The following is a 144,179-nucleotide window of genomic DNA, read 5'->3' as shown; positions in this document are numbered from 1 at the left end:
CCTCTTTTTAATATATAAGTATTTAAAAAGTGGTCTATAAACTTCAACTTCGACTGTCTACTGCCGAACAACTGTCCAACGATTATGACTGGCAGGCGCTGTCAGGAAATAGTGTTTTAGTCAAAAATGTTACGCGCAAAGTTAAAAAGATAAAAGACCCAAAGTATAGAGTTAAAGACAGTAAATTATAGTATAAGAGAGAGTGCGAGTCCAGGCCACTGACAAATGTCTGCAAACTGGGGCTGGACTGAATGTGTTGGTAAACTGTTCCGTAGCCTGATAGTCCTGCCTGGGGAAAAAGGGTTCGCATGGTACAATGTTTTGGACTGGGGGATTAAGTAGTTTAAATTTCGTGTCTGTGTGAGATGATGATGGTCCACTGCCACTAATTCAATTCTTATCTTATAGAACATAATCAGTGAGGAATTATTTCTTCTCTGTTCTAGGGTTTTCCAATTTAGTTCTGTTAACATATCTGAGACGCTATTGGTATATTTGTAATCATTAAAAACATAGCGGGCTGCAGCCTATTCCCGTAGATCTGAATATATAATTTCTAGTTTCACATTTGCATTTGATAAATATCGGGATATTTCACTACCTGAAACAAAAGGCAAGATTTAAAACAGCACGTTGCTTCGGAGTTCATCTATTTTCAATCAATTTTATCTTGGTTGCACAACCAACTAAGATAGGCAATGGGAGTTAACAATGATTTTATAAAGTTGCATTTCTAATGCATTTGGCAAAATATATACTTTTCAGTGCAAATCTTTTACAAATTTAATACAGTAGTAGATTATATTCATACCATTCCCTTGGCAAAATATATTTATTAAATTTATACTTATGCTAAAATAATGCTATCTTGGTTGGGCAACCAGGAAAGGAAAATCCAATTTAAAAAATGATTAGTTGTTAAAGTTTTAAACAAATCCATTTGTTGGCCAAAATCTGATTAACCACCTCTAAACGTTAAAAATATATCTGCTGAATATTTCAAAGTGACTGCACGCCAAAGTTAACACAGCTGAGTAAGTAAAAGCACTACCAAGTATGAGTTGCTTCCCTCATTGAAAATTAGTCCGGCATGTAAAAATACGACTGGTACCCTCAGGTATTTTTCTAAGAGCATGTAATAAATTGATGTATGCCTTATCGTATCTTGGTTATTTCCTATTTATTTAATACTGCCATGGTTCGTAAGAACAAATGACATAAAATACAAAATGATATAAAATGTGAACATGTAACAACCGGAACACACAAAATTATAAAAAGTAACAGGAAAATGAGTTTAACAATTACATTGTAATCATAATATTTTCTCCCATATCAAGTATTCCGGGCCAAGGCAATTAGCAAATGTCAAAAATCCCTGGAAGAATGATTAGCCTCTAATTAGCCACAACTTGACCCATGGAAAAACAACAACATATTTATGCATCCTTAACAAATTTCTAAAGTAGAAATCTACTGATAGAACATTATTAAAACTATTTGCAGATTGCAATTATTTCTTTACAGACAATGCAAGATTTTTTTAAAGTATTTTATTTCTACTGTTCATAAGTTCTTCAAATTTAAATGTATTAGGATGCCTATAATAATATGGTTTAATAAATTTACTGGTGTAAACTGTTGAAAAGAAAAGACGAAAAGATTTGTAATATTTTATAAAAGCTCTATATCTATGTCTATGTTATACTGCTTATCAATCGTTATCGATTATGACTAGCAGGCGCGTTGTGAAAGATAGCTGTTAAAAATAATAAGAATACAGAGATTATGTGCATCTGAAAGATAAAGCAAAAGAACTATTTCACAGGTCAGGTTAAAAAGTAAAAGCAGGAAGTTGAATTAGAACTGATAGAAGGGTGGTAGCTGCCCAGGAAATACTTTTAAGCTGGGACTAGCTTGCAAAGACACAGGGAGACTGTTAAACAGACGTATACTTCTGGGGAAAAGGAGTTTGCATGATAGACTTTGAATACGGTATCAAGTAGTTCCAGTTTCTAGTAGGTCTAAGGTGACTGTGGTCAACAAACAAGGTGTTGTTGGATCTTGTACAACATAGTAACTGCGCTGATCTTACGGCGTTTTTCTAGGGTTTGCCAGTTTAGTTCATGTAACATTTTGGAGACACTACTGGTGTAATTGTAATCATTATAGACATATCTTGCTGCAGATCTTTGAACTTGCTCTATTTTATGGGTTAGGTACTTTTGCCATGGATGCCATATGGTGGAACGGTACACTAACTGAGGTCTAACATAGGTTTTATATGCAACCTCTTTGACTCTTTTATTTGGGGTTTTGACATTTCGTTTGAGGAATCTTAGGGAATTTTCTGCTTTGGATGTTACGTTGTTGATATGATTGGTCCATGATAGGACTTTACGAATGGTTACGCCTAAATATTTGGCAGAATCAACCGATTTTAACTCGATGTCACGCAGCTTATAAGGGAAGATTCAAGGTTTCTTTTGCGACTGATTCTTAGGACTTCGCACTTATCTGGATTTAATTCCATGGACCAGTCAGACTCCCAGGTTTCGAGACTTTAAAGGTCTTGCTGTAGAGCTTGGGCATCACTGTTTGATTTGACCGTAACATAGACTATTGTATCATTTGCGAACAGCCTCAACTTGCCCTTAACACTTTCAGGCAGACTATGATATCTGTTTGTTGACCTTGTTCTAAGCTGTCATTGACTTCTTGGGAAAAACTTATTAGCTGGGTTCCACAGGTGTGTTTTGACCTGAAACCATGTTGGTAAGGGCTGAGAATGTTAAACTGATCATAGAAGGACAAGATGTTGGAGACAAGGATGTGTTCCATTAACTTTGAGACTATACATGTGAGTGATATGGGGCGATAATTAGAAGGTTTACACTTAGGGCCTTTTTTATATGCAGGGGCAATGACTGCATGCTTCCAGTCATTGGGGACAATACCAGTATTGACGGAGATTTTGAATATGTAGGTAAGGACAGGGGCTATATCTAAGTACAGTTCCTTCAATAACCTAGGTGGCAGTTCATCTGGGCCAGAGGCTTTGCTTGGATCAAAGTTTCTTTTCAAGGAGCTTTTCTACACCGTCCTGGGATATGTTGACCTTGGGCATGACTGGTTTATTTACAGGGGTTAGCAGCTGTTTGCATGACTGGCGAGGCTAAGGGGCTGAGGCCATGAGAAGACTGACTCAAATTGCCGATTGAGTATATTTGCTTTTGCTGTCGGATCGACAAATGTTTGACCTTCACTTTTAAGAGGAGCAACACCACTATTTTCTGTCCTATTTGATTTGACAAATAAGTATTTTTGTTTTGACCTGGTTTGGAGTCGGCAGTGAAGATTATGATGTCTAAATACTACCAGTAGCTATTTCTAATATCTTTTTGTATTTTTCCCTTTAAGCATTTATATTCTTTGACCAGGTTTTCAGAGTAGGAGTAGGAATTTGACCTTTTTATTTTGGAAAATAGACGGTCCCGTTTCCTAATTTGCCTAATGATGGCAGGAGGAACCCATGGGAGATCACGACGGACTTTAGTGCATCTAGTTGGGATGTGGATAGAGCTAAGGCCGTTTAGCTCATTCTTAAATGATGACTAGGCAGTATTTGGATCAGTGTGATTTGCTGCTAGAAACTGCTTTGAAAACATTTCAAAGTCTGTTTTGAGGCCATTCCAGTTTGCTTTCTTGTAGCATTTCATTTCTCTGACCTGTTGTATAGGGCGGCCTCTATTAACCTTTATCTCGTGAAAGACAAAGTCGTGATCTGAAGAACCTAGGGGTAGTGGGGGGGGGGTATAAAGTAGTCCTGTTATGGACTTGAGAGGGCATGTTTGTGAGGAAAATGTCCAAGACATTATTTCCTCTAGTAGGGATGGTGACCATTTGCTGGAAATTTAGATTAACTATATTTTCAAGAAAGGAGGTATACAAGTTACGGTACCTACAGTTTTCAGAAATGGATTCTGATGTCCAGTCAACACCATGCATGTTAAAATCATCAAGGACCCAGATAGAACTGTTTTTGAGGATATTCTGGATGGCTCGCCAAAGTTCACTTAAGGATGTTTCATCATCTTCCTCAGGTTTGTAATAGGAAGAGATTTATATATCTCTAATACATTTGAGGGACAGTTTGGCCCAGACAGAATTGCATTTTGACCTGAGTTGAGGCTGTACTGAGCTGACAAGGAAACGAGAGATGGCTAAGAGGGTACCACCACCTTGGCCCTCTGTCCTGTCATCTCTAAATATTTGGAAATTAAAGTGGTCTGGTAGAATTTCTGAATTACGAATTTCTGGTTTGAGCCAGGTTTCGGTCATACATATAATGTCCGGCTTAACCTGAGAAATAACCTGATATAGATCAGGGGCCGTATTCATAAAGCATCTTAAGTATACGTTTTGACTTAAGTTGAAAATTTTACTTAAGTTTATAGTGATTTCAGCTTAAGTCTAAGTAAAAACTTAAGTCCTATTCAAAAACAGCTTAAACTTAAGAAAAGTAAGAAATGACTTAAGTCAGAAAACAAAATGGCGCCGTGAGTACGATTAAAGTGTTGTTTTTCAGATAAAAGCACTTTTAACATAATTATGCATGTTGTATCTATCTGAAATTAATGTTGTTTTTTAAGTGTTTTCGTCCACAATAAAAGCCAAGAATTACTTATTAAGTTGTTTTATGAATAATAAATCTACTTGAGTCACACAAGATGCCCTTCTGTGCCCATGTGACCTCTTTATTGCATGTTCCACAAGGGTATTTGGGAGCATGTTTTGCTGGGGGTCCAGGGTTAGTTTCAATAACCGAGACCTGGGTCAGGAGTAGACAGTGCAGAAAAATTAATGATGAAGACCTTCTAGGATTACCACTTACTTGCACTGGAAATTTTCTGTAATAGCTTAAACTGTTCACACGGTAAAATTGCTCTGGTCAGGTACAGAAATGTGAAAATCAGTAATTCTGGGGCTGGTCTGGTCCTTACACACATCTCTCTTAAAGGTAAGAAGTTGGCATCTAAGGATGAATACATACAGGGCCAGTAGTGTTGCGCTGAAGTTCATTTTCGGGCTGGAAAACTACTTTTTGACTAACGGAAGTAGTTTATGTCAACAAAGGGAGGTTACCTGAAAGTTCACCTGATACCTGAAAATGCTCCAAATCATATGATTTCGGCAGTTCTGAGATACTTTATGTTAGTGATTAGTTAGATTACCACCTACCACCAATTTAATTTGAAAAGAGTGACAGAAAAACCTATTCTTGTGAAAGATTTTTAAAAATGTGACAGAGCGATGGAAAATCCGTGTGCACTATCCCGACGCAAGCGCAGCTCGACTATATACGTTAAATATAAAACTTGATTACAATGACTATCTTTTGTTAAGGATACTTTAGATGAACTTGGTTTTATCACATTATTAGTCTGTACCCAGTCCGCTTAATTTCAAGAAACTTATTATGGTAGTTCTGCACGTTTGATAAACCGGAAGTGATGGCGTAACGTCATTTCTAAAAAAGCGTAGAATAAAGCCTGGATTCGGCGTACGAAAATGAAAATTATTTTATGAATAAATGGCAACCTGTGAGTAAATTTATTACATTGGCACTGCTACTATCTTTCTAAAGATAAAATATGACATTAAAACATCTGACAGGCTGAATAATTCAAAATAATATCTTGAAATTAGCGTGAAATGTGCGGTTCACTTTAATTATTGTCAGATATCTCAAAAATAAGCACACGGACCTATATATTTTATTTCACCAATTTATAGGCCATATATTTATTTACAACTGTGAGAAGTTTCATTAAAATCTACATAGTAGAAAAAATTTCTATTCGCGAAAATGTTATGAAAGTTATGATTTTCCCGTAGACTCCCAGTATGACAAAATGCATGAGAACCAAAAATTTCAAATCATTCTAGCAAAGAATCAAGCACACGACCCTATCTTTTTTATTTGCTGAATTTTCTAAGTATATTCTGAAGTTTTGAAAAATCAGAGTTTAATCAAATTCTACATTGTAGAAAAAATTTCGATCCGAACATGCAGAACTACCTTAAAGGCCTAGATCTTGGCAGTGGGCCAAGGGATTTCTGTCTTCATAAGCACAGTTGGGGGCTAATGACTATCACAGTATGGTTCCAGTAAATAAGTGTCATTGTTTATTGGAAAGTCGGTCTACCTTACAAATGTAATGGGAAGGGGAAACAGTGTATTTTATCTAATAAATATGTGATAACTTTAAAAGTTATACATTATTTTGACAGTTTTTATGAAAAGGAAAATATTTGTTGATCAAACTTTATAAATAAAATAACAAGAACTTACTTAGGAATATGTTACAAATCTTATGGTGTTTTTAGGGGGAAAAAAGCAAGATTTTTTTCAAGTTCTGTCTGGAGATGTGCACATATTCAAATTTTATATTTTAGAAAAATGTGACATTCACTCATTCTAAAAGTTTTGTTTTAATGCTTGCAGATTATTGTAAATAACATTTGTCTAAGATTGAAAACCGAATGCGCATTTCAGTGTTATAAAGTAAAGCATGAATAAAGTACACTTTCGGCAACTTATTATTGAAATCGAAAATAGATAGAACACAATAATTTGATTTCATCAAGTAATATTATTTTTATAAGTTTTTATCTTGTTTGTCAACACAAAGAATACATTGATTTTTCACTTATAATACATGTACCTGAGATTTATTATCATTATTATTTTTAATATTATTATTATGTCTTTTATCATTTTAATTTGTAATATTATAGAATAATGATAATCCCGTGTTCACAAAACATTTTCAGTCTCAGCTGAGTTTGATAATGAAACTTTATTGATCATTTATATCTAAATAGCATGTTTAAAACTAAATTTGAAATTAATAACTGTTTTCAAGCGACTATTTAGTACTGATGGTCAGTCTCATTTGGAATTTAAACATGAACTTTTAGTAAAACTGATATTAAAATTTCAAACTCAAACTTAGCTGAGACAGAATAATTGTCTGTATATAATCATAATAAAATAATAATAATAATAATAATAATAATAATTATTATTATTATTATTATTATTATTTCACATTCACCAAAGTAATATTAATTTCTTTCAACTCCACTGCACATTTCGTTTTCATCTTCATGGTCTTGTTGGGACCCCTGCTTAGCTAATTGCCCTTTAATCAGCTGCTGTTACATAATCGCTGATAAGCAGCAGATAAGATGGGAGTTGTTTATTGGATTTGGGGGGGATGATATAGTAGCACTAGACTTCGAGATCAGTTCATTCAAAGTTGGAATGGTGATGTTCAAACTTTAAACAAATATTTAAACTATCGTATATTTAAGTCAGAATTTGTATTAACATCTTTGTGGTGTTTAAATCATCTTGCCGCTACATAATAATTATTTTGACAGCCCAGTCTATTGAAACTTCCTTTACTTCCGGAACGTGGTCGTGACCAGGTTGGAATTTTTCGCTGATGATAAATTTGGAAAATATTCTATTCTGAATCGATGTTTTGCATAATTATCTGACTTATCTTTATTATACCATTTTCTTTTGTAGACTGAAACTGTCCTCAACGCGCTACAATGGCACCAGCAAAGAAAACCGTAAGTATTTCACAAATGCACGTGCTCGCGAATTTTCACCATGTTCACGCGCAAGCTTCGACACATTTTTTATGAATAATAAAGCTACATATGATAATATCACTTCATAAAAATTCAAAACAAAAATTTGTAAATATCTTGAAGTAGCCCGGCGACAGAGATGTACCCAGATTTTTCAGTGAAGATGCACAGACACTTGGGGGTCAGCACCCTCCCAATCCGCCCCTGCCAACCTTAGCCAAACTGAGCAGTGTCTCTTCTGTTACAATTTCAACATGTTTAAAAAAAACTCCCATATATTATTGGTGCTCAGAAAAACTAATTGGACAACTGAGCATTTCAACACAAATTGCTTGTCCGAGAATAGATCTGAGCTTTGTTGCGCACTGAAATTTACCAACAGTTACAGTCTACATAGCTGGGACACAGACAATATCATAGTGCTTATAATAAAAAATGTTATAAGTTGCCGCGTTGGCAAACGGCAAAGACGCTGGTTCAGAGTACTCTTGTTTTTGTCAGGGCCTGGGTTCGCTTCCTGCTGTAGACAATCTTTTTTTTGTTTTTGAATTTTTTTTCCTGAGATTGGAATGTGAAAATAATTACAAATTATGTGCTGACTCCCAAGTATCTGCATGAAGATGTGCCCTTGTGATACTCTGGCTGTAATTAAAAAAGTTATTTGTGGTAAGGTGACCCAAATTTTTTTGTGTAGGTAGCGAAGGTAGGGAATTCTTTTTTTGCGAATAAAAAAAGGTAAATACTTTTTATCTGACGGGCCAGAAAAAAAAGTTTGGTCACAGCCATTCTCGTGGCTGGGCTTTTCATCCTTATATAACAGAGACCTATAAAAGGCCTCTTCCCAATCCAAAAATATACTATTTTTTCCCCAACTGTGGCAGAGATATTTCCCAAAATGCAAGGTAGAATTTCCCCAAATCATGCAACAGATGGTTAAGATTTTGTTTACATTTTAGTATTTCCAGAGGAAGCGTTTTTCTGGTATCGATTTTTTGTCGCACAATAGCCTAACAGCCCACAGAACCAGTTGTGGCACATTTCCAGTAGGGGTGTAACGATACATCGAACTATCGATGCATTGCGATACTAAGTGTCCCGATAGCATGCATCGATAGAAAAGTCACGATCCAATAACAATCGCCGATAGTTCCTTCAACAATCGATAGTTTCGATAGTTTTGAAATTTTAGTAAATACAGAAGTAATTTATAATTTATAAACCAAGAAACAGAGCCAGCTTTCATTTGCGCCTCGGAAAATGTTTACGTCTCCATTACAATAATTACCCTCACGGAATTTAACTACCGTAAAGGACTGAGAAGTCTGGGAGATAATTAATAAATTTAGTTTCTTAGAAACTGTGATTAAATATATATAAATAACCTGTTAATCTTAGATGAGAAAATGTACTATGGACATTGAGAAAGAAAGCTACTTGTATTGTACAGCAAACTGTTCGGTAGGGCCCTTCATTTAGTGCTGGTACACCTTAATCCGATCCGTTAATTTTCGTCTTTTTCGATGCTTTGGGTTATTAAACATGTTGACATTCGCAACAAAATGGCCGATTCGTTTGAGTATACCTTGCATAGGTTTATTGTTTTACCTATTGTTCCAAAGCCAAGTAAGGCAAGAAATTTTTAATGTTAGAATTATTTCTGTCCATTTCATTTATACAAACATCTCAATGTGTGTTAACAGCAATTATAAACAGTGCCGTCTCTTACACTGTGTAACAATGCCAGTTGGTAGCTTTACTGTATAAAATATGATGGCCGATAACTATTGCAATAGTATCGCAATAGTAACCTGCAATAGAATAGTATCGCAATAGTTTTTAAGCAATATCAATAGTATTGCAATAGTCAAAATTGGCCTCAATAGTCACCCCTAATTTCCAGTCTAATACATTATGTTTCATGGCCTGGATTTTAGTCCAAGTTTCAGGGGAGATAAATTTGCTTCCTCTTTCGATGTTTACTTCCAGTTGATAATTTTTCCCAAAATGAACAATTATCCAGTGACTGGGAAACCCATGAGACATGAGCCATAGTCACATAAAATTGAAAAATGTCTCAAAGTTTTAAGTGCTAATGAGCCCTGTGTCATATGTCTAAATTGTATTGAATGCAAAAGGATGAAACAAACTATTTAATAGTGTAAATCTTACACAAAGGAATGTATTCAGTGTGCAGATTCAAAGTGCTTCCAGTGTTTAAAAACATGTTTTAACATTGTATTTTATTCTAGACTTTCATTTTTTGTCAGTTTTCAGTAATTTTCTTTATTGACAAGCTGTGAAGCTGCTACAGTTTTAGTTACTATATTTGTTTTTTACTGAGAGCTTCTTTAATCTGAAATGTGTACATACTACAGTGCCAGTTCCTAGTTTACAAGTCGTAATTGTCCCATAGAAATTTCTGAATGTCACATAAAATTTTTAAATGTCACATAATTTATTGTGTATGACGAGCCATTGTCCCATGGACAAAATTTCTTTCCCAGTCACTGAATTATCGCGCATAAATTTCCCAATTTAACAGGCCAAGGCCTCTTCCCAATTTCCTGATGAAAAGCCCTGCATGGTAGGTTGCATTACTGCAACCAAATGTCTTTTAATGATAGCATCGGATATAGGATTTCGTGGTTTTTACAAGACATTCTGTAAATATATGGACAATCCATAAATTTTAAGATTTGTCAGATCCATAACTTACAGACTGTTTATATGAAATCTGTTAAAATTGCAATCCAGGGATTTTTCAGAGTTTTTTGGGGAAAAGGCCCCTTGTCAAATTGGGAATTTTTAACGCGGTAAATTGGGAAAATGTATTGAAAAAAATCAAATGATTTTTAATATATTATTATTAAGTTTTACTGGAAGACATTCAAATGAATTACAAATATAGTGTCCCCTTGAGAAATTTTGAAAATTTATTTTTTTAGGATTGTTTTCCAATATTGCCAAAAAAAAATACAGTAACTCTTCATTTGTCATCTTTAAAACTCTTGTTTACAGTTTGTTTTCACCACAATCATAACTGAATTTTCCAAAAAGTAGAGTGGCAAATTGGGTGTATGTTCCAGTTTCAGACTGGGTCGCGAAAATAAGTGACAATTTATTTTAATGGTATAAAAACAATCTGTCCGAAGTCAGCGTCCTTAATCACTCGGTCACGGAGGCCCCCTAATCGTGTGCGCAAAGAAGTATTAAAACATTTCATGACAAAAGGTCTACTTCTTAAGACAAAGCATCCATATTTTCATAGAAATGCCAGTAAATCGTATCATCAAAGTTTATCCAGTCTTTCCGCGTAAAATCCACAACTTAAACCACGCTGGAATTTCCTGTTCTGATAAAACTGTGGCCAGTGTGATTAAGACCATAACAAAGATTATACAGTAGGTATACTTAAACATTTTTTTCAATAAAACAGATCAAAGAGAACAAAAAGATTGTGGCCTGAATGTTAATTAGGTTATCGTAAGTGTCTATTATATCCATAACGTTGGGCGTTAGGACAATAAAATATTTTGACAAAGTTCCATATTCGTGACTAAAGACAAAGGACTATTGTGAATTGCTTTTTACGTAAATTATCAACAATGTCAGAAGAGACGCCTAGAGTGCGGATTTGTCATAGTACTGGATTACATGCATAAAAATAGATTTATATTTCAATTGATTATTGAAATATATATAAAAGCACGTCATAAGTAAGGCTGTTACGTGCCTTGGCATTCGTATTACTTGGCTAACAAGACGTAGAATTAATTCTATAAGATCAATGCTATTTTAGTGGACTTAAAAATGTTGAGAAAAAAAGGAAAATTTAAACGAAAAGGTATTAAAGGTTTTTCAGGCGGAAAAATGTGTGGTCATAGAACACATAATTGAAAGTGCCTCTCACATTAGCTAAAAGTTCAAGCGACATCTCACACACATCCGCGCGTGCGGGCAAACACACAAAGGCACACACAAAATAAAATACATTTCTCACACTTACTTATACACGGTGTGTGATCGTTACCAAATTAGCCGGAACTCTACGAAATTTAACGGACATACAACTCACTCTTTTTATCAAAACATGAACCGAAAGAAAGTTGAGGGTGTACAGTTGCTGGAGAAAATCCCAATAAAACGTAAGGTCAATGTTTCATGTAAAACAAAAAATAACACCAGGTGTTCTGGCGGTCATCAAGAAAACCCATATTTGAGTGTCGTTAATAGCATTTTCAGATTCACACTCTATGATATTTTCGGGAAATATTTTTCCCGGTAACAGTCACAAGTGTAATTCCACAGTTAATTCCACAGTCATTTGCAACCCCTTTTTATTAATACTTCTTCCATTGAACCATACCTCGAGATATACAATATATACAAATATATATTCTCAAATATTTTATTTAATATTTCACATAGTACTGGTGGAATAAAATTATTGTCTTCGGGAAAAAAACATTATCAATATCACCGTTCTATGTGACATAGGGAACAGTTTATCATAACCGGGAGATCTAATCGTTTAACATTGTATATTCTAACATGGCTCAAATTGATTTCCAGTTAAACAAAGAAGAAAATCAAACGCAATATATCCTGCGATAAACAAAGGTTGACGCACGGACCGGTAAGAGAGCATTATGACGTCAATTTTGACGTCATGTAGCCGCCTGACGTCCGATACATTACTCCTCGCGTAAATGAATTCCAGCATAATATCTATTGAAATATATCAACGTGCATGTCAGAATGAAAATAATCAAGGCCTTCTTGTGATTTATCGTCTAATTTACCACGGTTCATCGTTCAGATGCTTCTGTATTTAACCACTCGGGCTAACGCCCTCGTGGTTCAATTCCTACGCATCTGAACTCTGAACCGTGGTAAATTAGACGATAAACAACGCGAAGGCCTTGATTATTTGTTAAATAATTCATGTCCGTCATCACACGTAATATACGGAAGAGCATCCGTGCCAGGTGTATGTAATTTATTAACTCGAAATTTCGAGTAACGTACCTCGAAATTTCGAGTTACTAAGTATTAAGTTTACATTAGTTTACGTTGAAGTATCGGTCCTGGCCAAAATTAGGTACCTGGTGTATCCATCGGGTAGCCCTACAGGATCATATTATTAAGATGACCTGGCAGCGTTTTCTCATAAAAACATCACTATTTCAACCATGTTTAAGTCTGGAAAGTTTTCGACCTAGTTTGAGCCCATATGGCAAGGAAATATAAACATACCATACATGAACGTGTAGTAAAGAGCCTGACCAAGACCGGGTACCTGAATAGATCTAGATTTTAAGGAGAGGTCATAGAAGGTGACCGGGAAGTATTCAAACTTAGAATATTTCACTATTTTGACCGTATCTGGAAGGTTTTCGACCTAGTTCGAGCCCCTACCACCTGAACATACTATACATGTAAATGAAGGTATATGTCCTAGATACAGTTTGAAATCTGGAGTAGCTCCAGAGGCTATGGGGAAGGTCACACATTGATGTATGATAGTATGTGTTCAAATTGCTACATGTTGAGTACAATATATGGATGTGTAGATAGATGATTCCACTTCGAAGAGTCAAAAGTCGTCTATTACATTTTTGGCCTTTGACAGATGGCCAGATTCAAATTTTGCCGATAAAAGGGCAAGATACGAAGTCGTAATTTTCGTGTTATTAAGTAATTTGCAAAACCATTTCAACTAAAGTTGTAATTCTAAATTAGAAAAAAATAAGTCGCTCGTTTTAGTACCATTTAGACAGTTTCCTTTTATCTCATGATTCTTTTTTTTTTTTTTTTTTAAGTTTTGCTCAGTTTTAGACCGTAACCAAGTATTCAAACTAAAACCCTCAAGTTTGTTCTAAATTTATCAAATGATCGAAGTTTTTAAAAGTGCCAAAACGCAAAATTATGCAAAAGTGTCAATATATTCTTGTTTCAAAATTCGTTCATTATTGTTTTGCAGTAGCAACAGAATAATTATCACTACTATAATTTAAAATGCTTTCTAGCATATATAAACTCAAATAAAATTGTTACATTTTTTGTGAAGTTTGCTACATTTTTCTATATTTATATTTTACAAAAATCATCTCTTAGATATTTAAGAATTATCTTTCAAAAAATGATGATCTGTTAACCAGTATAATTTTGCTGTCAAAATGATTTTTTCTAAAACTGTAGGTTTCGTTCTCTCAAGATCTTTTAAGAGCGTACAGGAAATATAAGGTTTTGTAGTTTTTGTTTAGTTTCAGGTTTTGCAGAATAAGGAAATGGAATAATACAATATTCAACTTTGATACTCGGATGATATTAATGAAATTAACATTACAAAAACTAAATTGTCACCACTGTTACGATCAGGCAATCATGAAATGCTGATTAATAAAAACGAAAGTGTCACCAGGCAATCATATGCTGATTAAACCTCATGTGTATTTCAACAAATTAAGATGACATTCTACATTTCACTTTGAAGAAAAAAGCTCTGTTAGTATCGAATTTACTAGATTAACTAATTTGTTTTGCTATTAGTTTTGTATGTATTTTTTTACATTTAATCAAGCTCAGAAAAGGTTTGTGCGCTTTACGCATGCTGAATGATTTTTGAACTCTGAACTTTAACGTTAAATAATTAAAAACCTAGGGTTTCGTTGGATAACACTTGTGTAACGCTAGAAAGGGGTGGTAACATTAATGTCGGAGTTTAACTGATTAGAAAAAGAGTATTATAAAAGGACAGTACTGCAACGGAACTGACCATTCCGCCCAAGTTTCCAGACAAGGGAATAAAAGCGACAGAAAGCTGAAATACATAGTAAAAAGAAGAAGTTCTGCCTATCTTGAAGTTTCAACTGCAAGTAAGTGCTTTAGTGCAAAGCTTTTATTTATCCTTGTAGTTTGAATAGTTTGAACAAGTTTTCAAACAGAATCATCATCTTCAAAATAAAGACAAAGTTTATTGCAAATGGTATCATCTTGTGTTGAACAATGTTTTTCAGTTTTTATTTGGCAAATCGGCATACATCATGCCTTTGGCCAGTTTAACAATTTTCAATGATTAATATGGCCAAGACATACAACAACATGTAAAAAATACATTTAAACAGAATTGAATAACGTGTTGAAGAGTATTTTACAAATATACACAAACATATGCATATAGCTTTTAAGAAGCAGCTTCTGTTTCAAGGGTTGTCTTTCTAAACTGAAAAGCCTCATAAATATATTTTGCAGTTTTATATAACCTAAATTTACTTTTAGATTACATAATATTTACAAATGTTTGCACACTATGCCATGCACAGTGACCAAGGTACTTGTTTCTTAAATTAGCATATGCAGGACAGCTTAACAAAAAATGATACTCGGATTCAACCATATTGGAGTTACACATTTTACATATACGTTCATGTCTTTGAGTTCCATGAAATCTTCCAAATTCAATTTCCAGATTATGAGAACACATTCTAAAACATGCAAAACATTTTCTTAGTTTAACATTTGTTATTGTATCTAAATATTTTTCATATCCAAAAAAGAGTTTAAATTTTCTATAATAATCTAATTTTGACACATTAATAATTGATTCATGCCATGATTGCAAATATTGATCTCGTAAACGCTGTTTTAAAACAGGAAAATAATTAACATCTGGTCTAAAGTTAATAAAAATATCACTAAAACCTAAATTATCTACAAGTTGTTTTATTTTAAAAGCCCAACTTTTTTCATTGTTTCCATTGCATTGTTCTATAAATAATCTATACATTGGTGAATTTTGATTTTTCATAACTTTCAACCAGTAATTAATAGCTCTTTCTTTACAGATTAAAGACAGTGGATATCTACCCAATTCTCCTAATACTGCAATATTAGGAGTTTATTGTTTTACTCCTAACATATTTTTACAGAATTTCACGTGCAATTTATCAACATCTTTAAAGTCATAAATGCCCCATACCTCAGAGCTATATAAAATAATTGGTACAACCATTGAATCAAACAGTGCCATCTTGGTTTTAATATCTAAGTTAACTCTATCAAATAAAGATAATAAGGCATTATAGGCTTTAAGAGCTTGATCTGAAAGTGTTTTAACAGAATTTTTCATATTTCCTGTGTAAGTCAGATCAACACCATATGTAAAGTTATCAACTACCTCTATTCTCTCGCCATTTATTGTCCATATAAAATCATTTACTTGTTTTTTCTTCTCAAAAATACATATTTTTGTTTTGTTTACATTTATTTTTAGACCCCATTTAGTAGAATAAGTATGAACAATGTTTAGCTGCGCTTGCAAACTCTCAGGATTTGTTGTGAATAAAGCTATATCCTCAGCATAAAGAAGCATATACATACTCAACTGATTTAGGTCATTTTCACTTAACTGATTAAAATCGATATTTTCATTTATGTCGTTTATGAAAAGGATGAAAAGTAGAGGCGAGAGTGGCTCCCCTTGTTTTAATCCGATGGACACATCAAAAAACTCTGACAAATTCATATCCGAAGACATCTGAACACAAGATTTAACATTTGCATATATTGATTTGATAATATTAATCATTTTACAACTGACACCTTCTTTTAAAAGCTTTACCCATAAAGCATCTCTAATAACTGTGTCAAAAGCCTTCTCATAGTCAATAAAAGCACAGTATAATTTTGATTTGCTAAACAACACTTTTTTAATCAAAGAATGAAGTATAAATATACAGTCTACTGTGGAATGATTACCTCTAAATCCGAATTGCGATTCATTGAAAACATGATTTTGTTCACACCATTTGTTTAATCTGTTTCTAAGTAACAATGAAAATATTTTACCAATAACATTTACCAGCGTTATACCTCGATAATTTGAGGGGTTTGTAACATCACCTTTTTTATGAATTGGTACAATAATACCTTTACACCATGCCTCAGGATATATACCCGAGTCATATATTTTGTTAAAAATTGTTACCAAATATGGAGATATGAAACAGTTTGAATCAATGAAAAAATCAGCTACATTCTTGTCATAATCACAGCTTTTATATCTATTCAAAGATTTAACAGTTTTTGAAACCTCCTCAACATTAAACGGGCAATCTAATTCTTCGATGTGTATTTCTTCATTTCGTCCCTCATAGACATCCTCAATAACAAGAACAATAATGCAGTGTAGCATTAGTAAAGACGTTTCCGGGAGCGCATAAAATATAAATGTCATCTTATCAGTAGGTAATGTATTAGTAATTACAATATGAACCATGTATTTTATTATTAGAAGTAATATAAATAATAATCCATTAAAATGTGCTAATAATTAAGATAGTAAGCATTAATTTACTAATACTTGGTAATTACAATTAGAATAATATATTTGGTGATGTAGCAGTACATAACAATAATACTTATTTATTAAATAAAATGTTAGATATTACAGTAAGAAACATGTACATGGTTATATATTATTTTTTTCATTAATGCTATCACTGATATGTTAATTATTAGAAACAGAATCATACATAAGATGTAAACATTCCACAGTAAACATAACTGTTGATTAATGTAACAGCATGTCAAACATTTTATATATTTTGAAACGTGTGGTGGGCTGTTTGGATTTAGGGATGTTTTTGTTTAAAATACTTTGTTCGGTGACAGAGCGTGTACTTAACCGTTCATGATTTACATTACGATAACGTGTACATGAACAATTATTGTTAATCACTTAATATGAAATTTCTAAGACTCACAACAGTATACTAGTTAGTAATTATGTACCTGGTGTCTCATATTTGACTAAGAGTCTTTAACTTTGTGTTTTAGAATATGTATGTCTCTATGAATAGCTTAAATAAAAACAAAATTATAAAATTTGTATATTTATTTATGTATAAGAAAGTATAATAATACATTAAAACCAATACCTTTTGTGTAATGCATTATTTTAAGAATATTTTAATCAGCTTGTTTCTGTTAAAACACGCTTACGCTAAAATGACGTCACGTTAACGTGCGATGATCTATTGTTAAACATTAAGGGCATATTAGAATCGAAATAATATATACCAAAATCGGTTATACTTCGCCGGGCTACGCCCTCATGAAATTATTCCGCGGACGTATAACCTCTTTCCGTGTATTAATAACGTTAAAACACTGTTTTGTCTATACATTATTGCTTAAATAATACCAATATCTTTTGTGTAATGCATTATCTATAACGAGAAGATTCTTTTATTTGGTAACCGTAATGTATTAGTAATTATAAGAAAACATTTTTAGTAATTTATTAGCATTTACAACAATATCTTTCATTTAATAATGTGTTCTTTCAGTTTTTTGAAAGTTCTTAATAATAATATGCACTTCTTAATTTTAAAGAAAAAGGCTTTTGAATATAATTATACCGGCGTAAATGTCAGATTTTGACAGATCGTGAAAACTAAAGACACTTGAAAGATGACTAATTATTAGAATGTGTTGTTATTTCTACATTCCATTTCAATGTCTTCGGTATTATTGCGTAGATCGTATAATTTAAAAATAATAAAATTCATGGATGTTTACTTGCTATTTTTTCTCAGCCCGAGTCAAGTAAAAATTCCTATTGTTTCAATCACATGACACTAATAAGGGTCATTCACAACGATGTTCTCAAAAGAGATCTCTTATTTTCACACATTTATTGAGGATTTACCTAAAGTACAAATATACGAGAGTTGATAAGGTTGATCCCAAAGTAATGTCTCTGGAGCCATAAAAATGTGTATGATGAAAATCAAACAGCAAACATTTCTTATCAAGTATTTTAATCTATTTGCAAAATATTTTGAAATTATCATAAAAAAATATTTGCTTACTTCCTGAGACATGGACATGCACAGAAAACATGATAGCGAAGTCACTGGCGTTAATTACGCCAGAAATTGATACACTAGTATTTGCTGATAAGCATTAACAAAACTTAGCTCTCCATAACGAGCTTTACTCCACAGGTCTGACACTGACGTTTTTTGCGATAGACTACTAAAACACGTAACTACACATCATTATGATTTCATATGAGTAGATGGGTTAGGTGATTGGTTTGGTTTTGTTGTTTTTTACTGTTTATGACAGAAACCCTATTTGTGCGTGCGGCAAAATGCCGTCAGGGCTGAACTTTGAATGTTTGTATATTCAGAATGATCAACCCTGGAGAATAATATGTATCCATAATATCATTATTGAATTAGCTTACAGCTAAATCTACCTTTTTATAATTATACAACGATGTATAAATGCGCAATGGACGAAGTGATATTACTTCTGCATGGATCAACCCACGTATTTGCAATAATTTTTGATACCTATTCTGCAATGCAATAATATTTCAACCGTGATGAGTCCTTAATATGACGGTTTCTTGTTGTTTTCTTGAAGATCAAACGTTGTAGGCCTATCCAATGTCACAAGATCATTGTAAATCTCGTACCCTGCCCCTGAGTGGCTGATGCACAAGAAAGATTATTTATGCTTAGTACCAGACCGTTCTAAGCGAGAAATCAACTATTGAAATTGGCTAGTATATTTTCTCGTTGGTAAATATGGTTCTAATAGTACACCTATGAGAAAGGTATACCGAGAACAATGCAACTTCTTTTTGGTCAGGTGCCAGCAGACCTATTTATCAAATGAATGCATTCAAAATTCACAGCGTGCATTTAATAAAATCAGCTTTCGTTGCATGTTTACGAAAATAAACTTTTCCTTCACACCGTCCCGTGACGTCAGCATTTTAATTATGTAAATATTACTCGCGAAAGGGTTTTGCAAAGTAAAACTTATCTTTTATTCTTGTAAGTCCTGGGGACGTATTCATAAAGCATCTTAAGTATAAGTTTTGACTTAAGTTGAAGATTTTACTTAAGTTTGTGTTGATTTCAGCTTAAGTCTAAGTAAAAAAACTTACTTGAGTCATATTCATAAAACAGCTTAAACTTAAGATACGTAAGAAGTGACTTAAGTCAGAAATCAAAATAGCGTCGTGAGTACGATTAAAGTGTTGTTTTTCAGATAAAAGCACTTTAAACATAATTGTGCATGTTGTATCTGTCTGAAATTAATATTTTGTTCTTTTTTTAATGTTTTCGTCCACAATAAAAGCCAAGAATTACTTATTAAGTTGTTTAATGAATAACAAATATACTTAAGTAAATAAATTTCTTAACTAAGTAATACTTAAGTAAATAATCAATTCCTTATACTTATACTTAAGATGCTTTATGAATACGGCCCCTGGTCAAGCTTTTTTATATATAAAGGAGGCTAGCTTTATTGTTATGCTTAAGAACATGAATTTTGGAGCAGACTATCCACCTAATTGCTCCCGAATTTCAAACATCTGGCATTCCTTAATTCAAAAGCAAAAAAAAAATAGTACCAAAAATGAACCAGTATGGTACAGCATCTAATTGAAGGAAAGTACAAGAAAACAAGATATTTAACAAAGCAACAGTATTTCATTTAGTTCCATAGTAACAATGTTCTCGGTTTTAAGAAGGATTATTTGAGTAGTTCAACTAAAACTTATTACTATTCCCTGGGCTTTTTTATTCATTCATTTAAATTAGTGCAGATATATCTGAACTTTTTTCGTTACAGACTTTCCGATTTTATCACTGTTGTGTGCTTTTCTGCGGAAAACTGGTCGAAAAGGTTCCACATTCGAAATCACAAAAAGGTAACATTCTCACCATAGTGAAAATTCTGTTGACAAACAATAGCCGAAAATATCAAAATAAAATGAAAAACGGTGAATTTTACCTTTATGTTTATATACATTTACTTATTAAAGTACTGTAAACTGATTCTTGGAAGTGGCGTGTGTTTATTTATATAATAATGATACGGCAAAGGTGTGTATGCAGTTTGTTGATATGTTTTAAGCCAGTGCAAAATCAACAGAATTCTTACTTTTTATGTGTTTTTAGGTTTTCATGTGATTTTAGGTTTTTCTGTCATTTTTGGACATTATTCAAAGGATAATTAACGTGCTACAAGTAAACATAGAATGAAAACACGCCTCTGATTTAAGATCATGTACATACATTTACCATATACGACGAGTGTTCGATATGAATTGCTTATTGTCCTCTAGCTCGATATCCACGTGGGGCACGATAAAAACCAATACCTACCTGTATAGGGTTATTCAATACCTACACAACGGTGTATAAATGTACATGTTAGACTAAGTGTAAGACATAAAATTTGCCATTTGAATACACGCAATCATTGACCACTGTAGTAAAAATGGTTGGTAGAAGCGTCGACAAGAAAGATGAAATACGGGCTTACATCAAAGCTCGCTCAAAACTTGGTTGTTCTTTGAAGCAGCTGATGACTGAACTTTCTACTGCTTATGGACCTTCTTGTGTGTCTTATGACACAGTTCGGCGGTGGAAAAAGAAATTTGAGTCTGGTGTAGAGTCCATCAAAAATGCACCGAAATCAGGTAGGCCAAAATCTGCATCTCGTAAAGAAATCGTTTCCAAAATAAAGGAAATCATTGAAGGAGATGCCAGATTTACAGTTCGTGATATTGCACGAAAGGTAGGCAGCATATCACTATCAACGGTTCACCTTATTTTGAAGAAGCATTTGAAAGTCAGAAAGATTTCTGCTAGATGGGTGCCACATCTGTTGACTGATGAGCAAAAGAGGCAACGGGTTAAAGTGGCCAAAAAGCTGCTTCAAATGTTTCCAAAATATGACAAAAAGCAGTTTGCCAATGTCGTCACAGGTGATGAAACCTGGGTCCATTATTTTGAGAAAGGTTAGCAATAAGATCTGGGCCACTAAACACAGCAAACGCCCAATAATTGCCAAACGTTCTTTGAGTGCAAAGAAGGTTTTGTATGCAATCTTCTTCTCTGGTGAAGGAGTCGCAATAAAAGTGCCGGTGAAAAAGGGCAAAAGCATCACCGGAAAGTACTACAAAGACGTAGTACTGAAGAAACTGAAAAAGTATTATCAGAAACGACGCCCTGCCACTGGTTTTAAACATGTCAGTCTTCTGCATGACAATGCCCCCGCTCATACCTCCGCAATAGTTACGGCGTTTTTGAAGAAAGGAAAAGTAACTGTTTTGCCTCACCCCCGTATTCCCCAGACCTTGCCCCATGTGATTTCTTTTTGTTTCCGAAATTGAAATCATTCCTTGCTGGGCGGAAATACCAGTCCCGACAGGCACTTGGATCTGCCATTCATCAGTACCTTATTACTGTGCCCAAATCAGCGTACCGTGACGCCTTCAAGAAGTGGATACATCGGCTGAAACTTTGCATTTCTAGCCACGGGGAGTACTTCGAGGGCATGAAATGAGCCCTTTTGGGCTAACTTGAAATTTGAAGTCTCCAGATAGAAATAAGCAATTCATTTCGAACATCCCTCGTACAAACACAATTTATTGCATATAAGCAATTCAGTTTCCTCCTAAAACGTTTTGAAGCCAACGCCCATTTAATATATATATTCATATATTTCCCTGTATCATTTTGATGTTATTAGAAATACTAAGAGTGCATAAAGGGCAGTTATTTAAGCCCACCATTGATACTTGTTTTCTAGCAGATTAGGCCCTTAATGCTTTTTATCAACTTTGATTTACACCTTCCTGTTACTTTGGAACATGGCTAGGTCTTCGAGTGAGGCTTCTTGCACACCATAAACCGGTTTATACTCCTAAATGGTGTTGCCACAGACCGTCCCAAGGCGGTCTTCCCATTGGGTTATTTATTTGTCGTGAAATTGTTTCACTTTGTTTACGTAAATGTCAATCAGTTATACACTCATACTACGCATGAACTGCTGTAGGATTTCGTTTAACCCTTAGCCAGCTGGCGGCAAGTAATAATTTAAATAATAAGTGATGCTGCCCAAATTCCATGATGGACCAGTCCATTTTAGACATTTAGCAGGGCAAGGGTTAAGGGCCTTTTGGGTCTTTCTTCTTAGAAATAATCAGTTGGCATGCACTATTCTGTATTGTCAATATATAAATAGGATAATATAATCAAGCCTATGTCTTATGTTTTTTGAAAGACCCTTCCTAATTAGAGTATAGGGTACGTCAAAAAGAGCATATTCGTACACGTACACGAACATGACACACTATTTCCTCAGGGCAGTGACAATGTTTTGTTAAGTGACCCTCAACATACCTTATTTTCAGACTAGCATTTACATTAAAGGCACTGACTTCCAGATTTTGGCTAAAACTGATCTTTCTTTAAAATTGAACTTTGGTCATATTAGTTTCTAAACTATCTCAAAAATGTAAAAACAAGGAAGAAAAGGATTCCCGGGTCGGAAATGAACCAAGACCGCCACGGCAATATAAAGAATTCCGTTGTCGTTGCCAATACCATATAGATATTTATGCGTGCATACTTACGAGTGTTATTTGAATGTGTCACGTTGTATTTGTTAATACATCTGTTTGTAACAAGATACTTCATGTATACGTTACAAGAAATAAACTTTGAATCTTGAATCTTTATAATTATAGCCAGGGAGCCAAAAGTGCGAAAAGTGCCTAGAAACAGGATTTACTTGTCCGGTCATGTTATAGTCAGTTTCTATATATATTATGAAAGTGCAAAGTCTTGCGGATCAGAAAAATCGGGCCTGCAAAACAAAAGCTCTTGCGAAATTTGAGAATATTAAGGGGAGATAACTCTGCATATTTGCAGTTTTTTTAAGATTCAAAACGCTTTTTTGCTAACAAAACATGGCATCATGTTTCTAAAATCAGTTCAAATATATATATTTCAACATTGCTTTTACGCATAAGGCTTATGCTTGAAAAATACGCAAAATGTACTCATTTTATGTACATTTTATTATAAGGTTTGGCACCTAAAATACCAGAGAATAAAATAAAAATATTTAACCTAAAATTTACAGTATGAAGAAGTAACCTTTGAAATGGTCTTATTTCTCAAAGTCATTTATTAATACCGCTGCGAAACAGTCTGTTAGAATAGAAAATCATCTAGATATCTAGTTCAGGTTTGGCTAAGAAATACGCAAATCCGGGGTATTTTATATACCCCACCCACTTTATATAATGCAAAAAATGTACAATAAAAATATTCGACCAACAACCAAGAAGATATATGCTTTTTATCACGTATACAATATAATCTATATTTTTGACCATATAAAGCTGGATGAGGGGTATTTAAAAGATTTTAAACAGAAAAAGGGAGTAGGAAAAGCTATGTATTTTACAACCGATAATTAGAATAAACAACCCGTTATTAAATAAGAGCAACACTAATGGAAGTCGAAAAAACCTTTACTTGCAAGCTATTCATTTGGAAAGTAATTTATTTAGATACACTATAATGCAATCTAGTTCAGGTTTGGCTAAAGAATACGCAAATCCTGGGTATTTTATGTACCCCACCCACTGTATATAATGCAAAAAAATATATAATAGAAATATTTGACAAAATATCAATGAGATATATTCTTTTTATCACGTATACAATATAATCTATGTTTTTGACCATATAAAGCTGGATGATGGGTATTTAAAAAAAATTAAGTAGAAAAAGGCGGTACCCCACCCACTTTATATAATTGTATAATGCAAAAAAAATCATAATAAAAATATTCGACCAAAATAAAGGAGATAGATACTTTTTATCACGCATACAATGAAATGCATATTCTTGACAATTTAAAGATGGATGAGGGGTATTTAAAAGATTTTAATAGAAAATAGGGATATGAAAATGATGTCTTTTACAACCGATAATTAGTTAACAACCTGTTATTTACCATTTGATAAATACGAGCAAGACTAATGAAAGGGATGAAACCTTTACCTGCAAACTATTCATCTGAAAAGAAATTCATTTTAATACTCTTTCGTGCAATCTAGTTTAGGGTTGGCGACAAAAAGCGCAAATCCATGGTATTTTATGTACCCCACCCACTTTATATAATGCAAAAAAATGCATAATAAAAATATTCGACCATCAATCAAGGAGAGATATTCTTTTTGTCACGTATACAATATAATCTATATTTTGACAACTTAAAGATAGATTCGGAGTATTTAAGAGATTTTAGATTAAAAACAGTAGCCAATAATTAGAATTAACAACCTGTTCATTGTGATGTGATAAAATGCAAGCAACATTACCGAAAAGTACTGAAACCTTTACGTTCAAACTTTAATTTTTTACTGTCTCATTTGAATTATTAGTAACTTTCATTTGCAAGTTTGTCAAATCCAAAAAAACCCAGAAGTAATTGATTCACCAACCCACCTTGAACAAGGCAAATGATTATACCATAGGGGCAAAAATAGCGAAAATGCACGGAAAACGATATTGCTAGTCCGTTGTTCTCTTCAAATGATTATAGTTAAATGCTGATTTATTTGGAAAGTTTGTGACTGCAAAACTTATCCAACTGATAAATGAAAAGTCAAGGGCAGTTACTCTTCACTAATTTTAAAACATATCTTAGAATTATTATTAAGGTGATTTGCACTAAATATGAGCCACGTCATGAGAAAACCAACATAGTGCATTTGCGACCAGCATCGATCCAGACCAGCCTGCATATCCGCACAGTCTGGTCAGGACCCGTGTTATTCGCTAATGGTTTCTCTAATTGCAATAGGCTTTGAAAGCGAACAGCATGGGTCCTGACCAGACTGCGCGGATGCGCAGGCTGGTCTGGATCGATGTTGGTCGGAAATGCACTATGTTTGTTTTCTGGATCTATACTGGTCACAAATACACTACGTTTGTTTTCTCATGGTGCGGCTCATATAACTTATCTAAAGTTTTATAAAATATGATATAAAGAAGGGGTGTTTGTAAAAAACATATGCCCCCATGATGGTTTGTTGAAGGCAAAGGGGAGTGTAAGTTCTAATCTTATAACATTGACCTTATTAACATCAGGTGTCTTCTACAGACTACAAACATTTACATTTTAAGGGGATCGACAGACAAAACGCTCCTTATTTACTGAGTGGTAATCATATTAGACTTGAACTAGGTAATTGTGACCTTTTTCCTTGATCAATTGTCGCAAAACAATATTGCTCATTTACTGACCGCAGAAAAGAATTCTTTTAAATTCAATGATAGCTGATTTTTAACGTCATTGAGCGGAAACCAGACTTTATTCTGTAAAGGCACGAATGGAAAATGCTTACGATATTGTATCTGCGCCAAATCTAATATAAAATACACTGTATCCTGCTGGTGTAATGCAATGCCTCAAAAGTGTCGCAGAATAAAACACAGTCTGTTTGACACAGAATTAGATGAATTTGATTAATACTAGTGTATAAGTTGCGAAAAAGACATACTGGACTGTTGCAGTCTAAAATCACATATTTAAAATTAAAACAATATAACGTATTACCATTTACACTGCCAGTGCAAGTTATAGTACGAGATAAAATCATTTTTGTGGTGTAGCCGTAAAGTTTAAATTGATACAAGTATTTCTATATACAGATCGGAAAAATAGTTACGCATGATATTATGAAGTATTGTGTTAATGTCTACTTAAATTGCACGTACAGATGTAACTATTTGTCGTTAGTACTGCAGGAATGTGTAACTAAAATTGTGCTCCAGATGGACCGCATATAAATAAAATTCTAATTATTATTATAGCCTTTAGTGCCAAACCAGTAAATGTTATCTAAAATGATATGACTCTGTATAAATACTTGGTTCATGGCACTTTGTTGTTTAATTCGTGAAAAAATACAACAAATATTTAATTCTAATGTCATGTATAAAAACACTAATTGAAGGGCTTGCCTATCAATAGTCAAAACTATTTGTTGTTTGTCATCCAGACATAGAGCAATATACTAGGTAATTTATAAGTAATGACAAACAAGCCATTCAATAAGTTTATAATTTAGATTAGCTAAGATTTATACTAGCATTTTCTGAGAAAAAAAGGTCATGTATATCGTTCACCTGTTACATTTGGCCTAGGGATCATCAAGATAAATATTTTGACCAAGTTTTATGAAGATAGGGTAATTAATACGACCTCAAGAATGTTAACAGACTTTTCGTTTGATTTTAGCGGGTGACCTAGTTTTTAATCACATATTACCCAGTTTCTAACTTGGCATAGGAATCATCAAGACAAACATTCTGACCAAATTTCATGAAGATAGCGTCATTAATGTGGCCTCTACGGTGCTATTAAGTTTTTCCTTTTATTTGACCTGGTAACCTAGTTTTTGACCCCACATTATCCAGTTTCAAACTTGGTCTAAATATTATCACGTTTGCAAGTTTGTGTCAGATCAAAGCATAAATGAAACCTCTTTATGTCTAAAAGGTCAATCAAATCAGTTTTCGAACTGAACCGAGATCGTATCGTGACTTAAGTCGTAAGTGTGGTTAAAGTCAAACGTTAAATGTCATTTCTAGCGTGTTTATAATGTAACAATTAACAAATTTTGGGACTTTCGGGGTTCAAATAGGGGTCGTTATTCTGGAACCTATGATTTGATCTGATGAAGTCATCATGGAATGCAAGATTTATTGCTGTTAAAGATATTTCGCAAGTTTGTTTCAATCAAACTATAAGTGAAGTGCCTGTGTGGCTACAAAAGCCAACATGGCAAATTTTGGCCCTTTAAGGGGTCACCACTCTAGAACATATAATGGGATCTCGCCAGTTTTTGAAAGGAACCGAGATATTATGCCAATAGAATATATGTGCAAGTTTGATTACAATCAATTGCAAAATGTGGTCTCTACCCTGTTCACAAGCCAAAACAGAAACTTTTGGCTCTTTAAGGGGCCCTAACTCTGGAACCCATTATGGGATTTGGCCAGTTTTTAAAGCAAGATTTTATACCAGTACAAGTTGCTATGTTGTTTCTCATCAGTATTAGGATTCCTCCCTTGCTCCTACCCAACCTGTCACAACGGAAGCACTGGTAGCCTCTTTACATTGAAGGATTTATCCTCGCTAAGGTGAATCTCTTCGATGCAGCAGACCTGAATGTCCTTATCAAACAATATGTTCTCTAATTCATTTTCTTATTGAGGAGTCCTTCTGCATTCCAATGCATAAACCTTGAAAGGTTGCATTGACTTCCTTTTTTTTGTTCCTGGTGGCCAGTAGATTTCCTCCCTCGTCTCCTAGCTCTTATACAAGTTGCGCGCAAGTTTGATTAAAATCAATAGTAAAATGTGGTTTCTATCGTGTTCACAAACGTATGGACGGACGAAGGCGATCACAAAAGCTTCCCTTGTGTCACTACGTGACAGGTGAGCTAAAACTCTGACAGAATCTATTTGAATTATATATGTTTTGGGGATATAATTACGACTTTTTGTACGATTTGTAAAATTTCTTGAATAGTGATATAATGAATTATCATTACATTAATTAGTTTTAAAATCTTCTGAATAGTAAAGATTATTCAAAATGTCTCATTTTATAAACATTAAAGTTACACATTATGTCAAATTTCTACATTACATTCAACACATCAGAACTACATTCCATCAATCTGTTTATCATGAGAAAGGTAAAAACAGATGTGTACAACCCCGAAGCAAGCATTTATACTTTGTTTATTTGTAAAAACTGTATTGATCGATTAATCACATTTTATACATAGTTTTAGATGGATGGGGTAATGTTCATACCCCTACAATTTCACAGTTTTGACAAAATTGCACAAAAGAGTATTTAAATTATTAACTTTCAAATGAACAGTTAGCAAGTAAAGATTTCGTCGCCTTTTATTATTGATGTTTGTATTTATTAAATGGTAAATAACGGGTTGTTTGTTCTAATTATCGGTTGTAAAATACATAGGTTTTCCTACCCCCTTTTTCTATTCAAAATCTTTTAGATACCCCTCATCCATCTTTAAATTGTCATAAATATAAATTATATTGTATATGTGATAAAAAGAATATATCTCATTGATTTTTCGTCGAATATTTTTATTATACTTTTTTTTTGCATTATATAAAGTGGGTGGGGTACATAAAATACCCCGGTTTTGCGTATTTCTTAGCCACGCCTAGAGTAGATTGCACGAAAGAGTATTTAATCAAATTACTTTCCAACTGAACAGTTTGTAAGTAAAGGTTTCATCGCCTTTAATTAGTGTTGCTCTTATTTAATAACGGGTTGTTAATTCTAATTATTGGTTGTAAAATACATAGGTTTTCCTACCCCCTTTTTCTATTTAAAATCTTTTAAATACCCCTCATCCAGTTTTATATGGTCAAAAATATAGATTATATTGTATAAGTGATCAAAAGAATATATCTTCTTGGTTGTTGGTCGAATATTTTTATTAATACATTTTTTGCATTATATAAAGTGGGTGGGGTACATAAAATACCTTGTATTAGCGTATTTCTTAGCCAAAACCGAACTAGATTGCACGAAAGAGTATTTAAATAAATTACTTTCTAAATGAATAGTTTGCAAGAAAAAGTTTCATCGCCTTTCATTAGTGTTGCTCTTATTTAATAACGGGTTGTTTATTCTAATTATCGGTTGTAAAATACATAGCTTTTCCTACTCCCTTTTTCTGTTTAAAATCTTTTAAATACCCCTCATCCAGCTTTATATGGTCAAAAATATAGATTATATTGTATACGTGATAAAAAGAATATATCTTCTTGGTTGTTGGTCGAATATTTTTATTATACATTTTTTGCCTTATATAAAGTGGTTGGGGTACATAAAATACCCCGGATTTGTGTATTTCTTAGCCAAACCTGAACTAGAGTATCTAGATGATTTTCTGTTCTAACAGACTGTTTCGCAGCGGTATTAATAAATGACTTTGAGAAATAAGACCATTTTAAAGGTTACTTCTTCTTACTGTAAATTAGGTTAAATATTTTTATTTTATTCTCTGGTATTTTAGGTGCCAAATCTTATAATAAAATGTACATAAAATGAGTACATTTTGCGTATTTTTCAAGCATAAGCCTTATGCGTAAAAGCAATGTTAAAAGATATATATTTGAACTGATTTTAGAAACATGGTGCCATGTTTTGTTAGTAAAAACACGATTTGAATCTTAAAAAACTGCAAATATACAGAGTTATCTCCCCTTGATTTTTCTCAAATTTTGCAAGAGCTTTTGTTTTGCAGGCCCGATTTTTCTGATCCGCGAGACTTTCATAATATGTACAGAAACTGACAATAGCATGACCGGACAGGTAAATCCATTTTTTCATGCCTTGCCCCCCCCCCCCCCCCCCCCCCCGGCTATTAAGACAGTTTACCTCGAGTAAAGCGTTACAAACGTTTTTCGATTATCTTTGTAACAAAAAGTAAAAACAACTAATTTTGATGTGTTTCAATAACATATTTTCGGTCAGCAATTAAGTTACAAAGTTTTTTTAAGAAATTTAGCAATCAGTTTTTCTTTATTTATTTGTTGTCGTACAATCTGGAGTCCAGTGCCTTTAAAGGCCTCCTTAACCAGTGCCAGATAAAACTATCTCGCTGATATGATATGAAATAAAATCAAACTAACTTTCACACAGGTCAGTAGATACAACAGTGTGAAACAGTTTTATCTCGCTGATATGATATGAATTAAAATCATACTAACTTTCACAAAGGTTAGTAGTTTTCATTGTTTGTAAAGCGCTGCTGAGCAAAAAGAAACTTGCGTCTATTTTAGATAATTTGTACTACGGAAGCCTAGTTGTGACATCTGATCCGAACATACTTGTTCGAGAAGGTATCTTAAGAATAACAAGATGTTAAGTATGTATGTCAAGCGCATGAGATACAATGTTCTTTTCAAATAATGTCTCAGTTGTACGCATGGTATATACATAGTACGCTGGTGTAGTAATAACTATTTTCACATGTCATCGACTGGCGTATCTGATAGGTGAAATAATTTGTTCTTTTCAGGAAAAAATGATGCCTTTCAATGCTAGTGCAAAACTTTGTACAAAATTGTTACAATGGTATTAACAATAGCAGATGCTTATGTTCATATAAATTGTTTAAAACTACATTTGGATTTGAAAACTATTTAGATTTCTTATCACCTAAAATTGCATTTTCTCGTCTTCGCCTTTCATCGCATCAAATTAAGAATCGAATCTGGCCGTTATGGCGCTAACAGGGTTGATCATAACCACAGATATTGTTTATTGTGTAATAGCGGCGATATAGAAGATGAGTACCATTTTATTATTAAATGTCCAGTATATGACACTATTAGGAAATTGTATATCAAGCCATATTATTATCGTCGACCTAGTGTATACAAGTTTACTCAACTAATGCATAATACTCAACGTTCAGTTTTATTGAAGCTTAGTAAATTTATTTATAATGCTTTCATATTACGAAAAGGTCTTTCTGTAGCTATACAGTAGGAGTTTAATATAGTATGCTATTGGCATTACCTTCATGTTTACAAACATCATGATCTGCTGATGTATATAGTTTTATATATATATCTGTAGCCGGAGCTATGGTTACTTTGTCATGCAATCGTAACAGTGCTGCATATATCCACTTAAGGTACCTCTCTTTTGTCATACTGCGGCATATATTAGCACTTTCTAGTTATTTACACTCTTCGTAACTCTTTATGCCTTGTTGTTTTTTTTATATACAAGGCATGTTTAGTTATTATTTATCCGTGCTTGTTCTCCGTTTGTCGCACGCGCCTGGTTATCCTTACATTTTCGTTTCGGTAAGGCCTATCGCATTTCTATATTTTCTTTCTTAGTTATTTTATATGTGAGTACCTATTAGTATCGTTAATCATTATCTCTCGATATGCTATTGCATTTGTATTCTGACACAGTATCATACTCGGCAATTTTATCAGCATAGCACCGATAATGATATTCACTTGTTCTGTCTTAATTATTTCACTGGTTACTTATCTAGGTGTATCAATGCTAATACTGTACCCATGGCTCCGACGGCAACAATGTTCCATTTGCTTTGCATTCAGATATTGTATACTTCAAGTAAATATCACATGTTACGGTTGCTATTTTAGTTCACCCTCTATAAGCACATGTATTTATTTCAATATCTGATTTTGTTCACCGTCCTTAGTGACACATAAATATACACTATACTGATGCTATGTAACGAGAAACATTATATTGTTTAAGTTACTGGAAATAAAGAATATGTTCTGTTCTGTTCTTTTCAAATAATGTCTCAGTTGTACGCATGGTATATACATAGTACGCTAGTGTAGTAATAACTATTTTCACATGTCATCGACTGGCGTATCTGATAGGTGAAATAATTTGTTCTTTTCAGGAAAAAATGATGCCTTTCAATGCTAGTGCAGAAAATTCAACACAGACGTATGGTGAAATCTATGAAGATAATCTTGAAAACGACCAATCAACAAACAGCAGTGGCCAAACGTATTATTATTATTATTTCAATTGGGAATCATTCTTTAGTCAGTTTCGATTTCAGCTTGACATATTTTTGTGGAATTACATCAGTTTTGTTATTACATTTATTTCAGTCTTTGGTAATCTTACTATTGTTTTCGTACTTCTGCAAAAAAGAAGCAGGCGTTTTTCAACGTCAATATTTATCACCAGCCTGGCTGTTGCTGATTTTTTGGTCTGCTTTAGTCCGCTAGAAGGGTGGCTTACACTGCATCGATTTATAAAACCCACTTACTCTGACCTGGATTGTAAGTTAAGAATGTTTTTACCAAAGGCAGCCCAGTACGCCTCTGTTTGGATGTTAGCTATAATATCAATAGAGCGGGCAGTGAGCGTCAAAGTACCTCTGAAAGTCAAAACTATCTTCACCGTGAAATTTGCACGTTGTTTTGTTGTCATTGTGTGGGCTTTAGCCTTTGCTAAAGCTGCTCTAGGTGCTAGCATTGTCTCTCTCATTTCTGAGTTGACCGGAAATGAATGCTATGTCAGCTTGTCCAAATACCACAATCTGTATTATGCGGATCTGGTTTTGTATACGGTGCTGGTGGCAATGATACCGTATCCCATAATTCTTGTTTGTTCTATTCTGACGATTAGTGTCCTTCTACAAAATGCATTGAGAAAAAGTAAATCAAAGAAAACACAAGTAAAATCAATTACTATAACGCTGCTCTTGGTAAACTTAATGTACCTGTTTAGCGTGACTCCCGCCGTTGTTCATGAAATATATACGTTGTTATGGTTACGTTTTAACAAGTACCTACGGTGGACATTTGAAGACTACTACAACCATGTAAACCTCACAAATCTATTTACGTTCGCAGAATTTTTCCACCATGCTTTGAATTTTTTTATTTATTTTCTTAGTGGGTCGAGATTTCGGAAGGAAACGAAAGACTTGTTACTTTCTTGTTGTAGTAAAAAAACAACTATGAATTGAATTTGAACAAACATGGACTATGAAAACGGGATTTTTGTCATTGGCATTGTTAATATCTGTATTTTGTTATTGCTGATGTAGTAGAGTAGTTCTTTTGTCTGTCTGTTATTAGTAGTATGCTTTGTGTTCCTTCATTATGTTGTTCAGATCATAATGTTGGAAGACCCGTTACTAATGTTGCGAGAACTTGTGGGTCGACCCTTTTGCCTATTATATGTACAATTGACGTAGTTATCTGTTTATATATGTATATATTGGCAATAAAATATGTTTAAACTAGATCAACGAAAACAGCATACAGGAGCCACCACAAGTACATGTAACTACGGGATAGAGGAAAATAATTCACGACATCTGAATGGACGAATGCAATACTTTTCTCGAATCTGCAGTTAGGGTAGTGTCTTTTAATTATAATTTAAACCATTTACGTAATTTGGTTTGGTGTAAAAACAAAAACAACTTTAATATATTAACAGAAAGTACATTTTTAATGACTGAAACATACACGTTGATTCATTTCATATTTACATTTTATTAAATTTGACCATTAGACAATCTGTACTATATTAGTCGATTCCTTACATACAGCTTGGTCACGAAGTAGTCATTGAATTCCTTACATACAGCTTGGTCACGAAGTAGTCATTGAATTCCTAACATACAGCTTGGTCACGAAGTAGTCATTGAATTCCTTACATACAGCTTGGTCACGAAGTAGCCATTGAATTCCTAACATACAGCTTGGTCACGAAGTAGTCATTGAATTCCTTACATACAGCTTGGTCACGAAGTAGCCATTGAATTCCTAACATACAGCTTGGTCACGAAGTAGCCATTGAATTCCTTACATACAGCTTGGTCACGAAGTAGCCATTGAATTCCTTACATACAGCTTGGTCACGAAGTAGTCATTGAATTCCTTACATACAGCTTGGTCACAAAGTAGTCATTGAATTCCGTACATACAGCTTGGTCAAAAAGTAGTCATTGAATTCCTTACATACAGCTTGGTCACGAAGTAGCCATTGAATTTGATCTATTTTTCTTACTGTACTGTTACTGTTAAGGGTAAATACCATGATTTGTTTGAAAAAAAGAGAAATACAAATATCTACTGACGGTGACATATATTAGGCCAAGACAACGTGTTTAATGTCTGAACATTTTATTTAATGTGTGTGGCATAGTTTACACCACTCTGTGTTTGTACAGGGCAAGATAATTATTTAGCTATGCTATTAAATCTAAACTGAAAAAGAGATTGAATAAGTTTGCAAATGAAGTTGTGAAAACAGATTGGCCTAGATTGTCCAATATGGCTGTACTATACCAGTATTATTTGAATGATTTTCATGTAGGTCACAAAGTTGCGGTGGCTCTTTAGGCCATGAAGATCGTAGTGTTAACTCTAGTTTCCTAACATTCATAGAACTAATATTTTGCATGTTCGTATATTGTTGTACTCATTTTCTGTACGTGATAGCATGTTACATTTTAAATCGTTTTGTTACTTGCATGGTCTTAATGCACAAGTTTTGACTTTTTAATTTTTACAATTTTCTGAACACTTATTGTAAGCAATAAGACACTTATTGTAAGCAATAAGAGAAACGGTTTACCACCTGCCCTGCGAAAGTTCGGTAGTTCTACCTGCCCAGAAGTGACACCCGGTTTCCCCTGTCAAAGCTGGGGATTGACATAATGACCTGAAATTCAGCACATGCATGGCAAAACAAAATAAAAGGCCTTTAATAAATATTTGTACAGATCTCCAGTTATATTATTTAAGGAAGGGAACAGTATACTAAGTGTAATTAATGTCAATATATCTTATATACGACTTAATCATGTGCATGTTGTTATTTACTAGATTGCATCTATTCTAGAGCCATACTATATAAACTGTTGTTGTTTAAACAGACGAACAAAGTGTTATATGAATCTCTATGGAATAAGTTTAGGACAATTTTAAACATGCTGACCTTTTGTTAAAATTCCTATGCCAAATACTCTTATATCTTCATATTGTTTTATATTGATGAATTAAAATCCTATGATTTTTATGGCATTGTGCAAGTACACATATCTTCATATTGTTTGATATTGATGTGAGAATTAAAATCCCCTGAGTTTATGGTATTGTTCATGTACACATTTCTTCACATTGCTTTATATTTATTTGAGAATTAAAATCCCCTGAGTTTATGGTATTGTTCATATACACATATCTTCATATTGTTTGATATTAATGTGACAATTAAAATCCCATGAGTTTATGCTATTGTTCATGTACACATTTCTTCATATTGCTAAATGAAAAATATATTGATGTGAGAATTAAAATCTCATGAGTGTATGGTATTTTTCATACATATCTTCATATTGTTATGCCCCCCTTCGAAGAAGGAGGGGTATATTGTTTTGCAGATGTCGGTCGGTCTGTCGGTCGGTCGGTCGGTCGGAATGTAGACCAATCCGTTTCCGGATGATAACTCAAGAACGCTTGGGCCTAGGATCTTGAAAGTTGATAGGGAGGTTGGTCATCACCAGCAGATGACCCCTATTGATTTTGAGGTCTGTATGTTAAAGGTCAAGGTCACAGTGACCCTGAATAGTAAAACGGTTTCCGGATGATAACTCAAGAACACTTGGGCCTAGGATCATGAAAGGTGATAGGGAGGTTGGTAATGACCAGCAGATGACCCCTATTGATTTTGAGGTCAGTATGTTAAAGGTCAATGTCACAGTGACCCTGAACAGTAAAACGTCAAGAACACTTGGACCTAGGATCATGAAAGTTGATAGGGAGGTTGGTCATACCAGCAGATGAACCCTATTGATTTTGAGGTCAGTATGTTAAAGGTCAAGGTCACAGTGACCCTGAACAGTAAAACGGTTTCCGGATGATAACTCAAGAACGCTTAGGCCTAGGGTCAAGAAAGTTGATAGGGAGGTTGGTCATGACCAGCAGATGACCCCTATTGATTTTGAGGTCAGTATGTCAAAGGTCAAGGTCACAGTGACCAGGAACAGTTAAACGGTTTCTGATCTTCTTGTCCAAAACCATAGGGCCTAGGGCTTTGATATTTGGTATGTAGCAAAATCTAGTGGTCCTCTACTAAGATTGTTCAGATTATTTCCCTGGGGTCAAATATGGCCCCACCCCGGGGGTCACATGGTTTATATAGACTTATATAGGAAAAAACTTTCAACAACCTCTTGTCCAAAACCACAGGGCCTAGGGCTTTGATATTTTGTATATGACATCATCTAGTGGTCCTCTACTAAGATTGTTCAAATTAATCCCCAAGGGTCAAATATGGCTCCGCCCTGGGGGTCACATGGTTTACATAGACTTATAGAGGGAAAAACTTTGAAAATCTTCTTGTCCAAACCACAAAGACTATGGCTTTGATATTTTGTAATGTAGCATCATTTAGTGGTTCTCTACCAAGTCTGTTCAAATTATCCCTCTAGGGTCAAATATGGCCCCGCCCCAGGGGTCATATGGTTCATATAGACTTATATAGGGAAAAACTTAGAATCTTCATGTCCATAACTTACATCATTCAAATTTGGACCACATGTATAGTTTTGAATGGCAAGATGAACCTTGACATGAGTTGACCTTAATCTTGACCTAGTGACCTAATTTCACATTTCTGTAGCTGCAGCCTTCAAATGTGGACCACGTGCATAGGTTTTTGTACCGAAAAAACTTTGACCTTGTTATTGACCTAGTGACCTACTTTTACATTTTTGAAGGTACAGGCTTCAAATTTGGACCACATGAATAGTTTTTTGTTCAAAAATAAAATTTGACCTTGATTTTGACCTAGTGACCTACTTTCACATTTCTCAAGCTACAGCCTTCAAATTTGAACCACAAGCACAGTTTTGTGTACTGAAATGAACTTTAATCTTGAGATTGACCTAGTGACCTACTTTCACATTTCTGAAGCTACAGGCTTCAAATTTGGACAGCATGTATATTTTTGTGTTCTGAATTGAAATTTGACATTGATTTTTACCTATTACCTACTTTCACATTTTTCAAGCTACAGCCTCCAAATTTGAAGCACATGCATAGTTCTGTCTACCGAAATGAACTTTGACCTTGAAATTGATCTAGTGACCTGCTTTCACATTTCTCTAGCCACAGCTTTCAAATTTGGACCACATACACATTGTTTTATACCAAAATGAAATTTGACCTTGATTTTGACCTTGAGCTAGTCTTGAAATTTGGAACATTCAAACATGGCTCAGTGAATGGCGCCAAGATCACTCTGTAATATCTTGTTAGGTTAATAGGTTAAAGGTCAAGGTCAGGTTAAACCAGAATGGTAGAACTTTTGTTTACAGTGAGTATATAATTTCTGTTCCTTGTGCAATTACTGAATGCATCAAGGGGCATTTCGTGTTCGACGAGCTCTTGTTTGATATTGATGTGAGAATTAAAATCCCATGAGTTTTTGGTATTGTTCATATACACATATCTTCATATTGTTTAATATTGATTTGAGAATTAAAATCTCATGAGTTTATTGTATTGTGCAAGTACACATATCTTCATATTGTTTGATATTGATGTGAGAATTAAAATTCCATGTGTTTACGGTATTGTGCACGGTCTGTTATTAGTACCAGTGGCACTGTGCCTAGCAAGCCAAGTAAAGATGATATCAGAAGGGTATATTGAACGTTACGCTTATTGATTTAAATCACATTTTACAGAATGAAAAGTAAATTGCATTTGCTTAGACGTTTTCTAGAAAATTATATATATATATATATTTGATTTCAAATTAAAAATAAACTCGTTTCGTTTTATTGCGGTGTATGTGAAAAATGGTATTTGTAGTTGTTGTATTATCTTTTTTAAAACTTTCAAAAATAAATCTGTTGCATTTGAAATCATTTACTCGTTCTTTTGTGGGGTAATATCTCCGCTGCCAAAATGTGTGCAACTTCCAAAATATAAATCTAAAATCCATATGGATTTAACATATGAAAATATCAAGCAATGTGCCTATCAAGATCAAGGGTCAAATGTCAAAGAATATACTTAGGTTGTTAAGCGAAAACTGAATTGCAAACATACCGAAGGACGACTAGCAAAATCACATATTTCCACCAGACCACGACCTTTGACGAAGAAACCTAAAACTCAAGAATGATTATGAGGACTGTTCCTTTCCTACTTACGACAACTAAGACATTGACCCACTGACCTCAAAATAACTAGGCCTTGTGGTCATCACCACCTACTACCATATGCCTGCCTGAGATGAAACGGGTTTTGTACCGAAAAATTTAATATGATCATTGATTCTATGACCTCAAAATAAACAGAATCATTCACTATGTGTAATGCACTTGACAAGTTAATAGTGTCATCAAGATGCAAGATACTACACGTAAACTGCTGTGTTTTGTCACCCTGACCATATTTTTTGACCTACTAACATCAAAACCCGAAAGGGTCGAGTATGACAGACAGACGGAGAGACGCACGCGCCATCACATCATACGTCGTTAAAAATCGTATAAAAATATAAGCCTAAAAACGAAAGTTTTATGATAGCCTTTGAATACCAACAAATTGTCAGCGTATACATATTAACTTATCATCCTTTAAGTACTTTTAAATTACTTTTTGGGATAGACCGCCAATGCTATGAAGTGAATTCGTTAATATTTAGGGCGGTACAGAATTACATAAGAACCACAAAGAGATTTTCTAGAAATGATCAAATAAACTTCAGTAACGTGGTTTACTTCGGTCTAGACATACTTAAGAGTAGGGACTGGGTGGGCGCGCGTGGGGCTGGGATAGCTGCAACTTTGTAGGAAGCTTATAAATGGTAATCTCCTTTGTTGGTTCTTTCCTTAATTAATGTGTTGTATGTGTTTACAATAGCTGTTTCTTTTTCGGAAGCGGATATTTATTTCTTTTCTTTGCCATTCAGTATGAATAAATACCTTAAAATCCATTGCCATTTTAGATTCATTTCAATGTATTTGTCTTTCAATTTTTTTACATTGTCTGCAATTACGACGTATAAATAGTCTGACGACAATATAAAAATTCTTCAATTGTTTATTTTGTCTGACTATAGGGAAGGGCCGTCCGCCAATGTTGGTTAACTTGTTGCCAAACCAAGTTGCTTTTGATATCCAGTTTATTGTGTTTATTTAGTTTGTTGACCGATTTATTTCCATGTATTGTATAGCATTGTATTGCCGTATTTTTTAAGCAATAAAATAGGATTAAACTTATCAAAGCCAATTTCTAGGCCTCTTTTTCAAATATATAGGTTACCTATAGGTACAAGCATTCATATGCGGATTTATCGAAAAAAAAATGCTAATAGGTGGACAGACCGTGACCATCTTAGAATACATTCCTAAGGGCGTATAAAAAGATGGACTCTTAGTTTGGTGATAGAAGTAGACAAAGTGGCTACCGAGTTTTGTAATGACTTGAGATGTTGGTCACGTTCGAAATATTTTTTTGGTCTTGGGCCTCTATGCTGAACTACTTGATCCTCACCGGACAGTCTGGACCCTGAACGATTTTCACGTGTGGAAGTCATCCAATTTGCTTTTGAAAGATTGGCCGTTCTACACGTACCACAAGTGCAACTTAAGACCAATGACTTACTTTATTTTCCAATAAGAGTTGTGTAAAGACATCATCAGAACCTATACGAGTTCACCAGCAACAACAGGTACTCCTTATCCACAGAAAAAAAACTTTCCATAAAGGTTTGTTTCAAGTACTTCAAGTACAATATATTGAACCAGATTAGAAACCTTTTTTTACGAACTTGATACTGTTATAGTTTATCATGTACCTTGTTGGAAAAAATACATGTATACAAAAAACTTCTATAAAACCCAGGTTATCTTCTTGAAAACACACAAACTGAATTGATTTTCCATGGAATCTATGCATTCAGTCTTGTGTAAGTCTCCTCAGAAAAGAAGTCTCAAAAACTATCATTTTTTCTATTTTATTCAGTATACACCATGCAGCAATATAAATATAGTACAGTAACTGTGAAACCATCCTTATCAATACATTCTGAAATTTTCAGCATAATTTTCAAGTTACTTAAGGCAAAAAAAAAAACATTATTCAGAGAACATGAACCTGATGATGAATTTGCAACGAAAATGGAATAAAGTATATATATATAGCCTTAGTCCATTTTACCTGCCTGACAGTCATGTTTTTATTTCACCAAATTCATAAAGCACATACAATAATTCTTGTGTGAAAACATAAATTTCCAATCATGCTTGAAAAGATTTCTGTGGGGTACCACAAAACTGGTCGTTTTGTAAATCATTTAACAAATGGAAATACATAATAACAATTATACAAAACAAACATTGAAAATGTTGAAGCCAGAAGAAAGTTTCTTATATTGCACATTACATAAATAGGGCCTGATCAAAATGAGTGGATCTTCAATCGTCAGCCCACTGCAGGTATCAGTAATCTGCCCACTACAGAATTCAGCAACCTGTCCACTATAGGCGCCAGCAGGTTTATCCCCTTTTATATAAACTCCATAAAAACTACAAATGAGCCATGCCATGAGAAAACCAACATAGTGCATTTGCAACCAGCATGGATCTATGCTGTTCGCTAACAGTTTCTCTAATTGCAATAGGCTTTGAAAGCGAACAGCATGGATCCTGACCAGACTGTGTGGATCCATGCCGGTCGCAAATGCACTATGTTGGTTTTCTCATGGCGTGGCTCAAATGTTTTTAAACCCACTACTTCATTTCTGCAGCAATTTCAGCAAATATTCCATGAGGTCTTGTTTTCATCGCTTCCTCTTCACCCACTGTATCTAAAACCATCTGACGGGCTTCTGAACGACTCATATCACCTCTACATAACAACAGGTTGATCATCTGCTCAAGTCTTATGTCTGGGTACTTCTTCATTATTCCCTGAAATAGACATTACTTACTTATATAACATAATTCACTCACAATACATTAAAATATATACCTCAGTAAGTAAAATTTTCTATGTCCATTTCTGCTGGGTACCTCTCAGTGTTCACACTTGTTGATCGCTGCTTATTCAATCCTTTCCAGGCTTTGATTCTTTCATGCAAGGGGTGTAGAAATATTCATGAAAAGAAGTAATCCTGCAGGCATACAGATGATTAATGGTACTTTTTTTTGTTGGGTTTAATGTTGCACCGACACACCTATCGGTCATATAGCGACTTTCCAGCTTTGAATGTGGAGGAAGAACTAGGTGCTCCTCCGCGCATCATTTCATCACGGGTGGACACCTCGGTAGAACCACCTACCTTCCATAAGTCAGTGGATGGCTTCCTCACATGAAGAATTCAACGCCCCGAGTGAGACTCAAACCTACATTGGTGAGGGGCAAGTGATTTGAAGTCAGCAACCTAAACCACTCGGCCACAGAGGCATCGATAAATAGGTTCTAGCGAAGTGTCTATGTGTACATGAACTAGTATCTAGAGGTACACAGAATGTTCTTCTGACATTAAAGAAAAAAATCTACCTCGTAAGCAACACTTTGTACTAAACAAAATTGACTGACACCAAAAAATAAAGGTAATGACAGAATTTGATGATATTTCAACCTTTGTCATCTTAACAAGCAAATCAAAGAATTGTCATTCTTAGCATGACAGAATTTCCAACCCTATTTCATGTAAGCATTTTTAATAGTTACCTAGGTGTATAATTTTTGAAAAAATGCCTAGATGTACAATCTTTGAAGAAAATTATGAAGGATAAAAGCAAACTATGAACTCTGTACTAGTGATTAGTGTTGACAATGTTAACTTACAGCTATTTCCAACGACAACATGGAAGTGTCCTTCAGTTTTAGTCCTTCTGCCATCATCGGTAAACAGGCAAATGTTACATCTGACTAAAATACAATACAATATCATCTACAACACTGAACTCGAAAAATATGGTCAAAAGCACTAGATCTTAACAATACCTTAGGCATTTTGATATCACTGTTTTTGATCAGTTTCAATAATCACTCTTTTTGGAAGGTTTATATGTAAATAAAATATATAAATACAGACATGAAATAAAAACTCTGCATGTAATTTAAGTTATGTTTAGTGATTTAAATATCCTATAAGAAACTAAAGAAACCATGAAAAACAAGAGCACCAACAAGCGGGGCAATATATACATCAAAGGGGTTATATCAAAAGCAAAATTTAAAGACTTTTTTGCAGCAGGTGGGGCTGGGTGCAGGGTGGGTGGTGCAAAATAAGGGGGTTGCAGTGACTGGATACCAGGATACAAAAAAGCAAGAAAGTAAATGATTTTTTTTTGGAGGGGGGGGAGGGGGTGGAAGCAGGGTGTGTATGGCGGGAACAGGGTGCTTGTGTATGCAGTGGTGGACAGGGTGGAGATATGCACGACACAGAAATACAGATGGATGGACAAGGGCAAATCTACTTGCCCCCACTCCATTTCTTTTTAAAAAAAACAAGAGCTGTCTCCATAGGATGACATATGCCCCCGATGGCACTTTGAATGAGTAGTTATGGCCGATGTTAGAGTTTAGGACCTTTGACCTACGGAGCTGGGTCTTGCGCGCGACACGTCATCTTACTGTGTCACACATTCATGCGTAGTTATTTTAAAATCCATGCATGAATGACAAAGATATGGACCGGACACGCCCATCAATGCACTATCCTTTAATGTCTAAGTGTGACCTTGACCTTTGAGCTACGGACCTGGGTCTTGCGCGCGACACGTCGTCTTACTGTGGTACACATTCATGCCAAGTTATTTGAAAATCCATCCATCGATGACAAAGATATGGACCGGACACGCCCATCAATGCACTATCCTTTAATGTCTAAGTGTGACCTTGACCTTTGAGCTACGGACCTGGGTCTTGCGCGCGACACGTCGTCTTACTGTGGTACACATTCATGCCAAGTTATTTGAAAATCCATCCATCAATGACAAAGATATGGACCGGACACGACCATCAATGCACTATCCTTTAATGTCTAAGTGTGACCTTGACCTTTGAGCTACGGACCTGGGTCTTGCGCGCGACACGTCGTCTTACTGTGGTACACATTCATGCCAAGTTATTTGAAAATCCATCCATCGATGACAAAGATATGGACCGGACACGAAAATTGCGGACAGACTGACAGACCGACAGACGGTTCAAAAACTATATGCCTCCCTTCGGGGGCATAAAAAGAATGAAATTGCACCAAATGGATCATCCCTTATATTATTTGAGAGATGATCTGAAACAGGTACATAGTTCGTATTATGTGGGTGCCATAGTTCTGTACCTTGTGTCATATGATGTGGGGTGATGATGACAAACATTTGAAGTCTGAAGCAAATCCATCCAGTATTAACAGAGATAAAGGGTAAATGCATCAAAACTTAAACTAAGAATCTGGACGTTGACTGGGTTTCAAAAATAAGTAGGATAGCTCTCCATAATACTTTCTGCAGTTGAGCTAAAAACTGAACAGACTTAGTCTAGAAATTTATGTTTTAGAAGTACCATTATTAAACCTCAGTGGATCAGTCTATGTACATGTCAGATTTGTATCAAATGTCTTAACCTTAAGCCTACCGGTGACAGAAGGTTCTGCCTTTTCAACCAGTGCAGGCTGATCATGATCTGCACTGTTCACTATTCAGTCAGTCAACTTTCAGTGAACACCCCTTTAAGTAATAAATTGAATGACAGACCAGTCCATTTTAGAAATTTAGCAGGCTAAAGGATAAAAGAATACTCAAATACTTACAGGTTTGGTGGGTTTGAACTTCTTAAATAGATCAGTCTATGTACATGTCAGATTTGTATCAAATGTCTTAACCTTAAGCCTACCGGTGACAGAAGGTTCTGCCTTTTCAACCAGTGCAGGCTGATCATGATCTGCACTGTTCACTATTCAGTCAGTCAACTTTCAGTGAACACCCCTTTAAGTAATAAATTGAATGACAGACCAGTCCATTTTAGAAATTTAGCAGGCTAAAGGATAAAAGAATACTCAAATACTTACAGGTTTGGTGGGTTTGAACTTCTTAAATAGATCAGTCTATGTACATGTCAGATTTGTATCAAATGTCTTAACCTTAAGCCTACCGGTGACAGAAGGTTCTGCCTTTTCAACCAGTGCAGGCTGATCATGATCTGCACTGTTCACTATTCAGTCAGTCAACTTTCAGTGAACACCCCTTTAAGTAATAAATTGAATGACAGACCAGTCCATTTTAGAAATTTAGCAGGCTAAAGGATAAAAGAATACTCAAATACTTACAGGTTTGGTGGGTTTGAACTTCTTAAACATGAGTTGCAACTGTTCTGCCTCTCTGATGAGTTTCTCTGCAGCATTTTTCCTTTCTTCATATTGTTTGAATGACAATTTCCTAAGTAATATAAGAAATATATCAAGGGTCATAATTCTGGTCTTGCAAAGTGAGATAAAAAAAACTCAGATGCACAAATTCACAGGCTGGATGACATTCATACATTGTTTCATGACCCTAGGTGAAACACGTTTAAGATATATGCAACAGGAACTTTTAAGCTTTCTATGTGTATTTTTCACTAAGTCAAACAAAACAAAGGTGCACAACTCCATTAATCAAGGGACAAATCCAGAACAAAATCCCAGGTGCACAACTTCACATGCTGAGTAATATTCCTATGATGTTTCATGACTCTAGGTCAAATACTGTTTTAAGATATAAGTGACATATCATTTTGCCTTCTTATGTAAATGTTTGAATAAGTCAAGGTCCACAACTCTGGTCTGGCTGAATGATATCTCTAACAAAACCCCAGTTGTACAACTTCACATGCTGAATTATATTCCTGGATGTTTCATAGTACTGGGTCAAATACTTTTGGAGATACATGCTACACAAACTTAGGCCCATTTTATAAATATTTTTACTAAGACAAGAGCCATAACTCTGGTCATGCTGTGTGAAATCCAAATCAAAAACCCTAGTGCACAACTTCCTGTGCTGAATAACAATCCTGTGAAGTTTGATGACTCAGGATAAAATACATTTTGAGATATGAATGAGACAAATTCGGACAGACAGACGGACAGACAAGGGCAAATCTAAGTGCCACCCCCTCCCCCACGCACAAGAACATTTTTGGGAGAACAATTACAGTGAAGTGTTGCTGTCATTTTTTTGTAAGCATGTTGTTTAGACTTCACTGAAACTTTTTATTCAATTTCTGTGTAATAACCCAAGCAAGTAGTCCAAGCTATCTATACGATTATGAACTTGTCTAAAATCAAGCAAGAAAACATTAGAATGACAGACCAGAATTCTTACCTTGATAAAATAGCTTTCAAATATTCTTTCAAAATACTCCTTTTTGCTTTATCATACAAGGTCTGTTCCAACTTTGGTTTGAGATGGACAAAGTCAGTACCATAATCATGCCAAGTTGCAACAATCACTTCAATTGCTTGAGGACTCTGCTGCCTAAATTTCAACAAATGATTTTAAGGTAGTGGACTTGTGATGACAATCGACAATTTCCATTCAATTACATATTCACCATTTGGGATTTTAGCTTTCTTTGGATGTAATGAAAAAGCAATTTTCTGTTATGGCTAAAGGATGCTAAAGCAGCATATGAGAATATGTTATTGCAGGAAAACTGCTCAGTCATTACCGGTTCACTACCTGGCAGGGACATGATATCAAAATTTCAATCTTTTTAAAACAAATAGCAAATAATATTAGATAAGGAAAATGCTAAGTTGCAGCTAAATTCCTTCTATTTTAGCTAAATTCATGTCACATTCTTTTCAAGGCATCTACATATGCAAATATGTCGTTAAAGTTTAGCCTGCTGGCGGCAAACGATTCTGCCTTTGCGGCCAGTGCAGACCAAGATCAGCCAGCACATCCGTGCAGGCTGATCATGGTCTGCACTGTTCGCTCACTATTCAGTCAGTAAATTTTCATTGAACACCCCTTTGAATAATAAATGGTACTGCCTATATTGAATGATGGACCATTCCATTTTAGAAATTTAGCAGGATAAAGGTTAATTTGGACAATACTAAAATTTTAATATCACTGTCATCATTTACCATGGAACTGTATAAATCTTACCAAGCTTTAGTCATCAACTCATTAAAACAGTGCTCATGACTCTTCAGATCTATAAGTACTTCATCAAGAACATTCTGTACTCTGTAAAATGTAAAAGTAAAGGCATTTATTTTGTACTTGCCAAAATACCCAACATAAATTAACAAAAGGACTATGAGTACTCTGTATTGCTCACCTGATGATCTAGTGTATAACTTGACCTAGACTGCATTTAGACAGCTTTCTGACCATGTTTTATGTAAGTCAGGTAGAAATGTGGCCTCAAGTTTTCTTAAGATTTGTTCTAATGACTTATTTTACCATAAATCTAGATGACCTACTTTCAAACTGTACCTATATTTTTTTATAAAAACAAACATTCTGATAAGTTTTAATGAAGACAAGGTAGAAAATGTGGCAACCAGTGGGATAAGATTTTTGACTTTTGGACCTAGCATGGGATTCACAAAGGATCAGGTAGGAAATGCGACCTCTAGTGTGATAAGGTTTTTCTATTTTTTGATATGATGACCTATAACAATAATAATAATACTTCAGATGACACACTAAAACAGTATTCTGAGCTTGACCAATAATTTATAAATACAAACATCCAAAGTTTTATGAAAATCAGGTAAAAAAGGTTGCCTCTAGTGTGATAATAAGGATTTTCTTTAATTTGACCTAGTGACCTCATTTTGATTCTAGATGACCCACTTTCAAACTTGACCTAAATTTCAAAGAAAACAACATACTAACAGTTTCATGAAGATCAGGTAGAGAATGTGGCACCAAGAGTGTTAACAGGCTTATTTTCTATTATAATATGACCTAGTTTATGACATTTGACCCAATTTCAAATTGCACAAGGACAAACATTCTGACATATTTTCAGGAAGACTTCGTAGAGATTGTTAACAAGGTTTCATACTGTTTGCTCTTTTGACCTAGATTTTGACCCAATATGACCAAGAATCTAATTTATTCGAGATTTATCAAGTGAAATATTTTGACCAAGTTTCCTTAAGATCTAGCCAAGAAGTGTTATCACTCAAACAACAAACATCAGACACATTGTGACCACATAAACTTACCTTGAGCAACTTACGCTCAGCTGACCTAAAAATAAGGTAAGGCTAATATTTTTAAACTGATATAGAAAAGTTATGCTACCTTTTCACTTATACAAATACTGCATCTTTGGCCAGTAAGTTCTAAAATTTTTAAAAACATTAATTTTAACAAGAGGGTCATGAAGGCCCTGTATCGCTCACCTGACCTATTGACCTAAAGATCATCAAAATTAACATTCTGACCAAGTTTCATTAAGATATGGTCATAAATGTGGCCTCTGTAGTGTTAACTACTTTTTCCTTTAATTTGACCTAGTGACCTAGTTGTTGACCCCACATGACCCAGATTTGAACTTGACCTAAATATCATCAAGATTAACAGTCTGACCAAGTTTCATGAAGATACAGTCATAAATGTGGCTTCTAGAATGTTAACAAGCTTTACTTTTGATTTGACCTGGTGACCTAGTTTTTGACCCCACCTGACCCAGATTGGATCTTAACCTTACGAGCATTAAAATGAACATTCTGACCAAGTTTCATAAAGATATGGTCATAAATGTGGTCTCTAGAGTGGTCACTAGCTTTTCCTTTGATTTGACCTGGTGACCTAGTTTTGACCCCACATGACCCGGATTCCAATTAGGCCTAAAGCTTATCAAGATTAACATTCTGACCAAGTTTCATGAAGATACAGTCTTAAATTTGACCTCTAGATTGTTAACAAGCTTTACTTTTGATTTGACTTGGTGACCTAGTTTTTGATCCACATGACCCAGATTCGAACCTGACCTAGAGGTCATCAAGACAAACATTCTGATCAATTCCCATGAGTTTCAAACTTAAAATTAGGTCTCTAGAGTGTTAACAGGCTTTACCTTTGATTTGACCTGGTGACCTAGTTTTTGAACCCACCTGACCCAGACTGAAATTTAACCTTGAGATCTTCAAGATTAACATTCTGACCAAGTTTCATTAAGATATGGTCATAAATGTGGCCTCTAGAGTGTTAACAAGCTTTACCTTTGATATGACCTGGTGACCTAGTTTTTGACCCCATTTGACCTAGATTTGAATATGACCTAAAGATAATCAAGATTAACATACTGACCAAGTTTCATTAAGATATGGCCATGAATGTGGCCTCTAAAGTGTTAAGTAGCTTTTCCTTTGATTTGACCCGGTGACCTAGTTTTTGACCCCACCTGACCCAGATAAGAACTTGACCTAAAGATCATCAAGATTAACAATCTGACTAAGTTTCATTAAGATATGGTCATAAAAGTGGCCGCCGGAGTGTTAACTAGCTTTTCCTTTGATTTGACCTGTTACCTAGTTTTTGACCCTACATGACCTAGATATCGAATTGACCTAAAGATCATCAAGATTAACATTCTGACTGAGTTTCATGAAGATACAGTCATTAATGTGGCGTCTAGAGTGTTAACAAGCTTTTCCTTTGATATGACCTGGTGACCTAGTTTTTGACCCCACATGATCCAGATTCGTACTTGACCTAAAGATCATCAAGATTAACATTCTGACCAAGTTTCATGAAGATACAGTCTTAAATGTGGCCTCTAGAGTGTTAACAAGCTTTTCCTTAGATTTGACCTGGTGACCTAGTTTTTGATCCCAGATGACCCAATATCGAACTCGTCCAAGATTTTATTGAGAGTAACATTCTGACCAAGTTTTATTAAGATTGGACCAAAATCGTGACCTCTAGAGTGTTAACAAGCTTTTCCTTTGATTTGACATGGTGACCTAGTTTTTGACCCCAGATGACCCAATATCGAACTCGTCCAAGATTTTATTAAGGGTAACATTCTGACCGAGTTTCATTAAGACTGGGCCAAAATTGTGACCTCTAGAGTGTTAACAGTCAAATTGTTGACGATGCTGCTGCTGCCGCCGCCGGACAGACAGACGACAACGGACACAGGGCGATCACAAAAGCTCACCTTGAGCACTTTGTGCTCAGGTGAGCTAAAAATCCAAATCACTGCAAACGGTATGTAAAAATGATGTTCAAAGACACTTGAAGGCTTACACCATCATAGCTATCTGGGTGAATCTATCGTTTAACACCTGGAACCTATCCTTCCTTATGTTGGTATCATCTTCTTCCTCCTTGTCAAACTCTGTCTTCAGGTAACGTTTACGAAGATTCTTCATGTAGTCTCCAAATGTGAGTAAGTTATTTGCTGTTGCTATCTGCATTATCAGACAAGAGAAAAACTGTCAGAACTAAAGTTCAGTTAGGCTTCTAATTCAGAACATCTAAAGTTTGTGATGACCTAATTTTCCATGGATTTCATGACTGAGTCAATCCATGAAATTAAGTAAAGTCCCATAAAACAAGTAAAATTTGTGTTAATTTTATATTCAAAAGTTGAAATCCATAATATACATCCCCACAAATAGTGCTTTGGACCAAGACACATGATTTCATGCCCATGAAATTTAATTATTTCATAATATATAAAAAATTATTTTTGTTAATTCATTTTCATCTAAATTTCAATTGTCTCCAGTACACTTCTTATTTATACTCTTTTTGTTTTGAGTTCAACTGACACAATAAAACATACTGAGACTTTTAGCTTTCTAGCTTTTGATGATAAACGAAGTCCCCAGGTGCCTCTCTGTGCTTATCTTCAAGTGGACACCTTGGTAGAACAAAAAATTTTGCAAGCAAACTGGATGGCTTCCACACAAGCAGGACACAAACCCATCGACATGAGGAGCATGTGATCTGAAGAGAGCAACCTCAACAACTCGGCCATGGAAGCCCAAAAGGAAGGATTGTCACTAAAGTAAAATTCTTTAAAAATGTTTCATAAAAATTTACCAAGTAATGTAGATAAAATTTGGGTTCTCTTCTATCCTGTAAATGTCTATCTCTATAGATATCGATCACACCTGTACAAATCAATCACAAACAATTTATATAGCTAACAAAATGTCATCTTTTCCTGGTAACATGAAAACAATTTTAATAAGTACAAACTTTTACTGTTTCGATTTACTTTAAGACCCCCAAAATGATCCAATTTCAAACTTGACTAGATTTCTAACAACAGCTATTCTATCCAGATTTAATGTAGACAAGGTAGAAAATGTGGCCTCTGGAGTGTAATAGTTTAACACAGTGACCTAGTTTGTGAACCCTGCATGACCAAATTTTAATTGTGTCTAAACTTAATAAAAACAAACAGAGTCTATGTAAAAAATCAGGCCTCTAATATGTTAAAAAGAGTTTTCTAGATTTGACCCAGGGACCTAGTTTTTGACATAAGATGAAAGATAAACATCCTGACAAAGTTTCACATATTAAACAAGTAGAAAGTATGGTCACCAGAGTGTGAACAAGGCTTTTCTGTATGATTTGACCTTGTTCTTGACCCCAGATATCCAGTTTAAACTTAACATAGACTTAATAAAGATAATGATTTTAACCAGGTTTCATATAAGTAATGTAGAAATTATGGCCTGTACAGTATTTACAAGGTTTCTCTATTATTTGGCCAATTGACCTAGTTTTTACTCCAGATGACCCAGTATCAAACTTGACCTAGATTCCGCAATTTTCACAAAGACAAATATCCCTTGTCACTTTGAGCAATAAAATTTTTACCTCTGGTACAACTATTTTAATTTATTTATGTTTGCAGAAGTTTAAATCTTCAAATTGAAAAACAAAAGCTAGATACCTTTAAGTTCCTCAGCAAAGTTGCTAAGTACATCAACAAACTGTTCCAAACTTCTTAATACTATACTCTCTCCTAACATGGTTGCAACTTGGATCTGAAAATACACACAACAGTACCGGCATAATAAAACAAGAGCTGTCCGTAAGACAGCCAAGCTCGACTATTCGAAATATTGTCACAGAAGCAGGAAATTATTACCCAAAATGTTAAATATCAAAAGAGTTTTAAGTTCGAAACGGGACATAATTTGACCAAAATGCATATCAGTTATGGGACTTGATGCTATCAACTAGTTTAATAACCCCGAAGAAACATGTGAAGTTTCAATTCCATATCTGCATTAGTTTTGGAGATATTAACTTGCATGTAAAACTTTAACCAGAATTTTCTAAGTCCAAAAGGGGGCATAATTTGCTCAAAATACATGTTAAGAGTTATGGAACTTGACCCAGTGAGGTTGGTAACTGACCTAGAAAAAGAATAAATAAGTTTCAAAGCTATATGCCTTTTGGTAATAGCTGTATGTACTTGTACGCAAAACTTTAACCAGGATTTTCTAAGTCCAAAAGGGGGCATAATTTGCCCAAAATACATGTCAGAGTTATGGGACTTGGTGCTATCAACTAGTTTTATAACCCCGAAGACACATGTGAAGTTTCAATTTAATATCTGCATTAGTTTTGGAGATAGTAACTTGCATGTAAAACTTTAACCAGGATTTTCTAAGTCCAAAAGGGGGCATAATTTGCTCAAAATACATGTCAGAGTTATGGGACTTGGCCCAGTGAGGTAGGTAATTGATCTAGAAAAAGAAAAAATAAGTTTCAAATCAATATGCCTTTTAGTAATAGCTGTATGTACTTGCACGCAAAACTTTAACCAGAATTTTCTAAGTCCAAAAGGGGGCATAATTTGGCCAAAATACATGTCAGAGTTATGGGACTTGACCCAGTGAGGTAGGTAATTGATCTAGAAAAAGAAAAAATAAGTTTCAAATCTATATGCCTTTTAGTAATAGCTGTATGTACTTGCACGCAAAACTTTAACCAAAATTTTCTAAGTACAAAAGGGGGCATAATTTGGCCAAAATGAAGGTCAGAGTTATGGGACTTGGTGCTATCAACTAGTTTTATAACCCCAAAGACACATGTGAAGTTTCAATTCAATATCTGCATTAGTTTTGGAGATAGTAACTTGCATGTAAAACTTTAACCAGAATTTTCTAAGTCCAAAAGGGGGCATAATTTGCTCAAAATACATGTTAGAGTTATGGAACTTGACCCAGTGAGGTTGGTAATTGACCTAGAAAAAGAATAAATAAGTTTCAAAGCTATATGCCTTTAAATGATAGCTGTATGTACTTGCATGCAAAAACTTAACCAAGGTGTGACGCCGACGCCGACGCCGACGCCAGGGTGAGTAGAATAGCTAGACTATTCTTCGAATAGTCGAGCTAACAAGCCTCAAGATTTACCTTCTTTTTTTTTTATTTTAGACAGTGTTTCATAAGTTACTAACTAAATGTGACATCATTAATATTCCTGAGGAACTAATATATATGGATTCTGTGACTTCATCAATCCCAAAACTTAAACCTAACAAAGAAACAAAAGTCCCATTCATTTTATCTCGATAGAGGTAATCCACAAATTAATATCCCAGTAAAATAGCCATTTAGGGTAAAACCATGACTTCACAGCATTTATAAAAGCAGAGATAAAGCTTATAAAATATGTACAAAACCTCTCAAAATCATTTTGGCATGTATTTGAAACAAAAATGTGAGTATCCTCAAAAAATCTTGCAGTTTGTTTTGCCACCTTATAATACAAACTATTCAAATTTTAAGATATACAGTTGGAATTTGATATCTTGAACTCTCTTGTTATGAAATTCTGACTACCGGTACCTAAAAAACTCCTTATATTTGTATTTTGACTCCATGACAAATGGCAAAACACGACTCTAAACTGAAGTCCCGTCTGTCAAATTCCTACAATTTACATCTCAATGTATTGCAGTAAGAAAAAGTTCTTATCTGATCTAAGCAGTGAAGACGTAAAGTGAGATCATGCATTGCTTATTAACACCAGTCTTAACTTTTTAATGTAAAACAATAACCAAGCTTATAATCTTATATCATGCTTCTAACACATGGTAAAAATTGTGTATTAAATTGTTTTAAAGGATAATCTGAGAGAAAAATTTTGAGGCATGTATTAATTATGTTAACTTCTCGAACAAAAAGTTTTTTTTTTAAAAATGGGCTCTTTCCCCTTGAAATAAAATCCTTGGTCCCTTGGAGTTCAAGATACTGAATTTGTATTGTATATATATTATTCTTACATTTTGTTCAATCATCTGGAAGATTATCACAGGTAAAGACGTGTTGTAGAAACCTTCTCCGTCTTGATCAGGTCCTTCATCTTTAAACCAGTCCTGAAATTTAAATAATCTCATTTAAAAGCTTTTCAAAACAAGCCCTATTCGTTGATAAAACAATTTTAAAAAACAATAATTAGAATTTATTCTAAAACATTCATTAAGATTATTTCAGCTGTGAGAACTTACTGTGACTTTCAACAAACTAATGACACTTTGGTCAATATTTGATTAGCTCTATAAAATAAAACAAATCTGAAATTCTAACAGAACATAGAATGAATTCTCCCTAAAGCTAATGAGAACCAAATGAGATCTTGTTTACAAATGAACATACTTTCTTTTTAATTTACTTCACAAGTGTTTAAGTGTTTGATGTATTTATCACAGAGATGTGAGATTTCATGAGAAAAATGGCAGATTTCAATATCATGCAGTATATTATATCCTTGATTAGTAGATCAAAGTCCACAGACTTAATGAATATCACCAGAAAATAATGAAAAATGTAACATAATTAATGCCCCTACCTTTTGTTCTGTTTTCAGTGTGTTACCGGTCCATTCCTGGATGTTGGATTTCATGTTTCTCAGATACCTGTACAACAGATAGAGCAAAACTAAGATAAATTTATGACTTTATGTCTGTATATTGTTATATGTAGACTTTTTGTAATAGATTTAATTCAAGCACCCAATGAGCCATAGTTTAGAAAATTAAAATTTTGATAAAAATTTGAGGTGCATGTTAAGAAAACATTTCACGTAACCATTTATAACATTTACATGAACCAAACAGACAATTTATGGCAGATAGCTCTTGCTACAAATGTAGATTTCCTATACTTACTGATAGTAAAATTTGTGCCCATTAATAATCTGTTGAGTAGCAGATATCAAAATGACTACTTACAGACGAATCATTGGTTGAAGCATGACTTACTGATTTTGTAACTCTTCCACCATGTTGTTATCTAGAAGAGGTCCAAGATCTTTTGTATCAATGTTGAGTGATGGATGTTTCATCAACTCAGGGGAACTGAAATACAGAACAAAATTTACAGGTCTTTCTATGGTCCATTTTTCATTTTGGGAAAGTCTGTACTATTACTAGCTACAAAGTTTGAAATATTGGACACTGAATTCACAAAATCAAACATAAAACTGTTCCGAGGCAAAATGAATAACAGTGCACTGTGTTTTTTGTTGGTTTAATGTCATATCAACACAGTTACAAATCATATTGCAACTTTATAGCCTTTTTATGGTGGAGGAAGATCCATGGTGCCATATAAGCATTACTTTTGGCATGGCTGGGCAACCAGCTTAATGGCTTCCTTACATGAAAACCCATTGCAGTGATGGGCAAGTGATTTGAAGTTAGCGACCTTAACCACTCTGACCGAGGACCCTCCCAGACTGGTGTATCACAAAAGGACTGGGAAGACTATAATTTGTCATTTACGCACATGTCGTTGTTCTAAAGCAGTTAATTTTCTATGAAACTGTCAGAATTGATATGAAAATCGTTGCCTTTGAGTGGATATTTCGCTGTAACAGAGATTATTCAGTGAAGCTTTTGTAATAATCTACATGCTACTTTGATTCAATCTACTCAATATATTCAAACTCACTCATAGCTGTTCAGCCATTGCAGCAGTGTTACGAACTCATTGCCTTCTAACTGTTGCCCTATCATCTCTTGAATCTGTAACAACAATAAACATTTCAAAATATTACACCATCATATTTCACATTCACTTAATGTTCAAAACTTCACAATCTATAAGAAAAATCTTAAAAGGAACCATAGAATGCATCCATGTGAAATAGCTGCACACTTGATTTCATTGAGCATTTTTATGCCAGATGATAAATGTGTAACATCTCTTTTGCCATGTAACACTGGCATTAGCAAAACTCTATTATACAAATAATTTGAACTGACATCACGAATGCAAAGGACCAATGAGTCCAAGTACTAGGAGTGACTTTTTTTAACAACCAACACAAGGCATCAGAAGTCTATTGTAGAAGTTACTACACCAACTGTAAACTAATGTATCATGTTATGAAGAAACAGTCCTTACACGACAAAATAATGTTGCAGGGCATAAAATTTAGTGCTGGACATTACCAGTACATTTCTATACCCATACATTTCTACAGAGCAAATTACAAAATAAGGACTTTTGTATCAATTTAAATCTAAGAACAAGCATCTGAAAGAATGTTTCAAATCTGTCCATATCACAGAGCTCTTTGAACCAAGTAAACTGAGAAGAAATAACTTACATGTTTTGACAGGGCTTTATGGTACATCCAGACAAACTTGCTCACTATGTTATAGTTTGGTGGAAATACTGGTGGTAACAATGACTGTGAACAGACAGAAGATGGCATTTAATGTTTAAAGATTCAATAGAAAATACTTGACAAACTGTAAAATTTCTTAAAAGTCATGTCCTACAAAAACATCAATATAACATTAAAGAGGAACATGCTCGCACAACAGTGAAACCTGTATATAAAGATTATGCTTTAACAGCCCAAAGAACAAGTGCTCTATATCCACAAGTTAAATACCACGGCAAAATTAGCCAGTTTTCTCTATTTATGCATGATCTTTCACATCTGGTGGACTGTATATCACTCATCCCATACTGTAGGCTGGATAATTGGTGTGATACTGTACTCAACACATTTTGAATTTTCTATAATTATAGCACTATATTTGAGCCGTGCAATGAGAAAACCAACATAGTTCGCTTTTAAAGCCTATTGGAATTGGAGAAACTGTTAGCGAACAGCATGGATCCTGACCAGACTGCACGGATGCGCAGCTGGTCTGGATCCATGCTGGTCACATACCCACTATGTTGGTTTTCTCATGGCACGGCTCATTTAGGGAGAACACTGACCCTGTACTTTCACAGAGTTGCTCAAAAATAGCTGGGAAGACAAGGCTGTGTGGGTAGAATATTTCTGGTACCTTATAGACCAGCTACATGCACCAACTGATATTCAAACTTTCAATGTGTGATATATATTTAACAATATCGTAAGATTCTTACAATACACTGGTTAAGTCAACTATTGGCTAAGTTTGGAAGTCTTTTCTATACAAAAGGCATTGGATCAGAGGAGCTGAAATCAAACACTAATTTTCAGTGGTCATAAGTGGTGAAATATCACTTAAGGAAATTACTTGAAGAAGCAAAGTCAACAGCAAGATGACAGCGTTACCTTGGCAACTTTCAGATCTTCTAGCATGATCTGTCGTGTGACCTCTAGATGTCGTACTAGCCACATTTTGTTGCTACTTCTGTCCTCCATCTGATTTCCTTCTATCCTAAATTGAAAACAAAATTTCAAGCTTTAAAATTTGGGAACTTAACATTTTTCCTCCTGTGAATATGTCAGGTCTCTCATAAAAACAGATCTTACAGTTTCACATGTGACTGTCACCCATGAAAATATTACATATACCATAAACAAACGAACATTCTCTATATCTTTTTATGATAAGGAAACAGAGTATGACAAAAGCAACTAGTGCATATAAAATTAGATATGGAACAAAAAATCTGTATAATATGCCTTTTAGGAATAGAAACAATGATCTGTAGTCAGATTTCACAGCAAATGAGATTTATATCAAAGACAAGGATCTTTACAATGGATTAACAAAGTGTCAATTGAGGAAATATTTGAATTTATTCTGTAAAGACTGAAAATTTAAAACTGCTTACCTATTTGAGATCCATTCCTCTATTACTGAAAAACACTTGTCTCTCCAACGTTTAGGTCTATCAGGGGGCATAAATCCTGTCTGTTCTTTCCGTCTAAATGAAATCTGATCCAGCCTGGCAAAAAAATGTGAAAGATGTATACGAAATTTTAAAGCTAAATCTTGCTCAGCTCAAAGAAAGACAAGAGATAACAATTTCTGATGAACAGATCATTCAATAGTCAGAACTATTGCCAAAGTTCAACAAAAATTTCAATAAGCATTTTATAACATGACATTATAATACTTTTTTTTATTTTATTTATTAACTTTGACTTAAGCCAAACACAAAAGTTGTATTGAATACATGCAGACAAGGCATATATCACAAACTTATTATTTATATGGTCTAAAAATCTATATAAGTAGTCATGTAAATATGTTCTTATAATCATTCCCTCTTTATCAAGAAATGCAGATGAGCAGACAGATCACATCTACCACTACTACATCCCTTTACCTTTGCCTGGCAATGAAATTAGAGGTGGATCAAGTTTTAACAAGACTGGTATATTTCTTTGAAAATGTTTCCTATGTGATGATGAGGGCTAAGACAAGTTATTTAATTTACTCTAACAGCAGTAAAAAAGAACTAACTTTTCCTCTCTTTCTATGATTCTCAGTGCTGACACAATCAATGCTGGTTCCCGTCTAACAGACATTAAAACTCGCTGCAGAATTATCCATAACTGTTTTCCAAGGGTTACTGACAATTTCTCTACCTGGGCAAAATATTTCTGCAGAGTCTGCAATAAAAGTTACAAAAAGTTCAGTTACTAAGGTTGTTAAACCGAGTTTGGAGACCAGTAAAAAATGCAGCATTTCCACTGGTCAATTTATACATCTGTTTCTGACATGACATATCATGAAACATGAATGGTTTTACACAAAATCAAGCTTTTTTTGAGGGGGGCTGGGGGGACTGTATTTAACATCACACTGAGATACTTATCGGCCATATGGCAACTTTCCAGCTTTTGACGGTGCAGGAAGACCAGGAAGACCCCAGCTGCCCCTCTGGGCATTATTTCTGACACAAGCAAGCACCTGGGTAGAACCACCAGCCTTTCACAAACAAAATCAAGCTAAAAGGTAATATCTTACATTATCATCAGTTGGACTCCTGTGTGGCTGTTTATGTAACTCAAACAACAGATCATCTCTGGCTGTCTCAAGCTCTGTCAGGCTAAAACACAATGCATGTAAGTAGCAACATATTATACAAATCTCTTTTAATTCCATATAAAAAGCATGCAGTTCAAAATAAATTTGCTTTTATTGAATTTAATGCTGATTTTTTTCCAGATAGTTATGAAGAAGTCTGTACGTTACTCTAACCATGTTCCCCTACACTATGGAATCATTTACTACTGTGGGCACGGTGGGCATGAAATTTCATAGGAATATGAATTAATGAATTCCAACTTTTGAATATAACATGATTGGGAATTTTACTATTTTTATGTATTTGTTTGGATTTACTTTTTTTGACACCTTAAAAAACTCAAATATTATTCGCCAAAAAAGTTTAGTGATTTCTAAACAATAAAAGTCTGTTCTTTGCAAATATTATGAAATCCTATAACTTTACTGGCATACAGTTTTAAGGTTTCACCCATGTTAGGGATCAGAATGCAAATTCTCTGCCACAATAAGAAACAGACTTTTTGGAATCAAATTTTAAAAATAAAATATGGGGGAATTTCTTTTTTTCAGTGGGATTTAATATTATGGGTTAACACAATCAGGAAATCTTAAGAAAAGCATTCCCCTATAAATTAAATTATTAGATAAAACACTTGAGGTCCCACTATAGACTGAACTCACAAACCATTAACGGAGGTCAAAACACACTACCTGATTCAATAGGTAAATAACCTAAACACTTAACACATGAAATTAAGTTCTGGAGAGAAACTTGGGTGAATGTTTATGTATCTAAATGTATTTATACACGCTACTAAATAATAGGCGACTCCCCCAGAAGGATGTTTGTCATACGAGGTTTTGGGCAGATGGAGCAAATTACAAGATTGAATGATGCTTTTCCTGGTTCCTTTGCATACCTGGTCAAAAGTACCCATACAAAAGACTCCTAAAATTTTGGTTGGAGAAGTGGCTTAAACTTGTGACCGCAAGTTTCTTAAGTTTTGTGTATTACCATTTACTTCTTAAAATTTCAGGTTTATTTTCAGTCAAAATGGTATTTTAAGACTAACCATAGTAAACACTTACTGTTTATGTGCCAGTAGAAGTTTTCCTTCATCAATAAGAGCTTCTGTTTTACGTACACTCTCTGGTACAGTAAATATATGCTTCAGATTCTCCATTGCAGTTGCCAGCTGAAGCAGAATATACATACACAATATTAGCTTTAGTATGCAGAAAAAACATAACATTAATACATTCTATAAACTTGATGATTCACAGACAATACAGTTTTATTGTACCTTGGGTAAATTTCATAAGGTTTCCTGGTGACATCTAACACAAAGGAGGAAACCTGGATGAGTCAAGCCCTATTCCTGACGAACAACTTTGTTAATATTACCCACATTGTCGAATCTTGTATATTTTTGTTTGGTTTTGTTGGGTTCAAAGTCACACAAATAAATTTTCAGTAATCTTGCAACCTTCCAGCTTTTGATGGTATTAAAAGACATCATGACTGTGTCCTTTAAGGCATTATACAAGTAGAACTGCACCTCGGTAGAACCACCATCCACCTAAAGGTTCTGAATCCATGTCATTAGTCCTTACCATGCTGGATACAATTTATCCTGCCTTTGCGGCCAGTATACATCATGATCTGCTTGCACATCCATGCAGTCTGATCATGATCTGCACTGTTCGCTATTCAGCCAGTATCTTTTTAGTAAGCACCCTTTTAATAGTTAATGGTACTGTCCAAATTAGAAAATGGACAAGTTCATCATAGAAATTCATCAGGGTAAGGGTTAGGGATATATGATTAGAAGTCAGTGACTTTGCCTATTTGGCCATGAAGACCCCTTAAAATTTTGATTTCTGGTTAAAATATTCAACAATACAAAATATGTCCCCCACTCAACTAGATGAGCTTTGCACTGCTTATAAGTTTGTTTTATCAAAATGTGAGCTGTGCCACGAGAAAACAAACATAGTGTGATTGCGACCTGCATGAATCCAGACCAGCCTGCACATCCAAGCAGTCTGGTCAGGATCCATGCTGTTCAATAACAGTTTCCCTAATTGTCTGGATCCATGCTGGTTGCAAACTCACTATGTTGGTTTTCTCATGGTGCGGCTCATATCTATCTAAAAGAAGTATCAATGTACCTGACAGAAATTTTTGTTTTCTGCTCTAACTGTAGTTATCTTCTCCTGTAGTGGTTTCAACGACTTGTATATCTCATCCACCTGGTCCAGACTGAAAATATGACACATTCATCATACTACAACATCAACATTCAATACATTGAACATACATTGAGATAAAAAGATCTGAAATGTAACGAAAGCATCTGAAAAACAGAACTTCTTTTATACAGTTAGACATGGTGTAAGCTAGAAAGGATCCTCTTAGTTGCAAGCAAGATATCATACAATAACGTAGTTCTGAGTAATTTTTAGATCTATAAAAAATCTTCTCTTCCAGGTCGACCCGCTCCCGTTAAAGTAAAAGCCAAAGTAACCTAAAATGTTTAATTTACAGAAGCTACAGCTACTTTTCTTTAAATTTTAGGAAGCTTCTTTCAGCTTTATTTCATTTCTTATAATTGGCAGTTGTATTTTCCTTTTTCACAAAAAAAAGCTGTAAATTCATCAATCAGCAGTAACATCTTCTCAAACTTCCAAAAAGCTATACATGTAGTTATCTTTTGTAAATATTAGAAAAAGCTAAAGATACATTTCTTTGAAGTTTCACTGCACTGTTCGTCATTCAGTCAGTATCTTTTTGGTAAGCACCCCTTTCAACAGTTAATGGTACAGTCAAAATTGAAAGATGGACAAGTTCATTATAGAAATTTAGCAGGGTAAGAGTTAAATGAGCTACAGTTAACTTTCCTTGATTCTTAATCTGCAACTGTAACTTTTCTTTTATTCTAATGAAGCTGCAATTACCTTTCTCTCATTTTCAAGACGCTAGAGTTAACTTTTCTGTTACTTTCATAAAGCTACTGTAACCCATCTTTAATTTTCAAAAAGTTACAGTTAACCTTTCTTGTACTTTCAAAAAGTCACAGTTAACCTTTCTTTTACTTTCAAATTTCAAAAAGTCACAGTTAATCTTTCTTTTACTTTCAAAAAGTCACAGTTAATCTTTTTTTTACTTTTAAAAAGTTACAGTTAACCTTTCTTTTACTTTCAAAAAGTCAAAGTTAACCTGTCTTTGATTTTTGAAAAGTTAAAGTTACCTTTCTTTGATTTCATGCACATCATGTAGAGCACTCTGTAGCTGATTTAGCCCTGTCCTCACACCATCCAGCTGAGACTGAACTGCTGTCTTCAACATGGCCTCTACAGATGCCTTCATTTGAAAAAAAAAAGTATAAATGTATTCATAAATATTTATCTAAACATATCAGTGTTGTTCCACTAGGTGACTAACTTGTGGTTTATCATCAGATATACAACAGATCATTGTTCAAACACTTAGATACCAATAGTAAACCACTTGGTACAATGCCCTCATGGTTAAATTTTCCAACATCTGAATTCTGAAACATGGTATATGAGATGATACACCATGCAAAGGCCTTGCTTACTATAATTATGCCATTTTAAAACTACTGTACTGGCTAAGAGTAATTTTGATAATACAAACCTTCTTCCTAGCTACTCTTCTCCTGTACTGGTCAACCCGCTCAAGCTGGTCTGGACGCTGTGGAATAAAACATAAATTAACAAACATACATGTACACTGTATAAGGATTATAATTACCAGTTCCAGTTTTTATTACAACATTTACCAAAGTCTATACCTAGTCAAGACCATTGAAGCTGCTTAACTTATTTACATTTTCAACATTTTGAAGATCATTAATTGAGCTGTACCATGAGAAAACCAACATAGTCTGGTCAGGGTCCATGCTGTTCGTTTCAAAGCGTATTGCAATTAGAGAAACCATTAGCGAACAGCATGGATCCATGCTGGTCACAAACACACTATGTTGGTTTTTTCATGGTGCTGCTCAATTTTGATTTATGAAAATTCTGGTTAAGTTTATTTTTTCTGTCTCTAGCATAGAAATGGTTATTTTCACTTTCTCTTCATCCTATTAGTAACATGATTTCTCTTTTATCTACTATGCAATAAGTGCAAATACAGAGATGTCTAATCATGCAAGTGTTCAATGTACCTTGCCTTCCTTTACTCTTAAAACTTTATTTTCATTTAACTCGACTAACTGTGTTATATACAGAATTATGCAGTCAGTAATACAGCATCATAACTAACCTGTAAGAGATTTGCTACATATTTTGTTGCAGCAATTTTAGCTTCAGATTCTAGACGACCAAGATCCAGGGGTGCTTGAGGTGTTAAGGTAGACTCTGCCATTGCTGATGTACACTTTTACCCAAACTGTAATAAAAAATCATAGGAATTATAAAAGCAAATGTCAACATGTAGCAATAACATGTCCCAGGTAAGGAGATGTAAGTGTACTATGTATCTAAGTCTTTTTTAATTCGCCACCAGTTACCTATGAACTTTACTTTTTCAGCAATTCCATCTGTCCAAATGTTATTGGTCTCTTTTTTGCCAGCTGGAGCAGGACTGGGAGGATGAGTGTTATATCACATCAATACAGTTATAGTTCATACTGTGACTATGATGATTTTACAGTATGCGTACTTGATGGTGGAGGAAGATGTTAAGTGCAGCTATAATATTGGAGCCTTATTTGAGGGACAACATAATTAAGAGGGCACCTTGATAGAATCACCAACCTTCTGTAAGCTGACATGACCAATTCCTAACATGAAAGAATTCCAAGGTTTTGAACCCTAAGCTGTGAGAAGCAAGTGATTCCAAGTCAGAGACTTTAACTACTCGGGTATTAGTGATCTTAGAGGATAGTGCTATACACAAAAGATTCTTATATTACAAAAGCATGCCCTGATTTTACAGCTTGTCACCTGTGTAAAGCTTCTTAAGTAAAGGAGCTTATCTGAAAGAACAGGAGTACATTTAGTCTCAGGAGTGAAGATCAAACTATTGACTGTTGGAACCATAGTCCAGTGTCTTACAAGTGGACCTCTGTGTGAGCTCTACATGTAAATAAACACCGATGTAAACATACACATACAGTAAAATCACGTGGGCATGAAATTTCTTGGTTTTAGTCAAAACGGCAATTTCGTGGGGATATTAATTCATGGATTTCAACTTTTGAACATACAATGAATGGGAATTTTACTTGTTCATTGGAATCAAATTTCGTGGATTGATTCAACCACAAAATCCATGAAAATTAGTCCCCCACGAATATTAACTGCAGCCAGCCTGTCTTAAGCAGCCAGTGTCTCATTTCCCAAAATGGTCATTCATTCCAAAAATTACCTGCATTAAGCAGCCTCCTGCTGTAAGCAACCACTTTGCCCACTCCCTTGGCTGGTTGCTTAAGACAGGTTTTACTGTAATCAAATCCTTCAGATATTTTCAATTTCAGGGGGAAAATTTTTATGAGACTTTTCAATCAATAAGAAAAATTATCAATTTCCTTAAACATTTTTGGAAAAAAGGGAAACATTTTCCTTATCTCTTATAAATACAAGACCAGAAATGCCTGATAATATGCCTGTTGACACTGTAGCAAGACTTGCTGTATGATTCATAATAATCTCATATAAAACTACCCTTTGTACGGCCCTGTTTTCCCAGAGTTCATAATATGAATTTTACACCTCTACATCCTGTTAGTGTATTTTGGTGATTATTCATAGTTTTGGGGGTTGGAGTATCCACCTCAGTGGTACACAGAGTTTCAAAAATCAGTCATTCCTTAATGCAAAAAGCCTGACAAAATAGTGCTTAAAAGTAGTTCTATCTCCTTCACCAATCTTTTTGCATGATCAAGCTATCGTACTTAACCTAGCAGACAAACCCGTGAAAAAGTTGTGTTATCAGGAAAAGGGATATATTCTAAGCGCAACATCATAACGCCGAAAAAGGGCCATTTTTTGTATATACGTTTTAAGTAATATCTTGGAGACCATTTGAGCTACAGTGTCAAAATTTTGGCTGAAACTCAAACAAACATTCGCGATTGAAAGAATATGAGACTTACTCCTATAGAACAACAGCAAATGTAAAATAACATCACATAACAATAAGTTTCTGCATATATGCTCCCTATACTGTGTTTCGCCCAACACATGTACAAAGACAGACTTTTAGTCTTTTATATGTAAATAGTTGTCCCTTGTGGCTGTGCATGTACAGTATTTTAATCAAATCACGAGTATACTCTTCTAGAGTAAAGCGATTACTAAAACTTAAAAAATGTAAAGGCAGGAAATAAGTTTAAAATGAAACAGAAACTATGAACTATCTATATTAATGCCATCATCTAAAGGTTAAAATCTGCTATACCCTAAAGTTGTGCTTCTTGTTATCACTGGTACATTTTCAAAGTTTGCAATTTTCATTTAATCTGTTTCGAGGACGGGGACTTTCGAGTACGACAGCATGTTACCCCACCCACATATATTACACTAACGGCAAACAGGAACGTTGTCGACTATTGGCGAAATACGAACCTGGAGTGAAAGACATCGTTCTAAGCTCATTTAGAGGTTCTTGTTTTATCAATATACAGCATTGAATTCAATATTATTAACAGGACAAACTCAAGTTTTTGAAAAATAGTTTACGTTACGTCTGTTTACATTCTGTCAGCAGCCATTAACCACGCCCACTCTCGCGACTAACGAGATTTCCTTACCGTGACGTCACAGAATAACGTTCCGTGACGCCATTGGAGACGAGGTCTAGACGTTGGTGGTTTACGCACGAGGTATTTAGCGGAAAATGGTAATGATTTTCACGCTACTGTAGTATTTATTTTAAGTAAATTAGATCATTTATGTCAATTACGTTTCATCGTGGCGGTAACGTCATTTCTACTTTCGGTTTAGACTGTTTAGGAAGACCTGCACTCGTGTCCTAATTTAGCATAAATTAAGCGATTGTTCGTCTTGGCGCTTTTGTGAGCGGCTGATTATCATTCTTTATAAAATAATTATAAAGAAAATAAAGATGACATGGGCGCACTTTCTAGTTATAATAAAGTCAGGATTGAAGAGCAACTTACAAGCCGGGAAGGATACATGGAAAGGAAAATGGAAGGCAATTGTACACTTGTGTAGGGCAAATTTCCTTTTGTGAAAATTTAATCATTAAAGTGACTTGGTAAAGTAACTGGGTACTGTAAAGGTATATAGAGTGGTGGAACCTATGCTCGCGGTATTTTGTACATATATAATCTTTTTAAGAAGCAAGAAAAAATTATTATTTCGATTTGCCTATGCAAAAACATAAAGTTATCCTCCTTTTATCGAAACATATTGTTGATGTGCGTCATCACGTGACTTAGTCGTCTCGTGAGCTATCGACACGGCATACGTGAAAAGGTGAAAATTCGCCCTGAAGGGAACCTATGCTGGCGGTATGTAATATCGATTAAACTAAGGACGAAAAAAAAAATCAGCAGGCTAAAAATGAACAAACAAGCATATGCGAATATAATATTTAGAACATTACTCATTTATTATGTGAAAAACAAAATAAATGGGGATAAAATTTAGTATGTGCCTCTATGTGTATATTTCCCTTTCAGAAATGGAGTCACTATTAGAACAAAGCTTAAAAACGTGTAATAATGTTGTTTAAAAACAGAATGTTCAAGTATTAAAGATTCAAACAACGACAGTGATTAACTCGCTAATGTTTTCTACACTTCTTTTGTGTGTAGGAAATTTACTCCTCCCTACATCTCAGAAAGAACCATTTGGACTTTGTCAAAATACTAAGATCAACATCGATCTTTTCATGGTTCGAAAGGCACTCGTAGTGTAGCCAGGCGTCACATTCATCACATCTTGCTCATAAATGTATCTTATATCTGAATGTAATGCATGATTTCTAAATAAAAAACTAACTTTAGTTTAGTGATTTTGACATATTTGTGTGAGATTTGTGCGACGGATACAGATTGCGTAAAATGTATCGGCTGCTGTATACGTCACGTGAACGGCACGCGCGGCTATGGCTACGTTTGTTGTAAAGGCATTTCACCACTGGTCGGTGTTGAACATAGCATGATGAAATATTTTTATCAGTGTTTCTGCAGAGAGCATATTTATCGAAATACCGCGAGCATAGGAATACCGCGAGCATAGGTTCCACCACTCTATATTAACGCTCTTATAATATTGGCAAAAACTTGTTCAGTGACTGGAGACTGGTGCATGAAATCCAGTGTGTAAGGTCATTAAATGATATACTGGCCTCTTCCCCTAAAATAGAAAAACTTCATATTATGCAGTGTTTTCGAAAAAGTGACAAAATGTATACGTCAGGTTTTTAGCTCGATTATACGAAGAGCTATTCTACTCGGCCCGGGGCCGGTGTCCACCCTTTGGTTAAAGTTTTGATGCACTTTCTCTTTATCTTTAATTATTATTACTTGATGGATTTGCTTCAAACTATTTTAGTTATTTTAAATTCACCAGCGCCTACACATAATCTTCATTATTGTGAGGGAGTGTAGTATTAAGAAGAAGAAGAACTTAAAACAGTTGTTCCTTATCACCACCCACATCATATGGCACAAGGGTCATAACTCTGCCACCAATATTTCATGAATTATCCCCCCTTTTTACTTAGAATTTCAGGTTAAAGTTTTGGTGCACTTTAACTTTATCTCAGTTATTACTAAATGGATTTGATTCAAACTTAAATTAGTTTTCCACATCATCACCCACATCTTATGACACAAAGTCCATATAATATAAACTCTGCCACCAACTTTTCATGAATTATGCCCCCTTTTACTTAAACTTTCATGTTATTTTAATGCATTTTCACTATATCTCTGTTATTTCACTAGGGATTTGATTCAGACTTAAAATAATTTGTTCATCATCACCACCTACATCATTTGACACAAGGGCCATAACTGTGACCCCTGTATTTTATGAGTTATCCCTGTTTTATACTTAAAATTTCAGGTTAATGTTTTGATGCACTTTCAATTTATCTCTGTTATTACCAAAGGAATTTGATTCAAACTGAGAATAGTTGTTTTACAGCATCATCCTTATCATATGATACAAGGGCTGTAACTCTTGCACCAATATTTCATGAATAATCCCCCTTTTTACTTAGAATTTCAGGTTAATTGTGGTGCACTTTCAGTGTATCTTTGTCGTTACTTAATGAATTTGATTAAAACTTAATTTAAAATTAGTTTTTCCAGATCATCATCCTCATCATGTAGCACAAGGTCAGTCACCTGGCATAAATGTTTTATGGGTTATATCCCCTTTTTACTTAGAATTAGTTTAATTTTGATGCTTTTTATATCTCTGCTGTTACATATCGGATCACTCTCTGTGGTAAATGAGAAAGCAGATCCCTCTCTGACCGCGCACAGGACCTTCTTTGTGGTAAACAATGAACTCCAACGGCAGGAAGCTCAGAAAATTGAAATTTTCGTCCTGAACACAGGTTTGTACATTAAAACATATGAACCACGGGAAGACGTAGCTATATACCATTGCTTTTTAGCTCACATGTCACCTAGTGACAGGGTGAGCTTTTGTGATCGCCCTTCGTCCGTCATCCGTCTGTTGCCCCTGATTGACCCCTGAAAGAGCCAAAATTTGTTAATTTTTACCTTGTGAACACCATAGAAGTGACATTTTATATTTGATTTTAACCACACTTACACACAAGTCACAATAAGGGGGCCTCCATGGCCGAGTGGTTAACTTCAAATCAGTAGCCCCTCATCGATGTGGGTTCGAGCCTCACTCGGGGCGTTGAATTCTTTGTGTGAGGAAGTCATGTAGCTGGCTTACGGAAGGTCAGTGGTTCTACCCAGGTGCCCGCTTATGATGAAATAATGCAGGGAGGGGCACATGGGGTCTTCCTCGGCCACCATTAAAGCTGGAAAGTCGCCATATGACTTATCATGTGTCGGTGCGACGTTATATAAATCCAACAAAACAAAAAAAATAAGTCACAATAAGATCTAGGTTCCTTTCGAAAGCCGGCTAGATTCCTTCATGGGTTCTAGAGTTGCTGCCCCTTCCAGTTGCAAAATTTTCTATTTTGGCCCTTTTAGCCATATAGAGGTTTCATTTATGCTTTGATTTGATACAAACTTGCACAGAATGTTTATCTTGATGATCTCTATGCCTAGTTCGAAACTGGGTCATGTTGGGTCAAAAACTAGGTCATGAGGTCAGATCAAAGGAAAAGCTTGTTAACAACCTAGATGCCACATTTATGACCCTATCTTCATGAAACTTGGTGAGAATATTTATCCTGATGATTTCTAGGCCAAGTTCGAAACTAGGTCATATGGGGTCAAAAACTAGGTCACCCCGTCAAATCAAAGGAAAAGCTTTTTAACACTCTTGATGCCACATTTATGACAACTTGGTCAGAATGTTTATCTTGATGATTCCTAGGCCAAGTTCGAAACTGGGTCATATGGGGTCAAAAACTAGGTCACCTGGTTAAATCAAAAGAAAAGCTTGTTAACACTCTTGTTCATTTGATGTGCATGAAACTTGGTCAGAATGTTTTTCTGCATGAAATATCGCATGAATTTTTATCTGGGTCATGTTGGATCAAAAACTAGGTCACCAGGTCAAATCAAAGAATAAGCTTGTTTACACCCCAGAGGTCACATTTTTAGCTCGACTTCAAATAGTTTAGCTATTCTACTCACCCTGGCATCAGCGTCACAACTTGGTTAAAGTTTTGCATGCAAGTACATCTGACTATCATTTAAAGGCATATAGCTTTGAAACTTATTTTTTTCTTTTTCTACATCAATTACCAACCTCACTGGGTCAAGTTCCATAACTGTGACATGTATTTTGAGCAAATTATGCCCCCTTTTGGACTTAGAAAATCCTGGTTAAAGTTTTACATGCAAGTTAAAAATTTTACATGCAAGTTACTATCTCCAAAACTAATGCAGATATTGAATTGAAACTTCACATGTGTCTCGGGGTTATAAAACTAGGTGATAGCATCAAGTCCCATAACTCTGACCTGCATTTTGGCCAAATTATGCCCCCTTTTGGACTTTGAAAATCCTGGTTAAAGTTTTGCGTGCAAGTACATACAGCTATTACTAAAAGGCATATAGATTTGAAACTTGTTGTTTCTTTTTTTAGATCAATTACCAACCTCTTTGGGTCAACTCCCATGACATGTATTTTGGGCAAATTATGCCCCCTTTTGGACTTAGAAAATTCTGGTTACAGTTTTGCGTGCAAGTTACTATCTGCAGAACAAATGCAGATATTAAATTGAAACTTCACATGTGCCTTCGGCATGAAGTCCCATAACTCTGACATGCAATTTGGTCAAATTATGCCCCCTTTTGAACTTTAAAACTTCTGGTTAAAGTTATGCATGCAATTACTATCTCCAAAACTATCGCAGATACTGGATTGAAACTCTATAGATATTTTAACATTTAGGGTATATTTTCCTGCTTCTGGGACACTAATTCGAATAGTCGAGCATTGGCTGTCTTACGGACAGCTCTTGTTTATTCTATCTTCATAAAACTTGGTCAGAATGTTTGTTATCATGAAGTCTTGGATGATTTCAAATCTGGGTCATGTGGGATCAGAAACTAGGTCACTAGGTCAAATTGAAGGAAAAGCTTGTATACACTCTTAAGAGGCCACTTTTTGCTCCAATCTTCCCGAAACTTTGTCAGATATGCATACACACCGTAATTATTGCACTAAAATTTAATGGTGATGATGGCTTTCAGTGAAAATCTTCATTTTAATAGACTGAATTTGAATTTGTTTTACTTATTTCAGTGACCTAAAGGGAGATTGTAACACAAAAACTCTGCAGTTAATATAACAGAATAAGGTAATAATGTATCTCTCTATATTGTAGGACATTTTCATGGCAAGGCGGCACAGCTGACTGCAGTGTCGGGTATCTGGACACCTTATTAGGTATGTATGACTGCCACATCACAGTAAGAAATTCTTAAAGTTCTGCCTCTTTAAATGTTTCTGCAGGGTAGAACAGCTGTCACAATAAGAAATTCACAGAAATTCCTGGGTAGAGCTCCCACATCAAAGTATTAACATCACTTTCTTAGCGGTTTATAGACTGGAATGGTTTTCAGTTTCTACACTGGCATGACAGGACAGCTGAATTTCATTAAAAAACTGAACTGTAATGCACTTAGGTTCAAGTCTGAGTTAACTTGGCAGTCATTTGCAAAATTGCCCTACTGCTGTGGTTTTGGACATCATTATAGGTGAGGAAGAAATCGAGATGGCTTGCTGAAGGTCATTGGTTCTACACAGATTACTAGTTGGGGCTGAAATAATATGACAACATCCACTTTCAAATTTAAAAATTCCTGAGATTAAGAAAAAAGACAATGCACAGTATACTATAGAAGCTGGCAAAATATTTTGTATTATGATGATCAGCAGCATGTGATAGTTGTTGAAAATCTGTAATTGTTTTCGTAACCTTTCACAAAGGTATACAAAAAAGTCATGTTTTGTTTTATGTATTTTCCAGTTGTTTTTCATACCAAAGACGAATGTATGAGAGGTAGATAAAGGTACATTATCAAAGATGGAAGTAGACCTAGATGCTGATACCATTAACATAACAAGCGGTGTTCTACATGCAGTATTACACAAACAGAGATTCATTTGCCCAGGAATCAACCGAGAATGTATAGAATTTCAGGGGCAGTTTATAACTCCAAAGACATTTTACGTAATGGCTGACAAAGGGAGTCTTAAAGACTGGAAAAATGCCATTCGAATAAATGGCAAAAAGATCAGGTATTTTGGATGTTTGTTCAATTTAGCTCAATATATTTGTATGTCTGTTTTTTTTTGTTTTTTATACACCCGAAGGGACGTATTATGTTATGACGTTGGTGTCCGTCTGTCCGTCCGTCTGTCCGTTAGCAATTTCGTGTCCGCTCTGTAACTCTTGAACCCCTTGAAGGATTTCAAAGAAACTTTACACAAATGTTTACCACACCCAGACGATGTGCAGAGCGCATGTTTTGGATGTCTCGCTTCAAGGTCAAGGTCACACTAAGGAGTCAAAGGTCATATCAGTTTGTTTCGTGTCCGCTTTGTATCTCTTGAACCCCTTGAAGGATTTCAAAGAAACTTGACACAAATGTTCACCACACCAAGACGACGTGCAGAGCGCATGTTCCGGATGACTTGCTTCAAGGTCACACTTAGGGGTCAAAAGTCATATCAGTTTGTTTCGTGTCCGCTCTGTAACTCTTGAACTGCTGGAAGGATTTCAAAGAAACTTGGCAGAAATGTTCACCACATTGCAACGATGTGCAGAGCGCATGTTCCGGATGACTCGCTTAAAGGTCAAGGTCACACTTAAGGGTCAAAGGTCATGTATGACTTTGCTCTGTGTATATTGCTCTGCATTGCAGTGCTCTTGTTTTTATTTGGCAGATCTCTTTTTGTACTTACAATAATTTTTTTTTTTGAATTACTTCCCTTTTATGTTACTATAAATAGCTTATTTTGAAACTTTTTTATTATTGGCCATAGAGAAAAACCGAGACCACTTTTCTGTGGTACAACATAGATGGTACCTCCAATTTTACATATTTTTACATACCTGTACCTGATAAGGATTTTTTTGTAGACTTTGAATATTTTTTTTGTGGACTTAGATTTGTTTTTTGAAGTTTTCCTTTTGTTGTTCCAGTCCTTTGGGGCTACAACAGTCAAGTTCTTAAAATTTTGCTCCTATCCTATGATGTAAGCCTTCGGGCGTATATTGCCCCGCTTGGCGGCGCTCTTGTTTTCAGGTTTCTTTTGAAACCGGGTCAAGAGTAATTCCAACAATTTAGATATACACATGATCGTGCAAGTAAGGGCTTGTACCAGTTAAAGTAGAGAGTCCTCCGTCGCCATTTAGTTACATTGATGTTGGAGCAATCTGAAAGTTTAGAGGGATGGGGCAAAGGATGTCGCTGACTAGCTAAACCCTGAAAAATTTTCTACAACACTAAAAAAGTTCTCTCCCTATTTGATAATAAAGAATAGTCTGAGCAATTGTACTCACACTTGCGTCAGTGTCTGCGTCACACCTTTGTTAAAGTTATGCATGCAAGTACATATAGCTATCATTTAAAGGCATAATTATAGCTTTGAAACTTATTTTTCCTTTTGCTAGGTTAATTAACAGTCTCACTGGATCAAGTCCCATAACTCTTACAAGTAATTAGGCCAAATTATGATGCCCCCTTTTTGGACTTAGAAAATCCTGGTTAAAGTTTTGCATGCAAGTAACTATCTCCAAAACTAATGCAGATATTGAATTGAAACTTCACTTGTGTTTTTGGGGTTATAAAACGAGGTGATAGAATCAAGTTCCATAACTCTGACTTGCATTTTGGCCAAATCATTAATTTGTACTTAGAAAATCCTGGTTAAAGTTTTGCATGCAAGTACATATAGCTATTACTTACAGCTTATACAATATAGTTTTGAAACTTATTTTTTTTCTTTTTCTAGGTCAATAACCAACCTCACAGGATCAGACATGTATTTCATGCAAATTATGCCCCCTTTTGGACTTAAAATATCATGGTTAAAGTTTTGCATGCAAGTTAATTACTATCTTCAAAACTAATGTAGATAAGATTTGAAACTTCACTTGTATCTTTGGGGTCATAAAACTAGGTGATAGCATCAAGTCCCATAACTCTGACATGTATTTTGGCCAAATTATGCCCCCTTTTGGACTTAGAAAATCGTGGTTAAAGTTTTGCATACCAGTTACTGTCTCCAAAACTAATGCAGATACTGGATTGAAACTCAATAGATATTTTAACATTTAGGGTAATATTCTGTTTCTGGGACAACAATTCGAAAACTCGAGCATTGGCTGTCTCGCGGACAGCTCTTGTTATGATTGCCATATGATCTGAGCCTCTTAATTAAATGTGTTATACTCAAAGTACTATATTACAGACTTATTCTTGTTACAAATTCCAAATTAAATTTTTGAAATTCTGGTTACTCTTATGAAAGCTCTAAATAAGCTGATATAAAATTGGCACAACATTTTGTGTATATTTTAGACGATACTTAGACACAGGAGAGTTAGAATTCTACAACCATGCTGAACTGTGTACTGGTAGATGTAAATCAAAGATGGGAAACAAAACAGCGACACCAGTTAGTCTTACAGACTCGTTCAATACATCATTATTATCACCGAACCTTGGTAAAAAAGGAACATCAAACGGATTGAAACCCAGCATTTACTTTGACAATGACCAATATTCTTCTAATGTAAGTACACCAGAAAACTTGACTACTATAATTACAACAACAAAAATAGGAATTTATGGAGATAAGAATTTAATCTAGCTACAAGAAACATAGAACAGCATACAGGATTTCACTTTCTAAAGCTTAGCTTTACCCAACATAAGTTGCTTTGTGTGAAAAAGGTATCTTGCATTGCATATGGTACAATGACTAAGCTGGGTAAACTCATGGCTCCAAGCTTATAAAACTGTTTTAAGACCAGTATCAGATTGCAAGTTCACCAGTGGTCAGTTTCATGATAGAGCTCAACCAATCAGATGTTGCCTGGAGTCCTGAGAATGGTCTCAAAACTGCAGTATGTACTAACTTGAAAATGTAAAATTGCTCACTACTTGAAATACAACATGTTTAAAATCAAGAGGGAGGTGGTTTGATTGTAGAATTTGGGAGAATGTTACAGTTCCCTTTTGTTCTGAATAATCAGTTTGTCTAAGATTTGCATATCAGTAATGATAATGATGTTGTATACAACTTCATTTACAGCCATGATAGTTTGTTGGCTCTCTATTCAGAGTATTCGCTGTATAGCCTGGTTGTAAATGGCCACAATTTGATTTTAAGTTCTGTACTTACAGAGTAGAGTTGCTATAGCAGCAGAAAAAAAAATCTAAATTTGATATTAGTTTTAGTGTCAAACAATCACAAACTTGAATGTCGTCGTGCATGAAGCTCTGTATTTATATTGAGAATGGAAATTTGATCTCAGCTTAAAAGAGCCAAACAGTCACAAGTGTTAGTGGTATCATTTGATGCACATGTATGTTGAGCAATAAAAGAAGTTTGATAGTGTCAGTAATGTTGCCGTAGCAATGAAAAGAAATCCTCTATTTGACATTGTCATTAACGGTCACAAGCTTTAATGGCATTAGTGCTATTAGTTCTGTATACATACTGTAAGATTGGAAACAGTGTTGCCCATAGCAACAGAAGGTAATTGTAAATTTCATCTCAATTTGACAGTGTCATAAACAATTACAATCTTTAATGGGGTAGGTGTTGTTAGTTCTCTATTTATACCTACTGAACATAAGGCAGAAAGCAGTGTTACCGTAGCAATGAAAAGATATTCTAAATATCCTCTCAATTTGACAGTGCCATAAGTGCTGTTACTTCTGTACTTATACTGTAAGAAATCAAGTTTGGAAACAATGTTGCCATAGCAACAAAATGAAAACTTAAATATCATCTTAATTTGACAGTGTTATGAACAGCCACAATCTTGATGCTGTTAGTTGTCTTTTATACTAAATGAAGTAAAGATTGGAAACTGTTGCCATAGCAACACGAGGGGGGTTTAAATTTCATTACAATTTGACATTGTCATAAGCAGCCACAAACTTTAATTGCACTGTTGCTGTTAGTCTATGCCCTAACATCGGCAATGAAAATATAAATTTCATCTTATGCTATGAATACTTAATGGTCTGCACTGTTCGCTACTTATTCAGTAAATTTTCAGTGAACACCCCTTCAAATAATAAATGGTACTACCCAGATTGAATAATGGACCAGTCAATTTTTAGCCCACCATCATCAGATGGTGGGCTATTAAAATCACTCTGCGTCCGTCCGTCCGTCCGTCCGTCATTCCGTCCGTCCGTCCGTTAACAATTTCTCGTTATCGCATCTCCTCAGAAACTACTGGGGGGATTTTGACCAAACTTTGTCAGAATGATGTATTGGTACCCTAGTTGTGTCCCCCTGAAAATCAGACTGGTTCAACAATTTATGAGTGAGTTATGGCCCTTTGTTTATTTCTATATTTTATACAGATTTATATAGGGAAAAACTTTGAAAACCTTCTTATCCAAAACCACAGAGCCTAGGGCTTTGATATTTGGTTTGAAGCATCATCTAGTGGTCCTCTACCAAGATGATTCAAATTATTTCTCTGGGGTCAAATATGGCCCCGCCCTGGGGGTCACATAGTTTATAATGACTTACATAGGGAAAAACTTTGAATAACCCCTTGTCCAAAACTACAGGGCCTAGGGCTTTGATATTTTGTATGTGACATCATCTAGTGGTCTTCAGCTAAGATTTTTCATATTGTACCCCTAGGGTCAAATATTGCCCCGCCCTGGGGGTCATATGGTTTACATAGACTTACATAAGGAAAAACTTTGAAAATCTTCTTGTCCAAACCACAAAGCCTAAGGCTTTGATACTTGTAATGTAGCATCATCTAGTGGTTCTCTACCAAGTTTGTTCAAATTATCGCCCTAGGGTCAAAAATGGCCCCGCCCCGGGGGTCACATGGTTCTTATAGACTTATATAGGGAAAAGCTTTTAAAATGTTCTTGTCAATAACTACAACATTCAAATTTGGACCACATGTATATTTTTGAGTGGCAAGATGAACCTTGACATGAGTTGACCTTGATTTTGACCTAGTGACCTACATTCACATTTCTGTAGCTACAGCCTTCAAATTTGGACCACATGTATATTTTTGAGTGGCAAGATGAACCTTGACATCAGTTGACCTTGATTTTGACCTAGTGACCTACTTTCACATTTCTATAGCTACAGCCTTCAAATTCGGACCACATGTATATTTTTGAGTGGCAAGATGAACCTTGACATGAGTTGACCTTGATTTTGACCTAGTGACCTACTTTCACATTTCTGTAGCTACAGCCTTCAAATTTGGACCACTTGCATAGTTTTGTGTACCGAAATGAACTTTGACCTTTATATGGACCTAGTGACCTACTTTCACATTTTTAAGGTACAGGCTTCAAATTTGGACCACATGCATAGTTTTGTATTCCGAAATAAAATTTGACCTTGATTTTGACCTAGTGACCTACTTTTACATTTCTCAAGCTATAGCCTTCAAATTTGGACCACATGCATAGTTTTGTGTACCGAAATGAACTTTGACCTTTACATTGACCTAGTGACCTACTTTCACATTTTTGAAGGTACAGGCTTCAAATATGGACCACATGCATAGTTTTGTATTCCGAAATAGAATTTGACCTTGATTTTGACCTAGTGACCTACTTTTACATTTCTCAAGCTACAGCCTTCAAATTTGGACCACTTGCATAGTTTTGTGTACCGAAATGAACTTTGACCTTAAGATTGACCTAGTGACCTACTTTCACATTTCTGTAGCTACGGGTTTCAAATTTAGACCACAGGCATAGGATTGTGTACCGAAACAAACTTTGACCTTGACATTGACCTAGTGACCTACTTTCACATTTCTCAAGCTACAGCTTTCGAATTTGGACCAATGCACAGTGTTGTGTATGGAAATGAAATTTGACCTTGAGGTAGTCAATAAGTCTTGAAATTTGGAACACTCAAAAATGGCACATTGGTGGGCGCCAAGATCACTCTGTGATCTCTTGTTAAAATATAGCAGGGTAAAGGTTAAGGTGTAAGGTATTTGTCATATTATTACAAACAGAATAATAAGATATTGTATACTCTCCACACGTCTGGAAATAAGTAGCTTTATACCATTCTGTATTTCTATTGCAGGATTCCCTAAACTTGATGAAAGAGGTGGACAGTTTTGGTGAAATAGCTGATGTTAAACCAGATGTAGAACAACTACGACTGTTGAATGTTTTAAACTTACGGCAGAACAGTGACACACCATCATCATCTGGAGATCAGGCCACACCAATGCAGTTTGTACAAGTTTCCAGAAATGCACAAGATGAGGACGATGGTTAGTATTTGTAGAAAAAAAGCTAAGGAAAATTTTCCATCAGATTTTTGGGAGGCACAGCATCAGACTGCTGAGTCAGAGTTGTGGGATCACATTTCAGTGGGAATGCAGTTGGACTGTACAGCCTCAAAAATTGCTTTCATTCAGAGGAGTGCGTGTTTAAGTTCCAAAAGCTGTATTAATATGTCCCTGCCTTCACCCATATGCTCATATGTACATTTCAGTTTAAACTTTAATAATGAAAAGTGGTTACTTCTAGAAATCAAAATACTATACAAAGATTTCCATATAACAGGAAATAGTCAGGGAAATTAGGGAAAAAGGTGAATTGCAAGAAAATGTTTTATTTTCAGGGAAATAAAATGTCATTGAAATGTTAGAGACATATTATTTTTATTTGGCTGTTAATGGTTAGTTTTTAGCTTGACTATTCAAAGTATGGAGAGCAGCTAAGCTGACTGCTGTCCTACACCTTAGTTAAAGTTTTGAAGCACTTTCTCTTTATCTCTGTAATTACTTGATGGATTTCTTTCAGAATTAAAATAGTTATTCCTCATCATCACCCACATCATATGCCACAAGGACCATAACTCTCACACCAATATTTCATGAATTATCCCCCTTTTTACTTAGAATTTCAGATTAAAGTTTTGGCACTTTCACACTATCTCATTACTAAACTTAAAACGGTTGTTTCACATCATCACCCACACCATATGACACAAGGTTCACAATGCTAGCACCAATATGTTATGCCCTCTTTTTACTTAGAATTTCGGATTCAAGTGGTGATGCACTTACACTCTATCTCAGTTATTACTAAATTAATTTGATTCAAACTTAAAATAGTTATTCCTCATCATAAGTCACATGATATGACACATGGTGCATTACCCTTGCAGAAAGTATTCATGAATTATGCCCCTTTTATACTTGTTTAATGTTTTGATACACTTTATTTCTGTTATAACGTGTACTTAATACTTTTTGACCCAGGCTTATAAGCTATTGTCTGGGTCCTCCGTGGCCGAGTGGTTAACGTTGCTGACTTTTAATCACTTGCCCCTCATCGATTTGGGTTCGAGCCTCACTCAGGGCGTTGAATTCTTCATGTGAGGAAACCATCCAGCTAGTTTGCGGAACATCAGTGGTTCTACCCAGGTGCCCGCTCATGATGAAATAATGCACGCAGGGGCATCTGGGGTCTTTCTCCACCATCAAAGCTGGAAAGTCGCCATATGACCTATAATTGTGTCGGTGCGACGTTAAACCCAACAAATTGAAAAATAAATAAGCTATTATCCAATATCTTCATCTACGTTGGAGTCATCAAACACTCCAGTGACTGAACTCCAGCTTCCTCAGATGTGTCCAGTTTCACTATCCAGCATCGAAATAGTAGAGCATGCTGTCTGCTGCGACAGCCCTTGTTTTAGTTTGGATGATTTCAGGCTAATATTTCGAAAACAAAGACTTTGTATACATTCCTTCAAGAAAATGTTAAAAGGCATTATCTCCCTATTATGCAAGAAAAAATATTTGTGAAGAAATACAGTATTCAGAGAGAAGGGAAAACTATGTCACTGAGAAATGTCTGAAAATTGGAGGGGGCCATACAACAGCTTCTCATGAAGTACGTGATGGACTTAATCCTTGGTTGTAACATCCAAGCATGCATTTCACAGATTTTGTTCCACTGTAGACAGGATTCAACAGAACTTATCCAAAAACTTATTTGATAACTTCTTTTCATGAATGAATTTATTGGTTATTTACTAACTTGGTTGTCAGTATCTCTGGAAAGATTTCTCAAATTTATTTGTTTTGTTGTTTAAGAAGTATTTAGAATGTAACAAATATGGGTCAGCCTCAGTTTTTCATTACTTGTTTTGTAAGTTTTATCAGCCAACAAAGTTGAGCAGTTTAGGGAAACTTGAGTCTTGTTTACTACATAATTAAGATCAAATTGTATATTAATTCCTGTTTTAATAAAGAAAAAACTTTCTTAGGTCTTTCTATTCAGAGATAGATACAGGATTGTTAGTTGTATTGTTTACTTTTCAGAAGATGCAATGTTTTGGCGAGCCATTGTACAGCTTGGTCTGATAGATGAATTTTTTCGTGAAGTGAAAGCCAAATTGGACATCCTAAAAGCAAGCATGATCAAGAACTATGTCCCTGTCGGAGGTAATAGAGTGTACAAGTGTTTTCTTAACATTTACAGAATTACATTAGTTAGTAAAGATTTTATAATGAATTTTTCCACAATTTTCAAAAAAAATACATTGTGCTTTTATTCCTAGTTAATGTACACCAAGCTGCAGGGGCCTAATGGGTAAAATACCTGCCCTTCAATCAGGAGGTTGAAGATAAGAGCCCTGTTAGAAGTGGGTCTTGGTACTGAAGAGAGACCGGATAATGAGTAGTCAGCTAGTTAAATAATGGTTACTGATTGAATCAATTACAGCAAAGCGCATGCATGGCCGTATAGACCAGTATATATTCCAAAACAAATCCGTCTTCTCAATAAAGTAGTGATTGACCCACCCTCAAAAATCTGGGTGCCATAAAAACGTGTGTACGTCTGATATCATTGATATGTGTAGTATGTACACTTGAAATTTCAGGAGCTGATGGGATCCATTACTGTATAAGTAATAATTCACATCCATAATTATGAACTATTCCGTTGCTTTACGAAACTTATGTAAGTTACATACGTATTCCAACGTATTCCGACGTTTTACTGAGTACTGGCATTAGCCCACCCCCAATCTAATAACAACAAACCGAACGTATCTGAAGCCTAGGGTCAAACACATGTATCTTTTTTTTCTGGTCTAAGTAGTTCTTAGTACATGAAGGACGCGCATTGATTGCATCGAATCATTATTGTTTGCCTAAGGTTCCAACAGTACATGACGTAAACATGCATTGACTGGAACCCTATTTGATATCGACTTTAAACAGTCCTGTATATACATTATACATGGTTATACACGTTGGGCGCTGAATACATTACACTCCTTACCAGGTACTTCTGAAACCGTTAACATACATGCTAAGATGAATGTCTGTAGCTGTGTACTGGGGTTGTAATTTATATGCATATATGTATCTTATTTCCTATTATATTGTCTCCCTCCCTTTGGTAAAAATGTATGTAATCTATTCTCTATAATTTATTTCGTGTTGTTTGATACATTAAATTGTTTTCATGATACAAAGTAGCTCTTTATAAAACTAATACGTTGGTATACTTATTACAACCGAAGTAATTTAGAACAGCTGCCGCTTAATTGTTTTGAATACTTTTCTACTACCTAAAGCTACTTGCACACAGTATGGCGCATGTTCATTTCCACTACGCTTGGCATATAATACATAGATATATATTTTATATAAGAAGATTTTTTTTTCATAAACGTTACAACAATTTAACTCGTTATGCACAATATTTTGGTAATTTGCTACGATATGTCAAAAAATAATAAATAAGTTTGTCCCATCGTCATTTTCTCTGCACCCACATTTTGTCACCTAAAATGAATCGCTTTAATGTAACCTATTGGAAGTTGTTATATAAAATTTGCGGATTACGGTAGTTCTGTGTCCCTCCCTGTTAACTGAGAAACAGAATCAATAGTAATAAATATTTTATCAAAGAAAGAATTTTTGGTTTAAAGCCACACTAACACAGTGCATGTCATATGTTTATTGATGGTGAGAGACCCAAAGTGTCCCTAACAGCATTATCTCAGGAACTTAAGATAGAACCACCGACTTGCCACTGGCCAGCTGGGTGGTTTCCTCATTTGAAGGCCTAAGAAAGACTAAAAGCCACAGAGGTAAAAGTGCAAGTGATTCGCAGTCAGCAGCTGTGACCACTTGACACAGAGCCTCTTATAGAATCAAGAAATAATATTTCCCAAACAGTGATTTGTAGATGCAAAGGAATTATTTCACGAGGGCGCAGCCCGAGTGATATAATAATAATACAAATCTAAACGACAAACAATGATTTTATTCATGAGCAAATCACTGTTTGAGATATATTATTTCGATTCTAACACGTAAACAATGATAAATATTTACATTCGTCCTATCCTTTTCCATTGAAAATTCTGACGTTCATTTCGAATGAACAGCAAAAGGAAAGGCACGAATGTAACGTCAACGCTGCTTAGCGATAATGGGCCGCTGTTTTGACAACGCCCGCGTATAGTCAGGGAGAACGTTCCTTAAATGACGTCGCAGTTGTTCCGTTTGGTGAACAAAATGGCCGGGAAGTTGAATTTTAATGTTAAATGCAACAAAATGTGTACAGTTTGTAATATTATCTTGTTTACAAATTGTAAAGAAATACATTGTAAATATAAGAAATGAAACTCTTTTCGGTGTTCATGCGAAATGAACGACAGGATAGGATCGGCAAAATAAACATGAATCGCTAGCGCGATTAAATGATCCTACAATATTCTGTTGAGTAACAAATATGTTAATTCCTTTGTTTTACGATGTATAACCTAAAACAAGATTTCAATGACCGTGTCTCCCATACAGAGATATCGTTCTTCTATTTCCGCTTCTCACGGCTAACTTCACGAGCCTAAACTAGATAAGAAAATGAAACAGGCAAGAAAACACTAAATATACTCCCGGAAGCGGTATCTATATCTAGAGCTTATAATCTGACTTGATTCAATTACGCCAGCTATGCGCCAGCCATTTTGTTTTAATCAAACTTATATCGGAAAATTATTTGCAGGATATGGAATATATCCTGTCTTCACGTGGCGTCTATTGACCAACAGAAATGCAAGAAACTTGTAGGAGACGAGATATTCAATATGTACTTCACAAATCTTTCAGTCTCAGTTATTTAAACATTTACATAATTAAAGGATCGCTTATTAGCCTTTAGAAAAGGCTAACCTTGCATATAGTTTAGATTACCATAAATGTGTTAGTATGGTAGGTTCAACAACAACACGTATATAATTGTTTATAGTAATCTATGCATCAACGTTTAGGCTAACACCTTCAACAGGATAATTCACAGACAAATATAAAGAACGGACGTGACGTAAAACTGGCAACGCAACGTCAAATGGCGGGAAAACGTAAAGCGCAGTATCAAAATGCAAATACATATGCACTTATTAAGTACTATCCCGGATATGAATATAAGATTTTTTCATTGGCTGTAGGTGTAGATGGAAATATCCGGCTCAAGTGTAACTGTTTAGACGGACCCTATCTGTATGTACGCCAGCGACAGAATCTTTTTCTTGCATAACATATTTAAGATATAATAGTAAAATTAAAATCAAAAGAATTGCTTTCTACTTAGCACTATTTTCTTTCTACTTTGCACTATTTTCTTATAGCAGCGTATTTAAAGCAACAATGTTTAGTTCCGATTTTTATACGCCCGTTTGAAAAATGGGACGTATTATGGGAACGCCCCTGGCGGGCGGCGTCCACAGACTTTGTCCGGAGCATATCTTCTTCATGCATGGAGGGATATTGATAAAACTTAGCGTAATTGTTCATCATTATGAGATGGAGTGTCAAGTGCAAGAACCAGGTCCCTAGATCTAAGGTCAAGGTCACACTTAGAGGTCAAATGTCAAATTCAAGAATGACTTTGTCCGGAGCATATCTTCTTCATGCATAAAGGGATTTTGATGTAACTTGGCACAATTTTTCACCATCATATGACGGAGTGTCATGCGCAAGAACCAGGTCCCTAGGTCTAAGGTCAAGGTCACAATTAGAGATCAAAGGATACAAGAATGAAAACTTTTTTCGGCGCATTTCTTCTTCATGCATGGAGGGATTTTGATGTAACTTGGCACAATTGTCACCTTCATGAGACGGAATTTTATGCGCAAGAACCAGGTCCCTAGGTCTAAGGTCAAGGTCACACTTAGAGGTCAAAGGATACAAGAATGACTTTGTCCGGAGCATATCTTCTTCATGCATGGAGGGATTTTGATGTAACTTGGCACAATTGTACACTATCATGAGATGGAGTGTATCATGCGCAAGAACCATTTCCATAGGTCTAAGGTCAAGGTCACACTTAGTGGCCAAAGGTCAGATACAAGAATGACTTTGTCCGGAGCATATCTTCTTCATGCATGGAGGGATTTTGATGTAACTTGGCACAGTTGTACACCATCATGAGACGGAGTGTCATACGCAGGTCCTTTTTTTAGAGTTACTTCCCTTTGTTTTACTATAAATGGCTTATATTGTAACTTTTTCATTACTAGTCGTAGGGAAAAATCGAGACCACTTTTCTGTAGTACAACATGCATGTAACATCCAGTTGTGATGTGTATTTTGACCTATCTCTATCTAGTAAGGATTTTTGGGACTTAGAATGTCTTTCTTTTTTTTTTTTTTTTTTTTTTTTTTTCTTTTTAGATTAACTTCCCTTAGTTGTTACTATAAATAACTTATATTGTATTTTTTTTATAACTGACCGTAGGGAAAGACCACTTTTCTGTGGTACAACATAGATGTTACTTTCAAATTTTAGGTGAATTTTAAGGTATCTCTACTTGGTAAGGAGTTTTTTTGTGGACTTAGAAAAAACAAAAGAATTACAATAATTACTAAACAACCACAAAATTAAAATTCCATATGCAAATACAGGTGCTAGTGTAAAGAAATTTGCTGTGACTGGCGTATATTGTGACATTCTGGCACTCTGTTGTTTTATCACTTACAGCGAAACGTTATGTATTTTTGATTAAATGACGTTTTTTTTTAATCAGGACATATACTATAAAAACAAAGGAGAAATATCATGGTATTTGATTTTAATTCCGTTTTATAAAATAAAATATAAATTACTGCATAAATCTTCTACACATAAATTATATAGTTCGTTATATGTCATTTACACCACGAGAGACATCTTACCTGGGTGTAAGATGGAGCTTTCTAGCACCGGTAAAATCACCGAAAATCCCATAAATGTATTTTATGTCCCATAAAATGATTTATGTGCCAAACTGGACTCCCTTCTATGTTAAATTAGTGACGCAGAAATGTTGGCGATAAGCCGGAAAGTAAACCGCTGCATAATCGATGAGCAATTTAGTCATCTCAAACCTATTTTTATCAAACAAAGAAAAACGTGATTTTGGTCAAACAATTTCGATAAATATAGAAAGAATACCAGCTGGATTATTAAATAAATGGTATTATCCGTTTACTTACATGCATATGCATGGGACTACACAGTTAATTCAGCGAAAGTGGACTTTCTATAGCCGTTGTAGCTAATTTCAATTTTCGGACAAAACATCCAGGTCAACGACCACGTTTTTGGGAACAAAGGATTTTTCTTGTTTTTAAGAAATGGTTGTGAAAGTGCTTCTCTACGGACATTCCTTTGTAAAAAATCTTAAAACTTTTATAAGGCATGAGGAGGAACTTTCCTTTTCGTTTAATTTGGACCCGTCACGTTACATGGTGCAGTTTTCTGCCTTCCCAGGAGCGAGGACATCCACATTAAATTCAAATGAATGCTTGGAAAGCGTACGAGATTTTGAACCGGATATGGTGATTCTGTTTGTTGGTACTTGCGATATATACGATCCATCCCAATCGCCGGATTCAGTTTCAGCACAGATATGTGAACTAACAGAGACACTGCACAGGGACTTGCAGGTTAAAAAAGTGTTTATTATGCAGACAGTCCATAGGATTAGTTCTGGTACAACAACACGATATCCAGTAGACTGTGCTTGGTACAATCTACGTGTTGATAGATTAAAGGTTCAGCTATATCGGCGGTTACAGCAACCCAACAAACTGTGGAAGCTGAAAGGGTTTTGGTCATAAAAAAGTCAAAGAAGGGTTTTTTCTGTCGATGGTACCCACTTGTCGCCCCTGGGAAACAGAAAATTGTTCAACAACGTCAGGGCTGCCATCATTTCGGGAGCAAGAGACCTGTAACAGCTAAGATACGTATAAATATAGCCTTTAATCAGTCAAAACTATGACAATCTGCTGCCCAATTTGTAAATGTTTCACGAACATGTACGGCACAAACAACTTTGCTTGAAATTAGTATAATTCCTAACTAGTTCAGTGTTTAATCCTTCAAAAAAATAATGAAAGTACCTATTCGATACTATAGGTGTATGCTTCCATCAAGTAATTATTCATTTTTTGTATATATAATTTTTATTTATTTATTATATATTTATCTAAATTAATTATCGAGGAGCATGTCAAGGATTCGAACCTGCACGGCTTATAGTATGGCCATAAATTCTGTGATTATTTCAATTGATCATTGGATGTATTCGTTGTTTAAGCTTGCGAAAGCTTTGTTCGTGGTAGCTTCTAGTATTTAAATACAAGGTGGCTTCTTTACAGCATAAATTAATAGCAGCTAATTTCTAGTTTCTTTTTATAAGACTGTAGGTAAATATCGCTGTGACTGGAAATTATACATTATTACTTAACATTGCAGCTGCAATGATAAATCATTAAGTAGCAGACATTAGAATATTACTACAAAGTATTGTGGCCGCTGTAAATTAACATTGATATGTAGCAAGGTGGCTGCAGTTTATATACATTACTTAATTTACCATGTAGCATGGTGGCTGCTAATAATACGCCTTACTATGTTAGTAACACTTTACTCATTATTATGTAGCATTGTGGCTGCAATAAATACATTTATTCTGTAGCATTGTGGCTGCTAAAAACAACCTTTATATCAAATACACTGCAAATGTGAAAGCTCCTTAAAATATAGCATTGTGTAATACAGTTATAAAATACTGTTCAATTTTCCCCAGTAGTTAAGCCTATTTGGATTCATTGTATGCTTGGATATTTTTCAGATGAAACGCAGAAGACAAGGAAAAGCTGCAAAGGCTACAGAAGCAGATACGCCTGTGATTGCTACAGCAGTAACAAAAGTAAAAAATCAAACAAAATCAAAAAGACAAAAAACTGACATAAAATCTTGCTCAGGAAGCCAAACAAAAAAGCCGAATAAAACTAGAAACAGTAAAAATGGAAACTGTTCCTCAAGCATCACACATCCTAATAACTTAATAAGCTCCAAAACAAACAAAAGTACTGTAACCGAGGTTTCAGATCTAAACACTGTTCCAAAGGTGAAGGAAAGTAGGAAAACAAACCAAAGAGGGAGGAAAAACACAGAAAACCCATCCTCTTCTACGATGTCTGACCAATCAGATAGCGAGAACTCCTTGACAGACTCTGAATCTGAGTATGACACACTGGAAGAAGAATCTTCAACTGAGAATGACATGACCGAAGTGCTGAATCAGCATAGTAGTTTTATCACAGGCAATGATTCTAGAAATGTATATGGGGAACCAACGCTAGAGGTCCCCATGTCCACACCCATTTCATCGCAAATTAACAAATCCCTTAAGAAAAAGATCTGGCAGAATGCCTACATTGATATGGCTGATCTGCTGCCTGCAACCCCGCACACAGGTCACACAAATGGCCAGTTTTCATTGAAGCTGGGCCATAACTCACAATTTACCATAACACCTACTGCCAAGGCCCAAAAAATTAACTCCATTGAAGTCTGGTCAACAGCGTTTATTCGTTTTGTGGCCATTTATACAGAAAAATTTCCCACACTTACCCCAGACTTTATGAAATATTTCGAAATAGTTCGGGATATTGCTTCCAGACGGGGTGGGCTTGCCTGGCAAACATACGATACCCAATTTAGGCTGCTAAAAGCTCAGTCAAACATCCCGTGGCATGTAATGCATTATGAGCTTTGGCTCAGGGCCTGCACTGACCCTCTACCCATGCCAATCCAACCCCGGCCCTTTCGAACCCAACCTTTTCAGTCCTTTCCCTCTCAACACAACAGATCTTGGCAGAGGGGTAAAACAACCTCCAGCCAACCTCGGTTTTGGACAAAAACTTGTTGGCCATTTAACAGAGGAGAGTGTCATTCCACCTCCTGCACCCTCCCCCATATCTGTGGGTTCTGTAAAGGGTCACACTCCGCAGGGCATTGCAGTTTCCGAAATCGAGAACAAGCCGCGCAAGCCATGCTCGGTCAACCTCAAGGAAGACTGCCCCAATTCAACCATAATGCACAGGGTAAAAACCCCCGTCCTCCTTCCGACTCCCATAAAGGTAAAACCCCTCTCTGATCTGCTACAAGGCTTTCCAGATAAATCTTACATTATTGACGGATTCACATCTGGTTTCCATATCGGTTACATGGGGGATAGATCAACTGTGCAACACTCTGGCAATTTGAAATCCTGTAACAATCTCCCTAACAAAATTTTTGAAAAAATTCAAAAAGAATTGCTTCACGGTCGCTTAGGGGGCCTTTCCAGTCACCACCCCTTCCCGGTTTCAAGGTCAGTCCCATCGGCATTGTTGAGAAAAAAGTGCCAGGTACATACCGGTTAATTCACCATCTAAGCTTTCCCGACGGCCTGTCCATTAACGATCAGCTAGACCCCACCCTCAAGACTGTATCATATGCAAGTTTTGATGATGCAGTCCAGTTATTACTTAAGTTAGGCCCTGGCACCCTTTTCAGCAAAACGGATATTGCTGATGCATATCGTCTCATACCGGTCCATCCAGATGACTATAATCTCCTTGGGTTTCAGTTTAACGGTTCTTTCTACTATGACAAATGTCTCCCAATGGGGGCTTCTAGCAGTTGTTGTATTTTTGAGCGTTTTAGCACAAGCCTACAATGGATTGCTCAGACAGTTTTAAAAATACCATCAATACTTCATATTTTAGATGATTTTTTGTTTATGGGTCAAGCAAACACTAACCTCTCTAAGCTTTACCTGGACAAATTTCTGTCAATGTGCGATACAGTAGGTGTACCGATAAAAACAGAAAAGACAGTTCAGCCTACAACTACTATAACTTTTATGGGCCTTGAATTAGATTCCGTCAATATGGTTGCAAGGCTCCCTAGTGATAAATTGTCTAATCTTCGAGAAAGATTAATTGCTCAGGTCAAACGTCGCAAGATCACATTACAGGACTTACAAAGTCTGATAGGGTTATTAAATTTTTGTTGCCTGGTGGTAATCCCAGGGAGGTGTTTTTTGCGCAGGTTAATAGATTTAACTAAATCTGTCAAACACTCCAGACATAGAATTACTCTTAATCGGGAGAGCCGTAGAGATATAAAGGCTTGGCTCTTTTTTGTTGATCATTTTAATGGCAAAAACCTCCTCCTAGATGGGAGATGGGTCTCTGATGAACAGCTACATCTGTTCACAGATGCTTCAGGCTCCCTAGGTTTTGGAGCTGTTTTCGGTAAACACTGGTTCTATGGCTCCTGGCCGAATCAGTTACAAACCACTGACATCACTTTCAAAGAGCTTTTTCCAATTGTTCTAGCAATCAATATTTGGGGAGACACTCTGAAAAATAAGTGCCTAATTCTTCATTCTGATAATGAGGCTGTTGTTTATATTTTGAATAAACAAACATCTAGGGATCCAGAATTGATGCGCTTAGTCAGGAAATTTGTTTTATTATGTATGAGGCATAACATTCTTGTAAAGGCAAAACATATTTCTGGTAAACGTAATATCCTAGCAGATTTTCTGTCACGTTTGCAGATCAGGGAGTTCAAAGCCGCAGCACCGAACGTGGACTCTACACCAACAGTAGAATTTCCCATTTTTTTTATAAACGAACTACTAAGCTATATTTAACGAAACGATTTACCTCTTGTCATAATTCCATATGAGACTGCAACGTGAACGGAGTGAGATGTATAGTATCTTCCGCTAATGGGAAAAATAGTCTATTTCAAGTATAGGAATATTGAACCTGAAATTGAAAGGAATATCATTTGTTTCATTAAAGCAACTCGATCATACATAGTTTGTTTTTATACGATGTGTGTGTGGGTGGGTGCGGGGGTGGTGGGTGGGGGGGGGGGAGTGGAGTCCACTTATAGATAAAAATTTCAATTTTGTGAATGTTGCCTTAGGTTTAAACAAACTGACCAACTAGCGCTATAAAACATGGAAGTATCTGTTTCATAATTCAAAAGTATAAATGGAATTTATGAAACCAATTTATTAACCATTGTTAAGAACCTTATATAAATCTCAAACTGTAGTTTCAGACGAATGTCTGATATACAGCTAAATATATTCTCCGGTCTGCCATTTCCTGCAGCTGTTGATATACTGACAAAACTTTTCCCGCGTTTTATGTGTGTGTGTGTGTGTGCGTGCGTGCGTGCGTGCGTGCGTTTACCCTCGCCACCCGGCGAACCACATGGGCGAGCAAACTGATTTTCCCATGGCAAAATGCTGTATATATATGACCTAGCCGGTCAAGCAGACATAATGATCATTGTTGTTACCTCGGCTCCGTACATAGGCACCACATCGCACTACGAAAAGCCAATAAAATATTCCGATCGGACATTTCCAAGGTAATTTCAGCTTTCAACCGAAATGAATGTAGTCTTTACTTTTACAATCAATTTCTTCATTTCATCTAAATAAAAATGATACTATTTATAGACGAATTAGCAGAGGTGAAAGGTAATGTTTTTCTAAAAGATATCTATGTAGCGTCATGGCAATTTCGTCATACTACCTACGCCAAGCGTCCCGCTTTATCATATTATCGAATGATAACATAAAATATAATATAACATGGATTTTTGCCTAAATTCTATAGTAATCGGTGAACGGAACAGGTGCGCTCTGAAAAGATAAACCATTTATTACTAAGTCTTAAATAACATTGAATACCAGAAAGCACATACTAAACAGAGGATATTTAGTAGATCTAGTTGTGTTACCCAAAACTAAAATGATTTATTCGAATCTTTAGTAATTTATCATCGCAAGAGAAATCGAAAGTAATGTTCTGCCCCCGTACCTCGCGTACAGATGAATGTGTGGCTGGTTGTAATTGTAGAGTCAGTATGCCCGGTTTCTGCACTGTACGCGGTTTCACACATCTGGCAAATTTATGTTATTCGTGAAAATAAAGCAGAAAATTTAACAATTCTACATGTTATTATTTCACGAAACTGAGTTATACCTTACATAATTTTACTCCTGGGACCATTTCCCACTGGAGCCTCGCTCTGGTAAGTGCAGACTAAAACAATAACAACAACAATGTGGGCCAGTATGTCAGCTGAAAAATCTTACATTTCATGAAAATAATGACTACCACTATTCCATCATAAATGTAAGTATTTACCTATTACTTTACCCAAACAGTTACTGAAGGTCTCCCAACCTGCAAATGATCAACCGTCTTTAACTTGATTTTTTTCTTTAAGTTTTATTAAACTGCGAGTAATTAAAATTGCCTGTGCCACTAGACACTAGTGATCCAAAAGCTTCTATTTCAGGTATGCATGTGTCTTTAGAGGTAAAACAGGGCTTTAGTACCCGGCTTTCACTTTAAGAACTGCTTTAAATCTCGCTTTCAGGTGTTTTATTCTTTGCATATATTTTGCCTTCAAGATAAAATGCCTAGACAGCACAGTAAGGACGATTTAGATGCAGCAGTTGCCAAACTAAAAACTAATTGCATGCTGCTGGTGGGTTACTTATGGGGGATTCTGACCCAACGCAAAAGTATTTAGGAATCAGCACAGGACGTCAAATCATTTTGACCTTCTATCATTGAAAGGATACCTATTGATCATTTAAATTTGCTGCTTAGTTGAAATATTTGCAAATGAATCATGTACTCATAGATGCATATCTAAATCTTTTCTGTCTGCACATCCTGTTTAATTCTGATTTTTCCATGCGTCAAACATTATAGTGTAGGCTATAAGCCAGATGAGTGTACACTTTAAAGAAGAGTTTTAAATTTGTATGATTCTTGCGTATTGTATCATAATATTACAATTTTGATGTAGAACCCATCGCTGCATGAACTATTTTACAAAATTTAGACCGATTTCTAGGAAACTTTACTAGTGGAGATTTTGATTGTACTTTTCATAACTTTTTTATTTTTTGCTCAATTCTAAAAATATCTTGTTCAAATATATGTCTTTTAAATGCCGACGCGACACATATATTTGTTTGGTGTTTGTTGCAAAATTATTGGAGCGTGTCGAACTTTATTGATTTATGCAATTCTGCATGTAAAACATGTATACATTGACTTAATTTGTAAAAAAATTCATGTAAAGATTACGGTTGGGGCCGTGCCAACTAGAATTAATACAAAAATGGATAAAATGTCAATGTACGCATAAGTAGATTGGTCTGAAACTTTTTTAGTTGACAATTTAATTGCAATTTTTCTCATACAATGTTCAGAAGCTTATGACAAAAACAACTGGACCGTGACAAATAGTATTTATTGCAAGTATGCACGTATTCATTTGTAAATATTGACAAATACTATAAACAAATCATGCAGATGATAGCCAATAAGACGTTCATATGAAATAAGGCAAAGTGTCAAAGCGAGCTTTACGACTTTGTTACTACTCGAAATGCGCAGGTTCTTGAGAAAGTGTTCAAATAAGGAAAGAAGGTAGTAATTCGCCGTTTCTACCTCTGTGGTCATATTGAACACTGACTGCTGAAGTAGTCTGTGAGAGTATATACTGTATTTTCCCGTCTAGTTAATGTATTTACATGCCAGATATAAAATGTACTTAAACTTGAATGTCTGTAAATGATTTAGAGCTACGTAAGGTTATATTGTTCTATGTTTGTGTAGAACCGGCAGGGTAGAATGTAAGTGAATGTACGTACCTGCTGAAGTCTTCCTACGCAATATTATCGTTTTATCAAGTTTCTCAGTCACGTGACCATGGCTTCGCTATATTATGGAAAACCCAATATTTTTTTTATTTACTGATTGTCTATAGACAGACTCTCAAGACGAGGGTTATCTCGCAAGAAATGTAACACTAGACATGCTGACAAGAAAATACTTTGCATTGTAATTTTACATTGAAAATAGTAGCGGAGACATTCACTACATTGTAACCTATAAAGACAAAATTAAACCGTTGCAATTTCTTAGAGGTACGAAGATAGTTATTAGCTAGATATGTCCCTGAAGAGCCGTGGCATTTTTTTTCCAATTTCATTCTAGAATATTTCTGTAAAAATGTTATCATTTTTCCATCTAGCTGGAAACTTTGATAAATAATTGATAAGTAAGTTTAAGCAACCGGATGACGTTACATCATTATTATTCCTTCTCTTGAGAAGGAATATTATGGTTCTATAAGTCACACTTGACTGAGCTACTGATACCGAAAGCTGTTGTCATTACAAGCTGGCCAATAAAACTCCGTGACCTTAGAAATAACCTCTGACGTTAGACTATTCTTTCCTAATTGAGGCGACTCTCTGACTGAACGCGTTCCGTGGATTACATATTACTAAACCCGAGGATGTTATTTCCTCCATTCTTGAGGAACATAACATACATTCAGTCGACCAGATAGACATAATATCAGCAAATTTAAATGTAAACAACTAAATATTATCGTTACCTTGAAATGCATAGTTGCGACCCTCTAATTATGCGCAACAAATTCACGCATCGAATCGTAAATGATTAACCGGGTCAATGTCTTATTGCCGTATTCACTCTACTGAAAGTGGTAACAGATTTAATTTGTTGTTGGATTTAACAATTTATGTTAAATAACTAGCGTAAATACTTACTTGAATTTTTTTTGGCAGTATAAAACAGACATTGCAACCAAATTTTTACAAGATGATCATTTTATATTTATATAGATAAGCCCTAGAAGGAACTTTTGCTATGCTTTAACTTGTCATTATTATTGTACCACATATATATAGCGCCCTTTCCATGATCAAAGACGCTTTACATTGTACAAACGAAGCCTAGCAAGGCGCGAAATTAATCGTCTGTGCTCTCTACTAGTACAAACACAGAGCGATCTGACCAGCGGGACAGAGTGAGAAGGGGCTTTAATAGATCAGTTAATGTTTTTTTTACGATATTGTATTTTGTTTCATGTTTAGATCTGCTTATATCAATTTTAAAATGCTAGGTATCTTATTATCGTAATGTAATTTTAAATTGTTTTCTAAAATAGTTCAATTACCATTTGTATTGAACATTATATAGATGTTGTTTATGTATAGCACTTTTGAACGTATTTTTATATGAAAAGAGTGCTATATAAATATGGTATATAATAATGATAATAATAATAATAATAAAGGGAAAGAGAGAGAAATCCCTTTTAGATACAAGATTGTCCGGTTAACTTAGCTTAGTTCTTCGCGAATAGACAATCTGGTTCTTTAAACGTGTTCGGTGTTTAGTTACGATACACAAAAAGCCGTCTTTCCTTGGAGAAACCAGTACAGTCCTCTTACCAGACGTTTTCTCTTCGCAGTACAAAAACAGAAACACTTTCTCCACGACAGTTTTAGAATCCATCAAATGTATGAAAGTCGAGTAACGACTCGAGCTCTAGGTTAAATACGAAATTTAATGTATCTTTATGTCGAGTTCTGTGTATCTTTATCAGTCTGTTTTGTCAAGTTGTGCGCATACCAGAACAACACACACACTTCTAAAATTTTGTTATGATGTTTGAGGTGTGTGCCAGGATGACACAAGGAAACGTGTTGCCTAAACCACGCGCACGCCAATGCAACATCAAAAACACCCTAAAAGCCACCATAGATAAATTAATGACATCATTTACAAATGACCACATACTGAAATTATCACGTATATCGCAGAATAATTGAAGACGAGTTTCAGGGGGTCTGACGTATATAATGTCTCTCGGGTTTTTAAGCGAGAATACAATGTCATCTTGGCAGAAATGGCGATGTAAACAAAGAAACGGGAGATTTTTTAAAAAAAAAAAAAACAAACAAAAAAAAAAACATTTAAGTACATGCTTATTTGCCATTTGATCGAACTGTTGATATACTCTTTCGATAGCCACATGTGTAAGGTGAGATCGACACATTCGTTTTTTGGTCGTACAGTTGACAGTACAAAAACTATTGAAGGGACAAATTGATTTGAAGTGACTGTTTTTGGATTTCTGCCACGTTTTTGTGCAAGTTTTGACCAAAACAGGCATTCTGCTCGTGTTAGATTGACTGTATTACGTACTATATTACTATATCTCAATTTCGGAAATGTTTGCACGTTTCTAAAACCTGGCATCGCCGGTTTTTTAAACTTTAAGCATATCTGCATGTCTGTTGGGCCTATTTAAGCAAATCTAATGTATCAATTGGTTTCAAAACATAAGCAAATCAAAGGTTGAAACATACATGCTAATTGTGAAAAAGTAAAACTTAACTTAAACCAATATTTGCATTTGAAACGTATATGCCATTCGAATACTGAGTTGGTTTATTCAAATCCTCTTCCTAGATGTAAAGATTTCTTTGTCCATTTTAGGATGTGTCCCATCAAGAAATGCCCGAGTCATATATACATATTGATGGAAATGATATCTCGACTTGACTTTTTTGCACTGGCGTACGAAAGAGACATTGAGTTTTGGTTATTGTGCGGTTGTAGAGTCAACGGTAACTCCTAAACATAGTCACACATTTCCCTCCAATCATTTCTCATATAAGCATTCAATTTTGTACTTTTGCTTGTGAATCACACAAAGTTTTACTAACAATTTCATAATCTGGCTTTAAAAACGTACCATTTTCGTGTGAATCTTAAGAACTTCTGAGCCCACTACCAGTTCTCCGATTTACTAGTCTAGTATGGTAAACCTGTCAACCTGAGTTGCTCAAATTCATTTTTTCTGAAATGACTTTTAAATGCATAGTTTTGCCTCATTGAATTTTCCACATTTCTCTAAGAGGGTCCCGAACCTCACTTCTACTTTTAGTCAGATTACACAGACAAGTAGTCGTATGCGTACACTTTAACCTGATTTGCTAAGGTTTTTTGTCAGAGATGGTGTAAATGTCCCATTTATCTTCTATCAATTTAAAATTTCGCGGGGAGGACCCTGGACCCCATCTCTATTTTCTACTCTAGTTATGCAGCCGGGAAATGTGTACATTTCAACCTGATTCTCTCAAATTCTTTATCAGAGATGTCTTAAAATGCACCATTTTGTCTTTTATAATATTAAAATACTCTTGGGGAGGACCCTTGAAATCCTATCTTTACTTGTATACCAATTATGCAGGCGACTAGTGCAAACTTTTTAACCTTATTTCCTCATATTTTTTTTCGAAAGTTGTTTAAAATGCACAGCTTTGACCACGAACACAACCCTCTACGTGAACTCCAATTATGTAAGCAAGTAGTGTGACATTTTGCTCAGATTTTTGTCTGAAATCGCTTGATTTATTTTTTTATTATATTATATTAGTTGTATTGTATAGTGTCAAAACTTTTCAAGACCTCAACTTAGCTCCAATATTGCAGACGAGTTGTGTGTACATTTCTGTAATGTTTTGTCGAGATTTTTTATCTGAAATAACTAAAAATACACCATTTTGTCTTGCAGAATTTCAAACAAAATCTCAGGATGGGCCCCTGTAACCCTGCATTAACATTTGCTACAACTCAACGTGATTTCTATGGTTAAAGAAAAAACATTTCAAATTAACTGATGACCTGTAAAATCGTAGTTTGTACCTAAGCCCATATATGAAACACTATAGCGTAGTCACACCCGTAATTGTATAGTTGCTAACAAGAAGTTCAGTTACAAGGTTTACTACAACTTATATTCTTACTTCATGTTTACTCATATAAAATCAAAACAGAAAATGGATAACGAATCTTAGAACACACATTTTTATAGCACATAGACTGTATCTTGGGGTCTAACAATTAGATCTCGTCCAAAGGACTTACAGTAAAACATCTTTGATTGGCATTTAAGTTATAATTTTTATCCACTTTGTGGCATGGCAGATATTTCACATCACGCACTAGCTAGAATATTGATTAGATAGACATCATATATACCACGTCTGAATTAACATATTACTAAAGTTACGAATTATGAATTTAAACGCACGTGATAAAGCATGAACAATACAAGGATACTGTTAATAAGGAACGTGATGTAGCACATATATAACATCTGTTGTTTACAACATTGCAAAACGAATACGTGACCCGGCAAATTGCCGGTTAAACGTTTAACTTTAAGACAAAATTGAAATGCAATATACATGTAATACATGTATTGAATGGACATTAAAAGTAAATAAAATCAATTACAAAACAATAATTCATACACACATTATAATACAAATATGTAACTATATTACAACTTTTTTTCCGCAAGAATTCTGCCTTCGTGTTTTTTCAGGGCTGGTCACGGCACTGATGTTTTAATCATGTCTATTTTATAAAAGAGAAGGGTAAAGGTCTTGCTTATTATCGTGTCACCCCTTTTAAAAGGGCTAGCCAATTTGGTTTATGAGACACAACTATTGTGCGTACCAATTACCTCCGAACTCCTAGCACCTTGCGAAGGGCCGGAGGGCCGGGCGGATAGAATTCGGTAACCGTTCATCTAACTTGCTCGTGGCTCACGAACCGGCCTTTTCGGAACGAGTCCCATGACAAACATCCCCCTTCGACCTCCTGATCCCGAGGATGACGCCTTAACCACTGTGCCACGGTCACCGGTAAGTGTCGATATAAAGAACATGAAAATGTGAATAAATACAAGGGCCAATTCCGCACCGCCCCCCACCCTCTTATCACCTGACGACTCGTTTTGTAGATTCCCAATGACAATCGTTTTCATATTAAGCTCAACATATTTATGTATGAAGACAAGGTTTTGACATGTTCATTTATACCAAACATTTTATACTTTGCGTTGCGGATACTAAAAGGTTACTTTTGTTTATGACATCTGACCTTGATCTGAAGGATATTTCTGAAGGAAAGAAAACTGAAATAACGGTGCTGAAGGCAAGAATCTGATATGTGTCGGACATTGACAGCCAAAGACAGTGTATAGAGACGGACAGACAGACAGATTGAAATATTGAAAAAAGCTCGTAGAACACAAAATGCCCCCTCCACCCCTTGATGCATTCAGTAACTGCACAAAGAACAGAACCTATTGGGTCACTGTGCACTGAACGTTTGACGTTTTGACATCAAATCAAAATAAAGGGTCATTTACCAGTCATAAATGACCTCTAGATCAAATCTGATTTTAGACCAAAGCATTCTTTGTTATTTGACAAAATATTTTAACTGTTCTGGGTCAATGTTTTACCTTTGATCTACTGATCTCAAAATCAACAGGGGTCATCTGCTGGTCATGATCAACCACCCTATCAAGCTTCGTTAATTTCGTGATTCTAATCCTAAGTGTTCTCAAGTATCATTCGGAAACGCTTCAACTGTTCCGGATCGCTGTGAACTTGACCTTTGACCTACTGGTCTCAAAATAAATAGGAGTCATCTATTGGTCATGATCAACCACCCGATAAAGTTTCGTGATTCTAGGCCTAAGGGTTCTCAAGTCATCGTCCAGAAACTGTTTGACTGTTCTGGATCCCTGTGATCTTGACTACTGATCTCAACATCGACAGAGATCATCTGCTGGTCGTGCCAAATCTCCTTATCAACTTTCAAAATCCTATGCCAAAACATCCTTGAGATATCATCTGGAAATGGTATACCTGTTCTTCGTCAATTTGACCTTGACCTTTGACCTACTGACCTCAGTATCAGTTGTGGTCATCTGCTGGTCATGATCAACCTTTCTATTAAGTTTCGTGATTCTAGGTCTAAGCGTTTCTAAGTTATTGTCCAGAAACTGTTTAAATGTTCCGGGTCACTGTGACTTTAACCATTGACAAAGTGACCTAAAAATGGATGGAGATCATTTTGCTAGTCATGACCAACCTTCTGATCGACTTTCATAATCCTATGCACAAGCATTCTTGAATTATCATCTGGAAACTGTAAACCTGTTCTTTGTAAATGTGACCTTGCACTTTGACCAAATGACCTCAAAATCAATAAAAGTCATCTGCTAGTCATGATCGCCCTTTTTTTAAGTTTCGTGATTCTCGGACCAAGCGTTTCTAAATTATCGTCAAGAAACTGTTTAATTATTCCCGGTCACAGTGACCTTGACCTTTGACCTACTGACCTCAAAATCAATAAAAATAAATTTGCTGGTTATGACCAACTTCCCTATCAAATTTCATGATCCTAGGTTTAAGCGTTCTTGAGTTATTATCCGGAAACCGATTGTTCAACATATTAAAAGACCGACAGACAGACCGACCGACTTCTGAAAAACAATATACTCCTCCTTCTTAGAACGGGGGCATACAAATAGGGCTTCACAACTAATTAACATGTCATTTACTACTTACAACATCGTTTTCTGAAAGACAGCTAAACAAAACTATTCAAAAATTAAACTTTAAATATACCATTATAAGTGTTGTCCAATTTTTCTATAATTTTACAAATTCAGGGGCCGTAACTCTCATATATGCATATCTATTTTAATTTTTAGCCCCAAGACTGATTAATAATTTCCTCCGACATACATTTCGCATAAAATGTTTGGAATTTATATTTCATAAAAAAAAAGTATATGGTGGGTGTTGTATACTAATACCTTTTATAAATGATTTCAAGGGGCATAACTCTGACCCTTATTATTCACCATAAAAGGCTTGGTAGAGGTGGGTTCTACATCTAAACTGTTCCGTTATAGATAGTAGTATTGTATTAGATAAAGATCAAAACTCTTCTAAAAAGTGCACAATTCGGCCATATTTTCAGCCTTATAGCCTACACTATTATTACCTCTACGCCGTTTGTCTTTTTAAAGACATTTATTTTCCCATCATCAACCGTCTCATGCTTTTGCTAAAACGGTCTTTATTAAACACAATTCTTGAAAAATCTAGCATAAGATGATTAATACTGTTCATAGTCATAACATACAGTTAAAATCACTAAAAATAAAACACCGATATAGCTTTAAATTGCATGTATTACATTTTTCTTAGTCCTTGTAACTTCGAGCAATTTCGGATTAGAAAATAGTGTTCGACTTACTCTCAGAACACGTTGATTGTGTTACTTGTACATACTATGTCCTGATCAGTGTTGTACATTTCGTGCAGAATCACTTTGATGTTTTAAAATAACAATTGTTATGATAAAAACCTGGTAGGGAGTATTGCGCGACTTACAATTGAATGCACTGACTTTATTAAACTATAAAACGGTCTCGTTAAATAATTATTTGAAAAAAAAAAATACATTTTCATATTCTATTTTGAAGACGCGTTTCCATCATGCCTAGCTGTAAAACGGTCATTAAATTTAGCAAACGAAATGTAAGAAAGTACAATAAACAGCTCATGAAGAGGTGCCGGACATGTATATTTTTAAAAAGATATGCACTATTTTCACTCCAAGATTCGTGAAGTGCAGATGTTCGTCTAAGAGGCACATGACGTTTTCGCTATTAAAAACTCCTAAACGATTTTTTACAAATAATGTACGATGAACTGTCCGAAAATTAAGAAGTATTTATAAACAGGAAACAGCGGAAACCAAAAGATAGGATGGGGACTGTTCTACATCAAATATTTCATGTAAATTGTTCAAAGATAGCTTACAATGGTACGATTGTAAAAGCTGCTATGTGCATGCTGTAAATTTCTTAATTACTGACCCTTGTATAATTGACAAATAATTACTAAATTCATAAAACTACTACCCAAGCTTTTATAAGCTCCCTATTTCGAGAGTATATATAGCATCTGCTAACAAGGTGGGTACGGGAGCATGCTCCAGCGGATAATTAATTTTAAGATAAGTCATTAGAATTTTTGTGCTCCTGTTAAGGTATGGTCCATCCACCACAGTGTGTTATACGTGTAATCGACTTAGTAAATTGTATGTTTACCTTTTACTTTACAGTACTTATATTTATCGCTTTTAAACAGGTCTTCATTTCAATAGGAAAATGTAAAACAGTTGAACAGGCTCAAGCAAACCCTTTTTTATTTTAGATGTGCATTAAAAGACACTAAACAACTGACAAAATATATTTTCTTTTGAAAAACAAGTACCTCTACTTATCAGTTCAAATTTATATTTAGGTAACATAAATATCTATCGATACTTAACGATTAAATGCTGCATAATTTATCATTTAAATGGCAGTTATGCTAGGACAATTTAGCTAAGTCGAATAGTATAAAATACTCTTTTACTAGATCTATACGTATAGAAGTTTTAGAGCTACTTGAATGTAAATAAAGGAAGCATGCATGAGAAAACTATTGACGTGAAAATCACATATTCTTGCAAGATGATAAGAGTAATAGACATGTACTTACAAGTCAACCTCAGGGCCATAATTTGCAAGGCCTAATCATCACATTTTTAGCAGAACGTTAATTTAGCTCATTCAAACTTTAAAGTTATCTCTTCGAAAGCACCCAAAATTATTATGGTCTCATTAAAGTAAAAAAAACTATCACATATAGCAGTTACTGTATATTTTTTGGTTTCAATCATTGTGTGGACTTTCAAATGCAGCTTTGAATACCGTCGATGGCAGTTTAACTGAAATTACAAATTATGGTGTCTCATCGAATTGTGTTTATATAAAGTAAAATTATATATATAAATAAATGCAAAAGTCTGTACCGGATCAAGCAAATTATAAAATTTTAAAGAAAAAATAAACAACATTACATGAGTTACATAATATTTGCCTACCGGTTTCGTTTATTACTCATCAAGGCAAATAATACAATATATACCGGTATATAGTTATTATCTACATGTGGCCCCTTTCGAAAGAAGGGCCAGTCATTATGAGATACCTTTGTCGTGTGCATGTTTAATTTCTTAATCCTGTATCTAAGTGCGAGCCGTCAGATATGTAGGCATTCTGTAAGCATTTTAACTAGGTGGCGGCTAACTGAATGACTCGTAGAAGCAGTGTTCGAACAAATGATCCGATGTCTATGCAGGAAATACTAATAGTAAAGTATCCAGTGATGAACTTTATGACTTTCTATCATGATGTTTTGTGTTCTTTTCGTGCTCCACACTTCCTGAACATCGCAAGGGGAATCTGACTGGCTTTTACTTTATTTTGATTGGACCAACACTTACCTAATCACAATTCACAGCTAGTTGTTAATGATCAATATTCAAGCCACTTCCTCTAAAACAGATTCTATCTTTTGGAAATGCACGAGCTGTTTCAAATAAACAAAGAGGTTTATGAAAAAAAAGTTTCAGCTGATATATATTTTTGATTAAAGTTGTTTACAAGTGAGTTTTGTTGCGTACTTCCTTAAAGACCACATTATGTAATCAAACAATTTATTTCTATGTAAACGGAAATTATTTACGGCTGCTTAAGAGTATAAATTTGTTTGCTAACCATCTAAAATAATAGTCCGGAATAACCACGGTGAAAGTAGCGATTGTCTTGTAAACGAAATAGGTTAAGGTAAGTACAGACTCATTTTTTATATTTTATATTAGTTTTCTAAAGCGAATGTAACTATATTTTCCTAAACGTTTTCCTCTGGTTTTGGCGAAGATAAACGTGTTCATTTAATGCAAATAATTGCAAAAGGCTACTTTTAGAGTTACAATCTTCATTTAAACTCGTCTAAATTGAGTACTTGGATATGAAATAATTAAAAAAAAATATAAATAAAAAAGTGAATTTATTTGTGTTACAAAGTTTATATGGTTAGAGAAAATATGTGCATATAACGTTATCAAAATTGCCACATGATACTTGTAAGACGTGTTTTCTTATTTTAAAATGCTCGCACACACACATATGCGTAACTTTTCCCTCGAAATGACAGTGATAATTTATTGATACATAAATCACAAAGAAAGCATATTTTTCTATAAATGTGTCTTGTGATAACCTATAACATAATCTGTCTTCGTTTAAAGTAAATAGTTACATGATTGTTTAACATTAGACAAAACACGATAAAATATTTTACGAAAAAAAAATCACCAACTTTTTGCCAAAGTTTTTATATTAACGAATCGAATGACAATTTTGCCTAAAGAAATAAAGATTCACATTTCAAATTCGATGAAATGATTCCTAGTTTGTAAATTACATATAAAAACATGATTAATATAATTATTAAAAAAAAACACAAATGAGGACAACATAAATCGAGCCATATAATAAGTATCTAAGATATATTTTGATGCCAATCCTCCAAAGTAATAATCACTTAAAATTTCTAAGGCGATGAAAAAGAAAAGTAACGAAATATAAGTCTCGCTCGAATTTTCTTGTAGGAATTTATCAGGTTTCAATAGTATATAACTTAGGGACCGTAACTAAAACAAAGCTGGAGCCGAAAATAGCTCTTTTCTAAAAATTTTGGAGTAATGATCCTTTATGGTCAGTTTAAAGGGCTACAAATTATACGGCAATTTAAATCCCATCCATATTAAGCAAATTTTACTATTAGACCCGAAAACAAATGACTGATGACACTCTAAGTAAACACTGTGTATATATTTGAGAGAAACTGATGTGAATTGTAAGAACCAGTTTTCTGAGTGAAATGTTATGCTATCTTGATTATTTTGGGAAAGGCATGTAATTCTCATAAAACTTCATTGTAGTTTATCCAAAGCAAAACATGTTTTTTACCACTAAGCATTGCAAAACATTCATGATTACTTAAAAGGGATATGCGTAAAACAATTAATAGGTCACAGAACAGTGTTTCGAAATTAAGCAACTGCCAGGTTCATATCAAGAAAATATTTCAAAGTAATTGTGAAATTTCTTTTACATAAATTTGTCAATTATGAGACACATTTTCGCACAAGGTTTAGTTGACTAAACTTTAAAAAGATAATTACAGGTTGAAAGAGAATTGAATAATTTAAATAAACGAATAATTTGAGAAACGTATTTTTCTCTGATGAAAGTAGCGCATATAAACAACTTTCCTGTAGCTTTGCAATAGCACAGAATAATGATTGGAAATCAAATTTTTGAAAGGTATCAAAAACGAAAACATGTCGTTTCTTTTGAGTCAAGATGGTTTATGATAACTCAACAGATGCATTTCAGTAATTCTGTACCTATACATTTACTGGCACCTTTTCGACAGATTCAAATATATAATACATTTTAATACAAAACTTCTGGAATAAGTAGCAAATTGTATAAAATTAAATTACTTTTAAAAAGTAGTTTGTTTTCAAAATTTAAAGCAAATAGGATATATGCATCTGTGTGCATCACTTAGACGGCTGCTTCAATAACGTTACTTATTTATTGGAACACTTTTTTAATATATTTGATACAAGTACTTAATACGAGGCATTTCAGAAATGACTTTGAGTTGCGGGTTCCTCTAAATGCAGGATGTATGTCAGAGTGAACTGGTATTGCTGTCAATTTATTATATGAAACCTAGCACAAATGTACCTTGTAATCTTTTGATTTGTAACAGGAGCAAAGCCAAGCGACTTAGAAGATGGACATTTACAAGCTTTTATTTGCCGTTGTGTTAGTCTGCGTCTTAAATGAAGGTATTTGAACGAGGGCTGTTAAAGAATAATGTAGACTTTGCCAATAACATTTATAAGCTTTACTGTGCTAAATGATAAAAATATATTACCATTATTCAGTGTTTCTACTTTCTGATTTGATGTGAATATGACAGTATTGCAATATATCACGTCTCCTCGAAAACACTCACTTACTCGGACCCGTCGCAATGTGATAGTTTTTAACGCCGCTAATGACGCGAATGATAGTCTAGTGCGTGGCATCTTTATTTCTTTTCAAAGTCACGTGCCCATCACCGATATGTGTTCGAGTCTCACTCGGGTGCATTATTTCATCACGGGTGGCCACCTGGGTAGGACCACCCACCTTCCGTAAACCAGCTGATTGCTTCCTCACATGAAGAATTCAAATCTTCGAGTGAGACTCGAATCCACATCAGTGGTGGGCACGTGATTTATTTGCTACTTGGTACCTTATAAGGCTGTATACTATGTGCAACTGCATACAAAAATTATAAAGTATAAAAATCGTATGTAGTAGATAGGACCTTTCACTAAAATGATCGTAAAATAGCGTATATATGTACAGTAAATTTCTTGAATAACTTTATCTGAATAAATATTTGACAAACTGTACTGTCAGTATTTAAAAACTTTACCTCTGAGATTGCAATACAGCTCGGAACAGTTTCAGTGAGAAATTTGTAAAACAAAATAGAACAGTTTTTTTTTCAGTTTTCTTTCAAGTACTGTTTTTCACTTACGACACCTCAAATAGTTTTTATTACTTGTGATAAACAATGACTTAGACATCATTTGTTGCTCAGTACAAAAAGAATACAGTAAAAAGTCGAATGCACCTAAACCAAACATCTCAGATACGTTGCGCACCGAGAGTCGTTAGTCTTAATCCAAGGCGCCATGGATTAACGGTTAACGTTAGGTCACTGATGTTTGGTTTTCTTCCTCATCTTAGAGCTGCGAATACTTTCTACCACTTGAAGACCAGAGCACAGCTAACAAAGCTGTTTCTAAGCTTATGCGTCATTAAATTATAAATTTCACGTTTTAGCTCAAGTTTACGACGATATGCCGTGCGCTATCAGCTACAATGCTCTGTTTAAACATTGTTTTCTTCGCCTAAAACGTCCAAAACGTAATTTCGACGCATGTCGCCCGCACTCTAACGTAATCACAGGTATAGCAGTTGCCTATCAATGAGATCACCAGTATTGGAATTCATATATCGAGGGTTCAACGCAATAAGGGCGTATCTACATATAATAACTATATGTAGATACGCCCTTATTGCGTTGAACCCTCGATATGACTGATATAAAGTTGACTGTGCCAATCAAGCGTAACCACTGCAGTAAAAACGTCCTATGCGCTCTCCTATCAGCAAAAAAACAAATATTACAAATGTATAAGACCAAATAGCGAGAAGATTGCGAATTACAATGATCTATTCATTGTTCTTTACATAGGTAGAGGAATCTGACAGCAAAAGTCTACGTTATTCCTTATAATTAATAAGAAACAAACCAGAAATGATTAATCATACATAAATTAGTACCAGAAATATGCATTTCGAAATACAGGAGTTATATTTATTTAGTAGTCAGTTGAAAAAAATGTAAATATTCGGGGAGTTCATGAAGTATATATGTTAATGAAATGTTGTAAGAACCCTATGTTTAATAAAAGACATTGGCTGCATCGATATCAAAGTAATGAAATACCAATGTTTGTTTTTTAATCATCTATATTGCTCTCTCTCCAGATTGTTTTTGTATTGTAATGCATATTGAAAGGAAAGCATGTTTGATAGTTCTGGAGTGCAACCACTTCATATTTCAAATAATTAATTTATATCAAACTGACAGGTTTAGCATGGTGGGGCGGAAGTAGAAGCAGCTCATCTCGTGGGGGCTCTAGCAGAAGCAGCAGCGGATCTAGTATGTTAAATCATTTGATATTCTATCAAGCCATGATGCTGTCATGGTGTCATGCTATGGTTTTTCCACCAAGTTACATGCCATGTGCACCTACCCCCGTCAAAACAATATTCTACGATGGCTCTACCAAACGCCTGGCTATGAGGCCTATCCAAGCCATATGCTATGTTACTCTTTCTTAGCCAAATAGAATGGAACATGCTATGGTACGCCTACTGTGCCATATTACATCTTGCTAATACCAATCTATATGTTATGGTGCTCCCATCAGTACATATAACATAATGCCCATAATACATGATGCCTTGTCAATGCATAATACAATGGTGTACCTACCAAGACCGATGCAATGGAGCTCATGTCAAGAAATATCATATCTTGCCTTACCAGGTGATATGTCATTTCCATATGCTAAAATATAACACATTTGTATATAGTTTTCTTACCAAGTTATATGCAATGATGCTTCTACCAAGCAAATTATTGTGTTCCTATTTAGCCATGTGATATGGTGCAGCAAACAAGCCATATGCTATTTTTACTTTATTGCGTCATTTGTTAATAGTATGCTGCGACAATCCATCCATATTCTATGAATACATTATACTTCAGTTAACCATTTAAAGAGCAAATTTTCTTCAAATTGTAAGCCCTATTCCATGTAATATTTTGTTTTAATACTTTTTTAGGCTCAAGCCGGCGAAGCTCGGGATGGTGGGGTAAGAATGTAATAATATTTTATTGATAAACGCGCACACATAAGTATTTAAAGTTTTGTTGCTACATCACTACTTTAAATAGAATAGTAGTAGAAGGAATTATATACCTTTGTTTACAAAACTACTGAAACGTTAAATTATACAAAAGGGTCATAATTGCGCTCTAAAGATGAGACAGGAGAAGTAGCTTACACTTGCTCGAAGTGATAACTGTCTCACATACTGAAAATGTTACAAGCAATGTCACATGCAGGTACATAAAATGATTATATAACTAGCACAGGCCAACGAGAGTGATATCAGATATTGTAAACCTGAGATAAATATTAACACCCAATGCCTCAACCGAGGGTTTTATTATTTTTCGAAGGTTAGCGATCTGCTATATCACCCGGGCAGGTCTGTGTTAATTGTTTAATTATATCAAAATTCACATCTCCAGATACTTGCCAAACGGAAAAGTTAGTATAATACGAATCTTCAATAGCAACGCCGTTTGTTTTCTCGAAAGATGGTATAATACTTCAAGAGAAAGATTTCATTATTTTGGGGTAGGGAGATCATACTGTAATCGACTCATTTAGAATGCTTCTCTGCACTTTGTGTTTTGGAAATGCAATTATTACACTTTGATCGAAAATTAGTATTCAAAATTATTCCCTGTTGATCTTTGGAAATTCACATTGAGTGTTTACTAAAGGTATAATAATATTGTATGTTTAACAGAATTCAACTCTTTTCCAGGTAGACGCAGAAATCAACCATCAAACCCCGCTCGTAAGTGTTATTTTATTTTCAAAAAAAAAACCGTGCTCTCTTATTGGGTTAAAAATGAATATCTTGTCATTTGGTATGGACCAGCTGTAAAGTTCTTTCTATCAAATACCTAATGTTGATACTACAGACGTTTTACATCTCAGTGTTAGATGTACATTATACAATAAAATTTATGTAAACGAATATATTAATACAATAATCAAACAATACAATTTCATTGTCTGTTGTGAAGGAGTACATGTAGCTTTGATTCAACGAAAGAAGTTTGTCAGTTGATTAAATGAAATAGCTGTTACATTATTTTGAAAGTATTGACGAGCAGAGTATGAGATATTATTACAGGTGTACATTACTTTCTGCATGGATATGGTTGAAGTATGGCAGTGTTACATTTTCGCTTCATAATACTATAAGATGGAATCAAATAATGTTTCATTAGGTCGTCTATAATTTTGGAACATGAAATTTTTACAACTGTAATTCTCGACTGTAAATCAATTACAGCTGTAATTTTGAGATCTTAGTGTGTTACAACCCCAAATTTCAGCTGTATTTCTGGTCATCTTACAGGTCTTTTGCACATGTAAATTTTGAAATACAGGTCATTGAAATACGTATTACAGCTGTAAAACTGGTTCTAGATTCATACAGGATGCGCCTTGGGTGTAAGATCGTTCTAAATCAATCAATTCATGTTTATAATATTATAAATGTTATCTACCAAAAGTTCACTGTAAGCTCGTGATTTCGTTCTAAACTACAAGAATTTCATTCAGTATTTTACGTCTTAAAACACTGCGAAAAAAGAGTTAATATACGGGAGTGTACGGGATCCCGTATATTACCCATATACGGGAAGAAATACGGGAAAACTAAAATACGGGCGTGTACGGGGCTTGTATATTTAAAAGTCCGTATACTAATAAAATACGGATTTCCGTATACTATGAAATACGGAATTCTTAGTATACGATACCCCGTATATTATTGAAATACGGGAAATTCTAAAAAGGGTTATTCTGATCGTATACAACACCGTATATTCCCGTATATGTCTGGTGTACGGGAATACATAAATCCGTATATTACGAAAATACGGGACGTATATTTCCCGTATATGTTTCATATACAACCCCGTATATTTCCCGTATATTCTGGATATACGGGATATGTATAGTTTGTATATTTCGAAAATACAGGGATTAAATTTCCCGTATATTCTTCGTATACAACTCCGTATATTTCCCGTATATCCCGGAAATACGGGATTTAAATAATTTGTATATTTCGAAAATACGGGACGTATATGTCCCGTATATGCTTGGTGTACAACTCCGTATATTTCCCGTATATGCCAGAAATAGGGATTTAAATAATTGTATATTTAAAAATACGGGACTTATATTTCCCGTATATTCTTTGTATACAACCCCGTATATTTCCCGTATATTCTGAATATACGGGGTATGTATAGTTTGTATATTTTGAAAATACAGGGATTAAATTTCCCGTATATTCTTCGTATACAACTCCGTATATTTCCCGTATATGCCGGAAATACGGGATTTAAATAATTTGTATATTTCGAAAATACGGGACGTATATGTCCGTATATGCTTGGTATACAACTCCGTATATTTCCCGTATATGCCGGAAATACGGGGTTTAAATAACTTATATATTTCAAAATACGGGATGCAATCAATATGTGTAGTGAAAATTATATTCTCCGGCCATTTCAAAGGTCAAACGTTTCGCATGTTTTCGAACTTGTACGTGTATGTAGAATGAATGCCAATATTGAAAGAAAGAAATGTTTAATACTAATATGACATGAACTGAAAAAGCATTCACGGACCAAAACAGGTATAAATTTAAAATCAAACATGAATGAATCCATCATTTCATCTAGCGCGTTCCCGATTTATTTTAACATTTAATCTAAATAGCCGATTGAGAAAAGAAAAGGATTAATCAATTCATCCCTATTTATTTGTAGTGATAAATACATCCGTTGATCATCGCCATTGTAAAAATGTAATGCAAGCATAAAGTAACTGTTTTCCAACGCTTGTGCATACAATGCAAATATTTATAGAAAAAAAGAGGAACTAATCCATTTATATTTTGTACTGAAAAAGTATATAAGACATGTATTGATACTTTACTTATGAAATCAATTCTAATATTTTTACAGACGAAAAATAATCGATATAATGTGTCTGCGTCCAAAGATTCGAACAAACGCCTTTCATATGAAATATTTTACTTTTTCTGTGCGCATGTGTTAGCTACCACGTGCGTATGTGGTAATTCACACGTGTGCAAGTGACAGCACGTTATACTACCATGTGCCCATGTGATAACTAACACGTGCGCACGTGTTAGCTGATCAATGAAAAAGCGTGAAAGATCTGCAATTTTTCTAAATGGATGTCTTTCATAAGGAAGTGTTATTTATAGTTAGCTGTAATTTACGAAGTAAGTGTTTCTTGTTTATGAAAAAAGGCTGATATCTCGATTAGTTTCGTTGGTAATATTTCACGTTCGCACGTGTCAGCTAACAACTGCGAACGTGATAGCTATCATATGCGAACGTGTTAGCTAAGGTAGTTATTACGTGCGCACGTGTTAATCAACACATTCGCACGTGGTATCTAACATGTGCGAATGTGGTGCTAACACGTGTGCACGTGATAAATAATATGTTTCCTATGTCCCATCTATTCCACTGTAGTATACACTGTGGCAGACTATTTTATTTCTCGTGGATGTAGGGTCCTTTAGTATTGACCTAGCACATGTGAATATTTCGTATATTTCCATAAATTCATTTTCAATGTCCAAACAAAAATAGCGATACAAATATTACATATATAATTCTTAGTTGATATTATACTATCGCATGTGCAGGTAGCTGGGCGGCAAAGCGTTTAGCTGCCAATATCAGGATAGTGGGTTCGAGTTTTGGCCATACCTTTTCCCCTAAATTTATTTGCAAACTTTCCACTTATTTGTCAAACGCACCGTGATATTTATGGTCCATTTATCAAAAGTTATCATATTCACCCGTTGTAAAAAAAGTCAATTATTTAAAATATTCTAGACAAAAAGAAAGACACATTACCAGCCACAAGCGTACTAAAAAATAAATACTTTAAGAGAAAAAATAAAATTTATAAAGATAAAACAGGTAGCGATAATATCACATTACTTTACTTTAAAGCAATGATAACCGTGGTAACGTGGATGGCGTGACACCGATTGACTGTATAAAATACAAATATTGCTTAAAATTAACGAAAACGCTCGAAAAATATTGGCAAAGATTAATGAGTGCCTTTCATTAAATCAAATGATATAAGCATTTACACTGATTTACTCATCTCCACGAAAACAAACTGTACATATAATTTCTGCCGAACAGTTTTACTGCAACATTAATTGATAATAATTGTATGCATGTTGAGCGCAAATAACCAATCTGCGCTATTTACCAAACGCGCAGCGCATATAACAAATTTTTGTACGTTGGTTATATGCGCAACGATTTACCAATCGTTGCGCAGGATAAATTTAACCTGCCCGATTTACCAAATGCGCAGCGCAAATAACAAATGTAACTTTATATATCAGAAATTTGCATTTCGTGTTTGATAAATCATGCATTTGGCCCAATTTATTAATAAATATAATGTCAAATGCTGAAATATCTCGGTACTTAAATTATGTGTCATAAATTTGTTTCTAATCAGAAATTCACGGCAGTCGGTCCCAGGTTTCAATACCTCCAATCTTATACAAAAATGCAAAAAAACCCAAACATGCGTGAAGGTGTGATTTCCTCCAGTTTGAAACGCGTCGTCCCCTGTATGTTTTAGGCTATTTTTATAATTTTCTACTTCACCCAGCACACAGCAAAATATCGTTTTTATTATTTTGAAATATCTTGAAATTTCCCAAGAATATTCTTTCTACCAAGGGGAGCATATCTCTCAACATGTCTAAGATAAAAGATGAAATAGAAAATGCCCACAGAATTAAAAGAAAATTCTTACAGATCTTATCTATAATTTTTATTATTATTATTAATTTTTATATTATATTTTTATTTTTTTACTACAAAATCGATTGAATAAAGAGTAGGGCCTTGATTACAGACTAAAACTATAGAGTTTTTTACCAAAAACTAAATGGACTATAAGTTAAAACCTGTAACTTACGTGGGGGGTCGGTCCCCGCGCTAATAGCAAAGTTTGAATTACACTGTATTCAGATATTTCATTCATAAAACATACTTTTAGTAACAGAAAATGAATAGAAAAAAGTGATTTCCTGTCAAACGAGAACGAAATATTTCATTTTTTTTCTGCGCAAGATGTGTTCTGCGCTAATAATAAATCTGGAAAATTTCTCTGATAACTTGAATATCTTTTATAAATCATATATAACTTTTACTTGATTAACGATTACAGACTAAAACTATAGGTTTTTTTTAAAAAATCAAAATGGATCTATAATGTTACAAACCCGTAACTTCTTGGGAGGTCGGGGCCGCGCTAATACAAAGTTTTAAATTACACTGTATTTCAGATTAAATTTCATTCATAAAACATACATTTAAAGTAACTTTCAAATGAATACTGTAGAAAAATGAATAAAAAAGAGTGATTTCCCGTCATAACGAGAACGAAATATTTCATTTTTTATCTGCGCAAGATGTGTGTCTGCGCTAATAATAAATCTGGAAATTACTCTGATAACTTGAATATCTTTATAAATCATATTACTTTTACTTTGATTAACGATTACAGACTAAAACTATAGGGTTTTTTTTACAAATCAAAATGGATCTATAAAGTTACACCTTAACTTCTTGGCAGGTCGGTCCTGCGCTAATAGCAAAGTTTGAAATTACACTGTATTTCAGATATATTTCATTCATAAAACAAACTATTTATGTAACTTTCAAATGAATACTGTAGAAAAATGAATAGAAAAAGAGTGATTTTTGTCATAACGAGAACGAAATATTACATTTTTTATCTGCGCAAGATGTGTCTGCGCTAATAATAAATCGGAAATTACTCTGATAACTGAATATCTTTTATAAATCATTTAACTTTTACTTTGATTTACGATTAAGACAAAAAAATAGGTTTTTTTTACAAATCAAAATGGATCTATAATGTTACACCTGTAACTTGCGTGCAGGGCGGTCCTGCGCTAATAGCAAAGTTTAAATTACACTGTATTTCAGATATATTTCATTCATAAAACATACTATTTATGTAACTTTCAAATGAATACTGTAGAAAATAAACAGAAAAAGAGTGATTTCTGTCATAACGAGAATGAAATATACATTTTTTATCTGCGCAAGATGTGTTCTGCGCTAATAATAAATCTGGAAATTACTCTGATAACTTGAATATCTTTTTATAAATCATATTAACTTTTACTTTGATTTACGATTACAGACTAAAACTATAGGGTTTTTTTACAAATCAAAATGGATCTATAATGTTACACCTGTAACTTGCGTGGCAGGTCGGCCCCGCGCTAATAGCAAAGTTTGAAATTTCACTGTATTTCAGATATATTTCATTCATAAAACATACTATTATGTAACTTTCAAATGAATACTGTAGAAAAATTAATAGGAAAAGAGTGATTTTCTGTCATAACGAGAACGAAATATTACATTTTTTATCCGCGCAAGATGGTGTGTCGCGCTAATAATAATTGGAATTACTCTGATAACTTGAATGTTTCTCATAAACTATGTTAACTGAAACTCTTGCGCAGATAACAAATGTAATATTTCGTTCTCGTATGACGAAAATCCCTTTTTTTTCTAATTATTTTCTACTCTGAAAACATTTTTTAAGAAGTTACATAAATGGTATCTTTAGAATTGAAAAATGTTTGAAATATCGACTCATTTTAGATTTGCTATTACGTAAGACCGACATCCCGCGCAGGATACAGAAGTAAAAAATATTCATTTGGCAAAAGCTACAGTTTCAGCCTGTAATCATAAAAAAAATGAAAAGTTAGCATGGTTTATGAAAGATATCATAGTTATCAGGATTATTTCCCGATTTTTATTAGCGCAGGGCAAACACATCTTGCACAATAACAAATGTAATATTTCGTTCTCGTTTTGACGAAATCACGCTTCTTTCTATTTTTTTTTTTACTCCGAAAACATTTTTGAAGTTACATAAATAGTATCTTTTAGAATTGAAATATGTTTGAAATATCAACGTCAGTTCAGAAATTGCTATTGCACAGGAACAACATCCCGCGCAGGCTACGGATGAAACATATATTCAGATTTTCAAAAACTACATTTTTAGATTTAACGAAAAAACAAGTAAAAGTTAAAATGGTTTTCAAAAGATATTCAATTATTGGAGTAATTTTTAGACTTCTATTAGCACAGGACACACATCTTGCACACCTACAACATTAAAATTTCGTTCCATTTTGAGGAAATTTTTTTAGTTATTCATTCATTTATCTCACTATAAAACATTAAACAATTATATAATATAAAAGATCTGTAAGTTCGTCTTTTAATTTGCTTATTTTTGTTTTATTTTAATCTTGGCCATGTCAAAAGATATCTCACGGCGGTAAAAAGAATTGCGCTTTTTCAATTTTGATGAAAAGAAAAGCGATATGGTGAAATGTGGTAAGTGTGTGGCAATTCAGTCGTTTGTAAGTCTCCTTTAGTTCTATATTCCCGGGATAAAATGACTGCGTGTGATCGAATGAAGTAAAATACTTTAGTTGTAAAAAGAATAAGAGGACGATGGGCTATCCGAAGGAAATCACACCTTCACGCATGTTTTGAGTTTTATTGCATATTTATCAATTGCAGGTATTGAAACCGGGTGACCGACTCCCATAAATTTTAAATGATGTTGAAATAAATTTATGACACTTTTTTAAAAAACCAAGATTTGCAATATCAGCCCTGTAATTTAAACAAGTAAAAGTTAGCATGGTTTATGGCAATATGCAATTATCAGAGTAATTTCCAGATTTCTATTAGCGCAGGATCGAAAACCCGCACAGGCTAGGCGTTTAAAAGTTAAAAAAAGTATAAAAATAAATAAAAAAAATACTTGTTTATTAAATATACTTGGGATATTTGTATCATTTTAACGTTTTTTAACACCTATGACAAATGACTCTTAATACCGTCGTCAAAAAGAAATTTATAGGCCATAAACACCAAGGGACGTGAGAATCTCATTGAAATTACCGCATAAATACCTCATTTACTTAAAAAAATGTTTTTCTTTTCTTACAAATTCACACCTTTACGCGTGCCTGATCACCGTCAGTTTTTTCAATTTTATGTAGCCTACAAGTCTAACACTCTAAGGATATTCAATTTTATCGGAGATATCATTCTATGTTAAAAGCGCAGACTCAATTACCAAACGCGCAAGACAGTTTCCCTGCGCTATAAGAAATATATAAGGTTGCCCGATTTACAAATCGTTGCGCAGATAACAAATTGGTTATTTGCGCTGCGCGATTTACCAAATGCGCAGATTGGCTATATGCGCGTAACATGCATATTAACTAAATCAGATAGATAGCCCATGTACCCTAAGCCTGGTAACCCAGTCTGACAATTTCTAACATTTTTCTACCTGCAAATTGACAATATCAGAAACTCGATGAATGCCAATTTACACAAATTAGCGCAAATTAATTGGGATCTTTAATGCATACAGATATTAGGTATCCAATCAGTTGAGAACACGCTTCGTCACGCTTCGCGCATTCATATATCCCGAAGCGATAACATCTGGCTCAAGTGACCGCACGCGATAATCTGTATTGCATATTTCAGAGGGAAAGGAAGTCACGAGTAAGTACTTATTTGATTTATATGTTTTAATTTTTAAACTGATGTTTTTTTTGTGACAAACCAGACCATGAATTATATTTCAATTAATCGGAAACACGGGTTGCTTTTTATTGCTTTAACAAATTCAGAAGCGTCAAAAAGGTCAGTTTAATTTGTAATCTTAATATAAAAAAGAAATTCAGAATAGCCGTTAAGTAGTTCATTCATTCATCCATTCATTCGATTGATCATTTCTTCACAACTAATCATTTAACTATTATTTCATTCATTCTTTCATCCGATAGTCTACAAGGATGTCAGTCACCAAATGTTGATGTTGCAAGTGTTTGAAATAAAAAAATATCGTGCAAAAATCATTTTATGAATACCATTGGGGTTAAACGAGATTAAAGTTGAAAGGACAAAAACAACTCCAGATAGAAGTTTTATTTCGTAGAAGCTAGGTAGCCGAGGCTAGCTTTAAGAATGAATAAGGCGGCACGCACGTTCAAACATTCGATTAAAACTGGAATCTCGGAAAAGCATTAATAAAGTTAATAATTACAATCTTTTATTTTTAGAAAATGGGTACCGGTTATCTGACAAAATAACGCTTTTTTTCTAGATGGCACTTTTGCAAAAAATTACAACATCTCTTGCCTCTGTCTAGAGAGAAAATGTTTTTCTCTGCGAAAATATCAGTGTCAGTATGAAGAAATTAATACTATTACAGATTATTTTATCTCTACAGACTTTGTAAGTATATGTAAGCGGTTGTCATGCGTGTTTTTTTTTTCAAAGTATTATATAAAAAAGGTTGGTAATAATAACAATTTATATTATGTAGTATTTGATTATTAATCTGAAAGTTATAAGAATTTTATAGTGACCTAAAATACATACATACTATAGATTTTTTGCATTACCAATTTTTAGTAACATCTTTAAAACCGATAAAGCGGGAGAACAAATAATCCAATTTGTCGATTTCCGTACAAAGTGTTGTTGTTGTAACACGGGGTAGGGTGGGGTGAATCGATAACTAATAGCTTTGGTCATTATATTTTTTATCTGATGCATTTACAGGCAAACGGTTTACAAACGATGTACTTGAATAATTTTAAATTAATATTAAAGTGAAATGCGGAACAGTCGAATATCTATATAATACTTTATTTATTGTCAAAATAAAAGTAATATTTAGTAATATGAATAGGTAATCTAACATATTTAAAATCGTTACATATTATACATCTAAAAAACATTTACTTTCAGGACCATACGTGTACAAACAATAAGTAATTGCTCACTTAGTTTGTTATTTTAAATCGATTTTCAACGGACCATTTTGACATTTAAACAAATTAAAGTTGACGATATTTCCGATTGACTGTATTTTTTCAGTTCTCTGTTTTACGCCATTTTACAGATGTAAATCTTCGAATATGACCACAAACGTCTTTTTTCAGCAGGGCGCAAATGATGTACTTAACAGGTTAACCATAAAACCATAAAATTTAAAGTACCTATCACTTGTAGTAAGGGGGTTTTATCATATTTTTATGACCCAGATTGAAACAACACTGACCGGATATTTCTTATCCCCAGGCAATATGTAATACACAATGAAATTTAAAGGGTGATTAAACATTGACACAATTAAATTATCTTATTTTAGTGTAACTGTATGCAATCTTGGGGTTAAAATAAATTTAAGAAATAACGCAATGTTAAACGAATACTAAAAAAGGCACTGGCCTCCAGATCGTCTGACAAGAACAGAAATAAAATATATAATTGAGCCGTGCCATGAGAAAACCAACATAGTCTTAGTTTTCGACCAGCTTGGATCGAGACCAACCTGCGCATCCGCGCAGTCTGCTCAGGATCCATGCTGTTCGCTAACAGTTTTTCTAATTCCAATAGGCTTTGAAAGCGAACAGCATGGCTCCTGACCAGACTGCATGGATGCGCAGGCTGGTCTCGATCCATGCTGGTCGCAAACCCACTATGTTGGTTTTCTCATGGCACGGCATTATATTTGTTTAGATATATGGATATTAATGGTGTATAATTATGCTACGTATACTGACAGACTATAATGTTGCGGAAACACATGAGAATTAGATATTTTAACTAAATTTACGATAAAAATTGTATATTTAACGCGCATTAAACACTAAACCCTCCCTTGCGTTATAATTGGTAACGACAGTGGAAAACTTCTTTATTGCCGCTGCGGTCAGGGTTCGTTTCCCGGGGCGACCACATGTCATTTATTCGTCATAATTTTCACATCATTTAATAGATATAATTATCATATCCATGAATTGCAAGAGTCGATTTTTTATTACTTTTAATGCTGCATTTTTTTTATTCCAGGTTACAAAAGAGTTGTTTACTGGAATCAGAAAACGGGACGACTATTTATTTCACGATAGAGAATATACTTATGTGTGAAGTTTCTACTAGTTTGATCAACAGATGCAGACAGACAGCCCGGATGAGCCATTCGTTCTCAGTGACTTTCGTAACAACAGATAAAAGCTTATACTTATTGAGATCAGGAAACTGAATTTCCATGTGGTTCATCATTTGTAACCTGCTTACATATCGTGTTCCAGTACAGAACCAACATGCGTCTTTTAAAGTACATCTTCGGACTTAGGAGGGTGTACTGCTCTTTTTAGAAGACGGCAAATCGAAAAGCCTAAAGCGGTAATCAGCATTCATGGGAATAACGAAAACATGTACAGACAATAGTAAAAAGAAGTGATACTCAATTGATTTGTTGAGTCAACCGCGCAGAATTAAATGTGCGAATTGCTAGTTTTTCAATCAGAAATGAACATATAATAATATAAAGAAATGCTTGATGTTATTGATTACTCACATTTTAATTCTGCTTATTTCATTTGGACAAGAAATGAAAATGATTCATAACCGTTTGAAAAACTGATTTAAAAAGTATTTAAGTTGAATAAAATGTTAGTTTAATCTGACATGTCTCCAATTAATAACAATATGATTTTTTTCTCATACCTGTCTTTGTCTTGCTATTTTCTAACATACCGTATTCTGCTGTAGGTATCACCGACATTCATTTTGTCATGTTTCAGTGTGTGCCCATATACAGAATCAGTTTACATAAAAGAAAAATACGGGATTTGTATACTATACATGCATATACGGGAAAAGTCTGGTAAATGTATCTTTTAGAAATACTGGTCCGTGAATTACCCGAATACGAAAACCAAATTCAGTCTAAATGTGACACAAATATGGAATCTGTATACTCTGCATATCTTGCATAAACGGGGAAGACCTGGCTCGTATATCAAAAAACTACAGGTTCATATATCCCCGTATATCAGATGCAAATACATTCCGTATATGACACAAGTACGGGATCCGTATATTGCGTATACCATGCATATACGGGACTAGTCCGTAGCCCGTATAATAAAAAATACAGTTTCGTATTTTCCCCGTATATGACACAAGTACGGGATCCATATATTGCGTATACCATGCATATACGGACTAGTCCGTAACACGTATATCAAAAAGTACAGTTTCGTATATGCCCCGTTATGACAAAAGTACTGGGTCCGTATACTTAGTATATCATGCGTATACGGAAAAAATCCGAAGCCCGTATATTAGAAAATACAAGTCCGTATATGCCCCGTATATTAGATGCAATCACAGTCCGTATATGACAAAAATACGGGATCCGTATACTACGTATATCATGCGTAAAACGGAAAAAATCCGAAGCCCGTATATTAGAAAATACAATCCGTATATGCCCCGTATATTAGATGCAATCACAGTCCGTATATGACCAAAATACGGATCCGTATACTACGTATATTCGGAATATACAGGCTCGTATACGTGTTCCGTATATTCTAAAATACGGAAAGTATACGGGAAAAAAGTCTCAAGACCCTTCGAATACATGAAAATGAAACTTATGTTAAAGCAGGACACGACTAAACACCATTTCTAGGACTTTTAGGAAAGTTCGTATATTGCATATATACGGGAAATATACATTTATGTATATTCGCGTATACGGATCCCGTATATGCATGACAAATATAAAGGACTTCCCGTATACTAGATGTTCCGAATACGGGATCGTATATTAGGTCCGTATATTTGTAATATACATCCCGTATACGCCCGTATTTTCGAAATTTACGGGACCGTACACTCCCGTATATTGACCCTTTTTTCGCAGTGAAACCAGTATTCCGAAAATAATTTAAAAGCCTACATGACAGCAATATTTCTTTTAAACTTGAGCTAAATGCTCCTGAGAATTTTGGTTTTGGTATATTTTTTTTTTCGAAAATCAAGATGCATATAACAAAATTTTGTAGCACTGAAAACATGTACTTGGATTCCTGAATATTAATCTTATAGGTATTATTACGTTTTATGATTTAAGAAACAAAGTAAGAAAACGGAGAGAAGGCAGTATTTCAAATATTAGCAATGCTGTGAGTTTCGTCACCACATGGATATTTTTTAAACACTTTACGGTAATTGGGCCATATCTTTCACGTTTTTACATGTGACATTAGAGCATTACTTTTTTCTACTTGCAGCAAAGCCTCAGCCAAAGCCAAACCCTCCAGCACCTGCTCCTGCACCGAAACCCAATTCTGAAGGTATTGAATAAGCACCACGCCTATATAAATACAATTTCATTACGCTATATTCACCAAAGAAAAGAAAATTAAAACAAAAAAGTACTTTTCCAGACGTTGGACTGTGAAAGAGGCAATGAAAATCGTATTTTTTAATATGTTTTGATATAGATTGTCATGATTTGTACATTTTATAAAACAGGATATAAAAAAGTTTTGCAAAGTCCTTCTCGCAGTTTTATTTAAATGGGACGAATAACGATCTATGTGTTTCCCCTGTAAAAGAAGGAGAAATGCTACTTGGCATTTTTCCTGCCAAAGCCGCAGCCAGTGTCGTATCTCGAATTTAGTAACTTCATGGATGTTCAAATGAAAACATGAAATTTTATTTTATTGTCTGAACATTATTCTATTTTTATTGCCATTTCAGGTTCTGGAAAGCACAATTCTGGATGGTGGTTTGGTAAGTGTTCAAGTAAAGTTAACTGTAGCTGAATATGTAAGAGTATGTGTCTCAAAATGAATGTTTTCCATGGTTGCATTTTTTGCCGATTTCTTCTCTAAAAGTTTTAATATTTTTCATAGAACTTGCATTGCAGAGTGCATACTATAACAAAATCTTTTCTCATATTCTCATTTTTCTCATATACGCATTAGATTTAAGCAGTAACAAAGTTTGCACTCGTACTGCCCTTAGCAATAGATTAATCATTATGCTGCCATACAGAAATATTGGTTGGATTCCATAATCATAATATATATATATATAAACTCTATACTTGATTCTTTATTCTTATTCTTTTTTTTTTCAGGCAGACGCAGAAACCAGCCATCAAAACCCGCTCGTAAGTTTTATTTCATTTTCTAAAGTGACTTGTTGGGTCAATGAAGACGATCATTCAATGGTAAGCTGTGAACGAGTACTTATATCTTTGATTCAAAGACAGCTCTTATTCCCTCAGTTGGTAACTTGCAACGGTCAATGCCTTTTCTGAGGATCTTGTCGGTGTGAAGAGGGAATTCTATTACTTTACCTAAAATATGGATCTCCTGTAATTTGCACCCAACTTCATGATACTATGGACTGGAGTCAAATAATGCTAGATAAACGGATACAAAGTGTTAGAAATAAAATCTGGAAATTAGATCCCTCGGAAGCATCGAGAACAAGGCAAACAGTGAAAATTGCAGACTCGGTTTGATTGAGTCTGTTCATGGGCAGTAATGGAAAATGCAACACTGCCCACGCCCCCTAGCACCGGCTTAAGCAGTATTCAATCTTCAAATCTAAATGAGTTGAAATCAATGATCCCGAAGGACCAGAAAATATAACAACACTGAGATGAAGTCGGGGCGACATTTTACGGCCGCCACACAGCACTTAACACCCGCTGTTTTGAAGTAAATAAAATCTGGAAATTAGATCCCTCGGAAGCATCGAGAACAAGGCAAACAGTGAAAATTGCAGACTCGGTTTGATTGAGTCTGTTCATGGGCAGTAATGGAAAATGCAACACTGCCCACGCCCCCTAGCACCGGCTTAAGCAGTATTCAATCTTCAAATCTAAATGAGTTGAAATCAATGATCCCGAAGGACCAGAAAATATAACAACACTGAGATGAAGTCGGGGCGACTTTTTACGGCCGCCACACAGCACTTAACACCCGCTGTTGTGAAGTAAATAAAATCTGGAAATTAGATCCCTCGGAAGCATCGAGAACAAGGCAAACAGTGAAAATTGCAGACTCGGTTTGATTGAGTCTGTTCATGGGCAGTAATGGAAAATGCAACACTGCCCACGCCCCCTAGCACCGGCTTAAGCAGTATTCAATCTTCTAATCTAAATGAGTTGAAATCAATGATCCCGAAGGACCAGAAAATATAACAACACTGAGATAATTAAACAATTTAGTCAATTTATATTTTGAACATAACTAATATCTACAAATATATCATTGTAAGGTCGTGTTTTCATTCTAGACTACAAGATAGGTCCATTTCAATGCCATATCTTATGTTTTAAAATCAAAATTCATGAAACAATTTTTATCCCTACCTGTCAAAATATTCCGAAACCACCTCAATATTGTGTTTTATGTATCAGTTTCCTCATCAGACTGGACTACTTTTTTCCTTCTAAAACGAAACTCCAACTGAAAACAAAATTCCAAGAGAAGAAAATCTTAGCATTGATTATTTATCAAAAGGTATGCATCAGATCTAAAGCGTACTTCCTAAAATGAATGAAACAAAACTGCATGTAATTACAGTTTACGAGGATCAAACATACTTCAATGTATGATGCACTGAACATATTTCAAAAGTCTTACCAAAATAAAAGTTTATACAAAAAAAATAAGTACAAGTTGATCATGAATCATTTAACATTAATGCATCTGATCTGGAGAAACCATTTGAAGAAAGAAGCACTCAGTGTATGAACCTTGGCAGTTTGACATCTAAACGTAAATTTATTATTCACTTGTATTATTCTTTGTCTTATAAAAAATGAAACATAACATTCAACTTAACAATACTATAATATTGGTGTTATATTATATTGTTATATTTATACCAGATGTAAATAGCGCCCTTTTCATGTTAAACACATTCAAAGGCGCTTTACATAATTATAGCAAACGCAGCCACACAGGGCGCGAAATTCATCCTCTACTAGTACAAACACAGAGCGATCTGACCAGAGGGACAGAGTGAGATAAAGCCCCCAGAACAGATAGAGAGGAATTATATTTAGATACAGGCTGTCCGGCTAACTTAGTCTTGCTCTTTGCGAATAGACAGTCTGGTTCTTTAACGTACCCGGTGTATAGCACCGATACACGCGAAACCGTCTTTCCTGGGAAGAACCAGTACAGGCCTCTTAGTTAGGTGGGAGACACTCAAGAACATCTCAGAAATTTCCAGTGCCTGGATCGGGATTCAAACCCCGGACCACTGGATTGACAGTCAAGCGTGTTACCACTAGATCACCGGCCCACCTATATTGGTGTGGATCTTTTTTGTCGAAAATCAAGATGCATGTAACAAAATTTTGTAGCACTGAATACATGTACTTGGATTGGTAAAGGTATTATTATGTTTCTCACTTTAAAGTAACGAAGAAGACAACAGTTCAAATATTAGCAATGATCTGAGTTTCGTCACCACAAGGATATTTCTAAACACTTAATTAAACCATATACAAACGCATACTCTTTCATGTATTCGAGCGTAACAGTTTTCTACTTGCAGCAAAGCCTCAACCAAAGCCAAAACCACCAGTACCTGCTCCTGCACCGAAACCCAATTCTGAAGGTATTTGTTTGCTCACACTTGTGAAATATTTTGAATAAGCACTACGCCTATATAAATGCAGTTGCATTACGCTCTATAATTCCTAGGAAAGAAAATTAAAACGAAAAAGTTGGATTGTGACAGAGGTACTGAAAATCGTGTTTGAATATGTTTAAATATAAATTGTCATGATTCATACCTTTTATAAAACAGGTTATGGATATAACAATAATGTCTTCCACAGTTCTTTTCGTAGTTTTATTGAAATCTTCTAAAGTTTAATAGGACGAATTATGATCTATGTATTTCGCCTGTAAAAGAAGGCGAAATATTAGGTGGCATTTCTCCTGCAAAAGCCACAGCTTGTGTCGTATGTGTTGGTAACTTTAGTCTTCACGGATGGTCTAGACTATCCACTAGATTGATGAAGAATTAGTCAAAACCATTCAACTTTTGTATTTTTTCTTTTATTTTATGTAATAGTGACAAATGTCAGTCTGTTTTAGAGAATTTTTCAGAGAACTGATCGTAATATATGATATTGGACATAGAATGGCTATATTCACAATTCTAAAAATAAAAAATAAAAACAAAATGATATATCATAGTCTATGAGCTAGTCTATGGATTGCCATATAAGGTTGTGATCTAAAAAATGAAAACATGAACTTCTATTTCATTGTCTGAACATTATCTTATTTTCATTGCCATTTCAGATTCTGGAAAACACAATTCTGGATGGTGGTTTGGTAAGTGTTCATGTAAAGTTTAAGTTAATTGTAGCCGAATATGTACGAGTATGGGTCTCAAAATAAATGTTTTCCATGTTTGCAAATTTGTTGCCGATCTCATCTCTAAAAGTTTTAATATTTTTCAAAGAACTTGCTTTGTAGAGTGCATACTGTAACAAAATATGTTCTCATATTCTCATATTTCTCATATTCTAGTTGCTAAAATACGCATTCGATTTAAGCAGTAACAAACTTTGTACTCGTACTGCCCTTAGCAACAGTTTAGTCGATATGCTGCCATACAGAAATATTGGTTGGAATCCATTTTGTGATCATGTGATCATATATATAACTAAATTCTTTACTTGATTCTTTATTCTTTATTTTCAGGCAGACGCAGAAACCAACCATCTAAACCCGCTCGTAAGTTTTATTTTATTTCTTAAAGTGAATTGTTGGGTTAATTAAAAAGACGACGTCTTAACGTTTGTTAAATATTGTAATGTCTCAATGTCAGAGGTACATTTTATTTTTTGTCAGCCAAGAAAGCAAAATGTTCAAGGTCAGCTGTGAACGAGTACTTAAAGCTTTGATTCAAAGACAGCTCTTATTCTCCCAGTTGATTACTTGCAACGGTCTATGCCTTTTCTGAAGATCTTGTCGGTGTGAAGAGGGTATATTATTATTTTACCTGAAGTATGGATCTCATATAATTTGCATTCCGCTTGATGATACTATAGACTGGAGTGAAATAATGCTAGATAAACGGATACAAAGTGTTAGAAAATTTAATCAATTTATATTTAAAACATAACTAATATCTACAAATGTATCATTATAAGCTCGTGCTTACAATCTAGACTACAAGATAGGTCCATTTCAATGCTACATTTTGCGTTTTAAAATCAAAATTCCTGAAATAATTCTAAATCCTACCTGACAAACTATTCCGAAACCTACTCAATATTGTGTTCCTCGTCAGACTGGACTACTTTTTCTGTCTAAAACAAAACACCAATTGAAAACAAAATTCCAAAAGAAGAAATTCTTAGCATTGGTTATTTATCAAAAGGTATGCATCGGATCTAAAGCGTACTTTCTAAAATGAATGAAATATACTGTACGTAATTATATTTTACGAGAAGTAAATTCTGAAGATCAAATATACTTCAATGAATGATGCACTGAAGACATTTCAAAAGTCTTACCAAAATAAAAGTATATACAAAGAAATCAAGTAAAAGTTGATTATACAGGATTTAACATTAATGCATCTGACCTGGAAACCGTTTAAAAAAAGAAACAGACAATGTTTGAACCTTGGCAATTTGACATCTACAACGTATTCTTTGTCTTAGAAATAGCAACACATAACTTCTCGATTTTGTCAGATTATTCATTCAACTTAACAATACTGTCATATATTTCAATTCTAGCCAAGCCAAACACTGTACCAGAGAGGAAACCAGCATCGAAACCCGAAACAGGTAACAACTATATAATATGTTTCTTAAACTAAGGCATGAAATGTCATGCTGTACAGGTGAAACATTAGTGAATTTTGTTATGAACACGTAATGTTGTTACTGTATACACCTTATTGTGTTTGACTGTAATATTAATACAACAGTGTTATTGAACTGAAATGCAGATTGTTAAAAAAGATTTATATGTCACGGTACGAACTTAGTCACATGAGGAAATATGTGTGCAAAACAGTTGGTTAGAATTAGCTCAGTCAGTAATGCCCTCGCCATATAAGCGAGGGGTCCCGGGTTCTAGCCCTGCATTAACTGCACAGTTTTCTATTGGACCGTGGCATGCTTGCTTGGTCAGTCTTACAATGCTTAAAATAGTGTGAACCTCCCGAATTCGAGGACGACTGTCTAATATGTTGAGATGTCAGCAAGCTCAGTCGGTAGAACACAAGCCCTGTAAGCGAGGGGTCCCTGATGGACTGTCTCACCATGTGACATTGACAACGCGGTATTAGAAAGAATATGTGCGAGGCAGTTAGTTAGCTTAGTCGATGGAGCAGTCGCTATATGAGTGCCCCGGGTTCGAGCCCATTCCGAATCTAATGCACATTTTTCTCACTTTGTGAAATGTAAAATAAAGTTTTCCTGATTATCTGTATTTGGTATTTGGTCTCTTTTGTTAACTCCGTCTTACGCCGAAACATACTTCAGAATTTAGAAAGTACAGTTATTTACAAATACCTGTAAGTACATGTGATTTCTTGAGTTCTACACAGTGTGTATTCATAGCATTCTACTGCATTAGTCGCAGTTAAAATCTGACATTAATTTAGCAATAAATAACATTAACTGCAGTGTTTGAAATATGTATATTTTATATATTTTTATTTAGATATGAAGAAAGTGATAGAAGGATATGAAGGGATGAATTTAAAGGCATACGATGCTCAACCGAAAAATCCAAAAGTTCATGACACGACCATAGGTAAGTATACAAGTTACCTCCCTTATCAATTTTGACAAACTTTCTGAACTCTATTTGCTCGTTCAATATTTATAGTACTACAATATTTAGACTCAAACGATGAATTTAATTTCTGAACTGTAATAATTCCGATAAATAATCTGCGGTATTAAATTACTCTATTAACTTTCATATATTGCATTTTAAACAGTTTCGTAAGATATTCTGAAATCACTGTAATGTTATATCCCTAGTCTATGTACTGCAATATACTTTTACATACCAATGTAACATTTTAAATAACAGTGTAATAGGCAATGTCATGCAAATTCGAATTCTATTTAAATGCCTGCATGTCATTTATATGTCATGTAAACTCTTCTGTTCAGTTAGTGTGAAGAACAATAAAAGTTTACTTCAATATATACCTCTGTCTAAAACGCATGATTGCATTCTAAAACAATAAAGAATTTGGAGCAAAAATAAAAAAAAAGAAATAAACATGAAAAGTAAAATTTTCAGGAATAGGGTTTAATTTAAACAGACCTGATGCCAAGGAAACGTTTGAGAAGATCGTACCTGGGGTTGATTTCAACAAGGTCAAGTCTGGAAAGCAAACAATAACGGAAGACCAAGCTCGTGCTCTATTCGATGTAATTCAAAAATTATAAATATAATGTATTTTCCCAATAGAAGTATCATTTTCAAGAAAGCAAGTATACTATGATAATTATGTACATGTTGTTTTAACTATAATGAGAAATAATTTTATAACAGTCTTCACGCAAGTCACGTTGGCTTACTAGTAATTAGGGTTGAAAGTCAGTTGAATTAATCAGTTGAAAGTTTTCTTACAAAAAAGTTCTGGATGTGCTATATACCAGTAATTCAGTCGAAATTTGCAACATCAGAAAATTCCATTCACAGCGCTTTATAGACGTTTAGCGCCACTGTTACAAACTTGTGTACAAAGGAATAGTCGAGTTTCAGAAATGTAATTCTTACCTGTCGTTCAGTATCTACTCTTGTTTTAAATTAGATAAATATTAAAGCCATAACACAACATTCAAAATGCATATATGTCATACCCGTATTGGCCTAACGGTGTACTAATTTCTTCTTTATGCTATTTATCAGCATGATATTGACAACATATATGAACCAAGAGCAAGAAATAAAGTGGGAAAAGATGTTTACGACAAACTGCCGTCCAATGTGAAAACAGCGCTCGTGAATGCAGTATACAGGGGAGATCTAGGACCCAAAACAACAAATTTGATCAAGCAGGGGAAATGGGATAAAGTTGGGAAAGAATATCTTGACCATGAGCAGTACAGGAACGCGGACAAGCTTGGGATACCTGGGGTAAAGACAAGAATGGACTGGAACAAAAAGCAGTTTGATACCATGATAAAACCAAAAAGCAAATAAGAATATAATTTGTAACAGAGTAGGAACAAAGAACTGTTTGATACCGTGATTGAACAAGAAAAATATAATCCAGAATAATTTGATTTGATTGATTGATATTGTGGAATTATATGAAATAAAAATAAGCGAACGCATTGGGTCTATATATGTTGTCCTAATTTTAAACCTCTGTTTAAACTATTGAAATCAACAGTATAACTTTCTAAATATATACGACCTATACACTTTTATTTCCAGAATGATTTATTGGCATGTCGCCAAATGCAATATAACCTTGGCCATTTAAAAATATAAAAAGGATGGTCAATATATCACAAAATATACATTTAAGTTATTAAGAACCAACAACATCTGCAAGTTTTTCCTTTCTTAACTGCATAGTTTGGCTGTATTTCTAATATTTATTATTGCTTGAAGATAATATGATTGAATTTATATACATATGCATATATAGAGGATATTTGTTTGTTTCAGTGCAAGATCAAAATATACTTGCCAAGTGAATTTCAGATATACTATAGTGGCGCAGCCACGATTGAAAATGTAAAATAAAGTGTCCATGAGTGAAAAATGTTTCCATCTTACATGTGAAGCAAACAAATATTCTTGTTATTTCATGCATTTGCAATCTGCAATGGCTTTAACCAAATTATATACATGCATATTGTCAACGCAACGCCACGTAAATTGCGTCATGTGATATCAAAATATTTATGTTAAAAAGATGTTAAATAGTTCTATTAGATTCCATTCTGGTAGACGAGTAAGAAATCCAACTGAACATTTGCAACTTTTTTTAATGTGCCAACATTTTACAATATTAAATATTGTTTGTGCAACTGTGTTGAAAAAAGGTGTAACTATATATCGACCTTATGACTATAGTTTATGTAGTTCCTTGGTGATTTTGAAACTGAACTTTAAATCCAGTTACTCATCATATTTTGTAGACAGAATTTTGAGTAGACAACAGGCAACATTTTTTAAACTACTTTTACTCCCTTTATCACTCTGTTGTTCTTGAACATATTGCTCAAAAACAAGTAATGCATGACTCCAGTAATAGAACAGCATTAAACATGGGAACTATAAGCCATTTCAAACAAATATTTACAAATGGATCTCGGGTACACAAACCTATGTATGATATGGAATTCTTTGATAATTTACTTTCCAAAGACTGATCGTTCTCAGAAAAAATGCGGAATTTCACCATTTTGAAATATGAATTTATCAATTCGAATGATAACAAACATGTACTTTTCTACATCAACGTCTGTTCTTTCTTTTTTCTAAAATGTTTAATAACCAATAAAGTATAAACTTCCTGCTCATTTTTTTTAATCTACGATTTCTAAGCAGTATTGGAAGAGAGAACGTTTCCCTGTGTTCCAACAGTTTAATTGTACTAAACCTTAATGTATAATTATTACAAGAACTTGAGACGCAAACCGCAGGGTACGTTAAACATGTATTCGGCTCGAGTGGATTTTCTTCGATTTGGACCACACGAGGAGCGCATTGGACCTAATTATTAGCAAATTATTTTTCAACAAAAGTCTGTCTAAATGTCTTTATTTTCAAAAATACTTTATGCCTTAGAATCTATTTCCGTTTTGTCTCACATATGGCTAACGGCCTATCCGATAGTCAATGCATAAAAAACAATAAAACATTTTGGTGACCGTATTTCTGAAGCCTAGCTTTTTGTGAATAGGTTTACTGGTTATTTATAGCGCCGATACACGCAAATCCGTCTTTCCTGGGTAGAACCAGTATTGGCCTCTAAGTTAGATGGGAAATAATCGAGAGTGTCTCAAAAAATTTCACTACTTGGGCGTGTAGATTTTAACAGTCAGTATCGGATATCTAATATACCTATACATAATGCAATTCCCAAAGCATACAATATATTTGCCTTTCAAACCAAATTCCTATTTTATTTACCAGTATTTTCTTGGGTTTAACGTCGCACCGACACAATTATAAGTCATATGGCGACTTCCCAGATTTTGATGGTGGAGGAAGACCCCAGGTGCCCCTCCGTGCATTATTTCATCACGAGTGGGCACCCTGTGAGGCTCGAACCCACATCAATGAGGGGCATGTGATTTGAAGTCAACGACCTTAACCACTCGCCTACAAAGACCCCTAAACACATTTCTAAAACTGTACTACGAGTATAAATCATCATTCCTTTTATAGTGTAAAGCTTACATTCAGATTCTATTGTTAACTGAAATACAAAACTTGTAATCGTAGTTTCATTTTAAGATCATAACATAAATAAACGCAACATTTTGCCATCATTAATAGGTAAGAAGTGCGTTTTCCAAACCCTTGAAATGACCTTGTAATGACTCCTTGGGTACGACAGTGCCAAAATATTTCCCCAGTTGACAGATACATAAAGATTAGCATAGCTGTCCATCCTTAATACACTTTGCCATCAAAACTCACTTTTTCTAGATATATAGTCAGACTACAATTAATATGCCAATAAGCATAGGAACAATCTTTCTTGATATTTTATCAATATTTTTTGATAAAATATTTACAGCTTCTTTTAAATGCCATGTCTGTTTCAAAGGGCCACTTTTATACTAATAACCGAGCAATAACAAAGAACGTAATCAAAAGTAACTTTTTCTTCAGATATTGGCAGACTAATAGTGAAATTACGATGTTGATGTAGTGTTGAGGATTCAGAAGATAACCACTGTGTAGGTTATTCCATTTATTTGGACGGTACCAGTGTGTCACAAAGAAAAGTCCACAAGCAATATATAGTGAAATCAGGAACATTAAATACTACGACTTAGTTACAACAAAGCAAATGTTGTAATAGGATGATTTCACAAAACAGTACATTTCTCGTGTTATATCACTAAATAAACTAATACAAATAAAAAGAGAATAAATACCAGACACGTCTTTGCGATGTACACTAATGTATATAAAAAGATAAAATAAATTGTCCATAGGTAAAGATAGTTAACAAAAAGATATACCATGAAATGGCTATATATGGTCATCATAAACTAATTACACGGAATTCTGTTTAAAGTGCCATGCAGATGTTAGTTCGCACCAAAAAGTTGTTATTGGGATAAAAAGCGGACCTGACTAATTAGATGTATTCCCTCTCCCACAAACTTACAAAATAAGCTTTTATGCAGGACCGGGCATGATAAAAACAACAAGGAGTACAATGTAATACAACTGGCCACAGAGTATAGATAAGATATAACGGTACAGATACAATAACTGAAAGGACATGTACATTTTGTACATACAGATATCATATAACTATTTAATAAATCAAATTTGAACAAGTGCAGTTTGACCCTGCTACATTTATTAACACACAGATATTGACATTTACCCCTCACAAAATTACACCAGTGGAATATAATACAAATCTTCATGACAATTTCTTTTAATACTGAGGCTGAGGAAGCATAGGTCTCGATCAATAATTCTTTTTCTTGGGATAGAGTCCACATAAAGAGGTTCTGATCATCACGTATCGCACAATGATTGTTTACTTTATGTACAAAGTTTAACAAGCCGATCGGTAACACCGACGGATGCAAATATCAAAAACGTAGGGATGGGGGAATTGAAAAATAGGGTCATATGGAGTTATGGTTCTTAGTTACTGCACTCCCCCTCAATGTGTTCTATAAGAATTTAAAGTTCGAAGAAAGTATATCTTATATTTAAGGACAGATGTTCTGGACAAAGTTTTTAACACAAAGGGATGTAATTAAAAATGAGGCCAGCTAGAGTTATGGCTCTTAGTTACTGCACTTCCTCTCACTGACCTCTACTTTCCAGATTTTATCTATAAATGTTAGAAGTACTGAATCAATCATATATATACTTTTCAAGTAATACACCGGACAATTTTTCATACATAAAGGGAGATAATTCAAAGACTGGGTAAGCTAGAGTTATTAATCTTGAAAATGCACTCCCTCTCACTGATTTCTATCAATATGTAAAGTATTAAGTTAATCCATCATACAGTTTTCAAGTTATGCTCTGGACAAGCTTTTTCACATAAGGTGAGTTAATTCAAAAACAGGATCAGCTCGAGTTATGGTTCTTTGACACTGCACATTCTCTAAGTGTCCTCTATCTATATATACAGTATCAAGTCAATTCCTTCTATAGTTTTGGACAGGATCAGGACAAGCTTTTTACAAAAAGGGAGATAATTCAAAAACGGGACCACCTAGAGTTATGGTTTCTTATCACTGCACTTCCTCTCAATGAGCTCTATCACTGTATGAAGTTACTACTAAGTACCTTCAATACTTTTTGAGTTATATGGAGGAAAAGGAATTCGCATGGTGCAATGTTTTGGACTGGGGGATTAAGTAGTTTAAATTTCGTGTCTGTGTGAAATGATAATGGTCCACTGCCACTAATTCAGTTTTTATCTTATAGAACATGATTTCTTCTTTGTTCTAGGGTTTTCTAATTTAGTTCTGTTAACATACCTGAGACGCTACTCGTATACCAGTAATCATTAAAAAGATAGCGGGCTGTCCTTAGATTTCAATATATAATTTCTAGTTTCACATTTGCATTTGATAAATATCGGGCTACCTGAAACAAAAGGCAAGTTTTAAAACAGCACCTTGCTTCGGAATTCATCTATTTTCAATCTTATCTTGGATGCACAACCAACGATAGGCAAATGGAGGTAATGATGATTTTATAAAGTTGCATTTCTAATGAATTTGGCAAAATATATATTTTTCAATGCAAATCTTTGACAAATTTAATACAGTAGTGCTTATATTCATATCATTCCCTTTGCAAAATATATTTATTAAATTTATACTTATGCTTATATAATGCTATCTTGGTTGGGCAACCAGGAAAGGAAAATCCTATTTAAAAATGATTAATTGTTAAAGTTTTAAACAAATCCATTTGTTGGAGAAAAAATGATTAACCACCTCTAAACGTTAAACATTTATCTGCTGAATATTTCAAAGTGACTGCATGCCACACAACTGAGTAAGTAAAAGCACTACCAAGTACGAGTTGCGTCCCTCATTGAAAATTAGTCCGGCATGTAAAAATACGACTGGTACCCTCATATATTTTTCTAAGAGCATGTAATAAATTGATGTATGCCTTATCGTATCTTGGGTGTTTTTCCTATTTATCTAATACTGTCATGGTTCGTAAGAACAAATTACATAAAATAAAAAATGATATAAAATGTGAACATGTAACAACCGGAATACACAAAATTATACAAAGTAACAGGAGAATGAGTGTAACAATTACATTGTAATCATAATATTTTCTCTCATATCAAGGATTCCGGGCCAAGGCAAAATTTAGCAAATGTCAAACATCCCTGGAAGAATGATTAGCCTCTAATTAGCCACAACTTGACCAATGAAAAAACAACAACATATTTATGCATCCTTAAGAAATTTCTAAAGAAGAAATCTACTGATAGAACATTATTAAAATTATTTGCAGATTGCAATTATTTCTTTACAAACAATGCAAGATATTTTTAAAGTGTTTTATTTCTACTGTTCATAAGTTCTTCAAATTTAAATGTATTAGGATGCCTATAATAATATGGTTTAATAAATTTACTGGTGTAAACTGTTGAAAAGTAAAGACGAAAAGATTTGTAATATTTTATAAAAGCTCTATGTCTATGTTATACTGCTAATCAATCGTTATCGATTATATGACTAGCAGGCGCGTTGTCAGGGATAGCTGTTTAAAATAATAAGAATACAGAAATGATTTGCATCTCAAAGATAAAGTAAAAGAACTATTTCACCGGTCAGGTTAAAAAGTAAAAGCAGGAAGTTGAATTAGAACTGATAGAAGGGTGGTAGCTGCCCATGAAATACTTTTAAGCTGGGACTAGCTTGCAAAGACACAGGGAGACTGTTAAACAGACGTATGTTTCTGTGAAAAAGGAGTTTGCATGATAGTGTGTCTTTGAATACGGTATCAAGTAGTTCAAGTTTCTAGTAGGTCTAAGGTGACTGTGGTCAACAAAAACAAGGTGTTGTTGGATCTTGTACAACATAGTAACTGCGCTGATCTTACGGCGTTTTTCTAGGGTTTGCCAGTGTAGTTCATGTAACATTTTGGAGACACTACTGGTGTAATTGTAATCATTATAGACATATCTTGCTGCAGATCTTTTAACTTGCTCTATTTTATGGGTTAGGTATTTTTGCCATGGATGCCATATGGTGGAACGGTACTCTAACATAGGTTTTATATGCAACCTCTTTGACTCTTTTATTTGGGGTTTTGACATTTCGTTTGAGTAATCTTAGAGAATGTTTTGCTTTGGATGTTATGTTGTTGATATGATTGGTCCATGATAGGTCTTTACTAATGGTTACGCCTAAATATTTGGCAGAATCAGCCGATTTTAACTCGATGTCACGCAGCTTATAAGGGAAGATTACAGGGTTTCTTTTGCGACTGATTCTTAGGACTTCGCACTTATCTGGATTGAATTCCATGGACCAATCAGACTCCCAGGTTTCGAGACTTAAAAGGTCTCTCTGTAGAGCTTGGGCATCACTGTTTGATTTGACCGTTACATAGACTATTGTATCATCTGCGAACAGCCTCACCTTGCCCTTAAATCTTTCAGGCAGATCATTTATGTACGAGAGGAAGAGGCAAGGTCCGAGGACCGAGCCTTGTGGGACACCAGAGAGGACGGGGAGATTGTCTGAATTGTGACCTTCGACGACAACCTGCTGAGTGCGACCCTGAAGGAAGGACTTGACCCAAGAAATGACCTGTGGGTTGACACCTAGTCTTTGTAACTTGTGGACTAGTTTGTAATGATCTACCTTATCGAAAGCTTTGCTGAAGTCCATGACTATGCTATCTGTTTGTTGACCTTGTTCTAAGCTGTCACTGACTTCTTGGGAAAAACTTATTAGCTGGGTTTCATAGGTGTGTTTTGACCTGAAACCATGTTGGTAAGGGCTGAGAATGTTAAACTGATCATAGAAGGACAAGATGTTGGAGACAAGGATGTGTTCCATTCATTTTGAGGCGATTCATGTGAATGATATGGGGCGATAATTAGAAGGTTTACACTTAGGGCCTTTTTTATATGCAGGGGCAATGACTGCATGCTTCCAGTCATTGGGGACAATACCAGTATTGAGGGAGATTTGGAATATGTAGGTAAGGGTAGGGGCTATAACTAAGTACTGTTCCTTCAATAACCTAGGTGGCAGTTCATCTGGGCCAGAGGCTTTGCTTGGATCAAGGTTTCTAAGGAGCTTTTCTGACCTGGGCATGACTGGTTTACTTACAGAGGTTAGCAGCTGTTTGCATGACTGGGCGAGGCTAAGGGGCTGAGGCCATGAAAAGACTGACTCAAATTGCCGATTGAGTATATTTGCTTTTGCTGTCGGATCGACAACTGTTTGACCTTCATTTTTAAGGGGAGCAACACCACTATTTTCTGTTCTATTTGATTTGACAAATGAGTATTTTTTTGTTTTGACCTGGTTTGGAGTCGGCAGTGAAGATTATGATGTCTAAATACTACCAGTAGCTATTTCTAATATCTTTTTGTATTTTTCCCTTTAAGCATTTATATTCTTTGACCAGGTTTTCAGAGTGGGAGTGGAAATTTGACCTTTTTATTTTGAAAAATAGACGGTCCCGTTTCCTAATTTGCCTAATGATGGCAGGAGTAACCCATGGGAGATCACGACGGACTTTAGTGCATCTAGTTGGGATGTGGATAGAGCTAAGGCCGTTTATCTCATCCTTAAATGATGACCAAGCAGTGTTTGGATCAGTGTGATTTGCTGCTAGAAACTGCTTTGAAAACATTTCAAAGTCTGTTTTGAGGCCATTCCAGTTTGCTTTCTTGTAGCATTTCATTTCTCTGACCTGTTGTATAGGGCGGCCTCTATTAACCTTTATCTCGTGAAAGACAAGGTCGTGATCTGAAGAACCTGGGGGGTGGGGTGGGGGGTATAAAGTAGTGCTGTTATGGACTTGAAAGGGCATGTTTGTGAGGAAAATATCCAAGACATTATTTCCTCTAGTAGGGATGGTGACCATTTGCTGGAAATTTAGATTAACTATATTTTCAAGAAAGGAGGTATACAAGTTACGGTACCTACAGTTTTCAGAGATGGATTCTGATGTCCAGTCAACACCATGCATGTTAAAATCATCAAGGACCCAGATAGAACTGTTTTTGAGGATATTCTGGATGGCTCGCCAAAGTTCACTTAAGGATGTTTCATCATCTTCCTCAGGTTTGTAATAGGAAGAGATTTATATATCTCTAATACATTTGAGGGACAGTTTGGCCCAGACAGAATTGCATTTTGACCTGAGTTGAGGCTGTTCTGAGCTGACAAGGAAACGAGAGATGGCTAAGAGGGTACCACCACCTTGGCCCTCTGTCCTGTCATCTCTAAATATTTGGAAATTAAAGTGGTCTGGTAGAATTTCTGAATTACGAATTTCTGGTTTGAGCCAGGTTTCGGTCATACATATAATGTCCGGCTTAACCTGAGAAATAACCTGATATAGATCAGGGGCCGTATTCATAAAGCATCTTAAGTATAAGTTTTGACTTGAGTTGAAAATTTTACTTAAGTTTATGGTGATTTCAGCTTAAGTCTAAGTAAAAACTTAAGTCCTATTCAAAAACAGCTTAAACTTAAGAAAAGTAAGAAATGACTTAAGTCAGAAAACAAAATGGCACCGTGAGTACGATTAAAGTGTTGTTTTTCAGATAAAAGCACTTTTAACATAATTATGCATGTTGTATCTGTCTGAAATTAATGTTGTTTTTTAAGTGTTTTCGTCCACAAAAAAAAAGCCAAAAATTACTTATTAAGTTGTTTTATGAATAACAAATCTACTTAAGTAAAACAAATTTTTTACCTAAGTAATACTTAAGTAAATAATCAATTTCTTATACTTATACTTAAGATGCTTTATGAATACGACCCCAGGGATCTTGTTTTAATGGAAGTTGACGATTTTAATAGAGAGTCGCTCTGCAGGCTTTAATTTAGGAGGTCTGGGAGTCTTGAGCTTTTGCTTAATATTTGGGTAGATGTGGCAATTGGTCTAGATTTTGGACTGGGTGTGAATCTTACCTGATCGGGTATTTGACTATTCACGTTCATATCTGGGGTGTCATCTCTAGATAGAGATTCTAGGGGTAAATAGATAGTGCTTTCACAAAGTGAATTTAAGGAGGTTGAAAGTGACGACGAATAATTAGTGTTGCCACACCTAGTGCAGTGCCAAATAAAGCGGGAATCGGACAGGCAGTCATAAGTTGAGTCGCCTATACCTTGGCAGTCTGTATGATACCAGAAGCCGCATGAGTCACAACAGATGCCCTTCTGTGCCCATGTGACCTCTTTATTGCATGTTCCACAAGGGTATTTGGGAGCATGTTTTGCTGGGGGTCCAGGGTTAGTTTCAATAACCGAGACCTGGGTCAGGAGTAGACAGTGCAGGAAAATTAATGATGAAGACCTTCTAGGATTACCACTTACTTGCACTGGAAATTTTCTGTAATAGCTTAAACTGTTCACACAGTAAAATTGCTCTGGTCAGGTACAGAAATGTGAAAATCAGTAATTCTGGGGCTGGTCTGGTCCTTACACACATCTCTCTTAAAGGTAAGAAGTTGGCATCTAAGGATGAATACATACAGGGCCAGTAGTGTTGCGCTGAAGTTCATTTTCGGGCTGGAAAACTACTTTTTGACTAACGGAAGTAGTTTATGTCAACATAGGGAGGTTACCTGAAAGTTCACCTGATACCTGAAAATGCTCCAAATCATATGATTTCGGCAGTTCTGAGATACTTTATGTTAGTGATTAGTTAGATTACCACCTACCACCAATTTAATTTGAAAAGGGTGACAGAAAAACCTATTCTTGTGAAAGATTTTTAAAAATGTGACGGAGCGATGGAAAATCCGTGTGCACTATCCCGACGCAAGCGCAGCTCGACTATATACGTTAAATATAATACTTGATTACAATGACTATCTTTTGTTAAGGATACTTTAGATGAACTTGGTTTTATCAAATTATTAGTCTGTACCCAGTCCGCTTAATTTCAAGAAACTTATTATGGTAGTTCTGCACGTTTGATAAACTGGAAGTGATGGCGTAACGTCATTTCTAAAAAAGCGTAGAATAAAGCCTGGATTCGGCGTACGAAAATGAAAATTATTTTATGAATAAATGGCAACCTGTGAGTAAATTTATTACATTGGCACTGCTACTATCTTTCTAAAGTTAAAATATGACATTAAAACATCTGACAGGCTAAATAATTCAAAATTATATCTTGAAATTAGCGTGAAATGTGCGGTTCACTTTAATTATTGTCAGATATCTCAAAAATAAGCACACGGACCTATATATTTTATTTCACCAATTTATAGGCCATATATTTATTTACAACTGTGAGAAGTTTCATTAAAATCTACATAGTAGAAAAAATTTCTATTCGCGAAAATGTTATGAAAGTTATGATTTTCCCGTAGACTCCCATTATGAAAAAATGCATGAGAACCAAAAATTTCAAATCATTCTAGCAAAGAATCAAGCACACGACCCTATCTTTTTTTATTTGCTGAATTTTCTAAGTATATTCTGAAGTTTTGAAAAATCAGAGTTTAATCAAATTCTACATTGTAGAAAAAATTCCGATCCGAACGTGCATAACTACCTTAAAGGCCTAGATCTTGGCAGTGGGCCAAGGGATTTCTGTCTTCATAAGCACAGTTGGGGGCTAATGACTATCACAGTATGGTTCCAGTAAATAAGTGTCATTGTTTATTGGAAAGTCGGTCTACCTTACAAATGTAATGGGAAGGGGAAACAGTGTATTTTATTTAATAAATATGTGATAACTTTAAAAGTTATACCTTATTTTGACAGTTTTTATGAAAAGGAAAATATTTGTTGATCAAACTTTATAAATAAAATAACAAGAACTTACTTAGGAATATGTTACAAAACTTATGGTGTTTTTAGGGGGAAAAAAGCAAGATTTTTTTCAAGTTCTGTCTGGAGATGTGCACATATTCAAATTTTATATTTTAGAAAAATGTGACATTCACTCATTCTAAAAGTTTTGTTTTAATGCTTGCAGATTATTGTAAATAACATTTGTCTAAGATTGAAAACCGAATGCGCATTTCAGTGTTATAAAGTAAAGCATGAATAAAGTACACTTTCGGCAACTTATTATTGAAATCGAAAATAGAACACAATAATTTGATTTCATCAAGTAATATTATTTTTTATAAGTTTTTATCTTGTTTGTCAACACAAAGAATACATTGATTTTTCACTTATAATACATGTACCTGAGATTTATTATCATTATTATTTTTAATATTATTATCATATCTTTTATCATTTTAATTTGTAATATTATAGAATAATGATAATCCCGTGTTCACAAAACATTTTCAGTCTCAGCTGAGTTTGATAATGAAACTTTATTGATCATTAATATCTAAATAGCATGTTTAAAACTAAATTTGAAATTAAGGAGGTAGGTTACCTTGTTACCAGGGTAAATTCAAATTAGTTGAACCGCAGTGATTTTTTGTATTTCGTGTAATTAAATGTTTTAGCTGCTACAATCTCAGTTCCGTTTATCTCTGTCCCTTCAAGTACAATTTTTATCCAGGTTTGAAGTACATGACCCTCTTAGGGTATTTTATATAGAAAGAAGAAGGAAAATGCGGATATTTAACACTTTTCAGTGTAATTTGGTTTCATTGTTATCCGTAGAAGTCTGCATAATTAATAGTTTTACTAGTATGCGCATTAGCTTTCTAATAAAAGCTTAAAATGTATATGTCGCGGGGCTCGTGTTTCCATGGTAACGCATTTTCTCTCATTTTTTCAAGAATTATGTATGAAAACGGGGTTTTCGACGGCTTCAGTGCCATTCTGTTATTGACCAACATGGAATATTTGGGTAATATGATTAGCAGAATACCAAACACTTTACATGGTACTGTGTTTTTCTTAAAGTTTAGAGTAACCATGGCAACAGAGATGTTTAAAATAGCTTATATGTTGCTTTTTATCGTAATTTCTTATAAAAAATATTATATAAAATTATCTTTCTTGTTAATGTAGCTTTAAAACATCTTATTTCTAACGTTAGTAATATTTTCGTATGAATTGCAGTTAATTTAACAAATTTCACAGCTAAAAATACTTACAGCAGTGCCCGTCGTCTGACATTTTTATTGAAAAATCGTTTTGCATGTTGCTATTATTCTCATGGATATTGTTGAAATGAAAATAAAAAGCCGAAGCTGTGTTCCTTAAATAGACCAGTGTCAACGCTTTTGAATTTTACAATTAGACATATAGGTCACGGGCTTCGTTTCATGGTAACATCAATTTAATTCAAGACACCACAATTTTATACTGAAATTTGAACAATTTTAGAGCTTTAGTTTTAGTATTTAAGTAACAAATTATCAACGGAATTGGGAAATAGGTATAACAAATCAAACTGCCCAATTTTTTAATTTGTAAATGACCGTAATAATGTTACCTTTCAGCCAACTATATTCCCATCACATCAGTTACTATCACACATTTTCTTACATTCCGCATAACATTTCAATAAATTACATAAAAGAAGCAAAATATTGATCATTTTTCAGAGCAAAAGACTAATAAAAGTTTTCAGCAAATAATGACTGTTTAAAAAATAGTTCAAATAAAGAAAAAGCACAGAATAACGTACTTTCAAAATAAAAGCCATTATTTTTGCGCGGTAACTGACACGTAACGTCATGACGTCAATGACGTCATTTTAAGGCAACAATGTTTTGAAGCGTTTCTGCGGCAATTCATTCATTATTTCTGCATTATTAAACCATTAAACATAAGATTGGAGGCAGGTTCAAGATTTATTTCCAGAAGAATGGATATACAAACACATTTAGTTTGTCGTAAACATCGTCGTAAATCGTCACGTTAGCTTCCAGTTGGACATGCGCACTTACAAATATCAAGGTAACCTACCTCCTTAATAACTGTTTTCAAGCGACTATTTAGTACTGATGGTCAGTCTCATTTGGAATTTGAACATGAACTTTTAGTAAACAGGCCCCGTGTTCACAAAACATTTTTCGATCTCAGCTGAGTTTGAGTTTGATATTTTAATATCAATTTTGCTAAAACTTCAAGGTTAAATTCCATCTGAGACAGACCATCAATACTGAATAGCCACTTGAAAATAATTTTGAGTATAAAATTAAGTCTTAAACATACTATTTTGGTATAAATGACAAATAATGTTTCATTATCAAACTCAGCTGAGACTGAAAACGTTTTGTGAACACGGGGCCTGATATTAAAATTTCAAACTCAAACTCAGCTAAGACCGAAAAATGTTTTGTGAACACGGGGCCTGATGATAATAATTATCTGTATATAATCATAATAAAATAATAATAATAATAATAATAATAATAATTATTATTATAATTATTATTATTATTATTATTTCACATTCACCAAAGTAATATTAATTTCTTTCAACTCCACTGCACATTTCGTTTTCATCTTCATGGTCTTGTTGGGACCCCTGCTTAGCTAACTGCCTTGCTCAGCTGCTGTTACATAATCGCTGATAAGCAGCAGATAAGATGGGAGTTGTTTATTGGATTTCGGGGGGGGGATGATATAGTAGCACTAGACTTCGAGATCAGTTCATTCAAAGTTGGAATGGTGATGTTCAAACTTTAAACAAATATTTAAACTATCGTATATTTAAGTCAGAATTTGTATTAACATCTTTGTGGTGTTTAAATCATCTTGCCGCTACATAATAATTATTTTGACAGCCCAATCTATTGAAACTTCCTTTACTTCCGGAACGTGGTCGTGACCAGGTTGGAATTTTTTCGCTGATGATTAAATTTGGAAAATACTCTATTCTGAATCGTGTTTTGCATAATTATCTGACGTATCTTTATTATACCATTTTCTTTTGTAGACTGAAACTGTCCTCAACGCGCTACAATGGCACCATGCAAAGAAAACCGTAAGTATTTCACAAATGCACGTGCTGCGAATTTTCACCATGTTCACGCACAAGCTTCGACACATTTTTTATGAATAATAAAGCTACATATGATAATATCACTCAAAAAATTCAAAACAAAAATTTGTAAATATCTTGAAGTAGCCCGGCGACAGAGAGATGTACCCAGCCCAGATTTTTCAGTGAAGATGCACAGACACTTGGGGGGTCAGCACCCTCCCAATCCGCCCCTGCCAACCTTCAGCCAAACTGAGCAGTGTCTCTTCTGTTACAATTTCAACATGTTTAAAAAAACTCCCATATTATTATTGGTGCTCAGAAAAACTAATTGGCAAACTGAGCATTTCAACACAAATTGCTTGTCCGAGAATAGATCTGAGCTTTGTTGCGCACTGAAATTTACCAACAGTTACAGTCTACATAGCTGGGACACAGACAATATCATAGTGCTTATCATAAAAAATGTTAAATGTTGCCGCGTTGGCAAACGGCAAAGACGCTGGTTCAGAGTACTCTTGTTTTTGTCAGGGCGTGGGTTCGCTTCCTGCTGTAGACAATCTTTTTTTTTTTGTTTTTGAATTTTTTTTTCCTGAGATTATGAATGTGAAATAATTACAAATTATATGCTGACTCCCATATCTGCATGAAGATGTGCCCTTGTGATACTTGGCTGTAATTAAAAAGTTATTTGTGGTAGGTGACCAAATTTTTTTATCAAATGTATATGTAGCGAAGGTAGGGAATTTTTTTTTAGCGAATAAAAAAAGGAAAAAATACTTTTTTATCTGACGGGCCAGAAAAAAAGTTTGGTCACAGCCATTATCGTGGCTGGGCTTTTCATCCTTATATAACAGAGACCTATAAAAGGCCTCTTCCCAATCCAAAAATATACTATTTTTTCCCCAACTGTGGCAGAGATTATTTCCCGAAATGCAAGGTAGAATTTCCCCAAAATCATGCAACAGATGGTTAAGATTTTGTTTACATTTTAGTATTTCCAGAGGAAGCGTTTTTCTGGTATCGATTTTTTGTCGCACAATAGCCTAACAGCCAACAGAACCAGTTGTGGCACATTTCCAGTCTAATACTTTATGTTTCATGGCCTGGATTTTAGTCCAAGTTTCAGGGGAGATAAATTTGCTTCCTCTTTTGTTGTTTACTTCCAGTTGATAATTTTTCCCAAAATGAACAATTATCGCGCATAAATTTCCCAGTTTAACAGGCCAAGGCCTCTTCCCAATTTCCTGATGAAAAGCCTTGCATGGTAGGTTGCGTTACTGCAACCAAATGTCTTTTAATGATAGCATCGGATATAGGATTTCGTGGTTTTTACAAGACATTCTGTAAATATATGGACAATCCATAAATTTTAAGATTTGTCAGACCCATAACTTACAGACTGTTTATATGAAATCTGTTAAAATTGCAATCCAGGGCTTTTTCAGAGTTTTTTGGGGAAAAGGCCCCTTGTCAAATTGGGAATTTTTAACGCGGTAAATTGTCAAAATTGGGAAAATGTATTGAAAAAATTCAAATGATTTTTAATATATTATGATTAAGTTTTACTGGAAGACATTCAAATGAATTACAAATATAGTGTCCCCTTGAGAAATTTTGAGAATTTATTTTTTTAGGATTGTTTTCCAATATTGCCAAAAAAAAATACAGTAACTCTTCATTTGTCGTCTTTAAAACTCTTGTTTACAGTTTGTTTTCACCACAATCATAACTGTATTTTCCAAAAAGTAGAGTGGCAAATTGGGTGTATGTTCCAGTTTCAGACTGGGTCGCGAAAATAAGTGACAATTTATTTTAATTGTATAAAAACAATCTGTCAACATGTTTTGGGTACTTTATTCAATTTATATTGATCTTTTCTTGCATTTTGAGAGTTTTTATGCCCCCGAAGGGAGGCATATAGTTTTGGAACCGTCTGTCGGTCTGTCAGTCTGTCCGCAATTTTCGTGTCCGGTCCATATCTTTGTCATCGATGGATGGATTTTCAAATAACTTGGCATGAATGTGTACCACAGTAAGACGACGTGTCGCGCGAAAGACCCAGGTCGGTAGCTCAAAGGTCACACTTAGACGT

General features: G+C 34.7%; 4 protein-coding genes across 8 annotated transcripts; 3 read left to right on the top strand and 1 right to left on the bottom strand.

The window, feature by feature from the left end:
- Positions 1-40,327: 40,327 nt before the first annotated feature.
- Positions 40,328-65,223, bottom strand: LOC123541094 (exocyst complex component 3-like). Of its 3 annotated transcripts, none has more exons than XM_053527017.1 (23): positions 65,085-65,223; positions 62,665-62,790; positions 62,032-62,088; positions 61,622-61,734; positions 60,543-60,633; positions 59,460-59,566; positions 58,329-58,410; positions 57,822-57,970; positions 57,187-57,300; positions 56,681-56,786; positions 55,730-55,813; positions 55,069-55,142; positions 54,378-54,473; positions 53,966-54,032; positions 53,400-53,492; positions 51,054-51,147; positions 50,192-50,262; positions 49,391-49,554; positions 46,286-46,366; positions 45,494-45,646; positions 44,458-44,566; positions 41,973-42,056; positions 40,328-41,089 (listed from the first exon to the last, which is right to left on the bottom strand). In XM_053527017.1, the coding sequence occupies exons 2-23, from the start codon at positions 62,764-62,766 to the stop codon at positions 40,910-40,912; spliced, it is 2,271 nt and encodes a 756-aa protein (XP_053382992.1). In that variant the 5' UTR covers positions 62,767-62,790; positions 65,085-65,223; the 3' UTR covers positions 40,328-40,909. The 3 variants fall into 3 exon arrangements, with proteins under 3 accessions (XP_053382992.1, XP_053382993.1, XP_053382994.1); XM_053527018.1 differs by having other exon boundaries at positions 65,090-65,223; XM_053527019.1 differs by having other exon boundaries at positions 65,100-65,151.
- Positions 65,224-67,826: 2,603 nt separating this feature from the next.
- Positions 67,827-80,171, top strand: LOC123541095 (glucocorticoid modulatory element-binding protein 1-like). Its single transcript, XM_053525932.1, has 7 exons — positions 67,827-67,941; positions 70,372-70,433; positions 71,017-71,288; positions 73,577-73,790; positions 77,325-77,517; positions 79,582-79,751; positions 80,145-80,171. The coding sequence occupies exons 3-7, from the start codon at positions 71,074-71,076 to the stop codon at positions 80,169-80,171; spliced, it is 819 nt and encodes a 272-aa protein (XP_053381907.1). The 5' UTR covers positions 67,827-67,941; positions 70,372-70,433; positions 71,017-71,073.
- Positions 80,172-84,628: 4,457 nt separating this feature from the next.
- On the top strand, positions 84,629-87,707 carry LOC128549694 (uncharacterized). The gene is made up of 2 exons (XM_053527020.1): positions 84,629-84,734; positions 86,397-87,707. The coding sequence occupies exons 1-2, from the start codon at positions 84,732-84,734 to the stop codon at positions 87,705-87,707; spliced, it is 1,314 nt and encodes a 437-aa protein (XP_053382995.1). The 5' UTR covers positions 84,629-84,731.
- Positions 87,708-101,719: 14,012 nt separating this feature from the next.
- LOC123540755 (uncharacterized) lies at positions 101,720-128,113 on the top strand. Of its 3 annotated transcripts, none has more exons than XM_053527021.1 (15): positions 101,723-102,025; positions 104,028-104,106; positions 105,972-106,043; positions 106,733-106,762; positions 107,507-107,539; positions 120,032-120,094; positions 120,504-120,536; positions 120,886-120,918; positions 123,327-123,389; positions 124,085-124,117; positions 124,490-124,522; positions 125,536-125,586; positions 126,470-126,562; positions 127,064-127,194; positions 127,679-128,113. In XM_053527021.1, exons 2-15 carry the CDS (start codon positions 104,052-104,054, stop codon positions 127,970-127,972), a joined length of 1,017 nt encoding a protein of 338 aa, XP_053382996.1. In that variant the 5' UTR covers positions 101,723-102,025; positions 104,028-104,051; the 3' UTR covers positions 127,973-128,113. The 3 variants fall into 3 exon arrangements, with proteins under 3 accessions (XP_053382998.1, XP_053382996.1, XP_053382997.1); XM_053527022.1 differs by having other exon boundaries at positions 101,728-101,844; XM_053527023.1 differs by lacking the exons at positions 120,032-120,094; positions 120,504-120,536; positions 120,886-120,918 and having other exon boundaries at positions 101,720-102,025.
- The last annotated feature ends 16,066 nt before the right edge of the window (positions 128,114-144,179 follow it).

The sequence above is a fragment of the Mercenaria mercenaria genome, chromosome 16 (genome assembly GCF_021730395.1).
Source record: "Mercenaria mercenaria strain notata chromosome 16, MADL_Memer_1, whole genome shotgun sequence".
Classification (NCBI taxonomy): Eukaryota; Metazoa; Mollusca; class Bivalvia; order Venerida; family Veneridae; genus Mercenaria; species Mercenaria mercenaria.
This window is presented reverse-complemented; position numbering and strand designations above follow the sequence as displayed.

Bases quoted from the DNA above. Each gene is read 5' to 3' on its own strand.
- LOC123541094 (XM_053527017.1), bottom strand. From the start codon at position 62,766: ATGGCAGAGTCTACCTTAACACCTCAAGCACCCCTGGATCTTGGTCGT. The intron at 55,814-56,680 runs GTAACGCTGTCA...GTCTGTTCACAG, and splicing joins AAGATCTGAAAGTTGCCAAG to TCATTGTTACCACCAGTATT. The intron at 54,474-55,068 runs GTGAGTTTGAAT...TCTGTATTTCAG, and splicing joins CAATGGCTGAACAGCTATGA to TTCCCCTGAGTTGATGAAAC.
- LOC123541095 (XM_053525932.1), top strand. From the start codon at position 71,074: ATGGAAGTAGACCTAGATGCTGATACCATTAACATAACAAGCGGTGTT. The intron at 71,289-73,576 runs GTATTTTGGATG...TGTATATTTTAG, and splicing joins ATAAATGGCAAAAAGATCAG to ACGATACTTAGACACAGGAG. The intron at 73,791-77,324 runs GTAAGTACACCA...TTTCTATTGCAG, and splicing joins ATGACCAATATTCTTCTAAT to GATTCCCTAAACTTGATGAA.
- LOC123540755 (XM_053527021.1), top strand. From the start codon at position 104,052: ATGGACATTTACAAGCTTTTATTTGCCGTTGTGTTAGTCTGCGTCTTA. The intron at 123,390-124,084 runs GTATTTGTTTGC...TTGCCATTTCAG, and splicing joins ACCGAAACCCAATTCTGAAG to ATTCTGGAAAACACAATTCT. The intron at 124,523-125,535 runs GTAAGTTTTATT...TTTCAATTCTAG, and splicing joins CCAACCATCTAAACCCGCTC to CCAAGCCAAACACTGTACCA.